The sequence below is a fragment of the Camelus ferus genome, chromosome 10, assembly GCF_009834535.1.
Source record: "Camelus ferus isolate YT-003-E chromosome 10, BCGSAC_Cfer_1.0, whole genome shotgun sequence".
In the NCBI taxonomy this organism is placed as follows: Eukaryota; Metazoa; Chordata; class Mammalia; order Artiodactyla; family Camelidae; genus Camelus; species Camelus ferus.
The window spans coordinates 70,915,479-71,037,374 of NC_045705.1; the positions used below are offsets into that span (position 1 = coordinate 70,915,479).

The 121,896-nt window shown below is 62.8% G+C and overlaps 6 protein-coding genes across 63 annotated transcripts; 1 reads left to right on the forward strand and 5 right to left on the reverse strand.

Annotated features, from left to right (window-relative positions):
• Positions 1-11,956: 11,956 nt before the first annotated feature.
• MRPL23 (mitochondrial ribosomal protein L23) lies at positions 11,957-18,932 on the reverse strand. Of its 3 annotated transcripts, none has more exons than XM_032490161.1 (5): positions 18,806-18,932; positions 16,718-16,840; positions 15,719-15,801; positions 15,089-15,162; positions 11,957-12,175 (listed from the first exon to the last, which is right to left on the reverse strand). In XM_032490161.1, the coding sequence occupies exons 1-5, from the start codon at positions 18,820-18,822 to the stop codon at positions 12,008-12,010; spliced, it is 465 nt and encodes a 154-aa protein (XP_032346052.1). In that variant the 5' UTR covers positions 18,823-18,932; the 3' UTR covers positions 11,957-12,007. The 3 variants fall into 3 exon arrangements, with proteins under 3 accessions (XP_032346052.1, XP_014417204.1, XP_032346053.1); XM_014561718.2 differs by lacking the exon at positions 18,806-18,932 and adding an exon at positions 16,993-17,433; XM_032490162.1 differs by lacking the exons at positions 11,957-12,175; positions 18,806-18,932 and adding exons at positions 12,188-12,852; positions 16,993-18,216.
• Positions 18,933-40,048: 21,116 nt separating this feature from the next.
• TNNT3 (troponin T3, fast skeletal type) lies at positions 40,049-59,209 on the reverse strand. 46 transcript variants are annotated; one of them, XM_032490184.1, is made up of 19 exons: positions 59,120-59,206; positions 56,143-56,174; positions 55,996-56,009; positions 55,484-55,501; positions 54,181-54,198; positions 53,979-54,020; positions 53,002-53,040; positions 52,774-52,788; positions 50,709-50,732; positions 49,990-50,008; positions 47,368-47,413; positions 46,499-46,615; positions 46,329-46,406; positions 45,967-46,080; positions 45,769-45,878; positions 45,584-45,674; positions 44,482-44,522; positions 43,829-43,869; positions 40,049-42,203 (listed from the first exon to the last, which is right to left on the reverse strand). In XM_032490184.1, exons 2-19 carry the CDS (start codon positions 56,157-56,159, stop codon positions 41,794-41,796), a joined length of 1,254 nt encoding a protein of 417 aa, XP_032346075.1. In that variant the 5' UTR covers positions 56,160-56,174; positions 59,120-59,206; the 3' UTR covers positions 40,049-41,793. The 46 variants fall into 46 exon arrangements, with proteins under 46 accessions (XP_032346075.1, XP_032346076.1, XP_032346081.1 ...); XM_032490185.1 differs by lacking the exon at positions 55,484-55,501 and having other exon boundaries at positions 59,120-59,209; XM_032490190.1 differs by lacking the exon at positions 53,979-54,020.
• Positions 59,210-59,842: 633 nt separating this feature from the next.
• Positions 59,843-67,608, forward strand: LOC116666556 (proline-rich protein 33-like). 2 transcript variants are annotated; one of them, XM_032490165.1, is made up of 3 exons: positions 59,843-60,422; positions 61,203-61,283; positions 65,099-67,608. In XM_032490165.1, exons 1-3 carry the CDS (start codon positions 60,319-60,321, stop codon positions 66,459-66,461), a joined length of 1,548 nt encoding a protein of 515 aa, XP_032346056.1. In that variant the 5' UTR covers positions 59,843-60,318; the 3' UTR covers positions 66,462-67,608. The 2 variants fall into 2 exon arrangements, with proteins under 2 accessions (XP_032346056.1, XP_032346055.1); XM_032490164.1 differs by lacking the exon at positions 59,843-60,422 and adding an exon at positions 60,872-61,023.
• On the reverse strand, positions 63,567-100,272 carry LSP1 (lymphocyte specific protein 1). 8 transcript variants are annotated; one of them, XM_032490167.1, is made up of 13 exons: positions 100,152-100,272; positions 98,280-98,505; positions 73,748-73,885; positions 72,499-72,663; positions 71,255-71,326; positions 70,533-70,728; positions 70,076-70,165; positions 69,821-69,864; positions 69,632-69,713; positions 68,743-68,877; positions 68,340-68,417; positions 68,122-68,224; positions 63,567-63,984 (listed from the first exon to the last, which is right to left on the reverse strand). In XM_032490167.1, the coding sequence occupies exons 1-12, from the start codon at positions 100,255-100,257 to the stop codon at positions 68,135-68,137; spliced, it is 1,422 nt and encodes a 473-aa protein (XP_032346058.1). In that variant the 5' UTR covers positions 100,258-100,272; the 3' UTR covers positions 63,567-63,984; positions 68,122-68,134. The 8 variants fall into 8 exon arrangements, with proteins under 8 accessions (XP_032346058.1, XP_032346060.1, XP_032346064.1 ...); XM_032490169.1 differs by lacking the exon at positions 71,255-71,326; XM_032490173.1 differs by lacking the exons at positions 98,280-98,505; positions 100,152-100,272 and adding an exon at positions 86,809-87,343.
• Positions 100,273-107,291: 7,019 nt separating this feature from the next.
• TNNI2 (troponin I2, fast skeletal type) lies at positions 107,292-109,899 on the reverse strand. Its single transcript, XM_032490229.1, has 8 exons — positions 109,723-109,899; positions 109,087-109,116; positions 108,874-108,880; positions 108,366-108,407; positions 108,152-108,280; positions 107,939-108,028; positions 107,663-107,839; positions 107,292-107,506 (listed from the first exon to the last, which is right to left on the reverse strand). Exons 2-8 carry the CDS (start codon positions 109,092-109,094, stop codon positions 107,411-107,413), a joined length of 549 nt encoding a protein of 182 aa, XP_032346120.1. The 5' UTR covers positions 109,095-109,116; positions 109,723-109,899; the 3' UTR covers positions 107,292-107,410.
• Positions 109,900-110,748: 849 nt separating this feature from the next.
• SYT8 (synaptotagmin 8) lies at positions 110,749-116,371 on the reverse strand. Of its 3 annotated transcripts, XM_032490224.1 has the most exons (9): positions 113,701-114,977; positions 113,294-113,403; positions 113,025-113,194; positions 112,497-112,595; positions 112,194-112,361; positions 111,957-112,124; positions 111,770-111,875; positions 111,539-111,672; positions 110,749-111,453 (listed from the first exon to the last, which is right to left on the reverse strand). In XM_032490224.1, the coding sequence occupies exons 1-9, from the start codon at positions 113,853-113,855 to the stop codon at positions 111,205-111,207; spliced, it is 1,359 nt and encodes a 452-aa protein (XP_032346115.1). In that variant the 5' UTR covers positions 113,856-114,977; the 3' UTR covers positions 110,749-111,204. The 3 variants fall into 3 exon arrangements, with proteins under 3 accessions (XP_032346115.1, XP_032346116.1, XP_032346114.1); XM_032490225.1 differs by lacking the exon at positions 113,701-114,977 and adding an exon at positions 116,282-116,371 and having other exon boundaries at positions 111,957-112,361; XM_032490223.1 differs by having other exon boundaries at positions 111,957-112,361; positions 112,497-112,627; positions 113,294-113,816.
• Positions 116,372-121,896: the final 5,525 nt, after the last annotated feature.

A 121,896-nucleotide genomic window follows, 5' to 3' on the forward strand; every position in this document is an offset into this window, starting at 1 on the left:
GTTTGGGGATCCAGAAACGACCCAACAGCCAGACCAAGATGGCCCACACCTTACTTGCTCTCTCGCTTCCTGTCCCGAGAGACACGCTGGCCACTCATCCGGCTCCAGCCCCCTGGGGCCGTGGCTGCCCACCGGGCTCCAGGCGGGTCCGGGGTGCCCTCGTCTGGGGCTCACCCGCCTCTCTCTGCAGCAGGAAGAGGACGCACGGCCCCCTGGGCCGGGAGAAGAGGGTTCCCAGGCCACGATGCTGCCCCTGGAAGTTGAGGAGGGTCTCGGGGCAGGCAGGAAGTGCTGGGGAGACGAGAGACCCCAGAGGAGTCGGCTCAAGGAGGCAGCAGTGTGGCGGGGTGCGCGCCGGGGAAAATGGCCGTGCCCTGGCTCACAGCGGGGCCTGGCCGCCGGTCTCTCCGCGGGCGTGCCTCGGGCCGCCTGGCCAGGCTCTGCTTGCTGTGTGCAGGGTTTGCAAAAAGTGCTGACCGGCTGAGCCCACAGGCCAGGCTCAGAGGGGACAGGAGGGAGCTTGCTGCCCGGCCTTGGGCACTGCCGACCCAGCTCCCGTTTCCAGGGCACCGGAGCCACCAAATCTGTCGGCTCTGTGCCCATGGACGGGCTTGCCTGGCCACTCAAGGCCGGGCTGTTGGCCGTCACCAGGGAGAGGGTTAAACATCCACCCGTCAACCAAGGCTCCTGCCTACCCTCCACCCAGTGCCTTCTCTAAGACCCTGGACCGCCCACCTTTCCCTTGGGAGCAGAGGGAGGAGGAGGAGAAGGCGGATGGAGGCAGTGACCCTGCCGGCCCCTGCGGGCACCTTCCCACGTGCCCCCACCCCGCCTGCATGCCTTCTGCCCCCAGTTCTCACGGGGCCCAACTCCTGATGGAGGAAGGCTTGACCTCCAGGCTAACTAGCTCTTGCCTGCTCCTGGGGGGCCCCAGGCCGCAGGGAGGAGTCTCGGAGAGCAGTGCTGAGGCAAACCCAGGAGCCTTCTAGAAGGAATAGGCCTGGAGGGCCCGGGGAGGACCCAGGCGTGCCACCTCTGTGGTCTCTGACCCTGTGGTCACTCTGTGGGTCCCAGGGGATACGAGCGGGCAATGCTGAGATGGAGAAGGAAGAGCCAGGGCCCATCTGCCCGGTGCGCGCTGGCGCCGGACAGGGACCCCGAGGGAGGAATAGCCGAAGGGCCGGGAGAAGCAGGGGCCACAGGCAGGCCGGGGAACTTGGGGTGGGGCCGAGAGCGGTACCCCAGGGGAGCTCCAAATGAGCGCTGGCCCCGTTCCGGGCCCCAGGGAGACCACAAAGGGGCTGGGCTCTCAGACCTGAGCCTAATAACTCCATTCCCCAAGGAAGATGCAACGTGAGGCAGAGGGAAGGGCCCAAGGGGGTCCCCGGCCATGAAGGAGGAGGGAGGACACAGGGCCCTGGCAGCGTCAGGAACCCACTCGGTCTTGCCAGGATGGTGGGGGGGCACGTGGGGCACGGTGGGGCTGGGCAAGAGGGGGTGACATGAGGCTGGCAACAGGGAGCGGCCACATTGTCGCAGGGGGTGGGGAGCAGGGGGCAGTGTCTGGCGTGGAATCAGGCCTCTGAGGGTGGACACGTGGGCCCGGCTGGCGTTAGCAGTCAGCAGGACTTGGAGCAGGCTGGAGTCAGTGCGGAGGCCCAGGCTGCGTGCTGGGGCAGCGGGGGATGAGAGAAACCGGTTTTGCCCAGAGTGCGGTGGGACTGGGGTGAGTGAGCCGGCAGCACGCGGCCCCCCGCCCTGCCGCCCCGCCCCCACCTCCGGCCCGCCGCCCGCTTGGGAGCCTTCTGGACTCCATCAGGTGTCACAGCAATCTGGCTGTGACATAATGAGGCAGGCCGGGCTTGGCGGGGTGACCTCTTGTGGCCCCAAGGTTTGGAAATCCCCAAGTCAAAATGACCCAACAGACAAGCTTGAGACTAGATTTTCCAAGAGGGCCCCTTCAATCACCAAAAGACACAAGTGGACAGGCCGTTTCCATTACCGCGGCCTGCGGACAGTAATGCAGCTGGGGCCCCAGGACCACCGGGGCACGCACAGAGCAGTCCTCAGCCCTCTGCTCCCTTGGCTCACCTCTCCTGAACAGGAGGCTAGGACCGCTGGCCACCCGTGTCCCCACAGATGTGAGCAGGTCTGCCTGGAGCCGGCGTGCGAGACAAAGAACAATGTATGATGGAGTGCTAAACGCAGTGTGACCCCATGCCACCCTCGGCACCCGCCACGGGGTCCAGGGGCTAGGGCAGCTGGCAGGATTTGGCAGCTGGAGGGGTCTGGCCAGAGCCGAGCCCCAGTGAGGAGGCTCATGTGGCCGGGATCCGTAACTCACGTCTGGGAGGGGGAGGCATCCCCAGCGTTGCTGGTTTTGGTGGGGGGGGGGTGTTGCTTGAGGGATGGAGAGTCCCTCCCACCCCCACGTTCAAAGTCTTGTGCAAGCAGACTTAACATCCCTTTTGTCCTCCCCTCCAGGTGTTATTTGGAAAAGAAAAATACTTTTCAAACTGCATGCTGAAAACTTCAGCATGAAAATTTAATGTCAGAAACCGCATAATCTCTTTCCCAGAGATAAGACACAGCCCCGTGGGGAGGGTCTCTAACCCAGAGAGCAGACTCGGCTGGAAGGCAGGGCCTGGGGGCCGCCTTGGCTGAGGAGGGGCAGCTGAGACCCGGGCCCCTCCCCTGCCCCGGGCGTCCTCCCTGGGGGCACCTGGAGCTCTCTGAAAACCTGTCACCAGCTGCCCTTCTGGGTGGCACTGGCCTCTCCGGCATCAGGGTCGGATATTTCTGCTGCCCTGGAGGCTCAGATGTCCCGGTGATGCCATAGCCTTTTCCTCAGACCCTAATTTTGGCCCCAAGGCTCCCAGCCAGCACAGAGGTTTCAGGTTGCCGACAGCTGAGCCGGGAAGGACAGTGTGGCCATCACCGCACACAACCTTTCCAAGCCACACCCGGACCCCATCCTGGCCAGCAGCGCCGCCCCTGGGGGACATGAGGGGCGCACGTGGGTGCTTCTAAGCCCGAGGCAGTGGGGGACACTGTCCCGTCCAAGGCCCCGGCACTGGGTCCACACCAGCTGTCAGCCCCCAGGGGCCGGGCCTGGGTGCGGGTGTTGGCAGTTTGGGACTGCCCTGGTTGGCCCCCATGTTAGCCTGGTTTGGGGGGAGGTGCACAAAAGACCCCAGACTGAAGCTTGCCTGGGTTTCCCCCTGGTGATACAGACAAAACTCCTCTAGGTGGTCCCCAGGGGTCTCCACCTGGAATGGAGCCTCCCCCGGGGCCTTTGGGAACACCCGGACCCCCACGCCCAGGCCTTGCCTGCCCAGCATGGCTCAAACTGGACAGGCACCCCGAAACGAAGATGGGTGCCCCGGAGCCTGCAGGGCCCCAGGCCCGAGTCTGGGCCTGCATTCCTGGGGAGGGGGTGGCAGGAAGGTGCCTTTCCTGGGGGCAGGGGCCCTTGCAGATCATCAGCAGACGGCCCTCTCACCATGTGACGCTACTGCCCCCGTCAGGCGGCCACCCTCAGGGCTCCATCCCGGTGGCCTCCCCCAGCCCTCCTCTGAGGGGTCCGGGTACCCTGCCAGCCTGAGGGGCAGGGGAGTTGTGGCGGGGTCCCTGGGTCCCCATTTTAGCAGAAGGAGATGAAGGCCTGCTGGGAGGGGGCGTCCGTCTATGAGCAGACAGCCCCAGAGCCCCCAGAACATGGTTTCAAGATGTCCAAGCCCCTCTCGTGACAAACCCCAACATTCTGGGGTCCCCCAAGCCCGGGGGACCTGGCTGCCTCGCCCCAGCCTCCTAGCCCCCGTGCACAGGTCCCTGCATGGCGTCCTGGCTCGGGCCCTGGCGGGGCAGGGATGGGACGGGGTGCACACGTCCCGGGGCAGGGCTGGAGCCAGGCCAGCCTGCAAGCTCCTTCTCCCAAACTTGGCAGTGTCTCTCCAAGCCTGTCCCACCCCCTCGAGGGGACAACCAGGAGTCAGGGGGCCACTCTGTTTTGGGCTGTTTGTGGGCCCCTCCCGGCGTTGTCATGGCAATATGGGGCGAGGCCGGGGAGCCATACCTCAGAGGTGACTAAGTGTGCGTGTGCCGCGTTATGGCGCCCGGTGCCCCCCCGGGACTCACACACCTCGGGCCCCGGACCTGGCCCCCCGCAAGAATGTTCCATGAGCCCCGTGGGCAAGCATGTGGCCCAGCATGCCAGGCCAAGCACGCCCGGCCGGCGCCTGCTCCCCTCCGGCCCCAGGGTCACCACCCGGCCCGGAGATTTCCGGCTGCGGCCACCCTGCCTGTCTGGAGCCTCCTTGCTGCTGTCTTCCTGGTACAAGGACCTTCCGCGTCCCCTGCCTTCCTTTGTGTCCCTGCAGAGAGACCCTTGGTCACTCTTCCTATGCTGTGTCCCGCCTGCGCTGCAATGCGCCCCACACTCCATGGGTCCCTCATGGTCCTGGTCCCCCAGCCGCCCCCACAGTCTGTCCTGCTTCTCAGGGAACAGGCGGCTGACCGGCGACTTCCAGCTAGGACACCCGCCCAGCACCCCAGCCTGCAGAGGGGCCCTGGGTGGGGAGGAGAGTCCAGGCCAATGTGAGGAACGGAGGCCAGGGCCGCAGCAGTGGCTTTTGAGTGGCTACTCTTCACCCCTCTCCTGGGGGCCTCTTGGGGGGCCTCACATCCTCCCTGGCCCTGGGGTCTGGAGACCCCTGGTCAGCAGCCCTGGAAGAGCCTGAGGTCAGGGGAACTCGGACTCGCCGCTCTGGCTGGGGTCATTGTGACCGATGTGCACAGCTGCGTCCCACCTCCCGAAGCTATTTTGGTTTTAGCGGGAGTCAGGAGGGCTGGCACGCGGGCCCCCCGGCATCCAGGCGGGCAACACGATAGTTTCAGATAAAGGACATCGCTCATCACCCTCCCCGGGCAGCTGCCGGCTCCCCTCACTCTCTAAGCCCCAAAGGAGGCTCGGAACACACAGTTTTCCTGTCTTATACCAGCCGAGGGGCCCAGGCGGATTTAGCCAGGGTGAGCCCAGGGGCCAGGACAAGCAGGGGATGTTCTGGGAGGTGAGGACAGGCCAGGACAGGAGTGGCAGCTGGTCCTAATACCACTGGCCTCCTTCAGGACGGGCCCCCAGGCCTCGGGCCTCGTTCTTATTTTTGGGAGGTGCCTTCTGGAACTGTGCTGCCTCTCCCAGGGGGCCCAGGACCAGCCCGGTGTGGTCACTCTCCATGGTGCCCCAGGACCCTGGTGTGGGGCCCTCCTGTTCCTGGGCTCTGGGGACAAGAGGCCAGAGCCTCAGGGCTCGGGACTCACACACTCAGCTACGCCTGCCCAGGGTCTGGATGAGCAGAGACTCCCTGGAATTGCTGGCCACCTGCTGGCCTTGCCACTGTCCCCTCCAGGGTCGGGGGCCGGATGAGGGAAGGTTTCTAACATAGACCAGCAGGACTGGAGGCACTTGCAAGGATGTGGGCCGACATGCCACACCTGGCAGTGACGAGGCACCCACTTCCAGCAGTGCCCCCCGGCCTGGACAGTCCCATGGACTGGACGCCCCACGAGACTTTCCACACTGGTATGTGAGGGAGCTCACCCTGGACCAGGGCGCCACGCCCAGTGGGGACACAGGCTGTGGCAGGCCGCACAGGTGGCAGGGCGTGGTCACAGACAGCCATGGGGACAGAGACCTGGGCTGGGCAGGGGGGCTCCAGGCCTTTCACGACACCCCAGAGCAGTGAGAAGAACCCTGCCCAGGTGCTGGCCATTGTCTGCTGGCCACTAGGAGTGGGGTAGGAGGGTGCCTGTGTCCCCCTAAATCCCCAGATGGGCCTCTCATGTCTGAGGTCCCCATGGCCTGCCATCACTCAGTGCTCTGGCTTCAGACACTGCAGGACAGCCTCGGAAGGCCGCCTGCCACCCTGCCCGCCGTGGCCTGGGCCCCGGCGCCCACCTGCACCCCTTGCCCGCTCCGGCCGGCCTCTCTAAAGAGCGTGTTTTGCAGGCCCTTGAATCTGGCCTTCAATGACCGGCTTGTCAGTGGCCACGCCCCACCCAGTGCCCCTGGACACCCTGAGCTGGGTGCTGTGGGCTCACGGTCACGCTCAGGGGGCTGGAGGGTGTTCTTGGGGGTGTCAGGGCTTGATGTGGCCAGACCAGGCGTCCCAGGGTCTCCTGGGCACCTCCCAGGACTGATGTTCAAAGGGGGACCCCCCTACTGCTCATCAGTGGGGCCAGCTTGGAGCCCCAAGAGAAGGACAAGCTGTGGCCCCACCCTGAGGGCCAGGGGCACTGACCCTGCCACTCAGCTGGAGGGCCAGACACTGAGCACGGCTGGGCTGCGTGTGCTCAGGTGGCCCAAGGTGTCCCGCTCTGGGCACCCTGGCCTTCCGCTCGGCAGGCACGCTGGTCAGTAGAACCTGGTCTCCCAGCCTCCAGGTCCCTCCCCATGGTTGTCCGGCAGGAAGGGGCTACACCCCGCCGCCAGCCGCTCTGTCCGGCGAGGATGACCTGCCGCTGAGGCCTGTGACACCTCTGGCTGCAGGGAGCAGGGTGGAGGGTGCCTATGGCGGGGGCCGGTGGAGCCACAAACCGAAGTGGGGGTCCCTAGAGCTGCGGGACCCCACCTGCCCCCGGGCACCGCTCGCACACTCACACACGTGCACCAACCGGACGTGAGGCTCTGCAGTGCCCAGCTCACACCCCCCACCCTTCTGACCAGCAGGCATGGGGTTTTATTGGGGCTACAAATCAGGTACCACACAGTTTGGGGCTGACACGGTTTTTATAAGAATTATTTAGGGCCCTGGCTGCCGGTGAAGCCCCAGGGAGGACCTGGCAGCGAACATCAGCTCTTGGGGCTGTCGGAATCCCAAACACCCCCCAGAGGGAAGGTGTGACAAGGTGTGAGAAGGCCAGCTCCTTGTGCTGCTTATGGGGACGTGGCTCCCCTGCCCTGCCCCCGCGCGCAGACTACTGGGAGGCGCCGCCCCGCTGCGAGGGGACTCAGAAGCCCAGCCCCTCTCGGTGGTCTCCTGAGGTCCCTCAGGAGTACTCTCAGGCTCCCCCTCAGCCATCAGCGGGCACACTTCTGCCGGCGGGGGTCTTCCCTGCACCCACTGTCCCGATGTTTGTCACCCAGTGGCCAGACAGAATGTCACAGGAACAGCGCGGTGGACAACCCAGGGCACCCGCCTCCATGTCCTAGAAAGCTGCTCACATGTGCCCATCTGGAGGGGGCGGCGGGAGGCACCCCCCACGCACTGGCACAAACTCCCAGACATGCTGGGTGCTGATCGTGGGCGCACTGGAGCCCTTCCAAACCTGTCCAAATAGCAGAGCCCCGGGCACCGGGGCAGTGCCACCCTCTCTGCTCCAGCTTTAGTGCCCAAGGACCCGGCCCAGGACCCCAGCTTTAGGCCAGAGGGTCGGGGGCAGGGAAGCAGCCTCCCAGGACTCAGAGGGACAGGACACCCAGCGGAGTGGGCCGGAGGGAGGAGGGGTTGACCTCGGCCTGCAGGCGGCCCGCTGGGGACCCCAACCAGGACTGTGCTCCGGGACACTCTTGGGAGAGCCCTGAGGGCTGTGGGAAGGCACTGGGTTCTGGCCCCTGATGGAGATGTGAGTGCCCACGTGGGAGGGGGAGGAACACCAGCCAGGTGAATCTCACGCCCTGTGTCTGCTGGGCCCCTGTGGAGGCTAGGGGAGCCTGGCGGGGGAAGTATCTAGCCATGGGGGGAGCCCCTAGGCCCCAACCCTGCAAAGGCAGAACCAGGGATGCAGCCTACAGAGCCGGGCCCAGACAGGAGTGCACTGTGCCCAGAGAGGACAGGGGTCTCCTCGCCATAGCGCCATAGCGTCAGGGCGGCACAACACCACCCCCCCACCAGGAGGCTGCGGCTGATCAAAGCCAGATGTGGGACCAGCCAAAAAAAAAAACGCTGCTTATTTTGACTAGGCAAAGCCCTATTTACAAAGAAAGAATGAAGTGATTTGGGGGGACGGGTGCTGGGGACGGTCTCAGTCGGGAAGGAGCAGGGCAGGTGCTGGCCCGCAGGGGAGCGGTCCTGGTTGCTGCTTCCTGGGCCAGTAGCCCTGGTGTCCCTGAGTCTGCCTCGGGGTGGCCGGCCAAGCCCTGGAGGGGCACAGCTTCCTCCAGGCTGGATGGGTCAGAACCTGGGAGGGAGACCATGGCTCTAGGCTGGGCCGGGGAGGCCAGAGCAGGGCACTGGCTGAAATGCAAGGGCTTCCCTGAGGTGGGGGCACCCCCCCAGCTCTGGGAGGGATGGAGACCTTTGTCCTGACAGGACTCAGAGTCAGTGACAAAGATGGGACAGGCACCCACACACACGGCGCCTTGGGGAGCCGTGTACATGCGTGCTGGCCCCCACGTCTGGGAAGAGGATGTCCCAGGGCCAGAGCTGAGTCTCCTTGGGACCTGGGGTGCAGCATCTAGGGAAGGTGAGGGGGGTCCTGGGGCTGAAGGCCTCCTTCCTGTGCCAGCCTCACAGAAGAGAAGCCCCCAACCCCAGCCTGACACTGACTCCAGCAGAGCTCCCGGGGCCCTGCAGGAGCCGACCACGGGTGGTGTCCCCATTGGGGCCCCAGAAGTGGGGACGGTCTGTGGACATGGCTCCATCTCTCCAGAGCCTTCAGGGACTTTCAGGGACTGATAAACACCCTTGTGGTGATGAGGCAGCACCGGCCGCACATGAGACATTCCAGACTAAGCACCGGGCCTCCCCAGGCGATGATAACACACATGCCAAGCATTGTCCACAGACAGACAGATACACAGCACGCGGCCCGTGCACGCAATGGAGTATTACTCAACCTTAAAAAGGAAGGACATCCTGATATGGGCTACAGCCCGGGTGGACCTGGAGGGCATGACGCTGAGTGACAGAAGCCAGGCACCGACTACCACACGCTGCAGACCCCAGCTCCGTGGCGTGCCCAGAGCAGGCAGATCCAGAGCCAGAAATCAGCCTGGGGGTGGCGGGGGCAGGGCGGGGAGCAGGGGTGGCAAGTGCTGGCAGTCAGGTGCGGGGGGCCGGATGGGGGACAAGGACACGCTTTAAGATTGACTGTAGAGATAGACAACCTCAGGAATACTGACACACCGAAAGGCACGCTTGCAATGGGGATGGTCGGCCATGTGAACTGTATCCCAATAAAGCTGTTTGAAAACAGGAAAGAATGCCCCTCGACCAGCTCTCCTGCCCTGTGTGAAGTCAGGACCGGCAGCCGCCAGCTCCAGCGAGAGCAGCGGCTGGTGCCAGAGGTGCCTGGGCCTCACCCAGACCCCCTCCTCCCCACCTCAAACTCCCGGGACAGGATGGCGAGGGGGCTCCTGTGTGGCCCAGCTGACGAGCTGGGCTTCGGGGTCACCGGTTATCCTCACGCACGCTCGCTTGCTCGTTCACTCCCAGAGTTAGGGTCCCATGAGAGTCTGGAGTGGGGAGGGGAGCGCTGGCTTCTTCAGGTTCCTCTGTGTCTTAAGACCTGGGGGGGATGGGTGGGAGGAAGTGCTGTGTCCCTGGGCCCAGGCCCCTTGCTAGGGCTGCCGGGGAGGGTGCGCAGAGGCCAGAAGACAGGGGCCCCCAGTAGGCAGTGACCTCCAACTCGGCCGGGGGTCGGTCCCGGCCACAGAAAAGAGTGGGTCTCCCCCCTAGCAGAGGGGCCCGGCCAGGCGGTGGGGCACCTGCAGTCAGTTACTTAAGCAATGGCTTGGAGTAGAGATGACAGCGTGATGCAGCCCCGGGGAGACTTTCTGGCCCTTGAAGAGGAAAACCAGACGCGGATGGAGAGGCTTTGGCCAGATGGGTTTCCGCTCCATCCCGGCGGCCCTGGCGGCGAGGCCTCACCTGGGGCTGCTGGGGGGTCTGGGATGTGTCCCCGGGGGCCACAGGCCGGGCCTGCTGCAGCTATAACTCACCGGCACAGGCCAGCCGGCTCCAAGCAGGGCTGGGCGCAACCCCAAGGGGCCGGGAAGGCGGCGGGCCCCGGCCCCCAGCCCTTCCCCTCACAGGCTCCGCCGGCTGCCCCCTGGGCCTCACGTCCCCCCGCGCCTTGACTCGTGACCGTACGGATGACAGGGGCTCCGGGGGGCAGTGCTGTGGCCTCTGACTTGCCCCCTTGGGCCATTTACTTTCCCTTGAGCACTGGCCCGGGGGCCTCCCCACAGGACTGTCCCTGCAGGAAAGGGAGCCGCAAGCCCACTGGGTCAGGGCCCTCCCCTGTGCCCAGCCCCACGTGAGGCTGCCCAGCAAGGCCAGGCCCGTGGGAAATCCCTGTCCCTGCAGGAGAGGACAGGCTGTGGGGTGGAGAGGAGGTGCTGGCCAGGCTTCAGTGGGGAGGATGGAGCGCCCTTCTCCAGTCCCCATGCCCGGGGGTGCAGTGGGGACGAGGCTGCTGGGACTGGAAGCCAGGACCGCCACCTCCCAGACGTCCATGGAGGGGGAGTCGGAGTCCCAGGGAAGACAGCTGTGGGGGCAGAGGCCTTCTGGCCACTAGGGATGCCAAGCAGCTCCGTGCCTTGGGGGGTGGGGGGGTGGGCAGTCCCCCAGCCGCAGGCCCAATTCCTGTTCCTGGGCGTCCTGCAAGGCAGCCCCTTCCCCTGCCCTGTGCTCCCAGCTCTGCCTCCCCTCCCGCCAGCCCTGTCTTGGAGCTCCTCTGAGACCACAGCCCTGGGGGGCTGAGGGGTCAGGATGCTGCCACTGGCCCCCCTCCTCCCCAGCAGTGACCAGCAGACACCCTTGCTGTGGGGGCGCTGGGGGCCCAGGCAGGGCAGTGGAGGGCCAGTGGGCGGGGAGGGTCCGAAGGCCGAGGCCGGCAGAGGCACGGGGGCCGTCTGGGGGAGTCTGGGGGACGTGTGGCAGATGAACAGTGAGATCTCTCTCCTGGCCTTGAGTCGGGGTCCTCGGGGCCGCAGGCCCCATGAATTATTTCTCTAAGGAAAATACCACTGGCCCCACTCCCACCTCCTTCCCGAACCTCCCCGTCACTTAAATCAAGGCTGAGGGGCGGAGTTTGCCCGAACCGTCACCCTCCAGGGCAAGGGAGCTTCAAAGGCCCACAGGCCTGGTGTTGGGTCCCTCAGGTGGAGGGGGTGGCCCAGCCAGCTCCACACTCTGGGCCCCTCGTGAGGCCCCGGAGGCGGCCCTCAGTGCCAAGGCTCCAGAATGGCGTTCAGGGTCTGGGAGTCCCCAAGCTCCCTGCGGTGCTGCATCCCAACCCAGGGGCACCATGGCCTAGGCCCCCGAGCACACCGACCAGGCCCTCTTGGTGCTCCCGATCTCGGGCCCGAGCTCTCAGTATCAGGACCCCTCGCAGACACAGAGATGGGCTGGGCTGGGTCTACGCTGCGCCGGCTTCTGGGGGGCTGGGGGACCTTTAGTGCAGAGCCTGACTCAGAGACGACCCCTGGGGCCGCGGCCACTTCCACCCCCGCCACCAGACACCCTCCCTTCCGATGGCCCTCCCCCAGCGCTGATGCCCCCTGACCACCCTCTGTTTCCTATCTTCAAGACTTCAGACCAGCAGTCTTTCCAGATCTGGTCTGTTTCCTGCCTCCTGCTCCACAGCCTCCCCCTGGATTAGTCTCCTGAATGCCATTTCCTTTGGATCCCTCCCCCTCCAGACCACCAACTGTGCCAAAGTGGACCCTCAGCCTGGATGGGCTCCCAGGGCCCCTGTTCTCAGTGTCACCCTAACCCCCTCAACTTGCCGCCCCAACTCAAGCCTTTAAGCGGAACTGCTCAGGGTCACCTCCTGGGGGCCTTGCACAGGCCTGTCTCCCTGCCCCACTACAAGGGGGCTCCGGCCTGCCCGCCTTGCAGGCCCATCAGCCCCCACGGTCCACTCGGGCCCCTGCACGGTGCACAGTGGCTTCAGTAGAGGCAGCCGTCGTGGGCGGCGGGGCACGAGGGCAAGCACGCACAGCCGGGGCCAGTTCTGCATAAGCGGCATTTTTATTCGAACTGTCACATGTCACGGTTGCCCGTCACAGGCCGAACCAGTTGGGGACGCCCCCGCGCCGGGGGTCGGGGATCTGCCTCTGCCGCTGGTCCTCCAGGAGCTGGTCCCTGATGTCATCATGGTCCCCAGAACTGCCCTCAGGACTCTTCTTCTCAGGAAACAGATCTGGGAACGTGAAGGTCTGTCCATGAGCCTGGGGAGGAAGGATGAAGGCTCAGCCCAGAGGGTGGCCTGGGGCTCCCGTGGGTACAACCACGGGCCGCCACGTGGAGCCACACTTCCCAAGAGGAGCAAGGACAGACAGGATCCTCCTGCCCCTCGCTTGCAGGGAGGGCGCCCGGCCAGCAGCCCCAGTGCAGTGGGAACCCTAGCGGCGGTGACGGTGCCCCCCCTCACCGGGGTCAGCACTTCACACGGGGCGGCGGGGAGCAGCCCGGCCGGACTGGGGCAGGCGCGAGGAAACATGGCACAAATGACGTCTGGTGCCTCGCTGGAACCCTCTCCACCCAAAATAACGGCCTCTGCCTACATTAAAGACCACCCCTCCTCCTGGCTCAGAGCTCGGCAAATGAAACTCACGTAACACACAGAGAAATGTACATGCGTAGCAGTCTATGAATCAAGACCAGCTTTGCTTACATCTTTCGCTCAAAGCTCAGAATGCGAGCGTCGGCCAAGCGCCAGCGCCGGCCTCGTGCGTGGCCGGGGTCCCCGCCAGGCCCACGCTCCTCCCCGGGGCCCCGAACGCGAGGTGAAGTCCCACCTCCACGTGTGACACATCATATCCCGATCAGTCCCAGAGATGGGGGGCTGGGGTGGGGGACACGGCCCCTGTGCTCAGACGGGCGGGGCAGAGGACAGCACCCCGACCTGGAAAGTTTTAATAAGCAAAGTCAGTGAAGGGCGCTTGGTTCTCAGAGACCCTTGTTTTGTAAAGAAGTTTGGATTTGGGCAGGCAGCCAAGTATGACCTGAAGCAGCCCACATACTCCGCCCTGAGTGGAAGGCTTATAAATCCGGGTCACGTGGCGCGGCGCGCAGGCCCCGCGTGATGAAAGGCAGCGGCTGTGTGCTCGGTAGCCGGCCTGCGGGAGGACTTGCTCGCATGCTTCAGAACTTTTTTTCCTCCTTTTTCAAAATACCAAAGGGCAATAGTTTACATGCAGGGCTGACTGCCCAGAATGGGGGGTTTATGTTTTATGTACTGAGGTGATTCTGCTAGTCTTCTGAGGTGGGGGAGACCCAAAGCGACACTCTCAGATACAAATACAAAGATGGCAATCCACAAAAACGGAGGACGCTGGCGAAACCCCTCGCTTCTTACGGAGGCGAGGGCCACGTGCAGGTGCGGGCGGGGGCCTCCGGGGCTCCCTCTCTGGAGACCGGCACCTCTTGCTTTTGAAAACAAAACCCTCATCCTCCCGAAGCTGATCAGAAGAGGAAAAGGACAGGAAGGGAGGACAGTGTCACGATGGAAAGTGGAGAGTCCAGCCAAAGGGGCAGTGGGCCTGGGTCACCAGCAGGCTCCGTGCAGCCCGCAACCCGAGGATCTCGGCAGTGTGGGTGACTGAGGCTGGCGAGACTGGGCGGCGGGAACCGGGGACCCCCACCGCGTGCGCTGCCTACCACAGACAACTTGGGGAATTTAACTGTCTTTCCCATCGACCCTCCGAGGGCTTTGCAATCACCTCTGTGATCAGAAGTCCGGAACGGAACGGGGCCCCGAGGGGCACACAGAGAGGTGTGTTGAGATGGGGCACAGAGAAGGACCCCTTCGGGGGGCGAGGGCCTAACCTCCCGGCTGGTTTCCAGGCAAAAGTCTGCTGCAGCCAGGCGGGAAGTGGTGTGTGTGGGGGGGTCCGTTACAAATTTAATTTCGGGAGGGAAGCATGCCCGGCAGGGACGCTGTGTGCCCCAGTTGTGCCGCCTCGATTTCACAGGGGGGGGCAGCCGAGTGGCAGCTGCAGACACTAGATCCCAGGCCCAAAGCTCGGCTTCCAGGGCGGGGTGGGGCCCGGGAAACGCCAGGGCTCGGATGACTCAAAAGCCACCGGTAACTATAGCTCCTGCCGAAGGGCCGGTGGCGAATGCCACGACAAAGACAGATGGCCTGCCGGCACGAGGGACACAGGCGTCTTTATAAGGCTAACGGCCGTGCTCTCGGCCTGGATTGGCCGACTCTACGTGCAGCAAATATTAGGCCAAATAATTGGGGAGGGGGGGCCCAGTTGAGAACAACTGTGACTGTTTTCCAGAAAAACTGTCATGTGAACTTGGGCTCCCAGCAAACTGCCTCCCCAGCCCCAGCGCCAACCGGCCGTGCCGGCCGGTTCGCAATAGCGCTACTGCCATCTAGCGGCCGGCCGGCTCAGGCTCGGGCTGTTTACCCGGAACTAGAGCAAATCCTCCCCACCCCCAACCCGGCTAGACTCCTGGCAACGCCTGAGGCCCAAGGTCACCTGCCCCATCAGCGGAAGCCCGCCTGGAGCCCACAGGGCCTCGGTGCTGGGACCAGGCTGTCGACTCTGGGTCAAGAGCACACCAGAGAGAGCGTGTTAGGGGTCGCCTGGGACTGGAGAGGAGGAGCCCGGAAAAGGGGCTTTGAAACCGGGTCTTACTCTAGACAGCTCTGAGTTTGGTCAGCAAAGGCTCAGGCCAGGTGCCGACCGCCAGGCAGGGCACACGGTTAAGAGGACCTGCTGGCTGTGCTGTGCCCCGTACTCCTGTCCGGGGGGGGAGGTCTGCCAGGGCCCAGGACACCCTCGCCGGTCCGGGCTGAGACCAAGGCCCCTGCGGCAACTTCCGCCCCCACGGCATCGAGGCGCTGACCGCCTCTGCTTTCTGTCCCAACTCCACACCCAGGGCCCAGCGGGCCTGCCTTCGCCCACGGCATGTTCAGGGCGGCTCACAGCACAGCATGGCTGGTCCCGGAGGAGCTCCCCAGGGCCTGCCCCCACAAGGGGTTCTGTGCTCCGAGCCCCAGCTCCCCAGGGGCTCCACATGGACTGGAACGAAGTGGCAGCCCAGGGCCCCGGGGCCCTGTCCCCGCCCCCAGGCTGCAGTCGGGGTGAGCCTCGCCCAGGACTTGGGCCTCCGCAGCCACTCACCAGCTGCACGTAGGCCACCTTGTAGTCTGGTTTCTTCACCCTGATGTTTCTGTGATCCCTCTTCCTGTTGGAACCTGTTGGAAAGTGGGGAGAAAAAATGTCCCCCTCAGCACAGTTTTCAGTCCCACTAATCCAGGGACCCACTTTCTACAAAGAGGCAAACAGGAACCTATGGTCCACAGCAGGCAGCCTGGCATGCCTGGACCAACAGGCTGGCTCACACGGACAGGCCTCAGCCTCCACTCTAGAAACCCAAATGTGTCTAAAATAACTCAAGAAACTAATTTCTCCTTTGTCAGCACAGAGGCTCTTGCAGGCTGACCTCAGCTCAGAATGAAGGTCGTCATATTTACAACTGAGCAACTGTGGGGCGGGGGACGGGGTCAACAGGAAGGAACAAGAAAGGGCTGGGGCGGTGGGGGGGGGCGGTGATAAAAAGAGGGCTTTGCTGAACTGACCTCGGGGGCAGAGGGGGAGGTGGGCGGGGGGGGTCAAGTAGGGGGCCAGCCCACCCAGGTTCCAGGCCCGTGCCTCAGTTTCTTCAGATGCCAGGGAGGCTGTAAGGGGGCTGCAGGCCAGTGGCATGGACAGCCTGGCCCACGGGGGAGAGCCCCCACCACGCGGGCTCACCGTGCTGTATCCTGGTCCGCACGGCTGCCACCGGCACGTTGTAAATGCGCTCGAGATAGTTCCTGAGGTCCACTCTGGTCATCCTGGGATAAAAGAGAAAGAAGGGAAGTCTGAACTGGGCCAAGGGAAAAAGCAGCCTGGCCGACAGGGTGAGTTGCTGACTGCAGGCCACAGGTGGGGGCCAGCTGGGGACCCAGCCTCATCCCTTGCACCTGGGAGAAGCCGGGGCTCACCCCAGAGGTGCAGCCACTGGTCCCCACCTGGCACCCTCCCACCCCCAACGTGGCAGTCTGCGGTGACAGTGGGGTGGGGGACCAGCCCCCGGGGGCACAGTCACTCCCACTCACCCTCCCGCTGGCCACGCTCACTGGGGGCCAAGCTGCCAGGAGTAGGTCCCTGAGAGAAGGGACAGTCTCGAGTGCCCCCTGGCTGCCAGGAGCCAGGCCACAGTGCCAGGCAGGCCCCATCTGCAGCTGCCACCAGCCACCCCGTCCTAACAGGCACATCCCAGAAATGAGGGCACAGTGGGCTAGGTCCCCTCCCCTCTTCAGCCTCTCCTGCCCTTGCCTCTGAAGGCTGAGAACATGGCCCCTCAGCTCACACAGGAGCTCGCGCCAACCCCGGGGCACTAGGCCTAGATGGTCACATACTAAGGCTTCAGCATGGAGGACAAGGAGGCTGTGTCCCTTCAGTAACTGGGGCCTTGGTGAAGGAAATGCTGAGGACGAAGGCTTTGGAAGCCTGGCGAGCAGGTGCAGGGGCCACAGGCCAGTCCCCTGGAAAGGGCAACAGGCTCGATGCGAGAAAAGAAGTGGAGTCCCAAGCTCTGGGCCCAGCTTCCGGGTGTGGGAAGCCTGGCCCGAGGCTCTGCAAACACCAGGCCTCAGACCGACCTCGCAAGGCTGCCTTTTCACAGGGAGCTTGTGACCGGGGTCGGGGGCACCTCCAGGACCCCTGGTGCTCCCCAACCTGCACCCCTCGGAGGGGAAGGGGGCTTACTCCATGGGGATCCGGAACTGCACAGTATCCTCGGGCTGGGCTGTGCCAGGCCGCACCAGCCGAATGAAGAAGTTGGTGCGAAAGACGCGGAGCTGGGGGTTGCCCAGCTGGTACAGGGGGTACCTGGGAGGGGAAAGGGGTCGTGTCAAAAACTCGGAACACAAGGCTCCCAAGGACGCCCCGGCAGGGTCCATAGATCACCTTGCCAGCAAGTTCGGAAGTAAACGGAGCAGCTCCCCGCGCCCCTACCCCACCTCTGTGACCCCTTGGATCACCTGATGTGGGCAGCCGGTTCCCCAGTCCCCGGGGCGGTGTGGGCTGTTGACCCCCAAGGCCGGCCTTTGGAAAGGGCCAGTGAATGATTCATAAAGAGGCCAGCGAAGAGCATGCCCACCCCGCCCCCGTAAACAGTCTCTGAGACACGTGTTTGTTCAAAGTGCCCTTCTGACACGCACGCAGCCCCGGCATGGCTGTGGCCCCCAGGACCGGGCCCCACAAGGGGCTGGCCTTGCCCACCAGCTCCCTGCTGCTCAGGTGAGGTGCAATCGGTCAGAACCAGCTTGCTCTGAACTGGCTCAGCCCCCGAGGCGGGGACAGGGACAGGGTCACCTCCACATCTCTGGTGCTGGGAGCAACAGCTCCTTGACAAGAGTGAAGATCAAAAGATAGAAGGGGGTTGGCGGAGGCAGTGTGTGCAGTTCCCCAGCTACATGCAAGCTGACCGCCCACCTCCCCAGGCCCCCAAGCCCCCTAAAGTGAGCAGAGACATCTAGAAGGTGTGGGGGCCACCACCTACGGCTCCAACCAACTTGCCACTGCTAACTGGACCCGAGCCCAGGGCTGAACGTGGTGAGCCAGGAGGCCATACTGCCAATTGAACCCAACTGGGCCCCAGGGCTGGGGCGAGAAGGTGGTCTGCAGTCTACAAGGGGCAAGGGGTCCACTGGGGTCCCAGGGGACGAGGCTTGGTGCAGGATGGGCACACGGGCAGAGGATGGCATGGAGGGTCCCACTCCTACCCTCTCCCCTGATGACTCATCCTTCAAGAGCTGAGCCTATTCCTTTCTAGCACATGGTCCACAGACCCGGCTCATGGTAAATTTCTTTCCATCCCCTTCAGAAAAGTCAGCATCTTCCATTATGATGCACCTTTTCAGTTAAAACTGTCAATACAGCTCTCAAAGTGCAAGTTTCACACAAACACATCCCGGTTTAGCTGCAGGTCAATTAACGAGCCTAAGCGCTGCACGTGGCCCTGAATTTGGGGAGCCCCAGCACCACGGAAGGGGCTTAGTGAAGCCAAACCCCATGCTGCTCACGACCTCACAAGTCTGGGGAAGTGGGGGTCGCGGCATTGGTCCTGGGTGGGGCACCCCGAAGGAGGACAGGGCTCGGGCAGGGCACCTGCGGCAGAACCAGTGCTAAGCTGAGTGCCTGGGGAACGTCTGCGAGGTCTATGGGCGGCCGAGTCAGCGCGTGCCCACTGGCCCCGCAGAACTTCGCTGCAGGCCGGGGACCGGTGAGAGGATGTAAGGGAGGTTCTGGAAGCGCAGGGCTGCCCTCCAGGACCCTGCTTTGTTCTACCCTCATGGGAGTTCAGATCCGCACGTCCCCTCTGGTGACCAGCGGCGGGCACTGCAAGGGGGTCCCCTGGGTAACGGTGGGAACAGGGGTGCGCTCAGCTGGAGTCGGGCAGAGGCCCGAGACCCAGGGGGGACCCTGCTCCCCGACGCTGAGCACAAGGCGCGGCGCGGGCCTTCCAGCTCGGGAACCGCCCTCGCGGCCGCCCGCCCCGCCCCCCAGGGCGCCGGGACTCCCCGCGTTCCGCGCGGGGCCCAAGCGCCGCAGCCCCGCCCACCCCCTGGACGGGCCCGCGCTCGTGCTCGCCGCGGGCGCGCGCTTCCCGCTCAGACGGGCGCGACGGGCCGGCCCTCACGGGAGAGCGGAGCGGGGCGCGGGCCCCCCGGCGACGCCCGGCCCCGGCCGCCCGGGCCTCCGGGGGGCGTGCAGGGACCCCGGCCCGGCCCTCGCCGCCAAGTCCCGGGCGCGGCCACGCCCCCGACCCCGCGCCCCGGGACCCCCACTCACAGCACGTTCCGCGCCATCGCCGGCTTCCGGGGCCGCGGCCGGAAGGAGGGGCGCGCACGGCCCGGGCCCGCCCTCGCCGCAGCGCCCCCTGGCGCCCGGGAAGACGCGCGCCGCCCGCGCACCTGGGCCGCACCTGGGCCGCACCTGGGCCGCGCCGGAGCCCTCCGCCCGCGCGCCCAGCGCCCACCGCCTGCCCCGCTCGTGCCGCAGCGCAGCCGCAGTTCCCACCCGCAGTCCCACACGCCCTCTCCGCCCCGGGGCCCAGCACACCGGCGGTCCGCACCGCGTCAACCCCACGGCCGTTCCCCTGCCCACGAGCCTGCCACCCTGGCCCCTGCTGCCCAAGGTGGGGGGCTGGGGGAGTGGGGAAGGGGTGCGTGCATCTGAGGCCTCCCCCCTTTCCTGGGCCGCGGTGGTGTCCTCCCTTCCTAGTCTGGAACCCCACTGTCCCCTCCCCAGCCTTTCTGGCCAGCCCAGTTGGGGCCCCTGCTCTGGGCCACTCTTGCATCCCTGCGACCCCTCCCAGGCGCCCCCAGCCACCCTCCGCGGTGAGCCCACTGGCCTCTCCTGGCCTGATGCTGGCCCACTCCACTTCCAGCCTCCCACACAGCCCTCAGCGGGGACCCTCCTCCATAGGGCTGAATCCGGGCCCACCTTCCCCCAGACTCAGGCACAGAGCAGGCAGCAGGCAGAGCTGCGGGGAGGAGGGGCTGCTCCGTCTCCTGGCCCCCTGGCCCAACTCCCCACGAAACCCTCCATCCCTTTCTCTGCCTCTTCCACCAGACTGTCTGTTCTGCTGTGCACCCACAGCACCTCAACTGCCTTTCTGAGCCGGGAGGTCACGAGGGGGAGCGTTGCAGGATGCAGGGAGAGTGGGGCCCCCGGGAAGCAGGGGGAGGCCGGGGAGCAGGCCTCCAGGGTGCGGATGGGACCCCAGGGAGGGCAGCAAGAAGGCCGAGAACAGAAGGAGCTTTGCCAGTCAGGCTGGGGAGTTGAGGCTTCTTTCAGAGAGCAGTGGGTGCCCCCGAAGGGCTCCAAGGGAGGGACAGGAGAGCTTGGCGGTGCCTTCAGGCCACAGCTGAGGACAGGAGACACTCATTCACACCCTAACTCATTCTGCTGGTGTGTCCTTTTAGGGGCTGAGGACACAGCCGCGCGCCAAGAACCACACCAGCAGATTCCTGCGTGGAACACACACTCCCTGAGTGAGACAGACAGACAGACAGTACTCAAATCACAGAGTGAGACACACTGGATTCCCTTGGAAACGTATGTGGGGAAGAGTAACAGACGTGGGACGGGGCTGTGATTTTAAATGAGGCTGTCAGAGGAGCCTTACTGAGAAGACAGCATTTTGAGTGTACTGGGATAGTATGTGCAAAGGCCCTATGGTAGAACACATAAGCCCTTGGCCCTCAGGGACCCCATCGCCACCCCCTCTTCACGGAAGGGCTACCCCGAGGACAGGAGTGGTGGATGGGCCCTGGGATTGGGCCCGCAGGAGCAGGGTGCTGGGCAGGGTAGTACCCACCGACCAGCCAGAGGTGACCCTGGGAAGCAAGGGATGCAGTTTGGAAAGGAAAGAGGGAGGGGATTGGGGTGACTTTTTTGATAACTGCAGCTAATTCTGAGCTGCTCTGTAAAAGCACAGTGACTCCCTCCCTGCTGTCACTGGGTGGCCCGGGCTGTAGAGGCTCACGTCACCACAAAGACCCTTCTAGAAAGGGTCAGGGCATTTCCTGGCCCGTATGAGGGTTCTGATCATCAGATTCCAGAGTGTGGGAGTGGTTTCCACACCGAGCCGTTCTCCCACCCAGCTGGGTGTCCTACAGTTCAGCTCAGTCCTGACCCCACAGGGGATCGACTCAGGCCCATGAGACTGTTCCCACACCCTCCCCTCCCATGACTTCAGACCCCAGTCACAAGGCTAGGTCGTCACCTGTGCTTCTGACCGCGTAGCTATAAATCAGGGGTCCCCACGGTTGCCTCCTCAGGCTTGATTCATTTGCTAGAGTGGCTCAGAGAACTCAGAGAAATGTTTCACTTATTTGTTATAAAAAGTTTATCAGGAAGAGACTAAGGAACAGTCAGATGGAAGAAACGTGTAGGGTAGGGTCTGGGGAAGGGGCGTGGGACCCCCAGCCAGGCTGGCACCCCCCCCCCCACACACACCTCTGCCTAGAACCTACCTGGCCTGCGGAGGGGAGGGTGTCCTACCCTTGCGCCCCCCTCCACCTCTCTTCCTGACTCCACTGGCCTGGCTGCCCCCACCAGCTCCTCAGTCGAAGCTGCCCCTTCATACGGTGGGCGCCCTGGGTTTCTGGGAGTCCTGCCCAGGAGTCCCCTGTGCCCCTAAATTTTGCTGGTGGCAATCATGCTTAAGTGCCTCCTGTGTGGGTGGGATGGTTCCTTCTGATTCGGAGGTGACCCTGCATATGGTTGGTGGTCAGACTGATCACTGGCACAGGCAAGACGGCCCAGGCTCGCCCCTCCCCAGCTCGCCGACCAGGTCCCCGTCCAGCTTTGAGTCTCGAAGCAGGCCAAACCCCCTGGCCCCCGAGCCAAAGGCACCTGCCGGTACACTGGGGGCAAAGGGGCCAGACACACTGAAGGGCTGTGTCCACAAAGAAATTAATCAGTAGTCCACCCAGGAAAGAAATGGGCAGCTTGATCCGGGCCGACCTGGGGTTTGTAACCGGGAGGCAGTCTTCCTGAGATCTCTGAGGGCTGTTCCAAAGAGTTAATCTGTGAATTATGCATCAGTGAGTACGTGATTCTGCTGAAGGGATACGTGTGGCCTTGCACGCGTCTTGGTAGGAGATGTTTTCAATGGTTTTCGTGTTTTCCTAAGAATAGGAAGGTGCAGGAAACTGGGTCCATAAAATTTTCTCCTAAAAACCCATCTGAGGGCTTGTTCCGCCAGTTTTCCTGGAGCGGCTTGTCCTGATCTCGGTCCCGAGCCCCGTTCCCCGTGCTCTGCGGGTCAGCGACAGCGCTGAGGATGACTTCGTCCTTGCAAAACTGGGTGGTGGGCAACATTCTTTATTTTACATCCCCTTCCCTTTCCGTCTTAATTTCGACCAAAGCCTGGGAGGCATCTCGCGACCGGTTTGTCCCAAGGCGCAAGAATGCACACTCCCAAGTCAGGCGAGGATCCCCAGGATAGGCCACTCAGTGTGCCGCTCCCCCAGACTGTGGCCCGTTAACCAGAACCACGGGCCCCCGGGCTCCCGTCTCACTAGCCATCGTGGTCCAGCCACCGGCACCCTCCTGTTGCGTCTTCTCACATCCAGGGTCACACCATTCCAACCACTCATCTTATAGAACTGTATGTTTGATCAACGGTTTTAAGGCACCTAATCAGCGTTAATTTTCTTTGAGACTCCGTCACACAGTTGGCACTGCAAGAAACAATAATATTGTAAAATCCACAGAATATAAGCAGTCCGGCCAGTAACGTTCAGAAGGTCAGGGGTGAGTGCTGAAGCCAAGAGCTGCCATTAGGCGAGGCCCGTATCTCCGCAGGTCATCTGGCCGGGCTGTCGTGTTCCGGGCTCTATCTTTAAGGGAAATGGTGTATCGCCGTTACTCGTAAAGTTCTCGAAAGATGTCTGCACGTCCAAGGGCAGCGGTGGGTCATCGCGACCTCTCACAGGACCGAGAAAGGAATGTTATCTTCCAAAGAGTTACATGGCTGACGTCAAGGGAAGAAAAATAGATTTTTATGGTTGAGCAGGTATTCCTTTCGTGGGGGAGGTCTGGTTAATGCATAATGCAGATATACAGTGCATGCCGCAGGGGAGGAGCGAGGCCAAAGGGCAGGGAAAAAATGTCATGTTTTTTAAAATTTGAAGTTTTTTTCCATCAGGTGTTTCCATCCATGTCCAGGCCAAGCACCGTGAGATCTGGCCACCCTCGTGGCCCGGCTGGAGGAGGCCCCCAGAGCCCCAGCGGGTCCCTCCCCAGGGGCTCTGGGCACCTTCGTGGGATCTATATGTCCGGCTTCCTGGAGCGTAGCGGTCACCTCTAGCCAGGGTCTGGTACACAGTAACAAAGGGTCCTCAGTGCCGGGGGAAGCCTTGCAAACGGAGGGAGGTGGGGGTTTGGAGACATGGTGTCTCATGGATTTGCATTTATACTTACTTGGTGACACGACTTCTTGGTTCATTTATTGCTCATTTGTACTTCTGATTCTGTGACTTGTCTGTTTATATCTTTTGCTCAACTTCTTTTCCTATGAGGGTGTGTTATGGGCTGAGCTGTGTCCCCCCAAATTCAGATACTGAAGTCCTGAACCCCATCCCCTCCGAATGTGGCTGTATCTGCAGCTGGGCCTTTAAAAAGGAGATTAAGGTAAAATGAGGTCTCTAGGCTGGGTCTTAATGCAATCTGATTGGTGTCCTTGTAAGAAGAGGTGATCAGGACACAGACACGCAGAGGGACGACCACGTGAGGATGCAGGAGAAGACGGCCGTCTCCAGGCTGAGGACAGAGGCCCCAGGAGGGGCCAGCCCTGCCCACGCCTGGACCTCAGACTCCCGCCTCCAGGACGGGGGACAGTCAATGTCTGTGGTTTCAGCCGTGGGCCTTGGTTTTGGTCACCAGCAGACTAATTAGGGTGTCCCTGTTTTTCCTGTGGATTTCCACGTGCACTTGATGTGTTAATTATGTTGCCCCCTCGTCTGCCATTTCTGACTCAAAGTGTTTTCCTGGTTTTGCTATTTGCCTTTTAATTTTTAAAAACAGCCCTCCACTGACGTGGAGCTGGCATGCAGCGCACAAGGCGGGAAGTCCCGGCCTCTGTGAGACCCACGGAGCCGTCCCCAGCCAGCAGGATAGTGAGCACGCCCGTCCCCCCGAAAAGTGTCCTGTGGCCACTGAGGTCCCTTCCCTGGCCCCCCCCCCGTGCCTTCCGCCCCTCCCCCCCACCCTGAATTCTCAGGCAGCCAGTGACCTGGTCAGTTTGCATCTTCCAGAGTTGTCTGTGAGTGGAAGACTGCACAGAGTGTGCACTCTTTTTTTTAATCTGGCCTCTTTCTCTCAGAGCAGCTACTCTGAGACGCGCCCGTGCCTCGGTGGAGCGCTCCTCCTCACGGCCGCGGCGTGGATACGCGAGAGCTGGCCTGTCCATCCATCTGCTGGTGGACATTTGGGATGTTTCCAGGTTTTGCCAGTTAAAAAGAAAGCTGCTCTGTGCATTCATGTGAAAGTCTTTGTAAGGCCAAACGTGTCCTTCGCTCGTGGACTTGCCGGGTCGTGTGGGAGGGGCACACACTCAGGTTCTCAAGAAAAAAGATGCCGCCAGGCGGTCTCGCTTTACGTCTGCCCCAGAGATGCTAGGGCTCCTCCGCATTCAAGCCGTCTGGGACGGTCAGGCTTTTTCACTCTGGCTGCCCTTTGAGAGTGGGGCCCGCAGTGCCATTTCCCTGGGGCTGGCGGGTCCTGCACCTTCCGCCTGCTCGTCTGCCATCCGGGTTAGTCACGTGCCTGTCCCGCCCTGTTGCCCATTTTCAAAACTTGGGGTGCCGGTGTTCTTGTTATTGAGCCTGAGGGTTCTCTAGGTAGTCTGGGTCAGCCTTGGATGAAGTCTGTGCCCTGCCAAGATTTTTCCTCCCAGTGGCTTATCTTTCCACTCTCTTGATGATGCCTTTTGAAGAGCAAATTAAAAAAAAAAAATTTGATGGATTTCAACCGACTGGCTTGTTTTTTCCAGGGCCTGTGGCTCCAGCACTGAGTGCCGGGGAGCTCTGCCTCGCCCGCGCTCCCCGGGGTCCCTCTGTGTTTGTATGGCTCTCCTTTTACATTTAGGTCTGTGATCCACTTTGAGTTGATTTGTGGGTATAGTTTGAAATATAAATCCAGGTTCCCCTCCTCCCGCTCCTCCCTTCTCTGTTTTCCCCCTTTCCAGGCATGTGGATATCCAGTTTGTTCCAGCGTGATTTATGAAACGCTATCACTTGTGCCCCAGATTGCCTCTGGATGGTCCTGTGACCACGAGGAAGGCAGTTTCCTTCGCTCTCCAGTCCCTGTGGCTTTTCCTCGCCTCACCGCGCTAGAAGCCCCCAGACAGTGCTGGGTGGGAGTGGTGAGAGCAGACACCCTTGCCTTGTTCCCGCTTTAACTGAGGAAACACTCAGTCTTGGGTGCCCTTCGTTGGTCTGAGGAAGTCCCCCTCCAGCCCTGTTGCTGAGAGCTGTGTATAAACTGTTTAGTCAGGACTGAGTGTTGAATTTTGTGAAACGGTTATTTTCCTGCATCTACTGAGGTGGTCATATGGGTTTTCTTTTTCAGTTTGTCAATACGGTGAATTACTCTGATTGATTTTCCAGTGTTGTGACCAACCCCGTGCTCCTGGGATCAAGCACACTTGGTCATGGTGTGTTACCCATGTTGTACGTTGCTGAATTCTGTTTGCAAACTTTCCTTCAGAATTTTTGCGTCTATGGTGATGAGGAATAGTGGTCTGTGGTTTTCTTTGGTTTTTGCATCAAGGTAGTGCTGACCTCCTAGAAAGAGGTTTTTGTGTGTGTGTGTGTGTGTGTGTGTGTGTGTGTGTGGAGTTTGTATACAGTTGCTAGTCTTTCTTTAACTCTTGGGTCAAATCCACCAGTGAAACCATCTTGGGCCTGAAGGTTTCTTGTTGGGAAGGCTTTAAAGAACACTTTCAACTCCTTGGTAGACACAGGGTTACTCAGGTGAGCTGTTTCCTTTTGAGAGAGCTTTGGCACTTTGTGTTCCTTGAGAAACTCATCCGTTTCAGCTAACCTGTCAAAATGGTTGTCATAAAGTCATCACACTCCGTGTTGCTCTCTTGCTTGCTCTAGAACCTGCAGTGTGTCACCTTCCTCATTCCCGATAGTGCTGGTTTTAGTTTCCTCTTTCCTGCTCAGGTTGGTTAGTGATTTATCCATTTTTACTGCTATTCTCAAAGAAACAAGTTTTGGGTTGATTTTCCTAATTTCTTTCTATTGCTGTTCTGTCTCTGTTGCACAGGCTTTTACTCCGTCTTTCTTGTTTCCTTTCTCACGCTTTCTTTAGGTTTAATTTGCATTTCTTTTCCTATTTTTCTTAAGCTGGAAGCCAGGGTCACGGATCTGAGTTCTTTCTCATCGCCCAGTACGGGCACTTGGCGGCGGAAATTTCACCCTGCGTCCTGCCGTAGCAGCTTTCGGTAAGTTCCCGTGTGTTGTGTTTTTATTTTCATTCTGTTGAGAACACTTCCTAATTTCCTTTTCGATTTTTCCTTGACTCAAGGATTATTCAGAAGGGTGTTATTTAAATTGCAAATACTTGAGAATTTTCCAAGGATCTTGCTGTTACTGAGTTAAAATTTAATTCCATTATGGTCAAAGAATATAATTTATGTAATTTGAATCCTTCTCAACCTATTAAGTCCTGTTTTATGGCCCAGAACATGGTCTGTATTGGTAAATGTTCCACGTGCACTTGGAAAGAATGTGTCTTTGAGTGGCGTGTTCTATAAACGTCAATCAAGTCAAGCCGCTTGGCAGCATTGCTCACGTCTCCCGCATTCTTGCTGACTTTCTGCCTGCTTGTCCCATTAATTATGGAGAGAGGGGTATTGAACTCTCCGACTGTAACTGTAGGTTTGTCTGTTTCTCCTTTCAGTTTTGTGAAACTCCTTTTAAATTGAAGTGTGGCTGGTTTACAGTGCTGCGTTAGTTCCCGGTGCACAGCACAGCGGTTCCGCGCTGTGTCTGTGTCTGTATCTTCCTTTCCATCCCAGGTGATTACAAGCCGTTGACTAGAGTTCCCTGCCGTGCGGCGGGGCCTGTTGTCTGTCTCTTCCGTGCATAGCACTTTGTGTCTGCTCGTCCCAAACTCCCAGGCCACCCCTTTCCACCCTGGCGACCGTAAGGTTGTTCTCTACGTGTGAGAGCCTCTTGTTGTTTTGTGAGTAAGTTCATCTGTGCCACTTTTTTTTAGGTTCCATGTATGAGTGCTATTATGTGACTTTTGTCTCTGTCTGACTGACGTCACTCAGTACGACGGTCTCCAGGTCCATCCATGCTGCCGCAAATGGCATTGTCTCCTTTGAGTTTCACCGTGTTTGGCTTCACGTGTATTTCAAAGGCCGTCATTCCGTTTAACCTATGTGTGGTTTTACATTTAAAGTGTGTTTCTTGTAGGCAGCACCTAGTCAGGTTCTGCTTTCTTAACCGTGTCTGACCACCTCTGCCTCCTAACGGGGGGGGGGGGGTCTAGACCAGTCACACGTAGGCGCTCACGCACATCCTGCTTGTCCTGACTCTTTTTCCTCTGTTTCCTCTTCTTCGGTCTCCTTTTGCCTCAGCAAGGGTCCTTTGTAACCCATTGTATCTTCTTTGCTGGCCTTTTGGCTCTGACCCTGTTTTGTCACTTGGTGGGTGTTTTACGAGGTTTTGGTTTACGGCGTCAGCTTGTCACCGTTGGTCCTGACTGACTGACTTTCCTCCTCGTTACGGCTTTTTCCTGCTTCTTTGTCTGTTTGATGATTTTTGATCAGATGCCAGGCATTGTGAGTTTTCCCTTAGTTGGTGCAGGATATCTTTATATTCCTACAGATACCCTGGGGCTTTGTTCTGGGCTGCTGTTAAGTTACCTGGGCACGGCTTTGTTCTTTCTGGTCTTGTTTTTCTGACTGGTAAGGCGGGTCTGACCCAGGGCCCCATTCCGGGATTGCTGTTCCCACTGCTGAGGCAAGACCTTTCCGAGCACCCTGGGCCCCGTGCCTTGTCCACCTTTCTAGTCTGACTGATGGGAACAGACCCCATTCCCAGCCCTGTGTGAGCAGCGGGCGCTGGTCCCTCCAGCCCTTGCAGGGAACGGTTCTCTTCTGACCTTGAACAGTTTCCCCCCAGGTACATTCTGGTCCTCACTCAGCTGAGTGCTCGAGTGCTCCCTCTGCAGGGCCGCCTGTGCACGCTCCCCTCTCCGATTCTGTGACCTATGACCTCTTGTTGCCTTGGTCCCCCTAGACCCTCAGCTCTTTCTCATTAGCTCAGGGATTCTGTTGGGCTCCCCCTCAATTCCCCCGTCCTGCACTGAGCCCTGGAAATTCTCTCGAGGAAGCAAGTCGGACCATGACAGGGCTCGTCTCCTGGGGACTGTTGCAGTTCACTGCCCAGTGTCCACTGTCTGGGAAAATACGTGGTTTTATGTATTTACATATTTGTTGTTGTGCTTTTTTGATTTTTTTTTTTTTTTTTTGGTTGTTTCAGGCGGGAGGATAAATCTGGTTTCTGTTTCTCCATCTTGGCCAGAAGCAGATTCCGCCTTTTAATTTTGGTGAACTCTCTTTGCTGTACTGAAACTTAACAGGAGTAAGGAACGAACTTCCTGAGCATCTCCCTCTGTTCCGTGAGCTCGCGCTGCCCGTGAGCTCAGAGGAGTGCTCCCTGGCGGGAAAGCGGGCAAACAGGCGCCTGCGTCTCTCTCTAGTTGTTTTTTTTTTTTAATGGAGGTGCTGGGGACTGAACCCAGGACCTTGTGCGTGCTAAGCACGCACTCCACCCCTGAGCTATACCCTCCCCATTCTCCAGTTTTATTTTTAACATTTTTTTTTTAACATATTGACCTCTGATTCTCCTAGCACGTGTTTTGGTGTTCGGCGTGGGGTGAAAATCTCATTGTCTTTTTCTCCTTTCATATGCACGTTTCTGACTTTCTCTGCCTCCTCTGTGAGGGGCCCTGCCGCCGCCCACCTTTGACTGTGCTGCTCCCAGACCCTTCCGGTTTCGTGGCATCGTGCTGACAAACGTTGTAGCTGGAACAACTTGTCCAGCAGCCGACAGCGGGCGACGGGGGCTACGATTTACGGCCGACAGCTGAGGCCACTCTTAGGAGCTGTGCGGCCTTGGGACTCGGCTTCGCCCACTCTGGGCTTCAGGTTGCACTTCTGGAAACGCAAGTGAGGAGGGCGCTTACCTCCTTGGGCTGCTGCGACAACGACAGAAGACAGAGGGACAGCAGCTCTGCCAGCCCGCAGGTCTGCGGGAGCGCTCTGTGTGCGCCCGTGTTCCTGCCTTCACTTCTGAAATCTGCTCTTAATTTTCAACAGTGTCTTAGCTGTCCCTGCCTGCTTCTCCTCCTGTGTGAGTGTTAGCTGCGTCTTGCCAAACCCCCCGCCCTTGGCTTACCCCTCACCCCCAAATAAGCCCTATCAGAATTCTGAAAATCTGACAAACCTGTGCGTTACGCTAATTTGGGAACATCTGAGGTGTGCAAACTGCCTCCCCAAGAACGTGATGTGTTTTTTTCCCCTTTGTTTCTTTCTTTTTCAAATTTCAGTTCTATATTTCTCAGCAAACGTTCTCGTTTTCTTCTGACAGACTCTGAACATTTCTGAAGAGGGTTTTTGCTCAGTATTTTTATGTTTGTTTTTTTTCCCTTTTGTCTGAGAATGAAATTTTTAAGAAAATTCGACTCTATCTCCTAACCCGTGGTTGCTAGAAAATACTAGAAAACATTGATTTAAAATATGTATTTTGCATCTGGCTACTTTTCCTGAACTCTCTCATTCATTCTGAAGGCTCTTCCGCTGGCTCTCTGGGGGCCCCCAGGAATGCGGTGTTTTGGTTCCCTCCTTTCCAGAAGCTGCACATCTGATTTCCGTGCTACAGCTTTTGCATTGTCTTCAGTTTATAGACCAGGGCCGCACAGTAATGGTAAAAGCAGGCATCCTTGCTTGGTTCCTGCCTCGGGCTGCAGCGCCTCGGTGTTCCACCATCACGGGTAGATAAAGGAAGTGCTTATTTATAATTTTCTATAGTTTATTGAGCTTTTGTTATGTTTTGTTCTCAGAAATAAGAGCTGCCTTTCAGCAAATGTCCTTCCCCTGACGTTTAACAATCATGAACCGTTTAAGACACACCAGCAACATAAATAAAAATCGGAAAAACCTGCACCTACCCACCCAGCCGTTGGCCTAAGAAACCCGACACCCGACCAGGCTGTGCTCCCCGGGTGACCCCTCACGGAAGAGTCCCTCCCCCGCCGCAGGGGACTGTCCATCTGAGACGGGGACGCCTCGCACCTGGGGCACAGAACTTGTTTCCATGTGTTGAAACGTGTTATGGAAGCAACATCACCCTGTGTTCCCCTTTCTCGCCTTTCTCGCCGCTGCCCGCGCTGTGTCTGGGAGACTCTGCCAGGGGCACGTGCAGCTGTGGTCATGGTTTTGACTGTGTCCACTCCGGCCACGGATACACCTCCACGTGGCTCCCCTGGGCGAAGGTTTGGGGCGGCTCTGATTTTCTGTGATCCCCCGCAGGGACCTGGATTAGCTGCCCAGATGCGGCCGAGCTCCTCCCAGACGCCACCCCCACGTGCCTCCTCCAGGGACGTGTGAGCAGCGCCTCCCTGCTGAGCCTCGAGAGGAAGGTGCAGAGACATCAGGGACAAGGACGCCCCCCGACCTCGCTCCGGCCCAGCACCACGGATGCGGGGCCTCCTGGCATCGGGGCAGCGCACTGCGCTTAGCGCTCCTGCGCCTTTCTCATTTCACCCGGATCAGGCCACCACTGTTTTCCCCTTGGCTTTTAGATCAGCAGCAGCTTTGAAGAGTCTCGGCTGCTTGTCTGGAAGCGGGTCCTGCAGTCGGGTTTGTGGGGCCGTGTCTTCATGATCAGACGCGGGTTGAACTTTGGGGCCAGAACGTGGCTTCCGTGGTGCCGCGCCCTCGGTGCGCGTCACGCCAGGGGCGCGTGCCTGTTTGTCTCACTGTCGGTGACACGAGGAAGGACCCCTAGGCGCGGCTGTGGTCCACCAGTTTCCTCTGTTTCCAAGGCACCCTTTGAACTTTGCAAATAATGGAAGACATTTTCGCACATCGGGGTCTGGGGAAGTCATTCTGATTGAACTTGAATTTTATGCTAAATAAAACAGCCTGGTACACCCGCTTTAATTATTAAAGAAAAGGGCACATTGATCAGAAGTAAAGAATGTCCGCGTTAAAAATATACATGAGATGCCGCCCTTCCTGGGACACCAGTGCTGGTCCTGCTTCGATGACAAGCCCCCTTCCCAGGCAGCAAGGTCGCTCTGACTCGCTGTGGACGTGCAGGTCTGTGTTTTCTGAAACCTGAAGGAGAGCAGCCCTGACTTGTTTGAGGTTCTGTGTTCTGACGGGATATTAAACTGTGCCGAAACCCGTGCTGCTCTGGGGCAGCTCCTCAGGGCCATCTGAGAGGCTGGCTTCGGGGCTAGTCTGTTTGGCCCAAATAAAACTCTTCTTTATTCCTTTATAGACTGTTTACTGACTATTTCTGTTGTCATTGCCCAGTGTAGTTGGGAGGGCTCTAGAAAAACCCACCTGAGGTCACCTGGTGTCTCCTTGGGACCAGCCTTCTGGACCAGGCGCAGGCCCCTTGGGCCCCCCCCACCGCCCGCCCCCAGCCACCCCGCTTTTCAGCAGCCTCCAGGTGTGCGGGGAGTTTTGCCTGAAATGCTGGGTCTCCTCGTGTGAGGCGGTGGCACCCAGCTTTGATTTGGACCCTTACCTTGAGTGGCGGCGTCCTGAGGGGGTGCTGGGCATTTCCTGGGCAGAGGGCCTGGGGGGGGGGGTTTCTAGGCGGGAAAGGTCTAGAAGGAACTCTGGAGTGGACTGAGTTGGCCGGCTGTTTTTTTTTGGAATGTGGCTTAAAATTAAGAGGACTTGTACTTCATACTAAAACGAAACTTAGAAAAAAAAAAAGTGGGAACTTGTGCTTCCAAAGCCTCGCGGTTCCCAGGTGGGCAGCACCCACCGCCACCCCGGCTGCCTCCACTGCGGGTGCGAAGCTGACCCGTGTCTGTCCCCGAAATGGCCCGGATGGGCTCTTGACGATGTTCCCAAATGGATTTTTTGCACGTGCAGTTAAAGAACGCTAGCTTGATAAAACATCTTTTCACAATCCTGACCCCGAGAGAACAAAAGAGCTCCTAGGAGAAAGCCTGAAGCTGTAAATCCTTTTCTGTCCTTGAAATGCAAACACAGCCCACACTGCCGGAGACTCCAGCCTTGGCTCAACGTGTGGGACCTAAAACTGAAAAAAAAATAAATAAATAAAGGGGAAACTTTCAAAGCTCAAGCAGGGAAACTGTGAGATCTCTGTGTCTCTGGATGTGTACGTGCTGGGGTGTCTGTCAGAAACGCAGGCTGGCTCTACCTGTGGGTGACGGTATCAAAATTAAGTTGTAAAAGAGCTCTATTTATTTGACTTACAGTCAAATGTTTCTAAATGTAACAAAAATCTAACCCCAAATTTTAGAAGAATCACATCATCTAGGGTTAATCCTTTGCGGTACAAATACACTCACGCTGCTGGTGCGGTTCGCACGCGCCCGCGCAGCCCGCCGCGGGGGACAGGGCTCTCATTGTGCCTCGCTCTGCTGAAAGCCAATAAGCTCGTGTTACAAAATGTTGTCTCCCTGTTACGAAATTTGTCGACAAGAAATCTACCTTGATATGATGGCATTTCCACAAGTAATGAAAGAGAGAGAAACGGGATACACGTTTTTAGGGACGCTCTTCAAGAGTAATTACGTTTTATGGTCTGTCTACCTAAAGGCACTTTCCCCAGGCTTTGGTAACTTGAAACGTTAGTGTTGCTAAATCAAATGAGACAACGAGAAGTGACTGAAAACCTAGGTTATTTCCTATTAAGAGAAAACGCTAAAAGATTCATTGCTAAGCAAGTCGGCGTTTCTCTACTTTGCTTTCTTATTAGAGAAAAAGTAAAGATGTTTGAATTTATTGGACACAGGTCTTACACCACATCGAGGGAAGCAATTACACTATGAAAAAAAACGTATGTTTCTGGAAGTTATGAAATACGTTCGTAAGTCTGCCGACCAGGAAATGCTGACACGAGAAACAGTTCACAGCTGCTTGCTTCTTGGTTCTTGCTAGAGATTCAGGTTTTTTTTTCAAGGGTTCGAGTTATATCGTATCTGTAATCAAAGCTACTAAAAAAAATAAGACAATCATTTCATTATACAAGGGAAGTAGGATGTATGTTTTCAATTAAAAACAGGTATGAGAAATGGAAATGCATTTTGTTACGGGAAAGGAGAGCATTTTGAAGAGAGAGATTCAACTCTCTCTCTTTCTGGTTTACTGGGCGTGTTAAGTTACATGGGTACCATTGTAAACTGAAAAGTGCCATTAAGCCTTCTGTACGTCATGTCTGTATAAATATGCATTGTAAGTGTTCCAGAAGTCACACGCAGTTTCTGAACGTCTTCCACGCGCCGACCTAACGCGTTGCCGCCCGCAGCCCCGCGCCTCGCTCTGAGGCGCTGAGCTCCAGTGTGAGGCAAGGGCCTGCCGGCTGGTGCACAAGCAGCACCCACGGGGTCGGTCAGGATCCTGGGCCCTGCAGATAAAGGCCATTCTGCTCCTACCAAAAATTAGCCCCTCACTGTCAGACTTGCCGCCCTGATGTCCTTGTAACATGGCAACTGTCTGCTCCTAAATCAGAGAAGTGACGTTGGGTAAACGGGGGCTGTAAATTCGATCAACAGCTGGGTCTGTGGGAAACCCAAGACGGCCGTTTGGCTCTTGCTGGCTCCCTGGAAAAATCCCACTTTGTTTGTTTGTTTGTTTGTTCTGTCTGATGGGCTAAAGACTTCCAGTGCTGCAAGGCTGCCGCCCTCACGACAACAAAGAAACTGTCAGAAAATGTGTTTTCTGCTTGGGGTTCGCCTTCCACACTCTCCAGTGATCAAGGCACCCACTTCACTGGGCAAATCAGACGAGCCTTAACAAAAACCTTACAAACTTCTTGGAATTATCAGTCACCACCGTCCTCAATCATTGGGCAAGGTCGACGGAACTAATAGAAAACCTGGACTCAGAACAAAAATTAATCACATGGCATTGAATGAACTAACAAACAGGATTATAATTTTTATGACTTTTTGTCTGAAGTATCACTGGCTTTTACTCTGTTTTCCAGATGTAAGAGACTATTTCTCCTTCAGCTAACCATGACTTAACAGCAATTTGGTAAATTGCACATTTGTAAACAGTACTGAGGCATTTATCTTTTCTCTCTACCCAAACCCTCTAGAATTTGGAAACTGGGGTTCCCAGCAGCCTTTCCAGGTGAATAAGGAGGGTCACTTTCTGGCAGATGCAAGAATCTCGAGACGATATTCTGGACCCCGAGAAGAGAGAAAGCCGCCTACCTCTGTAGAAGTCGCAGGTGGAATCGAATGGCAAGTCCTTGGTGTGGCTTTCCTGGCCTTGTGCGGTCTTTTAGAGGTTCAGTCTGAGATCCTTCATAAATAGTTCAACTTGAGTTCCTTCAGCAAAGCCAATTTAAAAGAGACTGTAGCTCCAGAGAACACACACAGATGGCCAACAGGCACGTGAAAACACGCTCAACATCACTGCTCACCAGGGAGGTGCAAATCCAAACCACAAAGAGATACCACCTCACACCTGTCAGAACGGCTGCCATCCAAAAGGATACAGATGTCAGATGCTGGTAAGGATGTGGAGGAAAGGGGGGCCCTCACCTGCCGCTCATTGGTGCAGCCGCCATGGAAAACAGTGTGGAGGTTCCTCAAAACATGCAAAGCAGAGCTCCCACACAATCCAGCAAACCCACCTCTGGGTGTATACCCCAATTATACAGAAACACTAATTTGAAACGACACCTGCATCCCAGTGTTCACAGCAGCGTTATTTACAACAGCCAGGATATGGAAGCAACCCAAGTGTTCATCAGTGGATGAATGGGCAAAGAAGATGTGGTCTATGCTGTCAATGGAATACTACTCAGCCATCAAAAAGAACGGAATTCTGCCATTTGCAGCAATGTGGAAGGACCTAGAGAGCGTTATGCTTAGTGAAAGGAGTCAGACAGAGAAAGACAAATACTCTGTGTTATTGTTCATGTATGGAATCTGAAAATAAAACAAATGATTGTGTACAACACAACAGAAACAGACCTACAGGTACTGAGAACAAACTAGTGGTTCCCAGTGGGGAGAGGGCTGCGGGGAGGGGTGAGATGGGGTATAGAATTTTAGACACAAAGTACTATGTTAAAAGTAGATAAGCAGCAAGGATACATTGCACAGCACAGGGAGGTATTTTGTGATAACTTTAAATGGAGTATAATCCGTAAAAATATTGACTCACTATGTTGTGTACCTGAAATTAACATAATACTGTAAATCAACTACGCTTCAGTGAAAGTGCCATGGAAGACCCTGTGTGTTCAGCTACACTTACGTAAATAATCAGGCCGAGTTTATTGAAACCGGATTTATTTTGCAAACAAAATGAGTCTTAATTTGACTGTATTTGATAGAAATAAGGATAATTTTAAAGAGGAAAAATTATGTTTCCGCAATATAGCTTTATGGGTCTTTGCGGTTTGGTATTTTCCGCCTAAGATTCTCTTCCCAGATGACACCTCGTTACTATGTTACATTATTATAAAGTTTAAGTGAATTGTTAGGAGGCCGTTCCACGCTTGTTTCTGAATCTGACTCCAGTGAGCCGTCTCTGGATGAAGATCAGACGCTCCGGCACCGGCACCCGGGAGGCTGCGCGCTGGAGAAGGCCTCGTTGAAGAGGCTCTCCGGCCTGGGTGGAGGACCCTTGTCAGGCGCTGTTACCAGCTCGCGCACGGGGGCGCTCCAGGGGATCAACCTTGGGGTTCATATGTCCCACTTAAACGGGGCCTCTGCGTCGGACAGACCTGCTGTGGGTACTGCCGACCTCAGACTCTCCCCAGCACGGCCGTCAGGCCCGTGTGAGGAGTAGACGCCAACATGGTGGCCAGTTGGCCCTGGCATCTGGACCAGGCCTGTCAGACCCAACCTACTAATTTCAGTTGTGCTGTTTACCAAAAGTTGGTCTCCTTATCAAAACTGAAAGTTACTGTTTTAGCTACACTTTCGCCCCAATGTCAGTGTGGAAAAAAATGTTTTTTGGTAAAGGCGTCACCAGGCATAGCTCCTGGGGCCTGTCATCAGATTCCTTGGTCAGTACAAGACTGATACAGACCCCTCATGACACCCACACCGGCCTCTCAGCCGTCCCTAACGTCGCCGCTCACCTCGACTGGCCGCCCCTGGCCTGACCTTTCAGGTTCAAATTCTTCAGCAAATGAAAGTGTCCACCCCTCATCCGATACGACCCTCGGTCCTCAGGGATGGAGGAAAGTTACCCGAGGGACAGCCCCCACGCACTCTGTCCCCTACTTAATTAACAAATGTCTTAAAGAGAAAAACACAAGTAAATTATGTCAGCAGCCCCCTTGTGTCAAATACCGGACAGATGGCTTTTGGCAAGACTACAAGAGAAATGACCCGTGGTTTAACACCATGTCAGCAAAACTTCCAATTAATGAGGCCGTCCATGGGAATGCTGTGGGAGGGACTGCCTCCCTCCCCCGGGTCCTGTCTTCACGTGTGGTGCTGGAAATGGTCCACCTCCCCAAGGGCGGGCGCGCCGGTGTCTTCACAGCGGGCAGATGGATTTATGCTTACTGGGACATTCCACTGCCCCATCGTCAGGACACCAGGAAGCAGGTGAACCTCCTTTCTCTCTTTGTCACCGAGTCAGGAGGCCCAGGTTAGCAGGACTCCAGGAGACCTGGCGGCCAGGTCTTTCGGGAATCTTAACTCCTGGGGCAGGAGTGTCTGTAAACAGGCAGGTGCTCCGACGTGTGTTGGCCACCACTGGTCCGACCGCTGGAGGGACCGCATCGTGGGTTGCGGCGTGACACATCCCCAAGCCCCTCGGCCCAGGTGCTGGGTGAGCACACGGCTGCCCTGGGCTTCCTTCCCGCCAGACGCCGAGGCGCGTTTGCACCGCTGCCCACACTGCCTGCGGCCCGTAGATCAGAACCTCTAGGGAAGCTGAGACAGCCCTAGAAAGAATTGCCCCCGAGGCAAGCTGGTTACAAGCTGTAAGAGGACCAGGGAGCTGTTCAGGTGGCTCCCTCCTGGAATAAGCATTTTTTCCACCTGCTTCACAGGTGATTGCTATTTTCATAACAGGTACTTATCATTCTTCTCCTATCAGCCTACTCACGGCATGTCCACCGCTTGCTTTCAGCCTACTGCTAAAAACACGTGTTACAAGTTTGTGTGGAACATTCAGGGTAACTGATGAAGTGTGTCGCCTGCAGAACGTCTCCCCCCGCCCCCATGCTCATTCGCTGTGTCTGAACAGACCCGCCCCCAGCTCCCCGCGACACGGGGAACCAGGCGAATGTCTGCACCCACATAAAGGAGCGACCCAAATCAGGAGGCCTGGCACCGAGGGATGTGGCAGCCTCCGTGGGGGCAGGACCAGTCCTGGCATCAGGGGGCAGATTTTTGGATCATCAATGCTTCCTATCGAAACCTTTATAATCAGAGGGGAAACTGAGAGAAGGCGTTTGCACGTATCCAGGCGTGGGGAAGGCAGTCTGGCCCGTACGTGAGGGGACGTGAAGTTTATGCTGAAACAGCCTGTTTGTGGCCCAACAGACACACACTGTCCATCTGCTTTAATCATTAAAGAGAAGAGTATGTTGACTATGTTGTCCGTGTTAAAAATAAAGACGAAGCGCCTCCCTTCCCGGGGCCCCAGTGCGGGTCCTCTGTTGATGAAACGCCCTTCCCAGGCACCAAGGCCGCGCTGACTCACTGTGTACGTGCTGGCCTGTTTCTTCTTGAAACTCTGAAGGAATGTACGCCTGACTTGTTTGATGTCCTTTGTTCTGACAAGACATACAACTGTGCTCAGAGCCCGGCTTCTCCGGTGCGGCCCCTCGGAGCCGCGAGAGGCTGGCCGGGCCCAGGCTCCGGCGGCGGCCCGGCTGGAGCAGCGCCCCTCTCCTCCTGCGCGGGCCGCGCGTTCTGCCGGCCGGCGCCCTGGGCCGGGGGACCTGAAGACGGCGTCTCCGGTGCTCCGCCGGCTTTCCACCCCGTCGTGTCGGCAGCCAGCGATGACCCTGGCCTCCGTCAAGGATCACTGTCATGGTTGCAAATGGAATTCTTCTGGTTCTGTCCCCCACCCCCTGTGTTTATTAGCTGCATTCTTCCATGGGGACGAACGTTCCTTCCCTCCCTGACATCTGTGTTCGGTCCCTCGATTCGGTTGGAACTGGCTCTGTGCTGGTTTAAACTGGATCTCCCACTGGCCGTGACCCCTCGGGCTCTCTCCTCTGGGTGCCGTTTGCTCCCAGCTTGGCCCTTTTTTCTGTTCAGTTGCTTGCCTTCCTCATGCTACCCAACAGTTCCTTACAGAGCCCGACTCAGGACCCGCGGGGCGCTGGCTCCAGGGGCCCACAGACCCCCAGATCCCGGGACGCTGACATCCCCTCCGTGAAAGTCTTTGCAGATAACCTTCACACGTGCTCCCATGTACTTCAGATCATCCGTAGATCGCTCACAATACCTGACACAATGCAAATGCTGTGAAAGGAGTTGTAAATAAATGTAAATGCTACTTAAAAAGTTGCTGGCTTGCAGCAAACACAAGTTTGGCTTTGGGGAACTTCCTGGAATTTTTTTTTCTGAGTATTTTCAACCCGAGGTTGGTCGAACCCCGAGACGCAGAGGGCTGACTGCTGACTCTTCATCAGTGATGTGTGCTGCAAATCTCTCCTCCCGAGAGACGGCTTGACTTTTCGCTCACAACTTCTTTTGATGCGGAGAGGTTTTTTTGTTTTTGTTTTACTTTATTCTTGTTGACTTTATCAATCTCTTGTTTTGTGGTTTGTGGGGTTTTCGTCTCATTTACTACGTAATGGTCCCTGACAAGATAGCTTTCTGATCAGTCTCCTGCGGTTTTTTCCTGCAAGCGCAAATGTCTCCTTTCTCAGACGGAGGTCTTCCAACGAGCAGAGCCGGCCCTCGGTGGCGGGCGGAGGGAGGACCGTGCTTACATGTTACTTACTCTCCGGGGATGTGCAGCTGTTTCTGCTGTAAAGGAACGCAGCCCACCGCCCGGTTCTGCCCACAATGCACCCCGAAAGGAATCTAGGGCGGAGATCAGGAATGAGGCGCTCCGTGCGCTGGGAGAACAGGCCGAACAGGCCCTCAGAGAGGGAGATGTTTTCAGGAGGCAGTTTATGAACCCGGGTTCTCGCATCTTTCCACACTTAGAAAAGCACCAATGTCATTAACTGAGACCTGTCCCTCGTGACCAGCAGCAGCCTCCCGGTGAGGTGCGCGCGCGACGGCACGTTCCCCTCCCCCCAAATCACGTGTACCCCGGCCCCCCGCAGCCCACCCCTCCCGGATGGTCCTCAGAGCTGGCTGAGAGGCTGTCCCCTTGGCTGAAGTTCTGAGCAAGACCCCTGAACACCGCTGAGCTCGCAGCTCTCGCGTGGTGCTTCTCATTTCAGTGCACACGGCCCACCCTCTGCCCGCGTTCTCCGGGCACCACGCCTGCCCCCCACCAGCCCTGACCAGTCAGGCTCCCTTGTGTGTGTTTGGGGAGGGGGCTCCACTCCCTTTCTGTGTCCCAGGGGCTTGGAGAGCCCAGCTTCACGTGGGGTGGGTGCCTAAGCCCAGCCCCGTTTCCTCCCATCAGGATTCTGCCTCAGTGTCAATTCCCACGTGAATCCCTGGTAGAAGGTGGTGGAGTCGCCCTGAAGCCACGGATTCCTTTAGGGGGAGGCAGCATTTTGAAGGCGCCGCGCCCTCCCCTCTGGCGGAGCGGCCGCACCTCCCGGGGCGGGGGTCGCTCTGGGGTTCTCTCCCAGAACGGCGTTTTATTCTTTAAGCACCGTGCGCACCTTTTGTTAGATTTATTCTTAGCAGTCGGGTGCTTTTCATGTTCCTGTTGTCAATGGTGTCTTGGAACCTGTCTCCTCGCTTCTGATTTTTCAGTCTTGTGTCCACGTGCACCCGTCCCGAACGCGTCCTGATGCTAACTAACGTTCAGGGTTGCAGAGTCTCTGGAGTGTCCTTGCAGACAGTTCTAGTGCTAGTCCCTGCCAGGGGCTGGCAGACAAGAAGACAGGGAAGCTGGCACTGCTGCCCGCGCTCCACCGTAACGGGTCGCTGTGAAGGCCGTGCTCCCACCAGGCTTTGGAGGGAGTGTCTCTCAGGCTGGGGAAGCGCCTTCCACTCTTAGTTGGCTGAGAGCCTTCATGATCTGTGTTCTGTGTCATCTACCTTTTTTCCCTGGCCTTTAAACTGTGTGTGTGTCATAGATTGTCCCATCTCTCAGTTTTCTAATATAAAACTATCTTTGCAGTAGAGAGGACCCCTTGGTCATGATGTATCTTTCAAAATCTTAGCTTTTTTTTTTTTTTTTTTTTTTTGGTGGGGAGATGTTCAACGGCTGGTCCAACAACTTCAAAATGAAGTCACTCTATAGTCAAGCCTCATACTTAATACAGTAAGTCTATTTCCCCTGGGGACTGGCCGTCTTCCTGCAGTTTTCAAAGACGCAGGTGTGGGGCCGCCGCGGCGGGCTCTTACCGCCAGTTCATCTTGCTCGCGTGCCCTCTCTTCGCTTCGGCGTGGCTGGTGTCCCTCCCCTCCCCACCCAATTTTCATGCCCGATGCTGGACTGCCTTCGCAGTTCTCTTGAGGAACCAAGGCCTTCCCCGTTCGTATTTTATGTTCTTCTTCTCTTTGCCTCGGTTTTACTTTTTTGCCCCTTTCCTGACTTCTTGAATCTGATATTTCGCTTATCACAAGTCTGGGTCTTCCACACCCTTCCCTACAGTGAAGCCCCCAGGCACCCCCCCCCCCACCGCGGGCCCTGCGGCCGCTGCCCCCCTTCCGCCCTGCCTTCTCCCGCCACGCTGCACCCCGGTTTCCTCTGACCCAACAACTGCCCAGAAGTGAGTCCCTGCATTTCTGAACATACGGCCAATGAACCACCTGAGCTTTTCTGGCTTGGCTGCGGAGGGGTGATCGTTTGGTGGCGACCCTCCTGTTAGAGCTTGAAATTAGCCTACATCCTTGTCTACACCCGTTCCTGAAGCATTCCACACGCTGGCTCCAGTTTGGAGAAATGGCGTTCCATCCATGTCCCTCAGTCAAGCTTAACTGTCTGAATCTCGCCCCGGCGACTTCCACCCTCCTGACCCACCCGCGACAGTGACATGTGCCTTAGATTCTTCCACAGGCACCCTGGGTCGTTCACCCCCCGGTGCTTCCACCATCCGTGACTCAGCCCATTCGCCTTGCATCTGCACAGTCCTGGCGTTCTGTCCCCATCCATGTGTGCTGACCGCGCCTCCCCAGGGCAGCCTTTGTCCTGTCACTTCTGTGCGATGTGGAGGGACGGTGCTAGTGGACATCCCCCCCACCCCGTTTATTACATGAAGGGGCTCATCTTCAAATCACTGCGGGGAAGCAAGTTGGCTGAGCCACCGACTGCAAATAGCCCTGTCATGTGGGGGTGGGGACGCACACATGTTTATGGATGTTGGGGGATGGGTCCCTGAGAGGACAGGTGGGTGCTGGGGTGCGCACTGAGCGTGTGCACATGCCTTCTGGGGTCCCAGCACCCCACGGCAGACTGGACAGGATGCTCCCTACTTCCCACCCCCCGCCGTTCTGCAGAGCCTTCCCAGGGTGGTGGGGGGCGGGGGGTCGGTTCCGGACTCTGGCAGCTTCCTCCGTGAATACTTGGCTGTGCAAGGCTCTATGTCTTGATCCAATTTCTGTGATTTATATTTTCCGTAATTCTCTCCGGTCAGGACTTTCAGACTCCTTACACAGTGAGCACTGTGTTCTCGTGCAATATAGAAAGAAGGCTGTGCTGGCCGCGGCGTCGACTGCAGCGTGCGCGCTGCCCCTCTCCTGGGGACTTGGGTGCCTCCTGCCCCGTTTCTGGGGGACATGTGGAAAGGGCCCCACAGAGCCCCAGGCCCCGCTCCCGGACCCTCTGCAAAGGCCGGGCTCTGCTGCCCCAACCTCGCTTCAGAGCTGACTCAGGGGGCTGGGGGCTTCTCAGGGGAGCCTGGACCCCAGCGGAGGCAGAGACCCCAGTTTTGTGTGGGCTTGTGGGGTGAGGACAGAAGGGGATTCTAGGCGTGAAAGCCCATCGGCAGAAGTGGAGGGGCTGGCCGAGCCGGCGGGCGTCCGGGCCCAGCACCCGTGGCCTGCTGTTCTCCCGAGCCGACCCCTGAGACGAGCACCCGGTGCCCCTCGGCCCCGCGCTGCAGAGACGCCCCTGCCCCTCCCCCATCGGTCCCCCGCCCCCCGTGACCCCATCCACGAGCCAGCGCACACCTGGTGGAGGGGGGTCTGCCAGCTTTATTCACAGACCCCAGGGGGTGAGGGCAGCGAGGACAGAGACTCGGGTGCTGGGGGGCGGGGGGCGGACACCGCCATGTGGGCTGCCCGGGCCGACGGTCTCTGCCCGGGGCGGTCTCTGCGGCTTTACTTCCAGCGCCCACCGACTTTGCCCTTGGGCGTGGTCCCGGCCTTCTTGCTGCTGCAATTGGGAAGCAAGTGGGTATTGAGCACTGTGGTGCCTGGGACCTGGCCAGCCCCTTCCCCAGCCTCCCCCGGTCCGCAGGCCCCTGACCGCGGCGCTCTGCCGGAGCAGGGGGCTGAGCGCCAGCCCAGCCGCCGTCACTCACCTGTGCCTGCCCGGCCGGGCCTGGGCGCCTTTGTGCTGAGGCAGTTAGTGAGGTTAAAGGGGTGGTGGCCCGAGCCTGGTCCACCGCCCCACCCCTTCCCCACATGCAGGGCTTGGGGCACACGTGGCCATGAGACTGCAGGGGCCCCACTTTGGGCAGGTCTGAGCCCACCCGGAAAGCTGTCCCTGCTGGTGGTGACCATCTTCCCAGTCACTCTGGCCTGAAAAGAGCCTGTGCCCTGTGGGTCACAGCCGCCTGGGGCAGAGGGGCTGAGGCCACGGGCGGCTGTGGTCCTTTGCTCCAGGCCAGCAGTCTCAGCCCGATGGACTCGGGTCCTGGGAGGCCTCTGTCTTGCCTCAGAGTCTTGGCCCTTCGGCCACCAGTTAGAATTGGACCCTGGGGTCAGGAGGTTCCCGCCCCATCTGTCTAATTCTCTCTGCACACCAGCGAGCCAAGGGGGAGCTGGGTGGTGGGTTAGGGTGGAGTGATGGGAGGGTCAGAGCTCTTTTGGGACAACTTTGGGCTGGAATGGGCCCTGCAGCTCTCAAGACTGGCTCCAGGAGAAGGCCTGACGCTGGTGGCCGTGCCCACAGCCCGGCTCCTTCAGCAGGAGCCAGCCTGAGAACCCAAACACGCATGCACACACACATGCACACACACACATGCACATGCACGCACACCCTTTGCCGAATATCAGGTTCTCAAAGGAACCTGCAAAGACTCCAGCCCCGCCCATCGGGGCCCAGGAGGAGGGCGTGTTGCTTTTGCCAGTCCCTCCCTGCTCCCCAGGCAGGAGGAGCCCATCCCTGGGAGTAGCAAGGAGGCAGGGGCCAGCGGAAAAGAGGGAAAAACCCCATTAAATTTTCCAACTGCGAGCAGCCCTGGGGCCACGGCTCTCCTTGGTGCCTGCACCAGCTCAGCCCCTGGGCTCAGAGACAGAGCCTCAGAGTGGGCGCCACCTGAGCACAGGCTGTCCCAGCCCTTCCCAGCAACTGCTGTGATGGGCCCCCCACACCTCAGGGGTGATCATATGGCGGAGGGCTCCCTGTCTCGAGGAACAAGTGATTTCACCCAGGTCGCTCTCGGAGGAGCTGGTGACAAAGCCCAGGCCTCCAGCTTCCCTGTCCCAGGCCACCTTTGAGGTGACACGTTGCTGGGATGTCCAGGAGCCCAGTCTGGCTTTGCTGGGCCACTCTGGGCCCACCCAGAACCTCCCCGAATTGGGGCCTTCTGCCGGCCCTCCCCCAAATCTCAGGTCCTCCTGGGCTCTGTGGGGTGAGGGGAGAAAGGAGGCTGCGGTCCAGGGGTGCGGGGCCCCGACATGCTGGCTCAGGGCACCGGCCAGTTAGTCTTGTTACTGCTCTGCTGAGGGCTCTGGCCGTCGCCCAGGCCGAAACCACCGGGCCCCTGGTGGGTGGTGGCAGCTTTCCCGGGGGCCGTGTGCCCTGTGCAGAGCCGGGGCGGCGGGGCTACTCACTGCTTCTGGGCCTGGTCGATGCGGCTCCTGAGGTTGATGATCTGCAAACAACACAGATGGCTTACCTGCCGCGTCCGAGCAAGGCCGGGCCGGGCACTGGCCCTCGCAGGCCTCGGTGCTCTTACTGGGTCCTGGCTCCTCTGTTTGGAGGACACTGTCCCTTGGCCCTCAGGACCTGTGCCTCTGACTTGCTCTTGGTGGCCTGAGCTGGAGATCTGGGCTATGACACACAGCAGCCCGGATCTGGCCACTTACCTTCCAGCCTGCGCGGAGTGTGGGGCCGGGGGCAGGGGACGAGGTGGGCTTGCAAACAGAACCCCTGCCTCTGGTGGCCGCCAAGCTCAGAGCCCTGCGGCCCTCCTGCGCCTCATGGCCCAGCTGCTCCCTCCTGCTGATGACCCGGGGAGAGGCTGGGGGAGGCTGGGGGAGGCGAGGCCTCTCCCCTGCCACCAACGAGGACAGCAGGTCAGCCTCAGAAGCCCCCAGGTTGCAGGCAGGGGGGAGGAGGCGGGGCAGGAGGAGCAGGAGGAAGGCCTCCATGGTCCCCGTGCCCCCTGCCACCAACACTCGCATCGACCTGGGTTTTCACCATGCGCGAGGCGGCCCGTGCATGAACACAAGAGTCTGGTCCAGGGTGGACTCCGGCTACTTACAACTTGGCCAGCATCTCCACTCTGGCCCGGACGTTCATGATCTAGAAAGACCAAGATGGTTATGGGGCTGGGTGGCTGGTGGTGGAGTCTTCGGGGCCCTGCCGGGCACTGGGCTAGCCTGGGCCAGGGCCCTTGTGGTTCCTGTAGCTCCCGGGGACCCACCGTGGGCCACGCACGGGGGTGTCGGGAGGCCTCGCGCCCCTGGCTCAGCCCTGTGGACCCGAGCCGGGCCAGTCCGGGCTCTGTGAAGGGGAGGCCACTTCTGAGGGCAGCATCCGCGGAGAGCAGTGCTGTTCCCCACGCCTGGCCCAGCGGCCTGCAGCGATGCACATGCCCCGTGGGTGGTCCTGGAGGGTATAGTCCTCCTTCAGGGGAGGAAATTGAGGCACAGAGGACCAGGAAATGTGCCCAAGGGCACAGAGCTCCTGGGAAGGGCAAAGTTTCGCTCGGCTGTCAGTACTGGTCACCAGCACCCTCTGCTTCAGTGGCTGGTAGGGGAAGCTGGGAGAGGTGCCCAGTGTGGAGGGGCCTCCCTGGGCACCTGGAAGAGTGTGAGGGGTGGGCACCACACCTTTGATGGCCAGGCTGGAGGTGCCTGTGTTTCACGCAGCGGCAGGGGAGTCACCAGGACTGGTGCCCTCTCCCCAAGCCCATGTGGACGCTGAGGGACCGTGTCTGCACAGGGCTGCTGTCCTGAGTTGTGAGCCCCGCTCAGGGACTCCTGGCGTCCACCCCCAGGGTGCACAATCTGCACCCCTACCCCCGCAGCTGCCAGTGGGGTCGGACAGTGCCCTCAATCTGCTCCGCGCTCGGGGCCCTCCAGGGCGGTTAGGGACTGGACTTGGGTTTGCAGAGGAGACTGTGAGGGGAGGACACCCCACCCCAGAGATGCTCAGTGCCACCCCGGGTGGGCGTGGGATGCAGGTGTCCTGCCAGCCCCGATGATGCTCTGCCCCGCCACCCCTCCCGCCAGCCCTGGGAGCAGGGGCTGATGGCGGCCTGTGGGATGCTCAGCCACGGTCCCCACAGGACAGGGGCCTGAGCCGGGGTCCGGGGCCCAGGGATGGCCGCCAGTGCGGTGAGGCTGGGGCGCCGCACTCACGTCGTATTTCTGGCGTTTCAGCTTCTCCCCCAACTCGAACTTCTCAGTCTCCAGCTTGTGCAGGGATTCCCAGAGCTCCCTGGCCTTGTCCCTGGGGAGCAGGAGTGGCAAAGGGCAGGCTTGCTGCTCAGCCGGGAGGCGGGGAGGCGGGGAGGCGGGGAGGGAGCCTTCGGGCGGGGCCTCACCTCAGCTTGTCGTCGCCCAGGTGATCGATGTTGAGGGGCTTCCGCCGCTCCGCCAGGACCTTCTTCTTCATCTCCCGGGCCGTCTGCTTCTTGCCTCTCTTCTGGTCGGCCTGAGGGGTACCGCGCAGGGTGTGATGCGACAGCCGGGGGCGGGGCCACAGCCTGGCGCCCCGCGCCCCGTGTCCCGCGCCGCCGCACCTTGGCCAGGTAGCTGCTGTAGTTGGCGCCCATGGAGGACAGAGCCTTCTTCTTCTTCAGGTCGTCCTCCGCCCTCCTCTTGGCCTCCTCCTCCTCCCGACGGGCCTTCTCCTCCTGCGGAGACCCCGGCCCCAGACCTCAGGGCTGCCCTCACTGGGCAGGTGTTGAGGACCCGCCTGGCCTTGGAAGCTTCCAGAAGCTCCAGGTCCTGGCCTGGGTCTGCCCTCTTGCAGGGGCTCAGCCGGGGCCTCTGGCCCCTGGCTCAGCTCAAGGGGAAGCTTGGAGAAGGGCGGGCAGACAGAGCACCTGGTGCTTCTGGGGCTCGGGGTCTGGGGCGGTTGGGGGGGGGGGCCCAGCCTCACCGCCAGCCGGTTCTGGCGCTCCCGCTCCTTCTCAGCCCGGATCCTCTGCTGCTCTGCTCTCTCCGCACGGCGCTTCTCCTGCGGCCGGAGGAGCAGGTCAGCCAGCCCTGCCGACGCCCACCGCATCGGGGGTCCGCCTGCCCCGCCTCGGCCCGGAGCTGCCCACTCACGATTCTCTCCTTGAGTGCGACCAGCTCCTCCTCCTCCTTCTTCCGAGCCTCGAAGTGGCTGTCGATAAGCGCCTGCAGCTCCATGAGGTCTTTGTTCTGACGCTTCTTCTGGATGTCCTGTGGCGGGAGAGCCGCGTCATCCCCACGCCTCCTCTGGAGGCCCTGGCCCTCCTGGTGGCACCTTTCTGTGCTCCAGCCGGGAGCCCTGACCCACCTGGCTGCCAGGACAGCTGACAGCGGCAAGGGACCTTTTGGCCTTGCCTTGTCCCTGCAGCTCCCTCCTGGGGGCTAGGGGCTGCCTGATCCCTTAGCCACAGGGTAGGAATGGTGCCCTCCCTGTGAGTGACTCTGGGCCCTGCACAGCCCTGAGGTCGGTTGTCAGCCCCTGGGATGGGCGGTCTCCGACTTGGCCTTGCTGTTGTGCTCAGAGATGCCCTGAATGGACCAGGCAGAGAGGAAGCTGGGGAGCGAGACAGTCTGTGGGATATACAGATGGAGAAGTGGGTGAATGGATGGGTGACTGGGCAGACGGATGGATGATGATGGATGGATGGGTGAGTGGTTGGCTGGGTGGGTGGTTGGATGGGTGGATGGATAAGTGGATGTATGAGTGGTTGGATGGGTGGGTGGGTGGAGGAAAGGGCCGATCAGTGGATGGAGGATGGATGGAAGGATGAAGGAGGAGGAAGGAAGAGTGGCATCTATCACTGGGGGAGTTTCCTCCGGTCCAGAGATGAACTAAAGCAGAACTGCATAGTACCAGGAAGCCCTGCTCTAGAGGAGATGGTCTGCTCAGGATTAGCCTGGAGCCTGAAGGCTGGGGGCTGGTTGGAGGGGACACCATGTTGATCTGGGCTCCATAAACTTACATCAAAGTCTACTTTCTCCCCTTCTGGGATCTTAGGAGCAGTGAGTCTGGAAAAGAGCGAGAGACTTGTGAATGGAGACAAGAGGGGACCCCACCAGGACAGTGGGCCTGGCCCGCACCGGCCTGACCCCCTACACTCTCCCCTGGCACTAGGCGTGACCTTTGCTCTTATCAGAGGGGTAACTCACTGTCCCCAGAGTGGCTCGACCCTTAGAGAAGTTTTCAACCTCTTAGCGTCCCTCTGTTTTGCCAACTTTTGGACCTCGCAAGGGCTGTGTCACCCCTGTCTGTCCAGGAAGGGCAGCCTTGGTTTCTTTCTCAAACAAATAAACAAATGCAGCTAGGGCCTGACTGGGAGGCAGGGTGGGCACCGCAGCCTCTCAGGGCCTTTGGCCTCTGCGTCAGGAGCCGCCGTCTCAAGTGATCCTGTGCATTTATTTGGCTCCTCTCTGAAGTTTCTTTCTGGGGACCCAAAGGAAGGGGCTCTGGGCAGGAAGCACCTTGGAGAAGAAATAAGACTCGCACCCCCAGATCTGGCACCCCGAGTCCAGCTGCTGCAGCCACGGCGACCGGCGACCGGCGCCCTCCCACCAGAACATTCCAGATGAGCAAGGAGCTCCAACAGCGACATAACAATTTCTTAAGACAAGCCGTAGGGGAAAGGGGAGCCGAATGTGGACCAGAACGTCCTGCACAGGGAGAGGTGGCCAGGTGACCCCAGGCAAACGAAAAGCTGATGGATGTGGAAACAGGCAAAACTTGAAGCGGGGAGAGAGAGAGAGGGAAAAAAAACCAGACTAGAAAAATATTTTCAGCAAACACAGAGAAGACTTATATCCTTATGCAAACCGATGATTAAGAAAACCCTGAGACGCCTCCGCTGTCAGATAAATGGGCCGAGGGCATAAGCTAGCAGCTCCCCCAGAAGAAAGAGTGCCAGTCAGCAGGCGCGGGAGAGGCCCGCGCAGCAGCGCAGGAATGCAAAGGAAAACAGCCGGAGAGGCCGTTTCTCATCCAGCCGTCAGGGGCCGCGCGGTGCAGGCACGAGCGGGCCGGCAGCGCGGCGCGCAGACCGCGCTGGCCGCCCTCGCCGAAGCCATTTGGATGTCAAAAGCCTTAAGAACACTCCTCCTCTTTGACCCAGTAATTCCAGTTCTGGGAATGCGGCCTAGGGAAATAACCCGAAGGACAGAAAATGCTTTCCATCCAGCGTTATTTATGATAGTAAAATATGGGGGAAAGCCTTAATATCCTGCAATAGAGGAATGGTTAGGAAAATTATGGTTTGTCCAATTGATGGAATATTATGTGGCCATTCAAAATATTTAAGAAGACTATGTAAAAACATGGAAAAATACTTAGGAACAGCGCTGCATTAGAAAAAAAAAAAAAAGCAGAATTCAAGGCTGTATAGACAGTCCCATGTTTGAAAAACAGCTCAGAGTTTCAGTCTTTTTTTCCCGAGCCCTGTGCATGGAAAAAGAGTAGGAAGAAATAAGTCTTTTTACTTCTTTCTACTCCTTTCCGCGGTCTGGCTGGCGGGGTGGAGAGTTATGGATGATTTTTTTTTCATTGGACTTTCACGTATTTTCCAAATTTTCTTTAATGAGGTGTTTTATTTTCATAATGAAAACACAAACAGTTTTTTTTTTTAAACTAGAAAATATCTTGTGACCTGGCAGCTTTCTTTAAGATTGCTGAAAAATAAGGGGCAACGGCTGGAAATGTGCTGGCCACACCTTCACATGGCCCCGGTCCCCTCGGGAGGGCTGGGCTTCCCCCAGGTGGGAGCGGACCCGGGGCGTGGGCGGGCTCGCACTCATGTTCCGTCACGTGGGGCGCGAACACAGCCCCGGATGCTCCACGGGACGGGGTAGGGGGGATCGTGTGCGACGCGCTGTGGGCTTGTGAGTGTTTATCAGAAGCAGAAAAGCCAGGATAGTCGGATCAAAACCAGAAACCTCCGAACAACACCCGAGTGGGTAAAAACGAGGGAAAGAAAGAGCCTCTGAGCAGGGATGGTGCCCCCAGAGGGTGTTGTGGCTCCTGCCCAGGTTCTGTTCGGAAGCGCCCTCCAACACCCCGCTTCCACGCTTGGTTCACGTCCGGAGGGACAGCACAGCCGGGTGCGGCAAGGGCCAGAGAGGGCAGGGGAGAGCTCCGTGGGCCTACCTCTCTCTGCCCCACCTCCCCCGGCTTCCCTCCTCCGCCCGCAGCCACCTCCTGCAGGAAGCCTTCCTTGGATGAACTGGATGAACTGGGGCAGCGCCTTGCCCGACGAGACCTCCAGAGTCCCCGGGGGAAGTACCAGGTGACTTCTGATCCCCGCCTGTAGGGGGGCACCAGCTGCCCCCAGTAATCACATTCTCATCGTGTGCCTCTCAGAACTCCAGAGCCTCAGCCACCACATCAAGGAGCCGAGGAGCAGCTCTGTCTCTCAGGGGCTGGGTCCCCAGAGCCTAGGACGCTGCTTTCCTTGAGGTGCCGGGGGCCCAGCCTTGGGGGTACTGGCTCCCCAGTGACCTCGGCCCTATCCAGCCTGCTCACTCTGGCCTCTCCTCCAAGCACCGGCTCCAGGCCCACCCAGCCCACCCGGCCCGCCCGGCATCCAGCCCACACTCACCTGGGTCTCGGCTTCTCCTCTGGTCAGCACAGCGCCGGCGCGGGGAGAGCGGGATGGGGAGAGAGACCAGGTGAGACGGGAGCCAGCTCCTGTCTGCAGTCCCCTGGGGGCACCTAGCGGGGGGCTTCCTGGGCTTGGCCAGCAGGGCGATCTGCCTCTCCAGCTGAGCCCCTCACCCCTCTCCCCACCCTCCAGGAGCCAGTGGGTCTTGTCCCCGCCCCAGGGCCCATGGAAGTCCTGGTGGAGTCTACGGAGCAGTGCTGGGTGAGGGGCCCAGGACGCTGGAGCGAGAGGGAGGGCTCTAAGGAGGAAGAGATGGAAGCTCCAAGCAGCGTCCTGGGGGCAGGAAGGCAAGAGAGGAAGACCAGAGGTGCGGAGGGAGGGGGAGTAGAGATGGGGGGAGGGAGGAGCACCCCCAGCCCAGGCTCCCTGGCCGCTGGCTGGTCTCCACTGACCATCCCACCCTGGTGTCGGGCAGAAGCTTGGAAACAGGCAGTGCCTGTGAGGCCCTGGCAGCCAAGCCCACGGCAGACGCAGCGCAAAGCAGCAAGGCCCAGCCCTCGGGGCCCCGGTGCCCAGAGACGAGGAGGACAGACAGGTGGACAGGCGGGCGAGGGAGAGGGATGGAGAGCCCGCGGGATGGCCCTGGGCAGGCAGGTCCTCTCGTCTCAGGGCCTGTCAGGACACAGCCTGAGTGCTGCCGCCAAGGGACCCCTTACCTTCCTCCTCCTCCTCCTCTGCATCTTCGGGGCGTAAGCGCACATGCAAGAGAAGAGCGCGAGGCCGCAGGGAGCGTCAGGGGCGTGAGCGGGGGCCCAGCCAGGGGACACACCCAGACCCCCTCTTGCCTGGGTGCACGTTGACCTGGCCCCGTTTGCGGCCCCAGCTGAGAGCCAGAGAATCTCTGTCTGGGGAGGGTCTGGAGGGGCCGTGGGCCCAGGAGGGCCTGGGAGAGCCCGCCCCACCCAGGAGGCCTGGTGCTGGCTGGAGGGCGCAGGGGCCTGTGAGCGCTGGCCCCTGGCTTCTTTGAATCTTTCTGCGGGGGGCACGCAGTCCTGGGGACCTGACACCTGGGTTTTGCTGAGTTGGAACCCAGCGGGTCTGGGACAGTTAGGTTCATAAAGTCTTGTTAGTCCCGGTCACAGGCCGTGGGGGTGCAGGGAGCCCTCAGGCTGAGCCCTGAGGCCCGGCTCCCAGCCACCCTAGGGAGCCTGCCCTGACACTGAAGAGGCTTCTCTCCTGGAGGCTGCACAGGCCTCCTCTGCCTCTCCCGCCGCCACCCCATGGGGCTGGCCTTGTGACCAGAGGCCTGTCTGGACTGTAGCCTTCAGACCTGAGACCCCACCTGCCTGGGGTAACCTGGCTGCCCTCACGTAGGGGCTACGTCCTTTGACCCTCCTGGCCTTCCCTGGGCCCTGGGGAAGTCCTGGCTGGCTCAGGGTCTGCGGCAGGACTGGCTGTGCCTAACCTCCTAACCCCCGCCCCCAGCCCCTGCTCCAGGACCTTCGGTGGTGATGGCAGGGCAGTCCACATGGAAGACCCTCAGCCTGTCTGGCCTTGCCCCAGGCCTGCCCCAAGTGGGCAGGGAGGGTGGCATCCCCAGCCCTCAGCCATGCTCTGGGCAGGGTCTCCCCTCGCGCCCCCTCAGCTGCACACCACTCCCACCAACATCCCCTGCACCTGGGGGGCTGAGGGACACAGGGGACTCTGGGAACTGATGCTTGGGGAGGGAGTGGTGGGGAGCCAAACGCTGTGGGATGATGGGACCCCACGGCTAAGCTCCCCTAGGCAGAGGGCAAGCAGACAGCGGCCTCGCCTCTCCACACCCCCTCTGTCTATCTGTCTGTCTGTCTGTCTGTCTGTGGGCCTCAGGGCTGGCTCCAGGGTGTCCTGGTAACTTTGCAGCCGGCACCATCCCTCCCTGGACCCTCGTTCCTCGTTCCTGTGAGGCCCCGCACCCGCCACCCAGCCCTGGGGCCCGGCACATCCCGTTCCACAGGGGACCTTGCTAAGGTCAGAGAAGGGAAAACACTTTGGGGTCGTGCTAGGGGTTCAGGCCCAGCTGGGAGGCCGCCTGCAGCCCCTTGAGGAATCGTGTGACTCCCCGGCTTGAGCCCTGACCTCCACCCCAGAGCACAGCCAGCCCCACTGCAGGAAAGCCAGGCCCACCCAGGAGCCTCCTCACGCCAAGTGTGTCTTGCTCCCGCCCAGGGGATGGGGGGAATGCTGGGGCCTGACTGCTCGTTTGCACACAAGGCTCCCTGCTGTTCCAGGTCCCCCACGTCCCCCCCTCAACCTCAGCCTGACCTTCTGTTTCACCCCACTTACCTCTCCACCCTTCCTGCAGCAACCCCTCCTTCCTTCTCTCTGGCTTGCTGTCTGGGGCAGGGCAGGGGCCACCTGCCTTGCCTCTCCCCCTCGGCTTTTCTCCATCCCACCCCGGTGGATCCAGAGGGTCCTAGTGGACCCCAGCACCATCCTCCAGAGGCCTGTACCCCTCTCAGGCCCTACACTCAGCTCCGTGCTTGGTCTCAAGTCTGGTCACCCCCCACCTTCCTGCTGGTGGTCCGGGAAGGGCCTTGTCCCCTCATCCCTGAAAGCTCACCTGCATGATGGGGACAGGAGACCCGCACCCCAGCAGCCAGTCCTGCCTGAGCCGGCACCCCAGGCCTACCCTGTCCCCAGCCTGTCCCTACCCCATAGGAATGGTGGCGAGAGTCATGCAGGGCGGGAAGAGGCGTCAGGGCTCAGGAACTGGCGGGGGGCCGGGGGCAGTGAGTGTACCTTCTTGGACTTCCTCTGCAGAAGCCGCGCCATGGAGGGGGAGGGGGGAAGAGAGAACCAGTGTGAACCTCGGGGCAGAGATGGGGGCAGGGGCGCAGCAGGCGAGCAGAACCACATGTGAGTGGGTTACACGCCCCCTTTTTCCTTCTGGGCCAGGCTGCCAGTTCACACCCACACACGGCCACGTGTGCACACGCGCCCTTACGGGACGGAAGACATGGCACATACCTGGTTCATGAACTTCATGAACTTCATGAACTTCATGGGCTAAGGAGCGCCATGGAGCAAGGCAACACGCGGGTCAGAGGTCAAAGGAGAAAGGATCCGAGGTTAAAGGAAACAGCCGGTCACCCCGGAGGGGTCGGCGGCCGAGGCCGAGGGGTGGGGAGCATGCGGGGAGTGAGCAAGACACAGTCAGTGCTGGCCGGGGCCGCTGCCCCCGTCCTGTCCCTGCCCCACGCTGGGGAAACTGAGGCTCTTGCTTCTGCTGTGAACATCACTGCTGTCCTGGGGACGTCAGCTCCGTGGCTTCCTCTGCCGCCTCCCCCTTCCCGCCTCCCACAGGCCCCTAGGAAGGACTCCACACGGAAGCCTGGAGGTCCGCAAGCAGGGCTGCAGCCTGGTGGGTTGGCACCTGGGCCCAGAAGGGCAGGGCCTGCCGCCCAGGAAGCCTGGAGGACGCCCTGCTTCTAGTAGCCCCAGAGCGGGACACACTCCCTTCTCTCTCCTAGCCTGCGAGAAGGTCCGCGTGGCCCCAGACGTCGGCTGCTCCGTCCACTGATCCAAGCACGGGGCTCCTGAACCTTACATGGTCCACCCGGACCCCGAGGAGGGAGCCCACTGGGGCAGGCTGGAGAGGTGGCCAGGGGGCTCTCAGTTACCCTCCCTGGGGCGGGAGGCTGGGTTCAGGGACGTCCCGGGACCGCTAGGTCTACATCTGGTCCAGCCGTCCCCCCCCCCGTGGACCCACCCTCCCGGTGCCGGGGATGGGTGACCTCTGTCTGCAGCCCAGCCCATGTTGGTGGTGCTGGACCTTGAGGGGCCCCCTCTCTGGTCAAGCATTGGCCTTGGTTAGTGGGTTAGGTGGAGGCCACATGTGGGGGCCCTTCGGCTGGCTGGCCCCCCGCTGTCCTCGCCCTCCCCAACCCTGGCTCCCAGCCAGCCCCGGGCCCCACATGGGGACCAGAAGTCCTGGGTCCTCATACCTTCCTCATGGACTTCATGGACTTCTGCAGGTGGAGGGGGCGCTGGGCGTGCAGGTGGCAGGAGGAGAGAGGACAGGTTATGCCAGGAGCACACGGCACGTCCTCAGAGGGGGTGGGGGGCAGGCAGGGGTCACCACGAGGGCCAGTGGGGCAGAAGGGCTGGAATGTGCTTGCAGGGGCCGGCGTCCTGGACCCCTCTTACCTTCCTCCTGGGCCTCTTCTGAGGTGGGAGCCGGAGAAACAGGAGGGAAAGAGGAAACAAGGTGTTAGAGGGCCACACCCGGGCGGCGGGGAAGGAGGCGGCCCTGGGGGGAGGTGCAGCCGGAGCTCCAGGGGCCAGGGAAGGCTGGGTCCTGCACCCCAGCCAGGCGGCAAGCCTGCGGGGCCTCGGAGACCTCAGGGCCTTGGCCCCGTCTCTGCCAAGCGTGACCTCCTCCCTGGCCCTGGGGGTCTCTGAGCCCCGTACCCCTCGTGGGGGAGCTTGCCCTGGACTGCGACGTCTGTGCATGGAAGGGTCTAGCTAAGTCTGACTCCAAAGGGGACGGAAGTGCGGAAGGGACGAAGTCATGTTAGGGGAGACCCCCAGGAGATGCAGGGGCGTCCCACGTGGACCTGAAGGCCGGCCTTGGAGGACCCTGCCCATCAGCCCCGTCACCTTCCCCAGGGAAGGGCGGCTCCCAGGATCATGGCTCCCTCTCAAAGACATCTTTCCACCTTTTCAGCGTAAAAAGAACTGTTTTGCTCACGTTGTTAGGGCAGCCAAGTGTTTTCAAATCTTTTCAAAACCTAGTGCCCAGCATACCCCGCAGGAGAGCCCTGCCTGGTGAAGTTCGTGAGAGCCTTCCTGCGCCTGAGTGGGTGCCAGGGGCCGCACTCAGGCTCCCGTCCGGCCTGAGAACTGCCCGTGTGCACCCTCCCCAGGTGCAGAGGCTCCCTCGCTCCCACGCCTGTCTGGGCACCACAGGGAGGCTGCCGCAGACGCCAGGCGCAGACACCGGGCGCAGGGAGGGGTCTCCAGCTCGGCCTGGAGGTCATTGCTCCGGAAGGGGAGGGGAGGCATGCTGAGAGAGACAGAGACAGAGATGGACAGATGGAGACAGAGACAGGAAGAGAGATGCAAAGAGGCAGAGACAAAGATGGAGAGAGAGACAGAGATGCTGGGAGGCAGGCAGGACCTCCACACCCACACTTGGTATTAAGAGGTGAGAGTCTGAACAACCAAATCCCAGCTAACTGCACGCACCAGTGACACGTGAGATTATTATGTATACAGAATACATAATAACATAAAAAGTATTAATGAACGATTAATGAGTGTTCTCGAGGCAGACAGTTAGGGGTGATGGCAGATGGGAATTAAGGATGAGGAAGGTGGATGGTTAATTGGTGAGCTGGGAGGCCAGAGGCCCTGTGGGGATGAGGCTGGGAATACAGAACAGGACAGGAAGAGGCTGGGTCAGGGAGGTCTGGGGCGGGTGGGGCACTTCTGGGACTGCCCGAGTTACCTTCCTCCTCGTACTCTTCTGCAGGGGGTAGAACAAAGGAGAGGAGCCAGTTAGAGGGCGACCCGGGGGCCAGCCTCGAAGGGGAGGAGGGAGGGGGCCGGTATGCCCCATCCCCGACCTTCAGGGATGGGGACCCTAGAGAAGGGGACAGGGAGGAGGAGGAGGCTCTGGCCATGCCAGCGGCTCGTGGGGACGGGTGTGAGCCACAGGTGCTGCGGTCCTACGGTGGGGACCATGGCAGCGACTGGCCAGGCCTGGGGTCCGCCTGGACAGCTTTGCAGTGCGGAGCACGGTGTGCGGACAGGTGGGACTGCACTTGAGGACCTGCCTTTAGAGAAGGGAGGCGCAAGGCTCGGGAACCCCATTTACAGTGAGGAGTCGATCTAGACATGGCAGATCTGGGGCTTCCAGCCGGGGTGCGGGAAGCGCCGTCAGCAGTTGGAGAGCCCGTCCCCAACCGGGTTTTCTGCCTAGAGGCTGACGCACAGACGGGAAGTAGCTTTCACACTTACCCTCGACGTGCTCACTGTGGGGGAGAGAGGGGGAGAGGGAGAGGGGTCAGGGGGCTTCTCTCAGCGGGGGTGTGACAAACACCAGAGGGGCCTCCGGCCGCCGGGCACAGCCGAGGTCCAGGGGCCCCGAGGCGGGCAGGTACTCACACTTCCTCGTCCGACATGGTGGGAGGGTGTTTCTGCAGGGGGAGGGGAGGCCAGGACAAGAGTTAGAAGTTGCCTTGGCCTAGAAGTAATGCAGTGGGGGGAATGGCCTCTTGGCGCTGGGCTGGGAGGGGCTGCCGTGGACAAGGGCCGAGGGCCAGCTCTCCGGCCTCGGGCGGGCCCACTCCTGCTCCCGGGGCCTCCTCATCAGGCCGTCTGGCTTCTTCCAAGGCCCCAGGCCCCCCGCCCCCCAGCCCTCCTCGCCCCAGATCTGATCCCACTCCGCCCCCCTTCCTGCCCTGGCTCCAGCCTGGAGCTTGGAATCCCGAGCTTGGACGGGATGCTGAAAGGTCGTGGCAGGGCAGGCCTCCTCTCCCCAGCATTCCCCGAGAAGGGCCGTTCAGAAGGCACGGTCCTCGTCCAGGCTGGGGAGGGCCCAGCCGGCTGCTCTGGGTCGTGGAGAGGTCCCCTTCACGTTGCCTTCCAACCTGCCTCTTGGGGTATCTGCCCTTGGGCCTTTGTGTGGGGCTCCCAGGGAGACCCTGGATCACAGAGCCCCACTCTCCCAGAGGGGCACCCGGGCCTTCCCTGGCCTTCCCGGCCTCCTGACTGGCTGAAGGCTTCCTGCAAGGGCCCTGTGTCCTCTCCCGGGAGGGCCCTGGGACCCCCTGGGGCCCCTCGGGGCCCTGTGCAGAGCCCTCTTCCCTGAGTCACAAGAAGCACAAGCCGTTCCGCACCCCCGGCCCCCCGAGATCACGGCGACGGGGTCTGGGCTGCTTCTCCGTGCATCCCCAGCCTGGTGCCCGTCAAGCCTGCGTGGGCGCCCTGACCCTCCCTCAGCCCGCTTTCCCAGGCCACGTGGGTGCTCTTGGATTTGTCAGCATCTGCAGGGAAGCTCTGTGCCCGGGCCTGGCTGCACACGTCCAGGTGCGGCCGGCGCCAGGCCAGCTCGCTTGGGGACTGTCTGTCCGTGAGCTGGCCACCGCGCACTCCTGAGGCGGCCGGGGCCTGGGAGCGCTCCGAGCAGCTGCAGCAGAATGTTGGCCCAGGGTTTTGAGAACCAGAGTTCACGACAGCATGCTATGGCTTACTTGAAGACAATAGCTGTGGCCCCCCACCCCTGGGGGCTCCGTGCGAGAAAAACACAAGTTCATCATCTAAACACGTGTCCACAGCACGTTGCTAAGGCGGGAGCAGCGTTCCAGAGCCCCGGGCAAGAATGTTGATTTTCCCAGAGCAATTTAAGCTCCATGCAAAATCAGCCAGTGGATCTCGGCTAACCCCTCCAGGAAGCCAGGCAGCCCTTTCCCATCCCAAAGCCTCTTCCTGAGACTCTGCTGCCCCCTCAGGTGACAGCCTCCGGCCCTGTCTACAGCTGGGGTCTCCCTGCTCCTTGGCCCAGACCCTCCTGGTGGCCCTGCCCCTGCCCAGGCTCCTCTCTCAGGAGCCCGGCCCTCCCCGTGCTGTGCCCACCTTGCACGCTGGAGCGGCCCGACACCTGTCAGCCTCCTTGAGAGGGGCGGTCATGGCCTGTGTCCAGGGCTGGGTTATTTTTAAGGAGCTAGTGACAGCTGAGGTGTCCAGAAATAGGCACCCAAAATAGCCAAGACACCTCTGCCCAGAAACCCAAGATGGCAGGAGGGGGACTGGGAAGGCGGCCGCCTGCTCAGGTCTTGGCCTGGCCTCCCTGACAGCCCCTCCGGTGACCCTGCAGGTCTCTCAGGCCCTGGCCCCCCATCTCGGCCTCCTGTCTTCTGCACCCGAAGGCGACACACAGGTGGGCTCCCGCAGCCCCAGGTGGGGTTGCTCTGTGTCCCCGCCCCCACCCCCACCCTGCTCTGTCTGTCAGGGAGAGGCCCAGGGTGGGGTGTGCCTGGGGGCAGGGTGGCATTCGACAGCTGAGAAGGAAACCAGTTGTCCAGTTAGCATTCTGCCCGCAGAGGGGCCGTTGTCAAAACAGCCTCTGAGGTCACCACTCCTTGAGGACACCCCGTCCTTCCTTCCCAAGTGACAAGATGGGGGCAGGGAGGCAGAAGGCCCTGCCACTGTGGGCCCCTGACCACTTGGCAGTGGCTCCTGGGCCATCTCCTCCCAGAATGGTCGAGGGCACTCAAAAGGAGCCACCCGGTGAGGGCGCCCCATCCCGTGACGTCAGGAGGGGCAGCGGAGCCCTGATCCCAAGGGGCCAGGAGCTCAGGCAGGGCCTCTTGGGAGCACGTGCTCCTCCGGCTCAGGAGGTGGGACCCGTCTTTTCAGGCCGGCAGCACCGACGCCCAGCTCCTCGCTCCTCCCTCTGGCCTGCCCCGAGCCCAGGCGCTGCCCACTCCAGTGCTTGAGCCCTAGGCACTGCCACCAGGCTGCAGGGTCCCAGCCACCCCTCCCCACAGGCCAATCACGGGGTGAGTCACACCAGCCCCATCTTAGGTTCTGTCTTTACAGATGGAGGCATTGGAGGCAGTGGCCACTGGATGGAGAGCCCCAGCCTCCTGGGAGGAGCTAGCCAGGTGCCCCTCAGCTTAGCAGAGCCCTGTGGAAGGGCCCAGACAGGCCGGGAAGGCCAGGCACGGCAGCTCCCGCACCGCAGGAGGCCCTGAAGCCTGGGCCCCGCCACTAGCAGGGCTCCTTGTCTCACATCCTCACCTCTCTCCAGCCGTCTGCCTGGGGACCGCCCCCCTCATCCCTGGGCCTCCCAGAAGCCCCGTTCTGCCTCCCCTCCGGCCTCCCTGCCCCTGTGCTCTGGTCTGGAATGGCTTTGTCCACATCCGATATTCAGAGAACATCGCCCCACAACGCCAGCACCCCAGACCTCGGCACCCTGTGGGGCCTTCCTGGGTTCTCTGAGAAGCAGTGGTTGGAGCTGAGGGGATGGGAATGACAGCGTCCTGGAAGAGCTGCACCCTGGGGCCCAGAAGGGGCCGAGGCCAGCCAGCACCCAGCAGGCCCCTCCCAGCCCTGGGCGGCCGCTCTCAGCTGTACTGACCTGCGGCTGGGTCTAGAGAGACGGGCAGGAGCTCCCTGTGGACAGGACCGGCTCAGGCACTGCCCGCTCGGCCTCACACCCTCATGTTATAGTGACATTTGATCTTTCCAAGCAGCCCATTGGCCAGGGGCTGGGTGGCCGGGCACGTGGGGTGGGCAGGTGGGAAGGGGCCGTGCTGTGAGGCCCCTTACCAAGTATAGGAATAGCAGGGGAGGAAACCCAAGGAGGCAAGGATGGGGGGAACGTGTCTGGAGAAGGAGGCGACGTCCACCCTCCTCCCCCAGGAAGTGTCAGCTTCTATTTTTACTCCCTCGACAGCGGGCACACTCTTGACGGACTGAGGAGGGTGAAGGAAGGTGTTGGGTGGCCCTGGGGTCACTGCCGAGGGCTCTCCTTGGGCCAGGCTGGTGTGGGGTCCCTGGAGCTGGGGTCCCAGCCGCCCCCGCTCAGCTGCCCACTCCTTCCCAAGTGCTGCCCAGGAAGGGGGTCTGCCCAGCCAGGCTGCATTACACGGGCCCCAGGCCCCCACCCCGCTGTCAGAGGGAGAGGCCCGAGGGCCCGAGAACCCCCGTGGAAGGAAGGACCCTGTCGGTCCCCAGTCAGGACCCCGCCACATCTGGGCCCCACCAAGGGGCCAAATCTGGTTCTCTGGGTGAGGCCACCGGGACGTACAGCAGAAACGGGCAAAAAACAATAATGCGAACGGCACTGCTGGGGGTCTGGTATCTCCTGCAGCGGCTGGTCCCTCCCAAGGCCAGGGCCACACCTCTGCAGTCAGCCCGAGAGCTCCCCGTCTGGGGCTCCAGACCCCACAGACCTCTCTCCCACCACGGCCAGGCTCCGCCGTGTGCCCGTGAGCCCAGTCTTTCTTTCCTCAGGACTCCAGGTGGCACCATCCAACCAGCAGATGTCTCGGCCGGGGCCTTCCATGGTCCCCGTGCGTGCCAGTGAGGCCACGCGCTCCTACAGCCCGGCCTGGGATTAGGGAAACCGAGGCACAGGGTGGGGCAAGGGCAGCCTGGCACCTCCTTCCAGGCCCGGAAGGCTCCAGGCAAGGGGCTGGCCAAGCACGGACAGTGGGTCCATGGAACGGCCTGGTCCAGACCAATGGCTGATGGCCGGGACCCAGGACAGAGGTGAACCTGTGGAGACTCAGACGAGCCCCCAGCCCTCGGGAGGCCTAAGCCAGGGATGTCAGGATGGTGGGCTCACACACCCCAGCCCAGCGCCCTCTGGCTTGGTGCCCTGCTCTGGGCCCTCAGAGGCTTCTGGAAGACCTCCACTGGCATCTCAGCCAATTTCTGTAAGTTGAAGATAAGGCCACAGGGACCCAAGATCAGCAAGGCGCGTCCGCATTCCCACAGCAAGGGGAGGCAGAGCCCAGGGCCGCCGGCTGGCAGGACGGAGCCCCTCTCCTGCCCGCCCCCCAAGGGCTCCTGGGGGTGGGAAGCTCCCCAAGGCCAGAGCTGCTGGGGTCGTTCCTGCCTCCCTGCTCAGAACGCTGACCCCTCCTCCTGTCCGGTCTTCCGCGGGTGAGGGTTTGGTGGGCCACACTCAGACCTGACCCTTGGCCAACTCTGACCAACTTTCCGTCCACGAGGGTCACCTGTAGAGCCACGTCCAGAAAAGGCCCGAGTAGCCCGGGGGCCACCCTGCTGTCTCCTCCCTGCAGTGGCCGCTGATGTCCCCCCTCAGCTGACAGACCCCCCGGAAAACACAGAGATGCAGGTTTGCATGTGGAGGAAACACTGGAGGGACACTTGGCCTCTTCTGAGGCCGGGTTGGAGCATGTCCTGGGAAGCCCCGTGCGCGTCCAGCCCCGCCCGGACTGGATGCTCTGTTCCTGGGAGCTGCTGGGAGCACTTTGTCCGGGCCAGGGGTGTTCTTGGAGGCTGCACCCACAGGTGGGCCCGCCGCGGCCCTGCAGTGGCCCTGCTTAGCCAGCAGAGGAGGGTGGCGGCCCACTCAGTGGCCTTGGCCTCTGGCGGGTGCTCTCCCGTGAGCGGGCTGAGCCAGAGAGCGGGCGCTGAGGTCGGCGGGACAGGGCAGGTTTTATTTTGGGTATCAGCGACCTCTTCCTCAGGTCGCCCGGCCCGCGGTGCAGCAGGACAGCACTGAGCGGGCACTGCTGGACGGGCCACCGGCTGCCGAGGGCCTGCGGCAGGTAATCCACACCCGGTCCCCCTGGCCTGGCTGGGCTGGGGCGGGAGGAGAGGGTGGCAGGGCGGGGGCCTCCCTGAAGGGTTGGAGGGGGACTGGACGCTGGGCGTGGAGGTACAGGACTGGGTGACCCAGCCCGGGCTGGGGTGGGGGACTGACCTCAGCCCCAGGAAGAGTCTGAGGACTGACGGCTCGGGGCCTCCACCCAGCGGCACTGGGGCTGGGAGGTGGGCTGCTGCCGGGGAGCGGGGAGGAGGCCGTGGGGGGACAGCCCTCCCGGAGCCCTGGCTCCAGGTCTCTGCAAGGGCGACCCCCAGGGTGGTGGAGGAGGGCAGAAGCCCTCAGTCTGGGTCCTGGCCCTGAGGGTGCACGGTTGGGGGTGGTGGGGCCTGAGGGACCTTGACTGGAGCCTAGTCGCCCTGAGCTGACCTGGGCACCCACGCCGGTGCCAACCTGAGCTGCGGGTCGGCCCAGCCCTCGGGCTCGGGCCCCGCCAAGCGCCAGATAGGAGCTGCTGACACAGCACCTGGGGGATGAGCCCTTCCAGCCCTGCAGGCTGCCGCCCCGCACGCCCTGTGAGCCTCTGCGGGGTCTGTGGGTCCCCGGTTTGCTCTGTGCGGGGCTGGCATGCAGCGTCCAGAGCAGGGGAGCAACAGAATGTCTGCGGGGCCCTCAGGCAGGCAGGACAGATAGCAGAGGACTGGGGCCCAGGCAGTGGTCCCTCAGCCTCTGGACATCTGCGGTGGGCACAGCCTGACCCCTCAGGTTCTTCGAGGCCCAGGGGCTGAATGTCCCCGCAGCAGAGGAGACAGACCCTGGGTCCTTGTCCCCAAGACCGGGCTGGGTGCCAAGGACCCCAGGAGGGGCTGGGGCAGGTCGGAGCTGTGTGACCGCCTGCTTTCCCAGCACTCCCTCCCGCCCTCAGTGCTGCCTGCGCTGGCCCCGGCCTGCCACCCAGTCCTACGTAGCTGCCTCTGCCGGCTGCCCTTGGCTAATGTCCCAGCCAGCTGGGTGGGAGGGGGACAGTGCCCTGTCCCCTGGGAGACGCTCCCCAGCTGGCGGAGCACGGCCCTGGACGCGGCCTCAGAGGTGGGCCTCCGGTGAGAGAAGGTGGCTGTGACTCGGCTGAGTTTTAGTGCTTTCGAGCTGCCCACATCTGCCCCCCTGTCGGGAGGCAGGCTGAGTTTGACCATGAAGACGCTAGAAAACAGGTTCTGAACAGAGCCAGGCCTGGAAAGTCCGAGGTCTGAGGGCGTGGTTTTCAAGGGGCCTCCCTGACACCAAGGGCAGCAGGGCCCCGAGTTAGAACCCAGAAGAAGGGGGCTGGGCTCGGGTGGATGGCCACACCCTGTCTCCCACTTCACACAGTTGTTCATTCACTCACCCACGCATTCATTTTCATACCTACATCCTCACATTCACTGTTTCCCTCCCTCCTCCCCTCCACTCATCCATCCACCATCCATCCATCTACGTGCCCATCCATCCATCCGTCTGTCCATCCATCATCCATACACCCATCCACCATCCACCCATCCATCATCCACCCATCCGTCATCCATCATCCGTCCATCCATCCATCATCCATCCATCCACTCACAGATCCACGCACACATCAGCCGTCCACCCACTGTCCTGCACAGCGTGCACTTACCTGACTGCCTCTCCATCTCTTCTCCCATCTGCTTTCTACACAACTGTTTTTTCCACCCATCTGCCTCCCAAATCTTCTGTAGATCCACCCATCCACCCACCCACCTATTCTTTATCAACCATCCATCACCCAATGATTCATCACCTGTCTTCCTATTTACACACCAGTCCATCCACCTACTGGTCCTGCCCTCCCTCCATTCTTCCATCATCCATCATCCATCATCCGCTCAGCTGTCCATCCACCAAATCTTCACTGAGCACTTCCTGGGTGCTAGGTTGGGGGATGACCTCAAGGTTGGTGTCATCCTCAGAGAGTGTACAGTCTAGGGGCACAGTCCAGAAGTGCACACTGTTGCAGCTGCTGGAAAGTTTCGAGCGGGCCAGTCAAGGAAGCAGGTATCACAGATGTCCTGGAGGAGGAGGACGGGACCCTGAGCACCTTGTGCACCCTGACTTTGGCCGCCACACACTTCAGACCCCAGAGTCTAACCCAGCAGAAGGCCGCAGGACAGGACAGAGTGTCCAAACCTGAAGGCTGGAGGCCTGGGTCCCACCCTTGTGCCAGAGGGTAGCCTTTCCAACCAGCCAGCCCTGCTTCCTGTCAGTCCCATTAGTGAGAACCAGAGAGCCATTGCATGGGGACACATGGGGAGGTTTACTGCACATAGTGGAGGGGCAGCAAGCGGGGGGCAGGAGTGGGAGCAGGGCTGTGCCGGTGTTGGTGGCTCCTGACCTAGAGGGCCTGGCACGTGGCCTCTCTCTGCGACAGCTGTGCCTGCTTTGGGAGCTCATGGCTTCTTGTGGGGGGTGGTCCCTGAGCCAACAACCCAACTGTGAGGGGCAGAGCCCGGGGTCAGAGGGAGAGGTTGGAGGGTCCAGGAGCAAGAGGCTGCAGAGGCAGCGGGTGCTGGAGGCCGAGGGTGGGTGGGGCCGGCGGTGAGAAGCGGCTTCTTTGGCCGAGCTGGTGGCGAGTCGGGCTGGCCTCTCTCCAGGGCACGTGGGTCGGGAACCAGGAGGTGCCACCAGCCCATGCCGCAGTCTCGGGAAAGCTGAAACACAGGCACGGGGGCCGTTAGGCCAGTCCGAAGAGGGCCGCAGCCCTGCCATCCAACCCCGCAGCCCACCCCTGCAGCCCCTCCCTCGTGGCTGCCTGGCCGGCCCACGCCACCGCTCCAGCCGCCGAAACCCCGTGCCCACCTCCAGCCTGGAAACCTGCTCCCGATGCCGTGCTCCGGTGCCCTGGGCCCTGCTCAGGACTTGGGGAGGAGGGACGCAGCCCCCCGCCTGTTTGCCTGCTGGCCTGGCCCCTCCCTGAGACTAGACCTGGGCTTCCCGCCGTTCCTGGGGCCCCAGCCCCCCAAGCAGTGGGCTGCAGCGGAGAGTGAGCCCGAGCAGGCCCCTGGGCCCTCCCCAGGCAGATCTGCTCCGGCTGGCAGAGCCGGCCCCTCGGCAGCAGCCCCCTGGCCTCCCTCCTCTCTCGGCCTGGCGGCCCTGGCTTGGCCCAGCCGCCATTTGTCAACGTCCTTGCAAGCACGTGGAGCCCAGAAGCCAGGGCGGGTGGCTTGGCCAGGACCACCCCAGCCAGGATGTCTGTGGGAACATCCCGTTTAGCGCAGCTCAGCAGAGACCGCTCCCACCTCCCGGCCAGTCTACCTCCGGTGACGCAGCCTCTGCTTTCCGGAGCCTCTGGCCGCCACCTCGCCGCTGGCTTGCAGCGGACGCGCCTGTGGTCAGGCCGGCGACGGCAAGGCGGCCCTCACGTTTGCGGGCAGGCACCCTTCCTGCCCTCGCGGGCGGCCGGCCCAGCACGTGCCTCCCACTTGGAGCTCGCCCGTGGGTCTCCGGCCCAGGCTGTGCACACGGGCCGTGGCACCTGGAACCGGGTACCAGCCCTCATTTGGCACCCAGAGGGCACCTCGGGCCCCTGTGGGCTCTATCCTAAAGCGGAGTGATGGCAGAGCTGCCTCAGAGAGTTGCCAAGGCGAGGGTTTGTACCTGGAGCATGTCGGGCAGGGGCCAGATGCTCAGGGAACAGAGCTTCCGGGGGTCAGACTGTGGCCCCTGCAAGCCTCGGTCCTCCCGCACAACCAGGGGGCTGCGTGCCCTCGGTGGGGACAGGAGCTGGGTGAGGAGGTCTGTGCTCACGGCCGCCCCCCCCGCCAGGATGCTCATCTCGGCCGCCTCCATGGCCCCTGAGACGGCTGGGCCATGCCCCCAGGGGCCCCCGGGACCCCCGCCACCCCTGCTGCCCAAGCCAGGGAAGGACAACCTGCGGCTGCAGAAGCTCCTGAGGAAGGCAGCCAGGAAGAAGATGGGCGGGGACAGGCCCCCTCCCCAACCTGGGGCTTTCCGCACCTCCCTGTCTCCCGTCAGCGAGGCCAGCCACGACCAGGAGGCCCCAGGCCCCCGCCCCGCCGAGGTCCCGCGAGCGATGGCCCCCCTGCCCCGCTCGCCCCACACCCCCGTCATCCACCACGTGGCGTCGCCCCCACAGAGGTCCACGTTCTCCTTCAGCCTCACCCAGCGCAGGAGCCTGGCTTCTCACTTCAAGGCCACGGGGCCCCAGCTCGCTGCCCCAGTCCCAGAGCCTGCCGGGTCCCCCAGCGGCTACGCCCAGGTCTCGGCCCCCACAGCGAGGGGCACGCATATCAGCCAGGTGCACATCCGGCTATCTCCGTCCCCGCAGGCCGGGACCCCGGAACCCCCCCGGACAGCCCTGGATGGGGGGCCGGGTGTCCAGGACCGACACCCAGCCCCGTGCCCTCCGGGGTCTCAGCCCTTGATCCCAGTGGCCCACATCCGCCCGCTGCCCACCGGGGCCCAGGCTGCCAGTCCCCGGCCTGAGGTGTCCCCTGTGACCAGGCCACCCCCTGGCTTCCAGGCCTTGCTGCCCAGAGAGTCCAGCCTCCGGGCGGTGGTCCCTATTGCCCCCACCTACCACTCGCCGGGACCCTCACCTTACAGGCCCGCCTCTGTGGCCCCCGAGGCCCTGCGCCTGGAGGAGGCCCCCACTGCTGGCCCTGCCGCTGAAGCCCAGCAGGTCTCCAGCCCCCGTGGGGCCTCGCCCACTGCCCCACCATCAGGCCCCCACCTATGCCCTCTCCCCAAAGTCGCGCCCAAACCCCAGCTCAGCGGCTGGACCCGCCTCAAGAAGCAGCTGCTGGAAGAGGAGGAGGATCCCCCCTCCCCGGGGCCTGAGCAGCGCCCAGGGCACACAGGGCAGGGGGTGACAGCCCCTGCTGGCCCGGCCGCCCGGCCCCCCGCCTCCCGGGCCTCCAGGATGTGGGACGCAGTGCTGCACCGCATGTCGGTGGCTGAGTCCCGTGGTGGCCAGGCTGGGCCCGGGGTTGGGGCACGCACCCTGACTGGCCTCAGCCGCCTGCCCTTCCTTTATCGGCCTCGCTTTAACGCCCGGAAGCTGCAGGAGGCAGCCGCCCGGCCCCCTCCCGTGATCCATCCCATCCTGGACCTGAGCCCCCAGCCCAGGAACTTCAACCGGACGGCAGCCGGCTGGAGGCTCCAGTGAACGGCCAGGAAGACCCCAGCCCAGGACCGTGGGGCGGACAGAAGGGGAACTGAGGGTCCAGCTGGGCCACTGAAGAGGGCGTGAGGGCCAGACAGGTGCTGAGGGGAGCACGGGGGTGGCTGAGCAGTCAGGAGGGCCAGGTCAGGTGGACGGGAGCACGGAGGACTGTGGTGGGAGGTGGGACATGGCTGGGAGCAGATGGGGTTAAGTAGGTGGTGGGTGAGGAGGGGCAGAGAGGAGTCTGCGTCGGGGTAGAGTGTGGGGCCCTACGGGGTGAAACTTTTGGGGGACAGAAAGTACATGAGTCTGCTCTGAGGGAGGGACTGTGTGACTGCCCTCGCAGGGCAGGGCCAGCCTGAGTCTGCACAGGGCTTGGGGCAGGGGTTGCACGAGGCGGTCTCCTGGTCACTCGGCTCTGGCCTGTGCACTGCACAGGAGGGCCTGCCAGGGGCCAGGGAAGTGGCAGACGGGGAGCAGGGCTGGCTGAGCCCCGGATGCGCTGGGTGAGGGGCCTTGATGCTTGACAGTACGGAGAGGACGCTGGGGCCCGGCGCTGCAGCCCCTCCCTTCTGTCGTGAAAGACTAGGGGTATGACTGTGCTGCTGGGCAGAGCGGTGTGGTTGGGGGGACTCAGTAGTGGGGCACCATCAGCTGGGTCAGCGGTGTGACTGCCGTATGTCCCGAGGACAGAGCCTTGACAGGAGAGCCAGGCCCAGGCCTGGGTGGGAGCTGGCCCCACAACCCTGCCCCTTTCGCTGCCCACTTCTGCTCCCCCACCTGGGGGCAGAGCTTGAGGGGGTCTCATTGCTGGGAGAGGGAGAGACAGGGTCTCAGCTTCAGCCAGGAACAGGCTTCGACATTGGGTGAGGAGGGGCTGGGGCCCAGAGGGGGCGGTGAAGGGGGCCCCAAGCCTCAGGCAGTCTGTGCTCAGCTGGGGTCTGCCTCAGGACAAGGGTTGAGGCTCCGACCATGGGGCAGACTGCAGTGGGAGAGGGGACAGTTACCAGAGGAAACTCTGGCCCCGTCCCCAGAAGCAGGACTTGGGAACGGAGGAAGCAGTCGGTGGGGGGCCAGCTGCCGCACCCCAGGACACAATGGGTGCTGTATGAGGGCCCTGGGAGCCAGGCCACTAATAAAAGTGTGCGTAACCATGGCAACGGGTCACCTCGCTGACTCTTCACCAGGTGACGGGGTGGGCGGTAGAAATGGGGGAGCCACTGCCTGCCGGGACAGGAGGGTGAGAACGAAGCTCTGACCCCTGTCAGACCCTCAGCCCACCGCCGAGTAGAGGCCTGAGCTCTTGGGTCCTTGCGCCAGCCCCTGCCTCCAAGGCTCACCCTGCAGGGGTCAGGACAACTCTCCTGCCTGAGGAGTCCAGGTGGGACACGGTGGCCTCCTCCCAAAAGGGAGGTCTGAGTTTCCCCGTGGGGAACAGACATGGGGCTAGAACCGGGGACGGAGCGTGAGGTGGGGGTGGGAGGAGGAGCGCAAGTCGGCAGGGTTGGGGGACCCTGGAGGAGGGCTCTGGCCAGCTCGGAAGCAGGGCGTTCAGGCCCCTCAGGCCGCCTTGCAGCCGACCTCCCCGCCCGCGCGCGCGCCCACTGCGGCAGACGGCACCTCCCCACCCCGCAGCGCCCTCTGGCCGCTGCCCTGGACTCACCCAGCGGGGCGGCCTAGGGCGCCGGGCCTTCGTCCACAAGCACTTTCTCGTACTTCCCGTGTCCAGTGGCCACAAACTTGTATCTCTTTCCAGACGGGGTGCTCTGTGTGGGGAGGAAGCCGAGAGGAGAGGTGAGAGTAGCAGGAGGGGTGGCCTCCCGGGGCCCTGGAGATAGGTGCGCCCCTCCCCCTCCCCGGCATCGCCCGGCTGGGCTCTACCTTAACTGTTGATGAGGACTTGGAGCTTCCCTTCTGCTCCCAGAGGCTCTTCTTGCTCATGTCTCCAGCAACAATATCCTGGGGGCAGAGGGAAGGGCGTGTCACAGGGCAGAGCCCCAGCTGGGGCTTGAGGTCTTGGGCCCTTCTCCTGCCTGGCCTCACAGGGCCCAGGGCCTGACCACCTGCCTCCTCGGGGGAGAGCCCCGTGGGGGAGGCAGGAGAGGGAAGGGGGGCACCGTCCACCTTCACGTAGCCTCACACCCTTCCCTGTACAGCCCTCCCCCGGGGCCAGCCGCGGCCCCGTCCCCACCTGCCCCAGCGCTCTGTCTGCCCACACTTCAGCCTGGACACTCACACTCGCCTTCCCACGGGAGCCCAGCCTTGCCCCAGGATGGAGTCCTACCTTGCAGGAGGGGGACTTGGCAGCGGACTGAGCCTGCACCTCTCCCGTCTCCCACCGACTCTTGGTGCTTGCCACGGCCATGCTGGGAAGCTCGAAGGAGGGCTGGCGGGCTAGCTTGGGGACCCGGCCGGCAGTCTGCAGAGGAGACAGGGCCCAGGACTGCTTTACTGGACAGCCACGTGGAACACATCAGAGAGACCTGGCTGAGACACTTTGGCCCAGAGACAACCCTCTGTATTGTTCTAGTTCCCCAGGAGGGCTTTTCCGACGTAGGGCTAGAGCAGGGCGCTCTGAGAACCTGCGCCTCCACCATGCGGTGCACCTGTGAGACATCCCCTTGCTCTGCAGAGCACAGGTGACGCGGTGGGATGTGAGAAAAGTGTGGCGCTGTCCTCGTGCCGCTCACGGTGCAGGGCTGGAGGAGCGGGGGCTGGGTGGAGGGAGGAGTATTGGCTGGATGAAGAGACATTGGTTAGATGGAGGAATGTGAGTCAGATGGAGGGTCATTATTCAAATGAATGGGTGTTGGTTGGATGAAGAAACATTGGTTGAATGGAAGGGTCTATTCTGATGGAAGATTACTGGCTAGACGGAGAGTCACTGGTTGCAAGAGTGGGCGTCGGCTGGGTGGAGGGACACTGGCTGGGTCGGGGTAGTGATTGGAAGGAAGAGTGTAGACTGAATGGACGAGTGTTAGTTGAATAAAAGGGTGTGAGGCCAGAAGGATGCAGGATCAATGGAGGGACGGTGGTTGGATGGATGGTGTTGGCTGGATAAATGGGTGTGGCTGGAGGGAAGAGCAGGTGGATGGACAGGAGCTGGTGGGACGGAGGACTGGGTGCATGAACGGAGGAGGGGCCCAGCAGAAGGCGAGGGGACCGGTACACACCTCGACGGCCTGGGTGTACTGCTCCAGCCGCTCGTCAATCTTGGAGATGGGCAGGGCTGGCTGGGACTTCTTCATGCTGTTACTGGAGGACAGGAGAAGGTCACGGCCCGTGCCTCCGCCCTGTGGGTCCCCTCTTCAGCCGTCCCTTGGAAAACCCCAAGCCCTAGCCTGGGAGGCAGACAGACTTACCTCTTCTCAATGGAGCGGTTCAGGGACTCGGTTCTGTCGATGAGCTGTGGAGGGCGGGCAGGGACTGAGCCTTGGGAGCCAGAGCAAGGCCCCCAGGCCAGCGCCCCCTCCTGCTCCCCACCCCTGCCAGGCCCACTGCCCAGTGAGTGCATTTCACAAGGCTCTGCTGAGAGCCGGCCACGCTGCCCGCCCTGGGCTGGGGCCGTCACTGGTCTCAAGTCTGGGAGAGAGAACAAAGTTTGGCAGTTAACCTACTTTGGTGCTGGGGCTCAGGGGAGGAGAGTCCGGTTCGGTCCCCTCCAAGACCAAGGGGCTGGGTGTCCTGGGCTGCTGACATCTCTGGTGCTAAAGATAGAACACCTGCGGTCACGAAAGCTGAACGGTCACCCCCTCGCCCCTCCCGCCCCACCTGGGGCCTGTTGGAGGAAACACGCTCCCCTCCCTGGGCCTCAGGTCCTATCCAGCCCTGACACGCTCTGGGATTCTCTGCAGCAGGGACTGGAGAGTCCCAGGAAGTGTTGCTCCGTCACACAGGGTCACCAACGCCCCCACCTGCGGAGAATGCAGGAGATACAGAGCCCCCAAGTGGGGTGCCGGCTCCCTCTGGGCCAGTCCCACGGGGCCCACGGGGCCCACAGAGCACGCATGCAGCCTACACGGACCCAGCCTGGGAGCCGGGATGTGCCCAGGCCCCGCGGGGAGCCACCAGCACCTGCTTGTCTTCCTCCTCAGTCTCCGCCAGCCCCGGGCTGCCCTGGACGGGCCCCTCAGGGCCTCTGGGCTCTGTGTCCTCTGGTCCCAGCCCCACCTGGGGCTCTGAGCTGGGGCTCAGACGCAGCTCCTCCAGACAGACCCCGCCTGGGCTCAGCTCATCCTCGCCCTGGCTCCCGTGCACGTGCTGGTGGGGTCTGTAGGGGAAGAGGGAGGCAATCCGATTGACCAAGGGGGCATTTGATTGTTTGGTTTGAGCCCCTTTCTATTTCCAAGCCTCAGCTTCCCCATCTGTAAGATGGGGCAGTGAGACCAGTGGAGCACTGAGAATCCCGAGACCCCAGCGCCCTTGGGGAAGTGAGCCCAAGGGCCTCAGCGCCGACCTGGGGCCCCCGGCCCCGGCCCTGCCGGGCAGGCCTGTCTCAGCTGAGGGCCACCCACACAGCGAGGCCGGCCCAAGCCTCCCGGCTCTCGGGACAAGCCCCACCCATGACTTGTTTGTCAGTGTGGACCCTACTGGCCTAGGCTGGCTGGTCCCCAGCGCTGGGGCCGCCTGGGCCCCCTCTTCCTGACCTGCTCCCTGCTCTGTGCGTGGGTGGGTGGGCCTGAGGGTCCAGTGGGGGCGAGGTGGGGCCTGAGAGTGGATTGGGGGTTGGTCAGCTAGAGGACAAGATGAGGGCAGGGGTTATGGCGGGGACCGCAGCCCCGAAGAGAGGGGCTGACCGTGCTGGCTCAGGGGGAGGAGAGGCCAGCCGCTGGCAGCCTGCGCGGCTCTGCATTTGAGCGAGACTGAACCTGGAGAAGAAGATGGGAAATTCTCGCATTTTCCATGATTTCAGGCCCCTTGGTGTACTTGCCAGCCAAGACCCAGACCCACCACCCAAGGTGGGCCGGGGTACGAGCCAGGAGCAGGCACACAGAGGTCCCATTCAGCTGCAGCAGGGTACTCGCGCTCGGCCAGGCAGGTGCTGGGGGCAGGGAGGAGGGCTGCTGGGGGCAGGGAGGAAGGCTGCTGAGAGCGGGAGGGTCCACAGAAGAGCTATAGTGCCCCCTGCTGTTGAGTGGCCAGCTAGGGACAAAGGAACAGGGCCCGCAGGGCTGCGGCCACCCCAACATCAGTAGGTGGGCCACCCTGCTGACCCCAGCCTCATCTCAGTAATGCAGAGTGTGCACTGGCTCCCCAAGGCAGACGGGGAAACTGAGGCCTGAAGGGTCGTGTGGGCGGAGGGCCAGGCTAGCACCAGGGCCCTGGCCAGGCAGCTGGCTCTGGGGCTTGGGGGCCTGCCTGCAGGGTAGGAGGGGTGGTCTAGCAGAGAGGGGTCTTGGCTAGAGCTCGAGGCTGCTTGTGGGACGTGGAAGGGCTGGGAGGTGGCCCAGAAGGGAGAGACCCAGGTCTGGCGACACTCAAGACCACCATGGGGCCCCAAGCCTGGAGCTCCTGAGCGGAGCTGGGACCCTGACCACAGTGGGGATCCTGGGGCACATCCTGTAGGGTGCTGAGAGCAGCTCGGACCCTCGAAGTGGGGTGGGGGTGAGGATCCGGGAGCAGCCCCCACCCCCAGGCCCCCACTCCCTGCCCGTCCTGCTTTGGAGCATCTGCACATCTGGAAAGCTGGTCCCCCCAGGCCGGCCTGAGGCCGCACATGTGGAAGTACCTGCTCCCCTCCGTGGGAATGGAGCTCGGCCGCCCCGAGGGAGGAAGGGCGGGCGGCAGGGCGCACAGCCTCCCTGACGTCAGCGGACTGCAGATGTGTGCTGACGGAGCAACACCCTGGCTGCCGCAGCTGGTCTGGATGGGGCCCGGAGGCCCTGGGGAGCCCAGGAGTGAGAGCCCGCCCCGCCCCGCCCCGCCGCCTTGCTCTCCGCCTCCCTCTCCCCCTACAGCCACGGGGACACCGGGGGCCTGCCGGGGGGGGGGGGGGCCTGGAGAGAGCGCCCCCAGCCTCCCCGCTTTGACCCCTACTTGCCTGTCCTCCTGCTCCTGTCCCCGCTCCGGACTCTCGCCCCGAGGGGGCTCTCCGCAGTCAGGGTTCTCCCTGGCCCCCCAGAGCTGCTGCCGCTGCTCTGGTTTCTGGGACCAGTCGCCGAAACCCTCATCTTCATCCAGTTCAGGGGCCTCCGAGGGCTTCAGGCTGAGGGCAGAAGAGCAGGCAGGGTCTCGGGCTGGCTGGCTCCGGGCTGGGGCCCCACTCCCACCCATGCCCGCTTGCTCAGAGCCGGGCTCCAAGTGTGGAAGGCCCTGTCTGCCGCAGAGGCAGCACCCCATGGCTGGGCTGAGGCTCCCCATTGTCAAAGCATCCCTGAGGGCAGAACAGGGTCTTCTGCACAGCCTGGAGCGACTTGAGGCCGAGACTGCCACCTTCATGAGTCCAGGGCTCCCCGAGGCCTGGGCTGTGCCTTCCCCCCAAGCACAGGGCTCCCCGAGGCCTGGGCTGTGCCTCTCCCCTCAGCCCAGGGCTCCCTGAAGGCTGGGCTGTGCCTCCCCCATCGGCCCAGAGTCCCCACATATGAGTGACAGTCTCCCTCTGCTCTCCCAGGGGAGCCCTGGAGTGCTGCCCCAGGCTTCCTCCGCGAGCAGCAGGGTGAGCCCCTGTGCCCTGACCCACACCACAGGCCGTGGTCCTGGCCCCAGTGGTCCCTGCCTGCGGCCGAGGACCTGGCCCGAGAGGCCTTGACCTCTACAGCACCCCACTCCACCCAGAGTTGCTGACTCGGAGAAAATGGAACAAAACAGGGCCGGGAGGAAGGGGGGCATTATTGGAAAAACAGCCCAGCCCAGCCAGACACAGCGGCCTCCTGGGCCCCAGGAGGAAACACGCCGGCCCTCGGCCCGCCAAGTTGGACGTGGCCTCAGTGAGTCACTGGCAGCAAGGACTGGGGCAGGGGGCTCAGGGGCCAGGGCCATGCAGCTGTGGTCCGAGTCGGTCCAAGCAAGGGGGACCATGCAGGGTGACCAAAGCCTGAGTCAGGACCCCGGGAGGCTGGCTGGGAGGGGGCGGCTGCTTGCGTCTCCAGCCAGGTGTCTGGCTGACCCCACTGGCCCACGGGGCTGTGACGACCCTCATCCTCAGGACACCCCCACCCCTGCCCCTGCTCTGGGGCTGGGCCCCGCCCTCCTCTTCTCCTCTACTCTGGGGTCTCCAGCCCAGGGCCTAAGCCCCAGCGACCCCCTCTGCCCAGGGGTGAAGGACAGGCAAGCTGGGGGGTTCGGCTCACAGCTTCTCCTGCTCCAGCTGCTCCGGGGACTGGTCCCCTTCGTCCTCGTCCTGGGCCCGAAGCTGCCTGTCCCTCTCCCTGCGGCGCCGCTCCCGGGCGGCCTCCTCCTCATCTTCCACGCTCCACTGAGTGGTGAGCCTGTGGGGGACACGGAGAGAGTTCACAGGTGGGCCATCCAGGTGGGCCGCTGCCCTTTCTAGGCCTCAGTCTCCCCATCGTTAAAGAGAGGCCATGTGAGATGGTCATGAAGGCTCCCTGGGGCCAGTAGGGAGATCCTGGGGCTGTGTGGGTGTCTAGACACTCGTGTGCCTCCCGGTGATGGGGGCTCCGGGGTCCAGACAGGGCTGGAGAAGCCCAAGGAAGGGCAGACTCTCCGCCCTCTTCCAGCAGCCCAGCGCTGGGCCTGACCAGAGCTAAGAAACTGCTGAGTGTAGCTGTCACCCTGGGCAGGGCCCCGGAGGGCACAGGAGCAATGGCTTGGGGTGCAGAGGACAGGACAGCTGCTGTCACTTGACCTATGTGAGTTAAGTGGCTGCAGCCTTGGCCAGTCGGGCACTGGGGGCCTGGGCTGGGGTCAGGCCAGAGGCGGCCCAGCTGGGCAGCTACCCCTCTACTCCAACCACCCCAGCCGGGGTGCTCCATTCTGCTCCCCAAGAGCACAGAGCCTCAGGAGAGGGTGTCCGGACGAGAGGACCCAAGGAGGGGTTGCCCTCAGCCTTGGCCTCACCCCACAGTTCACCCAGCACCATCCCCCAGACCCTCTGTGAGGTCTCTCTGGGTTGTTCCATGGATGGGGAGCCCCATGGCTTCTCGGGGTTGGGTTAGGGTTAGGGCTACATCAGGTCGGTCCAAGATCAGGGGTCCAGGGCCTCGCCACTCCGGCCCTGGCCCAGCAGATACCAGGCTGCTGGGGTCCCGTGGGCACCTAGGGCCTCGCTGGCCAGCACGGCCTACCTCCCCCGGCTCCCCTGCAGCCTGAGAGGGGCCCTGGGTCTCTGCTTCTACAGGGCTGTCTTCCCCAAGCCGGGGTCTCAGCCTCCTCCTGCCAGTGTCCGCCGCCTGACCCCGCAGCCCGCTCCTTCAGGGCCTCTGTCCCCTGGCCAGGGTGGGCCGGCTCTGCGGTCTCGCAGTCAGTCCTGCCAGCACATGATCTAACCTCTCCTAGGTCTCCTCGGAGCCTCTCAGACAAAAGCCAGGCCCCTCCACAGCCCCGGCTCCAGGCCCGCTCCCCCTGCTGCCGCCACAGGGGACTCCAGCCACGCAAAGCAAGCTGCCTGCTCAGGCCCCTTCGACTCCCGCCCCCTGGGCCCCGGGGAGCCACTTAATCCCCCACACCTGGCGCCCGTCAGGTCACGTGGCAGGTGAGGCCCAGCCTCCTGCTCTGGGCCTGGGGCTGGGGGCCGGGGGGCCACGTCCTGTCTGGCGAGGAAGGGCCCGGGGATCTTGGGACTGCCGGGAACCTGGGGTCTAGGGCTCTTCCCGCCGTGAACACCAACAGCCCCTCCAGTGGAGGGTGGGAGCGGAGCAGGGGTGCAGGGGGAGCTTGGGCTGGGTCCTGGCTGCGGGGTGGACAGGAGGTACCACTAGAGCTCTCCTGGGGCAGCCCTGGGGGGGACTCCCTGGGGGGTTGAGACCAGCACCATGTCCCCCTCACGCCTATGTCCAAGATGTGGTCACGCGTGGATGTGTCCGTGTGGGGCATTTGGGGCTTTTCGGCCAAGGTGTGGTGCTGGGTGTGTGTGGAGGGGCCCAGGTGGGGTGCCCGTGGGCCTGGGGCTCCTCCCCCGTGGGGCCGCTCAGGACCCCTTCCCTAGGCTCCTGGGAATCTGTCATGGGCACAGCTGAGCACAGAGGCCACACTGTGTCTGGTCACCCTGCCTGCAGGGCCACGTGTCCTGGCCACCAAAGCCCCACGCAAGCCTGACCTCAACTCCCGATCCAGGCCCACAAGCCGCAGCGGCCTCCCCTGCACACGCAGACGCTCACGTGGCAGGAACACACACCTTCCTCCGGAGCCCCATGCTCAGGCCCACGCGGGCACTTATACTCCACACCTGGTGCAAACACCCCACGCCACGCACACTGCTGCACACACGTGCACATGGGTGTCCGCGTGCTTGGCAGACTCAGACCAGGGAAAGCGGGTGAGGGCAAGGCAGCAGGCCTGGGACCGGGCTCCGTCCGCGGCGCCCTGCACACTGTTCACTGCTCTGCCATTGTCCAGACAACAGCGCTGGCCCCAGGCCAAGGCGTGCTTTCTGAGAACACTGTTCCTGAGGAGCTGGCCCCTTCGAGGGTCACTCCTGCTCCCCGCCGTCTGAAACCTCACAGGCGGGGGGCTGAGGGGCAGGTGGGGGGGGGTGCAGGGTAGGGGTCTCCCCGAAGTCCCATGCAGAGAGGAGCCGGGCTGGCCCCCAGCCCCTGACCCAGTGGCCCAAGGACAAGGAGCCGCTCGGCCCCTTCCCTCCAGGCCTCCTCCCTTCCCGCCTGCCCCAGGATGTGAGTAATGCGGCTCCTCCTGGCCCCCTCCCATGACCTCACCCCCTCACTGTTCCACAGCTGGGTTTCGTTCTGGGAACTGAGAGGGGGTGGCTCTCCTGGGGTGGGGTGGGGGCCTCTGGCCTGGGAAAGGCGCCCCCGGCCAGCGGCCCAGACCCCTTGGCACGCTCGGCGGAGCTGTCAGGATGCTGGCGTCGGCCGGCCCGCCCGTGGCCCTGGCTCAGCCGGCGTGCAGCTGCGAGGGATTTGCTGTTCCTGCACAAATGCAATTATCTCTTTCCTGCGTCTGCTCTGGCTCCAGGCGCGCCCAGGGTTCAGCCCGAGGGGCTGCGGAATGGGGCTCTGCCCCCAAGTGTCCCGCTCCCCCGCAGGGCCTCGCCCCACCAGGTGCGCCACACCACGCAGACCCCAACGGGCCGGCTTATGGCTCTCAGTTCTGAGGGGGAATCCCCAGGTTCCGGGGCTGCATCCACTGCCTCCCGGCCCCCAGCTCAACATGCCGGCCCCCTCCTCTCCTTCGTCCGCAGCGCCCGTCTCCCCCAAGGCTTGATGCTGCCAGTCCTGGGCCTGGTCGGGCCTCCCAGCTGTCCTAACCTCCTCCCCCACTCCGCCCCACACCGCGTGGCCGGCTCCGGGTCCCGTCTCGACTCTGCCCCCTGCAGGCAGTTCTTGGGCCGCCCCACCTGCCTCTGTACCTAACGCTTGGCTCAGAATCCAGGGAAGAGCCTGGGGGCTGAGCTGCGGGTCCCGGGCCCAGGGGAGGACAGCCAGGCCTCAGTGCCCTGGACATCACGGGTGAGAGCGGGCCAGGAGGCCTGGGGAGCTAGGCTGGTCACACAGCACACAGCAGGAGCAGGGCACACCCATCTCCCCATGACCACTAAGGAAACCAGTCCCCTCGAGGACCCCACTTCCCAGGCTCTGGCACCTCAAGGGACCGCAGAGCCCATAAGCGCAGGGACAGAGTGTGGGGGACCTGAGCTCCGGAGAGGCCGCTAAGCCCGCTTCCCACACACCCCCAAGGCCCCCAAGGGCAGCAGTCGGCCCCATGGGGAGCTCAGCAGAGGCCAGCAGTAGCTGGGCAGCACCCACGCCCCATGACTCCAGGGGGGCCCCCAATGGTGTGCAAGGCCAGGGAGGGGTCTGCAGGGTGGAGGGGGGCAGGGTGTTGGCTGTCACTCACCCTCTCAGAGGCAGCTGGCAAAGCAGCTGTGAGGGGTGAGCCAGGAGCACAAAGATAGCCCCAGGCGAGCAGGTGGGTGGTGGGTGGGGTGGCAGGCGGCTGCCCCAGGCCGGGGGTGTGGGCTCAGGAGCGGCAGCTGCTGGGAACCTGGTCCCCCGCCCCGACTGCCCTGGCGCTGCTCCAGCTCCCCTCTCAGCCCGCCCCTCTCCTGGCCCGACCCCCTCCAGCCGCACCTTCCTGGGTATGTCTGGGCCCTGCTGGGCGTCGGGGGAAACAGCCCAGTGGGCCAGGGAGATACTCCACTGGGCAAGCACCCCCCCACTGCCCAGGGGAGTCCCGAGGTGACCTTAAACTTGGGTCTGAAAGATGAGCCAGGGTCTATGGATTGGACCCCAGAGGCTGAGGGCTAGAGAAAAGTCAGGGTCAGTGGGTGGGGGAGACTCAGGGAGGCTGTGGCCAGGGAGGGGAGCTGTGTGGAGGTGCCCCAGTCGGGTCCTGTAGCAGGCAGCCCCAGGCGAGCTTACATCATTGCAGGTGCCACCACGTTAGCATTAGGGAAGGAAGACTAGCTGGGACGGGGAGGAGGGGGCAATGCTAGGAGTCAGGAGGGAGAAGGGACAGGCCAGGGAGGCTGCCATGGCCAAAGGGACAGGCCTCTAGAGCTCCCAGTGTCCAGCCCACTCCCGAGACAGGAGAGGTGGGAGCCTGGGAGGGGGTAGGCCTGGGGTACACTGAGCCTGGGCGTGCGGAGAGTAGGGTGCATGGGGATGTCAGCGGGACAATCAGGAGGGAGGGACTACAGGTGAGGGGGGCCCCGGCCCACCTGGGCATGGAGAACCCCTAAGGAAGCCCCGGGGACCAGGGGAGGGAAAGGCCCGGGGCAGTGAGTCCCTGGGGGCCCCAGGCCCGAAGCCCCTTCCCATCCGCCCCCCTCAGTGGAGGCCCTGCCCTCCCGCAGGGCACCTCCAGGGCCTGCAGACTGCGGTCAGAGCTGAGGTCTGGCCTGCACCGTCAGCCACCGCTGGGGTCCTCGGGGGGCGCGGGGGTGCCAGTTCCTCCTGACCCTTCCTGTGGCTGTCACTCCCAGAAGGGGTACCACATGGGGCAGGACCCAGGGGCCTGGGGAGATTCGGGGCAGAGGCCAAGTTGGGGGTTACAGGGGCCACTGAAGGTTCCGAGCAGGGAGGCGGGTAGAGTGCAGGGTGACTGGAGGGGGGCCTGAGGTGGGAAGCCTGTGGTCACCCTGGAGAGCCAGGAATGTGGGTGGGCAGGAGAGCGGGCAGAGCCGCGTCCTGCTGGCTGTCAGTCACCCCGGGAGGAGGGAGGGCCCAAGCTGCGGGGAGGGGCAGACGCCTGGCCTGGGAAGCAGCCCAGCCCCTCCAGGGAAGGGAGAGGCCAGGACCCAGCAAGGCTGTGGCTCTGATCTCTCTGACCCTCCTTCCCAGACTAAGACCCAGGCCCAGCCTCAAGCTCCCCAGCTGTACAGAGGGGTGCTCACCCACTTGGCAGAGTGAAAACTGAGACTCCCCCTAGGCAGGCTGGCGGTGCTGGCAGGCCTGCATCCCCAAGAAGGAGGCTGAAGTCCCACCGGGGGCAGGCCTGGCCCAACCCCACGCCACATCCCATTTGGCACCGTGGGCAGGCCACATCTGGGAGGCCTCCCTGGATGAGGGGGCCCCCCTGCAGAGCTGGCTCCCCCTACAACCACAGAGAGGATGGCAGCCCAGAGGGTGCAGGCTGGGGGTGCGGGCACGCTCCGAGGTGTGGGGACGGGACTCTGAGGGGCCGGCCCAGGGCACCCAGCCCAGAGCTCGGGGAGTGGGGCACAGCCACAGCCTCTGGGACCCCAAGGCTGGCATGAGAGAGGCCAGCGCTGCCGTCTGCTCCATGGACCAGGGCTCCAAGGCCACAGCACCCTAGGGCGGCCCCAAGGAAGGGCTGAGGTGCCCTTCCCAATGCGGGACTCCAGCTGCCTCCCAGCCCCCAGGGAGGGGAGGGGGCTCTGTGACCTAGGCAGGTGGCTTCAGGGAGGAGGCTGGAGCAGCCTGTTTCGGGGCCTCTTCATCCACAGTGACACCGGCCAGTGCTGCCGCCTGCCCACCCCCACCACAGCCCAGGCAGGGTCTGCATCCCAGTGGGGTCCCTGCAGGGCCTCCCCACCCATCTGCCCACAGTGCAGCAGCATTGGGGGGCATCTTGTCTGGGGGGATCCCAGATGTCCCACCCAGAGCCCCCAAAGGCAAGCACCCGCTTCTGCGCGACTTTCCTGGCTGGCCCCAGGGGCGGGCAAGGGAGGGCGTCCTCTGCCTCAGCCCTCCAGCCACCAGCCGTCCCTCGGGGTCGAGTCCCCGCCCTCGCCTGCCTCAGTTGGGCTCCAGCTGCTGGCCCTGCCAGCACCAGAGCCCGCTCACCCCAGAAGGCCCCTCCGCCCACCTGGAGGTGCTCTCCGGCTCGGCACCCCGCTTTGTAGCTGTAAAGGGGCCTGGCAGAGGTGCTGCCGGCCCGAGGTCTCCCCCTGGGCGATGACAGCCATCCCATCCCTGCCCAGCCTCCCTCCCCAGGCCGGCTCCCCTGGGCGACACCCCAGCATCCGCCACCTGCTCCTTGGTCTCCCAGCAGCCCAGGTGGTGTTCCAGCTCCCCTCAGCCTGCCTGGGATGGCCTCCGTCCTCCCCAGTCCTCCACCTCTACAGCCCCCACCTCGCCCCCCCCCGCCTCCTCACCCCGCCTCGTGCCCTCCCGCCTCTTCTCCTTGCCTTCACCAGCACTTCATTTTGTTGGGTGCTAGGGATCCAGAGATGGGTGAGACTTCCTCCCTGCCCTCAGGTCTGAGAGGCTGACCCCGCAGTGTGGCTCGAGGTCCTCTTCCAGGCGATAGAGGACCTTATTTCAAGCTTTGTTTTGGGGGGAAGTAGCCGGCAGGAAGTCCTCTAGGGTGAGGGACCCTCGTGCCTGCACCCAGCTGGAGGGGCAAGGGGACGTGGAAGGAGGACGTCCTCGGATCGGGGGTGGGCGCCTGGGAGACACTGTCAGGGGGATGGTGGCCAAGGGGAGGCGCAGATGGACGGGGCACGGCATACAGAACTGGCACCCTCCACAGCCCCTCCGTTCCCTCCATCCCTCTCTCATCCGGGTGTGAAGCCCGCCCCTCCTGGGGGACCCGCAGTCCCAGCACATCCCACACGGGCACACCCTCGTCTCTTGCCCCCCAGTCTCGGGGGAAAATGGTGTGGGAGGGGCCTCTGTTCCCATGGGTTCCGACTCCCACATCCTGCTCCAGACCCACCCAGTCCCAGACCTGCTCCAGCCCCCTCATCTGGAGCTGCTGCCCGCCCCCCGCCCTGGATAAGCCACCCATGCCAGAGGAGCAACACACCCTGGACTCCAGATAAGCCCCTTTCCCTCTCCTGATAGCCGCTGCCCGCTGCGCACTGGGTCCCTGGGGCACCCTTCACCCCAGACCTTTGACGCGGTGGCTGCCTTCCGCCCGTGCAGCTCCTGGGGAGACCAGGCTCCCAGTGCTGGTCAGGGAGATCGCAGCTCAGGCCTGCCCATCACACCGCTGGCCCCAGAGGCATCCAGGCTGGTGGGGCGAACCCCCATCACCCACCCAAACAGCACGATGGGAGGCTGTCCCTGCCGCCCAGGTGCCCATGCACCAGTGAACGTCCCTGGCTTAAGGGAGTCTGTGACCCTGAAACTTCCTCGTGGGGGCTTTGCCACCCTTTCAGCTTGGCCCCACGGAGCCCCGAAACTTGGTCCTTGGAGACTCTGCCAAGACTGGAAAGTGGGCACTTGGGCCCCTGAGCCCCAGCACCTCAGGCTTCCCCTTGGTCCTTGAGGCTGGGTCCCCACAGTGGGGTCCAGCCTCGAGCCTGCTGTCCCTCTGCTCACCCCATCACCTCCCTCCAGCTGGGCGCCCTACCTCTCGTGATGTGCTCCATGGTCAGCCGCCTCGCCTCGGCACCGGAGCTCTTCTACATCTCTGCCACCGTTTGCTCAGACCAGCCTGCCCGTCCAGGCTCTCGGTGGGTGAGAGGTCAAGGCCTCGGAGTTTGTCCTGCCTATTGGATCCTGGCGTGGCTGGCCGGCGCTGGCCCCGTGCTGGCCGTTCCTCCCTCTGCCCTGTGCACCACACACACGGGTCTTTCCTTTCTCCTCCGAGTCACTGACCACAGTGCTGCAGGGGCCTGGGCCAAGATCTACGGCAGCCCAGGAGACATCCCGGATGCCCCCGCACCATCCTTCGCAGCCATGAGTCGCCCTGCCTACCCCTACGCCTACGAGCTGCAGCGCCCTGGCCGGCCTCCCGGGGGACTGGACAAGGGGGCTGACCACACGGCACCCCACCAAGCGGCAGCCCCAGCCTCATCTCCTGGTCCGGCCCAGTCTCCTCCTGGCTCTGGGCGGCCCTCCAGGAGATCCAGTCGCTCCGAGCCCGGCTGGGACTGCCTGGCACAGTCCTCGGAGCGCTCACGAGGCCAGGCTTTGGCACGCTCCAGGACACGCGACTGGTGGCTGACACCAGCGGGAGCCTCTACTGCGCCCTCCCCCTCCTCCTGGCAGTGTCCCAGGTCACCTCCCACTCCCGAAGGCCCCACGCGCACACAGCTCTGCACGTGGTCAAAGGGGGTCTCATCCCCAGTCGGTTCCAGGGTCTGCACATCCTTCAAACTTGGCCGCCCACCTGAGCGCGAGGCACAGCTTGGCATCTGACCGCCTGTCCGTCTGCTCCTGGCTCTGCCCTCCGGGAGAACCCCGGGCCCAGGTGCATGGAGCAGTGGGACCCTCTGCCTGACACCTCCTCACCATCTCTGTCACTGGAGCCCCAGACACCCCACCTGGCCCCTAGCCCCTTGGGACTAATCATCCTGGAGGCACAGGGGCTTTGTCACTGGACCAGCCATCTTTCAGTCTTCACTCTGCCACCCCTGGCTGTGTGTCCTCTCATTCTGTGGACCCCACCACCTGTCCCCTGGGGCGGTGGGCAAGACCCCAACCTCCCTGAGCTCAGCTTCCGTATCTACACAAACAGGGGCAGGGGGCCAGCCTCAGCGGGCCCGTGGGACTTGCTGCTCTCCGGGGAGCCCCAGCAGGTGGGACCAGCCCTGGTCCCCTGCCCCCAAGGTCCAGAGCAGCATCATTGAAAGGGGTGAAGTGACCCCTCCACAGCCAGCACATGGCTCCTCACTGACATCCCCCTGCCCCCCTCACCCCGTTGCCAAGGCGGAAACCAGGGCTCAGAGGAGGCACAGCTGGGGTTCCAAGCCCCTGGCCCCTGAGAGCGGGGCTGGAGGACCATCCAGGTGGGCCCAGATCAGTGCAGGGATGCCCCCTCGGCCCCCAGCCCCTGCATCCCTCCCCCCTCACCTGCCCCGGGTTTTCCTCTCCATCCCTTCCCTTTTCTCCCCTCCTTTCCTTCTCTTACCTGCCTGCCCTCTCCCACCTTCCCAGGAGAATCTGGACGAGCCAGAGGCAGCGCCGCCCCCACCTCCCGTGTGCAGCCCCACCCCGCCTGGCCCCGCAGGGTCTCCTTCCTCACCTGCAGCGCAGGGGTCCCGCCGCAGAGACGCCTGTTGCCCCTCGGGCATCCCCCTCTCCTTTGTTGCCCTCAGTTGGCCTCTCCCCGTCTTGACCACTGTTCCATCCCCATCCCCTCCCATCCCGTCCTGTCCCCACACATCCTCTTTCTGTCTTCACGGAGGTCCCTCTGCCCCTCGTCCTCTCCACTCAGTCTTCCCCTCTCCTTCCTCCCCTTACCGGGTAGGATGTACCTCTGGGGAGAGCACACAGCACCCCGGCCACAGCCTCACCCCCACAAGCCTCAGGACCTCCCTGTCCACAGCGGGCAGCTGCAGCCCCTTACGCCCCCAGCACCCTCAGCTTCTGGGGTGCGGAGGCCTGAGCCCACCCAGGGCCCAGGGCCAGGGCCCGTGCCTGCCCGGGGCCGCCCAGCTTCTCATCCCTGAGCCCCCACCTACAGTGGGTCTGCCCCAGGCCCCCAACCTGTGTTGAGCCGCTCTGAGCCCGATGAGGTGTTCCTAGGGGCCACGGCCCCTCCAGCCATCCCTCGGGGCCCAGGAGCCCCGGCACCCTGTCGAGGCCCCGGCGGGGATGGAGGCACCAGCCCCGCGGTGCCCAGTGCGCCCTGGCTGCTGCTCACTTGCCGCTCTGTCCTACTCGGGTTTGCGGGCTGGGTCTGGAGCCTGGCCTGAACCTCAGCGCTCTGGGCTCCGGCCCCGACGCCCTGCCCAGGGGCTGGGCCGCTTGGTCCCTGTACCCCTGCAGCCGGCTGACCCGGGCTCCCAGGGCAGCATCCACCCCACACGGCAGACCACCCTTCTCCATGGCAGTACCACCCACCAGACGCCCGGCCCTGCCAGGGCAGGGGCCACCCCACCCCCAGATGCAGGGCCTTGGGTGGGCCTGAGGCAGCCACGCCCCTCGGACACTGTGGTTTGTGGGCCTGGCTTCCCCCAGCCCCCTTGGGCCAGCCCAACAGGCAGCCGGCCTCATCCCTTGCCCTGCTGGCCACACCAGGGTCCCTTGAGGCCTCCTGAGAGAGGCTGCCCAGGGTGGGAGAGCTGGGCACAGACCTCACCAACGTGTCCAAGGTGGACGTGTGCTGAGGCCAGCAGGCAGAGGGCTCCTCTGGCCTCCAGAGCTTCCCTGGGGGCCCCGGATACACTGTGCCAACTCGGCCCCCACCTCACAAAGCCCGGCCCCCTCAGACTGCATGACCCAGCAGGTGGCCCGGAGTCTGTGCACCTCGGAAAGTGGGCGGGCCCAGGGTCCCCTCGCTGCCCCTGACTGTCCTGAACACTGACCTGGCCCAAGGCAGGCCCAGGGAGAGCACGGACTCTCCCCGGTGGCAGGAGGGGACGGGGTAGTCATCGCAGCCGCCTGGGAACGGGCAGAGCTCAGCACGGAGGCATGCAGGGGAGGGGGCAGCCTGGGGTCTGGCCCTGCTGGCCTGCAGCCTCCTGCTGGGCACAGACACACAGGGAAGAACCAGCACCTGGGAGGCTATAGCCCCAGGGTGAGCCGAACAGAGACGAGAAATACGAGGGGTGGGGGACAGCTTCCCTGCTGACCTGCAGGATCTTTTTAATCTACTCAGACTGGACTCAGTGGACCCTCCAGCTGCTGCTGGTGCCAGTGCACTTCTCCGGCGCTTGGCACAGGGAGGGTTGTGCCCCCACTGCTGTCCCCTTCACCCCAGGGCCCAGGCATCTGAGGGGAGGGACTGGGGTGAAGCGGCTGGCAAGGGAGGTGGGCTCCCCACTCCCTGGGGGATGGGCGAGTCACAGCCTCTCTGAGGCTGGTTTTCCATTGCCAGCTGGGGACAGAGGCCAGCAGGCCAGAAAAGCCATTGATTTGCAGGAGAGAGGCCGGTGGTGTGCGGCGTTTGCGTGTGGCATGTGGGTGTGTAAGGGCTTCCCGTGTCTGGGTCGGGAGCCGGAGGGTGTGCGGGTCCGCGCACATCTGGGAGCTCTGGTCGCCGGTTACAGGCAGGCTTGTTCGCGGGGCCAGACACGGTCTGCTGCCCTTTGTGAGGGACCCAGCCCTGCCGCCCGCCCTGCCCCTCAGGGCAGGGCTTCCCGGGGAGCCCAGAGGGGCGCCCCCTCCCGTCCCCACCCTGGCCAGCCCCCTGCAGGCCCGCCTGCCCTTGTGCAGGTCCTCGCGGGCTTGCACCGGGCCTTCCCCTGCCCTCAGCCCAGCTGCACCCCTAGCCCTGGCGGCACCTGCAGCATGCCCCCTGCTCATCCGGGGTGGGCAGCGGCCTGGCACTGGGTTTGGGAGCCGCATCGAAGCCACGCCTGGATGGCGCATGTGACATGGGCTCTCCCCGCCACTCCCCAGGGGGCCGGGCACCTCCCCTCATGGCCTCAGTTTCCCCGTCTGTCAAGTGGTGCTAGTGAGCCCCAGGACTGACCTAGCAGGCACTTCCCGGCTCCTGGGCCACAGGCTCCCCAGAGGGGGACAGTGGTGACTTGGGAGGACACATCCCAGCTGGCAGGGAGGAGAAGCCCCACCTGAGACACGTGGCCCTGTGCGAGGGCCCCCTGGTGAGCAGCACCCGGGAGGCCGGGCAGAGCTCAGGAAGGAGAGCTGTGATGCCCAGGAGATGACTCACGACGGGGTCTGCCTTATGAGTGGGCAGAGTGGGGCTGCCAGGTAGCACGCCCAGCATGGCCCCCTCCAACCCTCTCGCGGGTCCTGGCCTGGGGGTTGTGGCCCTCAGCCACGCCAGGCTGGGGCAGGGAGAGGGCCACCACTGCAAGTCTGCAGGGGCCCTGTGAGCTGGAGCTGGTTGGGCCTGGGGCTGCTCTCAGCTCCACTCAGAGGCTGCTGAGCCCACCTGCATACCTTGTCCCTCCTCCCTCCCAGAGTCCAGGCTGAGGTGGACCTGGGGATGCTGAGGGAGGCCCATTCGCCTCCAGAAGCTGGCTATCTGCTCAGCGTGTGCCATGCCATCGAAGGAGGCGGGGGCAGACTTGCGAGCCTGGCAGAAGACAGTCATCCCAGCTCAGGAGAAGCCAAGGCAGGCTGCATGGAGGAGGCAGCACTTCAGCTGGGCCTTAGATCCTGGAAGGGTGGAGGTAGAGGAAGAGCACTGCAGGCAGCTCAGAGGAAGGTGGTGAGAGGCCCATAGCTCAGAGTAGTGGCTCTGAGCCCACCTGTGACCCTTTTCCTCTGCTCTCTCTCCATGACACTGTGAGGCAGGTGTTACCACACCCCCACTTTACAGAGGAGGAAACTGAGGCCCAGAGAGGATAGGGCACTGGCCCAAGGCCTTAGGGTGCAGGAGCCAGGATTCCAGCCAGGGAAGATCCAACTCCGAGGCCTGAGCACTCAGGTGGCCCCACAGTGCCTTCCACGCTAGGTGCACGATGAGTCGGAGTGGTGAGTGTGGCTACAAGGTCCAGTTTCATTGTCTGTAAGCTGAAGGGTGACTACGTGGTCCCCAGGGGCCAGCAGGACCACAGAGGAGGCCTCAGAAGCCATGCTGAGGCCATGCTCTTCACCTAGGAGCACGAGCCGGGGCAGGCACCCAGGACCAGGGACAGGGTCTTCGAGCAGAGTGTGGCCGCTGCCTGAGGCCCAGCGGTGCAGGCGGGCGAGGGCCAGGGGAGACAGGCCTGCATGCAGACACCCGCGCACGTGCACACGGTCCGCCAGCCTGGCTGCCCCTCGCCCTGCCCGCGGCGACGGCGGGGCCGCAGAGCCGTCGGGAGGGGGACCGGCTCCTGGCAGGGACTCGGGGAGCCCCACGCCCAGGGCGGCCCCGGCTCGGCGGTGCCAGGCCTCCCTGGGCAGTGCCAGCGCGGGCGCCTTGCCCTGCCCTCCGTGCCCCAGCCTGGGCGGGAGGGACCTACCTCCGGAGGCCCTCCAGGCCCTGTTTGCTAGAATTCCTTCTCGGGCGCTCCGGGCTGCTCATGATGCTGGTGGCCGCCCGCCTGGCCGGCGCCCTGGCCTGACCCCAGCCCTGGGGGCGCTGCGGCTGCTTCTTCAAAGGCTGCTGCCCGCCGCCCTCTGCGGCTGCCCTGCTCCTGCGGCTCCTCCTGCCACGGGGACCCTCTCCCCCTCCCCTCTCTCTCCTTTTCCCCCTTCCTTTCCCTCCTCACTCGGTTCCTTCCCTCGATTTCCTCCGAGCCGTCTCTCCCTCTGTCTGGCCGTCTCATCTGTGGTTCTGATACCCCCTCCCCTGTCTCCTCTCTCTGTCTGCTTGTCTGGGGCCTTCTGTCTGTCCGTCTGGGTCCCTCTGGCTCCCGGGGGGTCTCCTGGGCTGGCTCCCCTCTGGCTGTGCTCGGGCTGCCCGTGTGCCCCTCTGTCCCGCCTCTGCGGCCTCGCGGCCTCTGGGGCTCTCGGCCCTCCGTCAGGACGCCTAGCAGCTGCCTGCCTTTCGTTCCCCCCAGCCCCCTTCTCCGCCCTCCTCGGTCTCCTCCACCTCCCCCTCCCCCTCCTTCGGAGACTAGTAAAAATGTCAGAGAGAAAACCCTCAGAGCCCAGCAGCCTGGGGGCTCAGCAAGACCTCAGAGGCCTGTGATGGGCAGTGTGCTGCCTCCCTCCCTGCCTCCGCCCCTCCCGCCCCCCCCCTACAACTGCCCTGGCCACCTTGGCGGCCCCGCCCTGCCCCACTTCTCCTGCATCCCACTTCCATCCGCTCGCGGGGTGCCCGGGCCCCCACCTCTGCCTCCCCATCCCTGCCTGCCTCTCCCCTCGCCTGGTCCTGGCCTAGCTCATCTCTGGCCCCAGGTCCAGGGCCCTCTGTGCCTTCCCCTGTGGCCCCTCGGCCTCCCTGGTCCCACACTCGGCCCCTCTCTCCTCTCTTTTCCCTCTGGTGTCTCTCTGTCTCTATCTCTGTCTCCCTCCTTCCCTCCCCCTCCCTTCCTCTCCCCTCCCTTCCTCCTCTCCCTCCTCCCCTCCCCCTCCTCTCCCCTCCCTCCCTGTTCTCCATTTTCCCTTTGTTTCTTCCCAGCCCTCTGCTCCTGTTGTCACATCCAGGGGGGAGGCCCGGGCACCCCAGGAATCCTCTCTGCTCCCCAGGCTGGGAGGCTTCCGCCCTCCGCAGCCCCCTGCCAGGCTACAGTGGAGGGTCAGAGCAGCAAGGCCCCAAGCGGCAGGGAGGCACACAGCCTCCGCTGTTGGTGGGGGAGAGCCATGCCCCCAAGAAGTGGCTGGTGGCACCAGGTCAGGGGTGCCCCGGCCAGCTGCCCCCATGCCCGTGCTCTGGCCAAGGCCCGGGAAGAGCAGCCCAGCCCGCTGTTCCTCTGGTTGGGCTTAGTCACCGTGACTCACTTGACAACCCTGGGGCGAGTGGCCCAGTGGCCAGATGAGGGAGGGCCCGCACTCAGGCTCACGGGGAGTCGCCAAGGGCCAGCCCGCGCTGAGCCCTCTCACACCGAGGAGCTCACCAGGCTTGCCGGCGCTCACGACCGCCTGGAGAGGCAGCTGCCACTGTACCCGTGGCCCAGATAGGATGGGGAAACCAAGGCTCAGACTGGTACCCGAGGTCGGAGAGCTGGGAGGGGGCCTGGTAGAGCCAGAACCCAGCCAGGTCTGCCGACCGCTGGCCACCCCAGCACTGGCCCGGCCTACCCCCGCCACCCTCCATCCCCCAGCCGCAGAGGAATGGCCCTCTGGCTTCCGCAGCTAGTCTGACCTCTGGCTGTGCTGGGGGGCCAGGGAGCACCTGGGGGTTTGTGAGTAGACGAAGGGCCAGGTAATGGTCAGATCAGCGAGCGGGCGGACGCGCGGGTGGATCCTGTGTGAGTGCAGTGTGTGTCCGAGGTGGCGGCAACAGTCGGAAAATTTCCATATGGCCCATGGGCCTGCGGTGACTTAGGTGGCGGCTGGCTGGTGGAGACGGCGTGGGGGTCAGGAAATCCGACTCAGAGTCCTCCCCCACCCACTTCAGGCTGTGACCCACAGCTCGTCTGGAGGGGAGCCAATGGCTTCTCGCTTCCCCCCATAACCCAGGGGGAGGCAGAGAATGTGGGGTCTGCTGCTGAGACAGCTGCGGCCCCTGCCCACCCCAGCCCCCAGCCAGAGCTACAGAGACCTCAGGATTCTGGTGGACGAGGAAGGAGGGAGGGTGGCAGGGCCAGGCCTCAGGCTGAACCAGATCACCTTGGGGGAAGTACGTGTGTGTTTCATTTCCATCTCAAGCTACCCATCCCCTCCTCGCCTCTTAGTTCTGGAATTCTGGTCGCAGACAGCCAGGAGTGAAGTGTGCCAAGGCGTATCTTGGTTCAAAAGAAGGAAAAATATTTTCACAGGGGAGAGGGCTGTCTTGGGATTGCGGGAGTTCCCTGTCACTGAGAACTTAGAATTGCAGGATTATTTATCAGAAACTGATGAGTGGGAGGCAGCAAGAATACATCTCTAGATAAAGTGGCCAGGATTCGTGGTTTTATAACCAGGGTGTGTTCTAACAGGAAGAGTAGGGCAGAGTATTTGATGTCAGCTCTACTGTTATTTGTCCATCTATCCACGCACCCACCCATCCATCCTGCATCCATCCTCTATCCATCCTCCATCCATTCATCCCTCCATCCATCCTCCATCCATTCATCCTTCCATCCATCCCCTTTATATAGCTATCTGTCTTTCTATGTATCATTTATCAATGCATCAATTTCTCAATATACCTACCCATTCAATTACCCATATAAACAATACAGCCTTCCATCAATTTATTCAATCAATCAAGCATCCATCAATACATGTATAACCATGTACATCCCTTTCTCTTTACTTTTCTTCATTGAGTGGGTATCCACCCACCTACCCACTCATATATCCTTCCATCTGTTGACTCATTCGACCACCATTCATCCATCTGTTTGTCTAAATGTCTTACACACGTAAAACCTGTAAAACACTTAAAAGAAGCCCTCAGTAGCCATCCATCCATTATAAACAGAATAACTACTCAATATGTTACTCACTGTTACCTACGTATCCATCAATTTGTGTATCTATTTGCCCAGCTACCCAGCCAGTGAACTATTTATTCATTCTTCAATACATTCTTCTATCTCTCCAAATATTCTACTGTCCTTACATCAACTCATCTCTTGAAATATTTTAATATTTATCCTCCCATCCATTCATATATCTGCCTCTCCAACCATCCACATGTCCGCCCATCTTCCTACCTAGCAAGTCACACATCCAGTTGTGCGTGTGTATGTATGTTTGTCCTGCAATAAACATATTTGCCCATCATTTTGCCCATAATGCCATCCAAATGGGTTAATACTTAAAGAAGTTACTGGAGCATAGTGAATTGTCGATAAATGTGAGCTACTGTTACTTTCACCCATCTATTCACACATCCGTATCTCATCCAACCGCCCACTTATTCCACCGCTCCATTTATCTTTATATGATTGCCCACTTATCCATATATTTTCCAAAAAATTTATTGAATGCTACTGTATTCGCTTCTGTCGGAGTTCAGTGTTAACAAGGTCCCTGTTCTCACAAAGATGGCATTTTAGTGGGAACAAAACAATGAACAGTACATGTGTAAGATGTCAGGTGATGCAACTCAGGGTAAGGGGACATGGAGTTCTGAAGGGGACTGATGTATTCTGTGCATGGTAGCCAAAAGGAAGTCCCATGGGAAAGAATAAGCCTTTCCTTATCTGAAGAGGGACTTGGGTATGATAGCTGTATACACTGGCAGAAGAGAATGTTCTAGGAAGAGAGAAGAGTGAGTGCAAAATTCCTGATTTAGGTGTGTCGCTTCACCAGTCCTTTCCAGTAGTTCATCCAGCATCAAGTCACATAGCTATTTACTCATTATCTATCTTTCTACTCATCCATCTCTTTCTGTAATTGCCCACCTGTCAATCTAAAACTCTATCCACTCTTTATATCTGTTTCTATGCCTACCTGTCCTGAAACCTTCTGCTTATCTGTCCTGTCATTTATCTGTCTACATTCTATTTATCCATATTTATCCATTTATCTATCCACCAATCCATAATTCCATTTCATGTGTCCATCCACCAGTCCATCCACACATCCATCCATCTACCTATCATTCCATTCACCTATCCATCATCATCCATCCATCCATCCACTTGCCCATCCTCCCACAATCCATCCATCCATCCATTTGCCCATCCACCCATCATCCATCCTTCCATCCATCCATTCATTCATTCACCCATCCATCCATCTACTCACTCATTCATCCATCTATTCATCCACCCATCATCCATCATCCATCCATCCACTCTTCCATCCACCCATCCACCCTTCCATCCAAACCCCCATCCATATACACATCATCCATCCATTCATCCACTCATCTATCTATCCATCCATCCAACCATCATTCATTCACCCACTCATTCCTCTATTCATTTATCCAACCATCCACTCCATCCATCTACCCATCCATTAATCCACTCATCGATCCACCCATCATCCATCCTCTATCTACTTATCCACTCATTCATCCACCCATCATTTCCATCCACACATCCCTCCTTTCATCCATCCATCCACCCTCCATCCACCCATCATCCGTCCAATCATCCATCCATCTATTCATCCACCTATTATCCATCTATTCACTCATCTATCTACCCACCATTCTTCTATCCATCACTTACCCATCACTTGTCCTTCCATCTATCCATCTACTCATCCACCTATCCATCCACCCACCCATCCATCTATCCACCATTTATCTACCCATTCACTCATCCTTTTACTCATTATTCATCCATCCATTCTCTCCTCCTTCCATCCTTCTGTCTCTTTATCCATCTATTAATCCACCCATCCGTCCACCCATTATCCATCTATCCATCCCTTTACTCATTCATCCGCCCATCCATCTACTCACATTTATCTATTTATCCACCTATCTATCCACCTATTATCCATCCATCCATCCATTTACCCATCCGTCAATCCACCCACCCATCATCCATCCATTCACTCACTCATGTATCCTTTCATCCACCCATCCATCCGCTCATCATTTATCTATCCATTCATCAGTAATCCATCATCTATTTACCCACCACCCATCTATCCATCATTTATCCATTCATTCAGATTGACATCATATGTTCTTCAGTCCATCCATCCATGCACCTATCCACCCACTATCAATCCATTATTTTTCCATCCATCATTTATCTATTCATCACTGATCCATCATAGAGCCACCCATCATCCATCTCTGTCATCTATCCATCCAACCATCCAGACGGACATACATATGTTCTTCTATCCATTCACTTATCCATCCAATCACCCCTCTCTCCATCCATCCATCCATCCACTCATCATCCATCAGCCGGTTATTCCTAGCTCCTACCTTTCTTTGTCTACCTTTCCTTTCGTTCATACTTTTCTCTCTCACTGAATCTTTTATTTTCCTTTTTTCTTTCTTCTGTGACTAAGACATGGTTCATAAGCTTGTGGTTAAAGAAGATAAAGGAACAGACCCTCATGACCCAGAGACTAAGTGCCACAACAGAACCTAAATAAGGGCTGAGAGATAGGGAGCTGTCCTTTATTCAGACCTTCTCAGCACACACAGACACACACATGCACACAGCCAGTGAGAGCCCACGTGGGGCGGGCTGCGGGAGAGGGGGTCAGAGCTGGTGGCCTCAGTGGCTCCTGGGTGGCTCCAAATAGAGAAATGTCTCTGATTACTCATCGGTTTTAACCGTGCCTCAGTCCAGCCCAGGGAGAGAGGCCAGGACGATGGGGTGGGGTATAGCGGTAAAGCTGGGACTTTAGGGAGGGGCTGGGACCAGGAGAAAGGCTGAAAGCTTCTTTCCAGATTCCTCTGGAATCGACTGGCCAGGTCCACCTGTCCCAAGTCCCATTTCTCTTCTGAAGAGAGTACCCGGGAAAGGCGGGAGGGGGAGTAGGCAGCCTCGGGTCACCTGGAAGGGAAGCCATCAGCAGGGCAGTTTTCGGGGGTGGGGCACAGGCGCCCTCTTCTGGGGGGGGGGGGCGGCACGGGTGCCCTCGGAGGGAGGGAGGGGCCTGTGTCCTCCCCTGGGGGCGGGAAGGAGTAGCGTCTGCCACCCCACCTGCCAGGCGCAGGGCCCGGCGGTGACCCTCTCGCTCCTCACCCACAGTCCACAGCCTGTGCGACACCTGCGAAAGCTGAGGGTCCAGAACCCACCACCACTGCGCCCTGTTACTGTCACCCCTACCCCTGCCAGCTGTCCCTGCTGACCTCTGCTGTCCCGCCGTGGCCAGTATCCCAAGTCCCCCCATTCCTGCAGGGCAAGGTGAGTGTCTCGGGGCAGAGTCAGGGGTCAGACCGATCCTAGGTTCCCAGACAGCCCCTCCTGACAGCCAGTGGGATCAGACAGTGCTCCTCCTGCCACCCCAACGGCTCTCCCCTTCCCACACGGAGGCCGCGGATGGAGTTGGGGCAGACTGGCCTGGCCCCCAGGAAGGGCCAGGGCCCCGCTCACCCTGCCCTCCTCCTGTGTCCTGTGCCCCGCACTGCAGGGCTGCCGGCTGGCGGTGCTAGGAGGCCTGCTTTTCTCCGTCCTCTTACTTCCTATGAACGCCACACCCGCACGGCCCCAGCCCCTGCTTCAGGCTCTTGGGCGTTGGGGAAGGGACGGGGCGGGGCCCCGGTCTGGCCGAGAGTCCCTGGCCCTGCACCCCAGGCGCGGGCTTTCCCCTCCGGGTCTCAGCTCATAGTCGGTGCAGAGCGTCTGCCTCCGTCTGCCTCGGGGCGCTCGGGGGCTGGTGAGGTCTGGGAGCTCCCCTCGCTGGTGGCCTGGAGCCCCCGGTCTCCAAAAAGACCCTTGGTAGTCCCTGGAGTAGGGAATCCCTGGCTGCAAAGTGTGGGGGGCTGGGTCCTGGGAGAGCAGCCGAGGGCTCCTTTCTAACGCCCCTGGAGAGAACCGTCTCGTTCTGGCCATGCCAAGTCCCATTTCTGCTTCGGGGGAGGTCCCTAGTGGTGTCTCCTGAGCTGTGCCCTGTTCTGGGTGGGCCTTGGGACGCACGGTCCTCATTCGGATGGGAACCTCAGGGCACCCTGCAGAACCCATGAGGGGCAGCGCCCCAGCCCCGGACCCCCGCCCCCCCCCCAGCCCGAGTCCTTGCCAGGTGGCAGGGGGCCTGCGCTCGCCCAGGGAAGCAGTGTTAGGAAGCACACGCTACACGCTGGTGGCCAGCGGCTGGCCCTCGGGGAGGACGTTCAGCCCTTAAGCCTTGGTTTCTGCTGGTGGAAGTAGGGGCCCTGGCACCTGCCTCACAGGCTGGGCAGTGAGACCCTCGGCATGAAGAGCTCGGTGAGGCTGGCACAGCCGAGTGAGTGCTGAGTAGCCATGACCCCAACCGTGCAGATGGAGAAACCGAGGCCTCAGGGGCAGGGCTGCCTCGCTCCGGGAAGCACTAGCCCAGACGTAGTGGCCAGTGCCCCGCACCCCGGAGGTCCGTGCCTGTCCCCGACCTCCGCCTGCACTGGAAGCGCAGAGCCCAGGAGAGCAAAGGCGGCACTCACGGCCCCAGCCCAGGGCTCCTAGGAACCTCATCTTCCCGACCGAGGGCTGGCCCACTGCTCTGGTACCCTCTGAGGGATGAGGCAGAGGCAGACAGTAGTGGGGGTCGTGAAGGGGAGGGCAGCACTGCGCAGACTCACGGTGCCTCCCTGGCTGGGCCCGCCTGTTCCGGCCTCGAGACCCTCCTGGCTCTGCCCCCACGGCTCCAGGATTGCTGGAGGAGGAGGCAGATGGAGACCAGGACGGGGGTGGGACGCAGGGAAGGGTTTCTGACTTCCCAAGTCAGCAGGGTGGGCCCTGCAGCGGCTTCCCCAAGCGTGTGAGGAGGTCCTCTCCCTCTCCCCCACCCGAGGACGGGGTGCGAAGGGTCCAGACAGAAGGCTAGAGGAGGCGCGGGGGGAAGGCGTCCATCGTCCCGGCTGAGCCCGGCCTCCCTCCTCCCTGAGACCCCTGCCCTGGGTGGGGAGGAGATGAGACCCACCTGGGGGTCCTGAGTCCGACCCAACTCTGGCTGCCACCTCCTAGTCTGGACCCTGAAGGAGCCCCAGTGTGTGGCCCCCCCATCCCTCCACCCCATCAATCTGGGGCTGGGGCCGGGGCCTGATTCTGCCTGTCCCGCCCTACCTCCTGAGTGGCCTTTGGCACCACCCGCTGCTCTGGGGCCGCGTACCTGGCTGCCTCAGGTGGTGCCGGCCCTGCCAGGAAGGCAAATGGGTGCCTGGCTGTGTGGGGGCTGCCAATCTTCCTTGGGGTTCTGCCCGTCCAGTGCCACAAGCTCTTCCCGCCCTTGGCTCCCTTACAGGGGTGGAAAGATGAAGTTTGTCAGGGCACACAAGCCTCCAGCTGCCAGCTGCCGGCAGCCCCATGGGGACCCTGCAGCCCAGAGGGCAAGGCCGAGAGGGACAGATGGCCCAGAAGGGGACCCTGCCGAGGGTGGCCCCGCAGGCGATCCTTGCTCTGCCGTCCCCCCTCAGCTCAGCACACGGAGAAGAGATGGACACAGCATCCATGAATCCCCGGGGAATGGGGGTCACGCCCTGCTGGGCAGGCGGTGAGGGCCAGAGGCCTAGGGGGCCGGGAGACACCACTCAGCCCTCCCTGCCCCAGCCAGGGTCATCCAGGGCCAGAACCACCTAGCCGAGGGGGAGGCCAGGGCCCGGGCTTTGGGGCCAACCCCACCGCGGGCAGTGGCAGACGTGGAGAGTGGCCAGCCCGAGGCGGTAGGGGACGTGGCAAGCCTTCAGAACCCTGCACAGGTAGGTTGAGGAAGGGCCTGTGCAAAGTCGTAGTGATTCCGACATCTTCTAGAACTGGGAAGGCCAGACTGTGGGGGGAGGTGTGGTCAGCGTGGCCAGGGCAGGCCTGGAGTGGCTGCCTGGGGGGGCTTTGTGGCCCCGTGGTGGATGGTTCTGTGCATGGGAGGACACGGTCCAACTGCCTCATGGAGAAAAAGCGTGGCAAAGGCAGGGGCCTGGGGACCAGGGCGGGCTGGGCTGTAGCAGGGGTGACGCCAGGGCTCCAGCGAGCCTGTCTGCAGGTGGAATCCTGCCACGGGGACGTGGGCACCGGAAGGACCCAGCGTGGGCCCATCTGGCCCCCAGGAGAGTCGGGGTGACACGGGATCTCTGAGGGGCTGGGACAGTCTGAGTAGGGAGGCCCCACCCTGGGGCGGTCTCGGGGGACGGTCCATCTGCCCAGTCGAAAGGGCAGGGCCTGTCCTGGGCGAGGGCCCGAATCCTTGACAGCCCCTCCATGGGCAGTGCGGGTGGGGTAGGGGGGTGGGTCTGGTCGGCTGTGCTCCAGCCCCAGCAGACCCTGCCCAGCCTCGCCCTCCTGGGGGCTCCCGGGAGGGGCTTCCCAGGCCACATGTCCCTGGCCTGAGCGTCGGGGACTTCTCACTCATCCTGGACAGGAAAATCCCCGGTTCCCTCAGTCACCTTGTGAAACGAGAGCCCCACCCGCCCTGGGTCTCGGTTTCATTCTGAAATGTCAGTGTCGGTCGCACACCATGGTGGGGGTGACGTCCGTGGGGGCGCCCTGGCTCTGGGGCTGGGGGTGCATCCAGCCAGCTCTCCCTCCCAGCTCCTGACAGACCCCACACAAATGAGCCTCAGGCCCCTGAACAGGCACCAGTGAGCTGGCCCTGTCCCCCCAGCCCCCGTCTGGACCTGGGCTGGTGGCCGGGCCCTCTGCTACCTTCTTCCTCTCCTCCGCATGCATGACAGCTGGGGGGGGGGTCAAGGATGGGGCCAAGGAGGGGCAGGCCCCAGCCAGGCGGCTCAAACTGTGCCCTTCTATGGACATGTGGTGGCTGGAGGAGCACGCAGAGCCCAGGGCTCAGACGGCGCTGACGTGGGGAGCTGCATCTGCGCGGGGACACAGCTGTCCCCAGTTACCTGCTGTGCATGCGTGTGCAGAACGGCCTGCCTCTCTGGAAGCACACGGACATCTCCTGGGGCACACAGCACGGACCTTGCCTCCCGCCTCACCACTCCAGCTCCCCGCAGAGCCCCGGGCCATCACGGGCACCAGGACCCTCACCATCACGGGCACCAGGACCCTCACCTGGACCCCGCAGCCCGGCTGCTGCTCAGCCTCCCCTTCCCCTGAGACTCAGCCCCCTCAAGCCCCTGAACCAGAGACCCCACAGGGAATTCAGCAAGGATACGCATGCGCACACACACGCACCCCCTTCAACTCCCCATCAGACACTTCCGCCTTCCCCGGGTTATCAGTGAAGCATCACACAGGCGCGGTACCTCCACCTCTAGCCTCCTGCATGAGAGCTGGGGGCAGAACCCACTTTGCAAGTCAACCCTGAGGCTGTGGGGAACCCTGCCCGTGGCTGCGCGGGGGGGTCATGGTGGGCCCCCCTCCTCTGCCTTCTCCCCAACTGCCCCCACAGCAGTAGCTCTGGGGCAAACGGGAGATGGCCCTGGGGGGCTCAGTCTCCACCCTCTGGCTCCGGGTGTCTCACCCCCTCGCCGAGGCCCCTTGCCTTCCCTTCACCTGGGCAGCAGCCCCCACTGTCCTCCTCCTGGGCTTGTGTTCCCTCTCTCCACACTACCCCCATCCCCTGACTGTCCCCAAGCCCTGACTGCTCCCATCTCTCTGGGACCTGCACCCTGGGGCAGATGGAGCCCCACAGCATGGCTCAGCCTGCTCGCCGGCACATCCACAGCCCATGCCCCAGCCGGGAAGCCTCCTCCTCTGCCCCTGCGCAGACCGGGCGCCCCCGGATGAGGCCTGGGCCGCACGGTTCCAATGCCGAGCTCTGGCTGTGGACACACAAGCAGTCCTTTTCCTGGGCAACCCACACACAGCCTCTGCTCGCATCCCCTCACATCCATTTCCAACCAGCCGCACCTGCCTGACACTCAGAAAGAACCTGCTGGAGAAAGACCCCCTTCTCCATCACCACCGGGAGGGGAACGGGGGCGGGCCTCGGGTACAGGCTTGGAGGTCCTGAGGCTAAGTCCCGGGCGCCACCTCCTCCAGCCCTCACAGCCTCGGCCCTGCCTGCCCAAGGCCTGGTCTCTCGCCCCGCGGTCTAGGCTGAGTCCTGGTTCCTGTATCCGGCGTTCAGCCCACCTTGTCCTAGGTCAGCACCCCGCCAGCTGGTGGGGGAACCCGGCCTCCCCCAGTTAGGCCCAGCGGCAGGGGCAGAGGGAAGAGGCAGCTCCCCACCACGGGTGAGAAGGGGGCCCAGGAATGCGCCCTGCAGCCAGCGTGCTGCCCCCAGCCCCCGCGGCGCTGCAGATCCCCGGGTGCCCCCCCCCACCACCACCGTGTAAAGGCAAAGACTCCTGCGGACCACGGCCTGGCCCCGGCCTTACCCTGCGTCTTCGTCCCCCAGCAGCTCCTGCTGCTCCTCGGAGCCCGGGTGGCTGGGCGCCTCGGCCATCGCCTGGCGTCGGGTGGCCGCGCTGAGGGCTGTGTGTGCGAGCTGCGGCTCTCGGTGCCTCCTGGGGCCCCCCCCCACCCCCCTCCGCCGGCCGGGCCTCACTTCCCCCTCCGGCAGCAGGTCGGGGCGGGGAGCCTCTGTGGGCTTGGGCTGGGGTGCTGCAAGAGGCAAGAGCAGAAGAGGGAAAACCGCCATCAGGAAGCGCGAAGCGGGCCGCAGCGGCCTGGAGGGCGGGGGTGGGGGGCGGGGACCCCCGCACACGGGCCCCCACGCTCCCCCGGGCCCCCGGCAGCCCCGCCTTGGAGCCCGCCTGTGTGCGGCTGGGTCCCCAGGCACCAGGGCGCTGTCCTGGTGCCTAAGCCTCCATGTTCAGCATGGCGACCCTCAGGGAGGAGATCTGGGTGTGCTCCCGGCACAGATGCTCTGGTACCCCGGGGCTCCGGCCGTCGCCTGGTGCACGGGGCCCTGGGCTGAGCTCTCCAGGCGACCTCCGGGCCAGCCTGAGCTGTCCCACCTGCTGGCCCCACACATTCTCTCAGCACTTGCTTTCCTTTCCCGAACCGTCGGGGTCCCTGGTCTCTCCACCCCACCTCCCTCTGTCCCTTTGACCTGCCTCCCCTCACCCTCCAAGCTTCGGGAGCTCAGAACTGACCGGGTGGATGGTCAGTGTCACTGGGCTGGCGGGGTGCTCAGGGACTTCCCAGGAGGGACCAGCAGGAAGAGCGGATGGATCAGAGCCGTTTCACCCTCACTGTGCTCGGCCACTGGGAGTGGCCAGACGAGGGGCTCAGAAATCAGTGAGCGGTGAGCCACTGTGGTGGGGGGCAGGCCCCACAACTGGGGACTCAGCCGTCACCATGAAGCCATGCTGGGACAGCCACGGAGGTGGGCAGACCCGGGTCACCCCCGGGCACGGGAGAAGGGAAGAGGGAGCCCTGGCAGCTTGCCAAGCCCTGGCCAGCGGTGGGCCCGAGAAACCCAGACGGAAGGGGCTTGGAGCGGCCCCAGGGCACCAGGCTGGGGAAGGCAGGAGGCCCAGGGCGCTCACCCACCAGGGCGGGCCCCTCCCAGGGACAACCTGGGAGGCAACAAGGCCCCTTCACCACCCACAGTCACCAAGAAGGCTCACCCTGCGAGGGGAGGCTCCGGGAAGGGTCCCGCACTTGAGAATGTCGGGTGGGCCTGAGCCAAGCGGGGCTCAGCGCCACAGACGGGCCCTTGGGGCGCAGTCCCTGCGAAGTCAGGGTTGCTGCCTCATGGATTCCTGGGGTCACTCCCCGCCCACCTTGGACGCGGGGTTGTCTGGACACCCACGTGCGTGGGGGCCAGGCCTCAGCACCCTGGCTGGCTGACTGCATCCCCAAGGAGCGGGCGCTCAGCTCGCCTGCCCCACATGCCTGGGCACCTTGTCCGCGGGGGCAACCCGGGGTCTACCTGCTGTCCAGGTCCTTCCTCTGGCCTTTGGTTAGGTCGGCTCCAACAACACAGCTGGGATGTCTAGAGGCCTTGCCAGGACGCAGGAGGGCAGGCAGAGGCCGAGGGCGCCCCCAGTGGCCTCCCGCCCTGCCATTCACTGCCTGAGGGCTGCACCGGTGCCCTCATTTGTGGGGTCCAGTGCAAGATGAAAGCTGGGGTCCTCTGCTTCAGAAGCTATTAAGAATTTCAGTAGGGAGACCCTTCCAGGCCCACAAAGCAGGCCTTCCCTGAAAGGTAAACTCCAGAGGCCCTGGACTGGCCTTGGAGGCCTGCGCTGACCAGCCCCAGCCCACCTTTTCAGTCTCCTCTGAGCCCTGCGAGCACTCACCAGACCCCCTCTCACGTGGAAGCCCTGACCCCCCGCGCCTGGGAGCGGGACCTTGTATGAAAGCAGGGCCACTGCAGATGCACTTGGCTGAGATGAGGTCATTCATACAGTATGTCTGGTGTCCTTCTAAAAAGGGGAAGTTTGGAGACAGACTTGCATGCAGGGAGAAGGGCGTGTGAAGGCGAAGGAAGAGATGGGGGTGGTGCGTCTACGAGCCGAAGATCCCCAGGAAACCACCAGAACTGGGGGAGGGGCCCAAAACAGACTCCTGCTCGGAGGAGTCTCGGGAAGAGCCCGGCCCCGTGACCCCTGGAACCCCATCTGTGGGACTTTGTTCCAGCCGCCCCCGGGACACTGACATCCCTGCCTCCCTCTTTGTGCCCTGCTGACAGTCCCAGTGCTCACTGAGGCCCGAGCGTGGGAGGGGCCGGTTCTCCGGGAGCAGCAGGTGGGGCACGAGGCAGCCACACCCAAGGATGCTCCGGGGCCCACAGGGTGCTGGGGGGGCCCGGACACAGTGCTCTCCGTGGGGTCACCCCAGGGCCTCCCCTTCTCGTTCTCACCCTCCGACTCCACAGAGGAAGCACAAGCCAGGAGGACCACACCGTCCTCACTCCCCCCGGACCCCCGTCTCCCTCTCCAAGCTCCGCTCCTGCTCAGAGACCCTGCTCTCCCCAGCACTCAGCTCCTCCTGCCGAATCCCAGGGCCATCTTACTACTGGGCGCCCCTCTCCCCATCCCTCCAGCCTCTCCCCCAACTCCACCTACCCTGCTTTTATGTGCAGACGTTCAAACATCTTAAAAACAAAGGGAAACACCCTGGAGCCGCTCAGCCCCGGCTGTTGGCCCTTCTCTGACCCCCACCCCCCACCACAGCCAGCTCTTTGCCTCCATCCCTCACCCCCGCAAGGCAAGAAACATCTCTAGGGAGCCCAGCGACTAGCAAAGGGCAGCACACATTCAGGGCCTGTGCCCTGCTGGGCGGCCGGTGAGACAGGGCGGGGCCCTCCTCCCAAGAGCCAAGTCTCCTCAAGGAGATACGCCATTATTTGCCCACCTGGCCATAGTCACCCAAACTCTAGAGGGGCCGTGGGAAGAGCAGAGACCACTGCTTGTCCACCCTTCCCAAACCCACTGCAGTGCCCAGCGACACGGTGAGTGACCAAGGGGAGCAACGAGCTAGCCAGAGGCCAGGACGGAGCCAGCCCTGTGGGCGGGCGAGCTGGGCACCAGGGGGGCTTCTGGCCCGGAGGCGCTGAGCCACAGGTGCGGGTCCCCGGGGCGCTGGGGGGGGGGGGGGGGCTCTGTGCGAGGCAGACGGGGGCAGATGCCCTGTTGCCTGTGGGGCGTTGAGGCGGACCATCTAGGGGAAGCTGGGTCCATGGATGTGGTGGCCTGCAGAGCCCAAGTGGAGTGGGTCCCCGGGGAGAGCACTGTCAGGACCGCACGCTCAAGTGACACCGAGGACTAGAGGCTCAGGAGGGGCTGGGAGAGAGCGGGAGGAAGCAGCTCAGGGGAGGGGTCAGGGATGGGGAAGTGGGCAGCAGGGCAGGTCAAGCCAGAAGAGGATGCTGCTTGTCTGCTTTGGCCGGAGCACCCAGGGCTCGAGTCAACCAGCCGAAGCCTGAGACCAGCAGCCGCGGGAGGGGGCGGGAATGCGGCTTCCGGGCCGGTGGGGCGGCGAGGCTGCCTGCAGAGCCACTGGGCTGCAGCTGGAGCCTCTGCGGGTTGGAGGGCGGGTCGGGGGAGAGGCAGACAGAGGATGAGGAGGGAGGGCGTTTGGAGGATCCAGGAGAGAAAAGTTGAGACTGGAGACAGCAGTGTGGGCTGGAGAGACAGGTGGGCTTGGGAGTGCTGCGGGCTGAACTGTGTCCCCTAAAAACCCACACGTCTGGTCCTAAGCCCCCGCACCTGTGAGCTTATGAAGAAATAAGGTCTTTGCAGACAGTCAGGTTAGATGAGGTCACTGGGTGGGTCCCGATCCCACAGGGCCAGCGTCCTCACAAGAGGAGATCAGGACACAGACACACGCAGAGGGACACCACGCAAGGACACGGAAGAAGACGGCTGTCTCCACGCCGAGGGGAGAGGCCCCGGCCGGTGCCGCTGCTGCCTGAGCCTCCCGGGCTGCGGGGCTTTTCTCCGGCTGGCGCAGGGGTCATGCTGTCAGGGAAGAAGGTGCTCCTGTAACACACGATCCAGGCGCTGAGCACCGAGGCCGCTCCATTCTCCCGCGAGTCCAGGCCATGTGGCTGGGGAGGGGGCTCTACATTCATTCTGAGACCCCAGGCTTCTCCTTCAGAGGACCTCAGAATCCCAGCTAGCAGAGGAGGGGCGGGGGACCATGAAGGACGCTGGGGCATGGTGGTCCCTGGCCTCACCTATCCTCAGGTGTGTGCCCAGGAGGAAGAGTTAGGCATTCCCATGGGCAGGTGGCCAGCCAGTTCCTGCCTCCCCAGCCTATGAGGAGCGGGGACCAGGGAGCGAGAAGCCACGCACCCAGGATGCTCTAGGGGTCCAAATGTGCCAACAGCCAGCACAGGCAGGAAGCAAGAGAAGGTCGGGGAGCACAAGGATCTAGACGTGGACACCCTGGGCCAGAGAAAACCCAAGCAGAGGTGACTGGGGTGTTGGTGGGGACGCAGGCGGAGCACGGAGACCCAGGAGGTAGAACCCGGTGGGCGGGACGGCTGGAGGGGTGCACCAGGTCTCCGGGGAGCTTGGCCATCTCTCCTGCACTGAGGATCCAGGGGTCGGGGCCGTCGAAGCTTTGCCATGGGGAGGAGATGCACAGTTTGCTTGTGTGACTCCGTCCCTCCTCCCCATCAGATGATCTGGGTCCAGGAGTCCTGGCCTGGGGGCCCGAGGAGCCTGGGGACCAATGGGGACGGGCGTCTGCAAGCGCGTTGGGGGCGGGCAGGCAGAGGATGCCAGGGAGGACGGCGATGGGCAGGCAGGCAGAGGATGCCCTGAGAGGCCGCGTGAGGTGGGAGCTGAGGGGCGGCAGGTGGATTCTTCGAGCCACTGAGGGAACAGGTGAGGGCAGAAGAGACAGGTAAGCAGGTGATGGGGGCGCTGTCTGGATGAGTGGCCATGCACACCTGGGTCCCCTGGTGGGGGCTGGGGGTCAGGCAGAGGGGGCGGCTGGGACCTGTCTGCACCTAGCGGGGTCTCCCTGGAAGGGGACAGCTGTGGTGAGCAAGCCTGGAGCTGCCAGAAATTCCCCCATGGAGCTGGGGGTGGGCCCGGGAAGCAGGAGAAGCTGCAAGGAGAGGGGTGCAGGGTGGGAGGCCCCCTGGGCTGGCCTGGAAGGATACAGAGGTGGGGGGGTCTGTGATGGCCACCTGCCGTGGGCACAGCAGGAAGCTGTCCAGAGCATCTCCGCAAGATGACGGGGGATGAAGTCTCGGGTTCAGAGAAGACTTTGGTGATGGGAGTAGGGGAGCAGCTTGCACAGCGGGCTCACAGACCCCTGCCCCACCTGAGGCCCTACCTCCCTCCACACTGTGCTGATGTGGGCTTGGCGGGCACGGCGGGCATGAGAGGCTGAGTGGGGCCTGGCCAACTCCTAGGAGGTGCCGGAGGGCCCACCTCACCTGTCCGTCCTGAGAAGCAGGTGCACTCACCTCCACACCCATCTTGTAGCTGAGTACACTGAGGCCTGTCAGGGTGCTGTGAGGAGAAGCCAGTGGGGGTCAGGAAGGAGGGTGATGGAGAGGGCCTTGGCTTGTCGGTCAGAGGCGGGGGTGGGGGGTGGAGGAGGCAGGTCTGGGCCCAGAAGGAGCCAGTGCTTGGGGACCGAAGAAGGGACGAATGTGGACAGGTTGTCACGGGTGAGGCTCAGAGAGGGTGAGGCACTGTGGGCCAGCAGGAAAACACTCACAGTGGAACCCTGTGTCCTCCGGGGTCAATCCGTGGGGGTGCAGGTGAAGGGGACAAGAGGCCTGTCTCACGGATGCAGGGAACCCAGGGACAGCACCCCATTCCAGTCCTCACAGCTCCGCCCACTTCCAGCTGGCCCCCAGCTCTGTCCCCTAGCCCGGTCCTGCCCTGACCTCTGCCCCATGGTCCCCGAGGGCGGTGCTGCCGGCCCTGCCCTGTCTCCTTGGCCCGTGGCACTCACCCAGCCCTGCTGAAGAATTGTGCATCCAGAATCTTCCCCAGACTCCAGCCTGGGTCCCCGACCCTCCCACCACCAAGCTCCCTCCCTCGGTCCTCAGCCCTGGCCCCACCCGGTCTCCTGAGCTCTCTGGACCTCTCCTGCCCACACCCCCAGCTTTGGAAGTTCAGGGGATTCATCTTTGTTGATTTTGCTTGTTCTATTTTATGGTTGCTTAAAGAAACCATTTAAAGAAAAGTCTAATTTGGGGGAAAAGATTTTAAATGTACAGGAAAGTTTAATACAAAGAGCACCTGTGCCTCCTTCACACCGTCACCGTCACCTGCTGCCGCGGGCACTCGCCTCGGTCTCTCCCCCTCCCTCCTCTGCTCAGGGTCTGTTCCCCAAACCTGGAGACCGCGTCCTCTCCCCCAGCCACAGTGCGGACGCCAGCCTCAGCTCCTCAGTGTGAAACCCACGTCCACCTCACCCTCCAGTCTGCGTGCTTGTGACCGGCTCCCCGCGGTGACTTTACGCGGTTTCTGCCTGCTCTGCCCCGTGTGCCTTCTGACTCACGGAGACCACCCAGGCTCCCTGTGCACCTGCTGCCTCCATGCTCAGCCACCCCTCCCGGAGCCCAGGTCCCTCCCTGGGGAGCGTCGGGGCCCAAAGCCCAGGTGCTCCTTGCTGCCTGACCTCGCAGGAGCAGCGCGGGGAGACCGCAGTGGGCCCAAACCCGCACAGGACCTGCCCCACGCATGTGTGCGCCCCCCGCAGGGGCGCCAGCCTCAACCCCCACAGCCCCGCCGAGTGAGGCCCCCTGGGGCTTCCTATGGCTGCACCCGCTCCCTGAGCGCCGGTATCACCCACAGGTGGGCCGCGTCCCTGGTGCCTTTGCTGACCTCCTCTTGCCTCCAGGGGTCCTTCCTGGGCAGCGTCCTGCTCAGGCCCTCCGGAGGGTGCTGTCTTCTACCTGCCCATTTTTGGGGCCATCGCCCAGCATGCACTTGGGAGGGCACCCAGACCCCATCTCCAGCTGGGCCCCTACACCCAGCTATCTGGGGTGGGAACTACACCCCCATCCCCAAAGCTTGGCCCAGAGCCAGCCCCTCCCCCGCTCCCGGCTCCCTCCCCGGAGGACAGCCCTCCGTCCTTCCCCGTCAGCCCAGGCCAGGTGCCTTGTCTCCCTCGTCCACCGAGTCCTGGGGGCTTCACCTCTCCCACATCTCCCACCCCCAGCCTTGCCCCTTCTCCACCCTGCAGAGATCTTTCTAGAATGCAGATTCCTCAAAAAGCGCCAGGTGCTGGACTGCGCGCTTCCCTGGGATTGCACCGTTCAGCACTCCCCGCAGCCGCCTGGACGTGGGGACACCGGGGCCACCCAGCAGGGGCAGTGGTGGGGTGGCAGAGGGGCGTGGAGCCAGGCTGGGCGGCCCTGGCTGGATGAGTGCCAGCTGGGTTTGGTTGGCATGGTTTACTTCACTCAGTGGGAAGTGTAGCCAGCACCTGTAAACCCACTGTCCCACCCACGAACGCCAACGCGCCCCAGCAGCTACGGCGCCCTAGGCGCTTCCACCCCACCCGCTCCCCGCTTGGCCCCCACCCCGGGGAGTCGCTGCCTGGGATTTTGTGTTTGACATCTCCTTGCCGTTTTCAAAACTTGAAGCATGGCTGATTCAGTGATTCAGCTGTAAGTATGTGTATGTTCTTCTGCATGCTCTTCCTCATTGTAGGCAGTTACAAGACACTGAGTATAGTTCCCTGTGCTGTGCAATAGTCCTTGCTTTTTAGGAAGAAGATGGCTTCCCACACCCAGTGGAGTTGCATCCTGCCTGTGGGAGCCACGTCCCCGGCGTCCCTGACTCCCCACGGCCCTCGGGATGGATTCACGCTCCCTTTCCTGGTGGGCACAGTCCCTGCATGGTGGCCCAGTTCACTTTGCTGGGCCCGAGGCAGGGTCCCGCCTCTATCACTGGGCACCCTGACCGCCAAATCCCACTCTCTGAATTCACCATCTCCCTGCTGGCTCTGGGCTCCGCCCGGGGTGAGCCTCAGCCTGGAGCGTCCCTCGGTCCCCTCCATCCAGCCCACAGGAGCGTGAGCCCACAGCCAAGTCACCAGGCCTGGGGCTGCAGGGTTGACAAGACTGGGCCCCTCTGGAGCTGCAGGGTGGCCGGGAGCCTGTGCGGAGCCTGAGGGGAGCCTGATCCTGGGGCTGGAGCTGGGATGGGAGCGGCACTCGCTCGCCAAGGCCGGAAGGGCAGGCTGACGTCTGTCCCTTGAGGCTCAAGGCTGAAGGCGGCTGCCCTCCTGTCTCTGGCCCCGGCACATCAGTCGCTGGGCCCTCCGGAGGGCAAGGGCAGGGCAGACAGCTACTCCATCACACGCCGAGGCCTGGCCTCCCGGGGGTCCCCAGCAAAGATCTAGCGCGGGACCTTGGCGGGCCCCTGCATCATCCCTCACAAGAGAGGCTTGCTGTGACAGCCCGTCTGGGCCTGTCGGGGACATTGCCCCTTGATGTCTGATGGGGGCCAGGGCCAAGGGCGGAGCAGAAAGGAGATGCAAAGTCCGCCTCTCTGCTGGGCTCGGCATGCCGCCTGGGTGGCCTGCCATCTGTCCTTGGACCCCAGCCCGGTGTGCCCCGTCCCACTGGCACAAGACCCCGGGAGGGTCGTCTGATCTGGAACTGCCCCGCATGCGCCTGTGGAAGGCTGGGGTCCAGGGAGGAGCAGCCTGGGAGAAAGGGGGCACCCTGTGCCCCAAGGACAGGGTCTCTGGGCCTGGGGGTGGACCTTCATGGTGACTGTGACAACAAACATGGCCGAGGTGAACATCTGACGCGGCCGGGCCGCCCATGTCCAGGCCTGCAGGATCTGACCACCGACACCAGCAGGCAGCCCTGGAAGGAACCCCCACAAGCCCAGGAGGGGACCCCCCCAGCCCCTACCCGCGGCCACCCCGCACGGCCTCGAGGGGCCTTCCCAGGGCTGCCTGTGGGCCCTGAGGCTGGGGCAGGGCTGGACCAGACCAGACCAGAGCAGTCACGGGGGTTGGAATCCTTTATTGCCCACAGGCCTGGGCATCCGGGCGGGGCCCTGGGAGCTGGGAGCCCTGGGCGGCGTGCAGGCGGCGTGGGGGCTGCGAGGGGGCGGCGAGTGGCCTAGGACTCCGACTCAAACATCTTCTTGCGGCCCTCCATGCCCGACTTCTCCTCGATGTTCTTCCTCCAGTCACCCACGTCGCGCAGGTCCCGCTCCTGCAGTGGGGCCGGGAGACAGGGCTCGGCTCCCTCCCCAGGAAGCCAGAGCCCCATCCACTGCCAGCCTCAGCTTCCCCTCTGAATGGGGTCCCAGAGCCCGCCCTGCAGACCCACCCCCGAGCCTGAGCCAGACCGACGCGGCGGGGCGCCCACCTTCTCGGTGTCCTCCTTCTTGACCTGCTTCAGGTTGGCCCGCAGGTCCATGCACACCTTGTGCTTGGAGCCCAGCAGCGCCTTGAGCATGGCGTCGGCAGACATGCGCACCCTTCTCAGGGGGGGCCTCTTGAACTTGCCTCTCAGGTCGAACAGCTTCTGGTTCATGTCCTCCAGCTGCGGGAGGGAGACGGCAGGGGCCAGCCCTGGTGGGTCCCCGGTCCCGGCAGCGGGGGCCCGCCCCACCTCACCTGGGCCCTCCCGCGGCCCCCTCACCTCCTTGGTGCTCTTTTGCAGCTTCACCTCCATGTCATACTTTTCCTCCTCAGCCGCGTCGATCTTGGAGTGCAGCTGTTTGCAGAGCTCCTGGGGGCCGTGGGTGGGTGGGTGGGCGGGCGTCTGTCCCCCCGCCCCCCACTGGGGCCTCCACCCGCCCCGAACCCCCTCTTGCCCTCTTGACCAGGGCGGCTGGCGGGGCGCACCCGGTACCTGCACCTCGGCCATGGGCCCAGGGATGCTCAGCGTAGGGCAGTGCTCAGACAGGTAGTTCTGCTTCTCCGCCTCCCGGCGGCTCTCCTCCTTCTCCAGCTCCGTGGCCGCGATCTGGAGCATGACACTCTGGGGGGCGGAGGGACAGGTGGTGAGGGATTGTGGCAGGCCCGCCCCGCAGACCCCCAGGCGGCCCTCCCCGCGCCGCACCTACCTTCAGGTGCTGTCTCCGGGCCGTGATGGCCCTGTGGCGCTTCTGCAGGGCAGAGGAGAAGAGGCAGAGTCAGGGCCAGCCTGGGGCTCCCCAGCCACCCACATCCTTTCTCGCTCGTCTGCCTCGCCGAGGGGGTCCTGCCCAAGGAGGAGGCCAGGCCCAGGCTGTGGTGCTGCGTGCTGACCCTTGGCAGGTGGCCCTTCGGGTGGGGAGGAGAGGCTGTGCTTCAGAGGCAGAGAGGGGCTGGGGGGATGCAGGGCCCAGGAGGTGGGGGGTGCGGTCTTCAGAAAGAAGAAGCCATTCCCCGGGGACCAGGTCGCAGCCTCGCTTCCGCTGCTTCGTGAGGCGCCAGGCCGCCACTTCCTCTGTCGACTGTCTCGGTGGGCGGGGTGGGGCACCTGCGAGGGGCGAGGGGAGGCCTGGGGCAGCCTCGAAACTCTGACCTCTGACTTATCCTGAGTGGGGGGCCCCGTTCCCTCAGTGCTCCACCCCCAGCACACGTACTCACCTCCTCACTGTCCCATGAGGGCAGGCGGTGGAGCGGGGGAGAGAAGAGAGGTTAGGGCCATGCGATGGGGCCACGTGGTGGGCAGGCGGGCGAGGGGCCGGAGGTGAGTGGGGGGGGGGGGAGGGGAGGGAGATGCAGTGACCCTTGCCCGGGGGGGCGGGGTCAGGGAGTGGTGGGCTGCAGCAGGGGCAGCAGGCTTGGGGCTACACTTACTCCCCCATCGTGAGGTCCTGGGCTTCGAGCCTGTGGGAGAGAGAGGTGAGGGCTGTTAGGGCCGCTGCCCTCCTGCCCTGGACGCCGGCCGTCGGGGGCTGCAGGGCCTCGTGCTAGCCCAGCCCTCCGGCAGGCAGCCCCGCCCGCCCCCAAGCCCGACCTCCTTGGAGGGTGATGTCTTGGAATTCCCCCAGGGAGGGGGGGACATAAGAGGAGAAAGTGTTCCCAAAATGTCCCCGGCGGGCCTGGAGCCACGGCAGCTGTCCCTGAGGGAGGGCGGGTCTGGCCAGCACAGGTGGCTGCCAGAGCCACCAGTTATTTTTAGCTCTGCTCCTTCAGTTTTGAGCCCAAGTGCATACAAGAACCTGCCCCCAAGTCGGGCCCAGGGTCCCTCAACCCATAAAGTCCCCTTCACGTGTCCCACAGCGAGAGCTGGCCATCAGGGTGCTGCCTGGAACACTGGCCCCACCCCAGCCCGCCTCCGGATGCGTCTCCCTCCAGCCCCCTGCTCAGCAGACGCCACCCCCCAGAGAGGCTGCAGGCGACGGCCCCCTCCCCAGGCTCCGCCCTGGGAAGTCCTCCTGCAAGCTGTCCTGCGGCCCTGTCCCCGGCCTCGGCCAGCCGGGCCGGCCTCACCTTGCGTCTGGGCAGCAGTGCTGGGAGCGAGGTCAGGCCGGCAGCGGCGAGCTGGGCTGGTGGGCCCAGGGGAGGGTATAAAAGGCCTCCCCCAGGCTGGGCCCCCGCTCAGAAAGGGCATGGAGCCCTCCTCAGACCAATGGGGGCGCAGGGACCTCCCCACCTGCCCAGGCCGCCTGCCGGCCCAGCCTCGTGCTGCTGTCCAGGCCAAGAAGTCTTGGGGCGGGTGGTGCCGAGGTTGGGTTGCTCGTTGCTCTATTTAGGGCTCAGTGACGACTTCGAGATGCCGCCCTGGTTCTTGCAAGGAGCTTGAGGACAGTGTGAGGTCACTCCAGTCGGCCCCACCTGTCTTGAGTCAGGGTCCACACTGTGGTTTCCCCACAGGCTCCCGGGCCCCTGGGGACGGCAGGCGCCTCTCACTGGGCTGACTGTCCCCTTTAGCCCGGTGGGCACCTCAGGCACCAGCTGGCCACATTCCCCCTCTTCTCCAAGCTGGCCTGGGACCAGGCAGGACCCCCAAACACAACCTCTGGAGCCTACAGCAGTGGCCAGGGGCCTCCGTGTTGGAGACTGCCCTCCCCGGGTGTGATCCCGGCTTCCCGCCCCGAGCAGGATGGGGGGCGTCCTAGATGGATGGACGGACGTGCAGTTTTGCCTGGAACGCCCTGCCCGTGGGCCGGTTCCCTGCATGGCTCAGAACACGTCCTTCAACCCCAGGATTTCAGCGCCACCCACCTGGGAACCTCTCCCTGACCCGAGGGGGCCTGGGGCCCGCCTGGCTGCCTGGGCAGGCCCGGCACTGCCCTTCTCACCCCGGCCCAGGGCCCGCGCCCCCCGCCCAGGGCCCCCGCCCAGCAGAGGCATCCGGAGAACCATGACTTGGCGTCCTCCAAGCTGGGGGTGCAAGGCCCCAGCCCGGCCAGCTTCTCGGGGGCCGTGGGGAGGGTCAGGGAGCGCTAAAGCCGTCCAGATGTGCGGGGATTAGAGCCGCTTTCCGGGCCAGGCTGAGCCCCCAAAGGCCCAGTGCGGCTTCCGAAGGCGTCTACTGCCCCCTGCTGCTCGCGAGGGGGAGGCCCCACAGCCACCAGCCCAAGGGTTTGGGGGGCCTGTAGGGGGCTGGGGTCCCCTCCTTCCACTATCACCACACCCAAAGTGTCCCAGTTGCCCACGGTGTCCGCATGGGGCCGCCCCCTGACTCTCCAGCTCCCCCTCTCCCGGTATCGTCCCCGTGGGGACTGGGGGGGGGGGCCTTCACCTTCACTCGGGACTCAGGCATGGTCAGGGGCCTCAGGGACTGGCCAAGTCTGGAGAGCCCCTCTCCCTGTCCTTGGCGATGGCAGGGGAGCCCTGACCCTAGCGTGCCGGCGGGCTCAGGAAGGACACACGATGGCAGCGGGAGGAGGAGTTTATTGCTGTGGGACCCCGGCCCAGCCTGCACAGAGGCCCAGGCCCATCCCAGGGGACAGAGGCCCGGGGCTGCTTTCAGGAGCCAGGCAAGGGCAGGCGCCAGCGGGGCTGCAAGGCCAAGGCCCGGTCCACCTCCCTGGCCGGCTGCAGGCGGTGCCACTGCACAACGGGCCGCCGGGCGTGGGCCAACATGTCCGCCCAGTGCTGCAGGGGCTGACCAGAGGCCCGGGCACCGAGCACAACCTTGCCCACGGGCTCAGGCCGGAACTGCGGGCCCCGGGCCCAGACGGCCAGCACCAGGTCCACGCTCTGGGGAGAGGCAGGCTGAGGTGTGACGGAGGAGAAGAGAGGCAGCAGTCAGTCTGGCCCTCAGTGAGGTCCCGCCCGCCCCCTCCTCCAGGCAGCCCACCTGGATCTGGCTGAAGGGCACGGGGAAGGTGAAGGCTTCATTGAAGTAAGGGGCGGCCGTGCCCTTCCTGGCTGATGTCTTCCTCTTCTTCCACTTCCTCTGCTTCAGCAGGAGCTGGACCTTCACGTAGGGCTCTGGGCAAGCGAAAGCGGTCAGAGGGTGTCGCCGGTCCGAGGGCTGGGCACAGGCTTCCTCCCTCCATCAGCGCGGAGGGGCCGCTCTGGCTCTCACCTGCCAGCCCTGGGCTCAGGCCTCGGGCCTCCAGCACGACCACGGTCAGCCGGCCCGAGCCGGGCACGTACCGGAGCGAGCAGCACAGCTCCCCCACCTGCTCAGGCTGCGGGCGGCAGGAGGGGCCTCAGTTTCCCCGCCGGCACCCCGGGCAGGATGGGGCTGAAGCCCGGCTCGGCATCCTCACCTCAGCAGCGCCGGGCGGGCCCAGCTGGAGCCAGAGCTCCAGGACGTGCTGCAGGTCCACGGCGCCCAGCGGCAGGCTGAGCTCGGCCAGCGGCTGGTGCTGGGAGAGGCTCCTGCCGTCCAGCACCTGCACCCGCAGGGCAGTCTGGGGCAGCTCATCCGGCGGGACCTGCGGGCAGGGGTGTGAGCCGGCCCCGCCACCCGGCCCGGGCCCCCAGCCCGCGGACCCCAGACTCACGTGGAAGCAGCAGGTCTCGTCAAACACCAGGCAGAGTGTGCTGCGGTGCACCTTCGTCTCATGGCTGCGCCCGGACAGGGGAGAGAGGCTGACGCGGGCATAGGGGTCCGCCGTGGCCCGCGGGCCTCCAGGTCTCAGGTCAGCCGCTTGCCTGAGGCCCACCTTGATCTAGGAGCCAGCAGTGCTTCATCCACGGGCCTCTCCCTCTTCAGCCCCGCACGTCCCAGCACCCAGTGCTCACCCTGCCCCGCTCACCCTCCCGAAACCTGCAGATCCCGTGGGCCCACAAAGTGGGCCCCTCACCTCCTGGCTTCCAAAGTCGTATTCCAGAGAGAGCTGCAGGCGCCCCCACTGCTGGGGTCCTCCAGGGCCGGACTCCACGTTGTCCACATCTGGCTGAACCTGAGTCACGTCACAGGGACTGGTGACATGAGCTGCTGGGAATGTGGCCCCCTCAGACCCCTGGGCCTCCGGGCAGCAGGTCTGTGACGGGTCAAACCACATCCCTCCAGGCCAGGCCACCAGAAGGGCTCACGCCTTAGCTCAGCTCTGCGAGACGGGCTGCAACTGCCCCGATCCACCTCGCACACCGCCGCCTTCCTTCAGAACCTCTGCAGCTCCCTGCGGCCCCAGCCCTGCGGCTGGCCCTCCAGGACCTCGTGGTCCTGCCTCCCTCCCCTTTGTTCATCGTCTGAGCTGCCTGCGGGAGGGCCCCCCCGCCTCTGCTCTGGGTAGACCAGACCATCCTGGGGGCTAAGATCTCCCTCCAGCCTGGACCTTGAGTTGCCCTATGGGACTGACCCAGATGGGAGCTGGGTGCACCCTCCTCACCAGGTGGGTGGTGGTGGTGCCACAGGCCCTGCCCAGACCCACAGCCTTCTTGTCTCTGGGCTTCTTCCTGTGGCGGCCGCGGCGGCGGCAGCAGCAGGAGGCACAGAGGAGGCAAGAAACCAGAAGGACGCCAGCCAGGACGGTGGCGGCAACGAGTGCCCAGCGGGACCCTGTGGGGGCGCAGAGGGTCCTGAGATGCCCCTGTGGGCAGCAGCACCCCTACCCAGCTGGGCCATCTCTGTGCCCCTCCCAGAGGCCCTGAAACTCCCAAGGGATCCTGGTGATGAGGTCTGGAATGAGTCCAGGGCCAGCCGAGGTGCCCACTGGGGCCGGGACACTGTAGGGGTCTGGGGGGTGCCCCATCTCCACACGCTGCCAGCTTGGAGCAGATGGCCAGGGCGGCCAGGTCACTTGAGAGGAAGACCCCTCGGGCCCCTGCCCACCATCCCATCTGCCCAGCAGCGGCCAGCTCTGGGTCTGTGTGAGCAAAGAGGCAGCCTGGGGTGGCCAGGGGCAAGGGTTCTGAGTGGAGCCAAGGGGAGGGAGGTGCTGGGCCTTGGGCAAAGTGCTGGCTTAGCTGTCGCAGGCCCGGCCTCCTGGCCACCTCCCCCAGCCCCCAGCCTAGCCAAGCAGGCTAGGCCTGGGCAGCCGGGGTCCTGCCCTCCCTGGTCCTCACCACAGAGCCTTCTCCTCCAGGAAGCTCCCTCCTTCATGGCCTTTCTCCCTGGACCCTGGGCACTCCTGGGGTTTGCTGCTTTGGGTCCTATCCCTGCCCCTGAACTCAGGCCCCCTATAGTTTGCCAGTGGTACGTATGGGTCACATTTACACATGTGGGTCACCGGCCCTGGGGTGGCTGGGGAGCTTGGGGATGTGGGTTCTGAGGGGTTGGGGTTCTGCTAGGGTCATGAGGGCGGGCAGGTGGCGGGAGGAGTCACGGTGGGAGCTGGTCTGGGCGAGTCCGGGCTGAAGGTGCATTCCTGGAGCAGGGCCGGCTGGGTGCCTGGGGAGGAGGGCGCGGTGGGGGCAGGCAGAGGCAGGGTGTAGCTGGGAGCCGCCAGAACATTCCTGCCCACCTACCTGCCCTGCCCCCCTCAGCGGCTGGCTCATGGGTGGGAAGGAGGGTGGGGCTGGCGCAGCCTATCTGCAGGGGCCCAAGGAGGACACAGTGGTGGGCTGTCTCTTCCCACCCATGGCAAGGACTGTGACCCCAGGCCCATGGGCGAGTCTCCCTGGCACGCTGCCTCCTGGTGCCCCCTCCTCTGGGGAGCACGGGCAGCCAAGAGTCCCTGTCTCTCCAACCTGGGGCCTCCCCATCTTTGTCCACAAGAGCTGCCACTTCCCTGGCCTCTGGGACCAAGCCCAGCCCACCCTCTCCAGGAATAATGGGGCGTCCGGGATGGTATCCCCTCACCTCTGCACCCCTGCCCACCACGGTGCCGAGTGTGGGGGGAGGCAGAAGGGAGTCCGCTGTGATTCCGCAGATGACGCCCACGGCAGCCGCGCACCCTCCCGGCACAGCCCCCCTCACGGCCCTCAGGAGGGGCTGCAGCTCACAGGGGGCGCCCGGGCCCCCCCACCGGGGCTGTGCACATGCTGTCCCTGCGAGGTCTCTGGGAATTAAACCCAGGAGGGAACGTGGAGGCAGCTATGCGCCAGGCCTCGCGCTGGCTTTAATGCCTGCCGCTGCCGACTTGAGTTTCTGGCCATTTTTGAACAGGAGGCTGCACATGTCCTGCACAGGCCCTGCAGTTTCAGGATCGGGTCCTGCCTGGGGCCCCCATGGTGGAGTGCGGGGCTTTCCCGGAGCTGCCCGCCCTCCCGCCTCCACGTCCTGCCGGGACACTCGGAGGTCCCGGCAGAGTGCCCCTGGTGGCGGCTGATGGCACGGGCTGGCCCGAGAGCTGAGGGTCCCCAGGCAGAGTCAGAGAGTCCTGGCCCCGGGGGTGGGACTTAAAGCCAACCTTTACTTGTTGGAATGTCAGAGCCTTTGTGTGTTCTGGAATTAAAACAACTTCCTTTGAGATTCGTATGGTTGAAAGCGGGGAGTCAGCTGCCAGCACAGAACTTACATCTGTGTGTGCGTGTGAGAGCCTACATGCGTGTGTACACCTGTATGATCGTGTGCGTGCAGGTGTGTGTGCATGCGTACACGTGCTTGCACGCGCCTCTCCCTGCATGCCTGCTTGGCTGGCACCCTTATCTCCAACTTGCCTGGGGCAGGGTGGGCGTTGAGTCACAGGCATTTGGTTCTTGGCAAATCCGCCAGGATTGCCTGGCCAGCCTGGAAGAGGCTGAGCCTCAGAACCACAGCAGGGCCTGGAAGCCAGCCTAAGAGAACCCAGAGTCCCTGGGCACACCAGCCACAAGCAACGGGGGACCCTAGGCCTGGGGAGGTGCCAGGTCCCTCAAGACAGCCAGGTCCCCGTGGTGGGGAAGCTGCAGGCTGGTGCGCGGCCACCAGGTGGCACCATCTGCTCCACTGGACCCAGCTTGGCCATGGACCTGCCTTCAGGCTGGGTGGGGGAGGCTTCTAGGAAAAGTTCACAGGAGCCCCAAACCGGCAGGTGCCCCGGGGGTGGCCCTCCCGGCCCTGTGGGGGCTGCCTGGTTCTCCCTCTCCCCAGGTCATGCCTCTGGAAGCCCTCCTTGCCTGGGCTGCCTCTGGGCAGGACCTTCCTTGGCCTCCCTCAGAAAGCAGGGAGTTCCTCCTGGGGTCCCTCCCCTGTGGCCCAGCTGGGGGACATCCTCTCTAGACGCTAAGGCTATTTTTCCCCAGAAAGGCAGGCAGGCACCCTTCTTGATTGGAGTCCGGGTCCCAGCCACCTCCTCAGGGCTCCCTCCGGGGCTGCCCCGCAGGACACCCTCCTCCTCACCGCCTCCCCACACGGGCGCAGGCCGGTTCATTCCTGCTGCTGCCATGTTTGCCCCTGCTGCCCCAGGCCCTCCCAGGCCCATCCCCGTCCTGCGGCATGAGCCCCACCTCCTCCAGGAAGCCCTCCCTGGTCGTTCCCGGCCCTCAGAACTGCCTGCAGCTGTGAATGCCAGCCGGGAATGCCAGCTCTCCCAGGGAAAGGGCCCTCCCTGTCGGCCTGGGGCCAGGCACCCAGGAAAGCTGTGCTAACTGACCCCTTCCACCTTTGGTCTAGCTGCAACTTTTTATGCTTCAATGGGACCAGGCTTCTGTGGGCCCCCCTCCCAAAGAGCAAGCTCCCCCAGTGTTGGGGGTGGCGGCCCCCCTAGGTGTCGCACGCTCTCACCTGATACCTGCGCTTCCTGGGGCCCGCCCCGCCTCCGCTCCGACCCTGGGCCCTGGAGGGTGGTGTTCTGAGCCTTCGGCCGGAGCCTGTCTTTCCTGGGCCTCTAGTGACTGGGAAATTCTTGTTGGTTTTGGGGGAAGGGGAGTGGGAGGCAGGGCTTCGGGGAGCCCCACCTCAGGGCCGGAACTACTGGGCCTCAGGAGATGGGGAACTCCCTTGGGAGAAGGGTCCCTCCGGAGACCCACAGGCTGGACATCTGAGCCCGGGGCCACCTGCAAGGGCCCCCAGAGGCTTTGCAAGAGGAGGTGCTGGCCCATCTGGGGTGACCTTCGGGTGGGGCAGCGGGAGGGAGGCCAGGCCGGACTTGGTTCGTAAACGTTCTACCCACCAAGGAGGGTGCCCGAGTCACAGGGACGTCTGGGTTTGCAGGGGGGTGGCTTTCCGGTGCTGCCAGAACCGAGCTCAGGGAGGCCTGTGCCCAGCAGGGTGAGCTGCCATGCGCGGGATGGGCAGGCCGGCCACACGGCGTTCTCCCTGGGCCACTACCCGGCCTGCATGGCCCTGCTGCTGCCCGGCTTCTGGAGCCCAGGCAAGCCTCTGGAGGTCATTCTGTCCATGCCTCAGCCCCGCAGCTGGTGGAGCCAATGGGTGGAAGTCCTGCTCTGGTCTACCCTCAGCACCTCTTGCTTTAGCCAGGCCAGCAGGGCCTGTAATCTGAGTTCCTCTCTGCTCTGGCCAGTTCATCTGGTCCAGCCACTCCGGGTCCGGCCGCTCCCCTGGGCCCAGCTCTGAGGGACCCTCCCAGGTCAGGGTGTCTCTCCAAACCCACTATCAGCCGGCGCCAGACGTAGAGATGGTTAATACTTAGCCAGTCCGCAGGACTTCCGGGAGACCGGACCAGGGCCTGAGGCTGCTCTGGGGACACGGCAAATGGGATGTGTGCCCATGCTGGTCACGCATGGCTCCAGGGGCACATGGGGTGTGCATGTCCCTTTGGGCCCACGTTCTCCTGTCCAAAGCCTGGGTCCTCTGCCAGGCCCACCCAGTGGTGAGGGCCAGGAGCTGCAACTGCAGCATCCTAGAGGGGCAGGGGAGGCACCCGGGCTGCAGGGGCAAGATGTGTGGGTGGACGGGATGTGGGCACACACTCGGCGGAGCCGGATCGCATTTGCCCCGCGAACACTTTCTGCAGCCCGACTGTGTAAGGCCTTTGTGCCTTTCCCAGGGTCCGGGCGCCTCCGTGGCAAGACGGGCGTCTGAGGTTCAGGGCAGGAAGGAGAAAACCAAAGAGAGCTGGCAGCCCCAGGCCAGCCCCGCAGCTCCCGAGACGGCGGCTAGGCAGCCAAGGGCCACATGGAGGCCCTGGCGGGGCTCCTGGATGGAGACGCTTCCTCTGAGGTTCCCTAGGGAATGCGGAAGGTCGGAACTCACGGCAGTCACCGGCTGCGGGGAGCCGGGCGCTGCTGGCGAGGAACCGGGAGGCATGCCTGGACAGCACACGTGCACCCTGCCAGCACTGCCACGCTGCCGGCACCCCGCTCGGCTGGGCACCCTGTTCAGCTGTGCTCAAGGCAAGGATGAGCGGGCGCCGAGCTCACCCCGTCCTTGTGGATTGGGGAGCCCCGTGCCCATTCACTGGCTCCCAGCCTGTGTGGGCCGCAGGCTGACCCCGCCCACTTCACCTGGGAGCCTGCACCCCACGCTGTGCCCCTCCCTGAGTGTCGGCACAGCGAAGCTGGTTCCTTGAACATCTCCATCTTCTAGGAGCCTGTGCGTGGTGCTATGTGTCTGGTCTCCATGGGATGGGAGCCCCAACTCTTGGAGTATCCGGGCAAGTTACACCCTGTCTGCCTGGAGGCCGAGGGGACACACGCCCCGTCACCTGACTGCACGTACAGTGTGTATCCACTCACAAGCACCCGGCCAAAGAGCCCGGCTTCTCTGCGACCCAGGCATCGGGGTCTCTCCTGGGGCCGCCTGTGCCCCCTCCCCATTGATCGCATCTCGCACGGGTCTCTGGGACCCTGTTGGCCAGAGCCTGGTTCCCCTGCAGCTTTGGGGGGCCCCTCTCACCTTCTCCTGGGGTATCTATTCATCAGGGCACCCCTGCTGTCAGAACATCTTTCCCCAACTCCTGCGAACACCCAGGGACACACCTGTGCATCTGAGTCACCAGGCAGCCTTCTCCCCTCATTCCCGAGGCCCTGGGGCTGAGCTCCCCATAGTCTGGGGGGACTCTCTGCTCTGTGGCTGCCTGGTTCCTGGAAAGCCTGGGCCCATCGGTTGGGCCCCTGGGTGCCTGGACCCCACCCCCGACACACCTCACGTGAGCCTGAGTGCCAGGCCAGGCCAGCGGCCTCGCTCCTGGGCTTCGGGCGCCCTGTGCCCGTCCGTGCTCTCCACCTGCATGTGTCCCGCTCGTTCTGGTCTCGGGCTCTGTGTGCCTCACTCGTGTGCCAGGCTGCCTGCCCTCCCCACAGTCAGGTGTCCGGGACGCGCACCCAGGCTTCCCGAGAGCGGACCCCACCCTAGACATGTCTGGGTCCTGTTCCCATTAGTGGAGAGTCTGGGTCCTGGACCCCAGTCTGTGGGAGAGCTGAGTTGTCCGGCCCACATCACCTCAAGATCGACAGCCTGGACGCGCCTCGGTCACTGAGTCCTCGCAGACTCTGATCTTGGGGCCCTGGGGCCTGCACCCCACTCTCTGGAGAACAGGGTGGCTTCGATGCCATCCCTCTCAGCCTTTCTGTCACCTTGACGTACACTGGTCAGGCTGAGGGGCCCAGGAGCCGGCGCCTCCGGGGTGGGGCGCCAGGGCCACACGGACCCAGCAGTCCAAGCGTCTGGGAGCCTGGTGAGACTGGCTGCCTCCTGCCACTCGTGTGGGGGTCTGAGCGCCCAGTCTCAGAATCTCGGCAGGTGCGGCCGGCGCCCACACCGGAGTCCTGAGCGACGTGTATCTGGACCCCTAGCCGGCCCGAGGAGCCTTCCCTGTCTCTGCTCCCTGCTCGCCTGAGGCTGATGGACCTAACCTCGTTCCCCTCGAAAGACGGGGCCAGGCACCTGTCACCCTGAGTCTCTGCTGCAGGCCCAGGCGCCTTGTTCCCCACCCTCCGGGGCTGGCTGCAGCCTCACCCTCTCCATGTGAAGCCCCAGGTGCAGAAACCACTGGCTCGCGTCGCAAGGCTCTGGTCCACGGTTTTCTGAGCCTGTCCCCCACTCCTCTGATCATCTCGGTGGCAAGGACTTCAAACGTCAACCTGACGGGTCCCCTGCCCCCCAGTTCCCAGGGCCTCTGGGCGGTCCACCGCCATCATCTGGGCGTCGGTGCACCCCACCCATTGCAGTGCTGGGCGACGTGTACCCTCATCCACATTTGTCGCCTGAATCTCCCGTTCATCAGGGGCTTGGGCAGCCTAACGCCTCACTACCTGCCTCTCACGTAGGCTCACATCCCAGGTCTCGGGCCCCCGGTGGCTGCTTCCAAGTTCCGCTGCGTGTTTGGATACCCGGTGCCCATTCATGGGCGTCTGGGCCTCTGTGAGCCCATTCATCGTGGTCCCGGTGTCTCTGTGCCCTATTCATGCGTGGCTCTGGGCAGGCGTCGCCCCGTGCGCCCGCATCTTCAAGGCAGTCTGGGCTTTGTCGCCCCTGTTCCAGGAACAGCCGCCGGGCAGCCAGCGGGCGCACTCTGGGGTCTGGCTGGAAGCCAGCACATACCCCGGTGTTGCCGGCACCAGCAGCGAGTGGGGAGCAGGGCTGGGACGACCACGGAGGGGAATGGGGACCCTTGGTTTGGGATCATGCGGTCAACGCCTTCCCCACATGGTGAGTCCCTGGACGGCCTGCCAGCGGGGGCAGCTGCGCATTCCAGGCCTCTCCTCCACACAGACGTGTCCTGCCCAGGCTGCCCCGCAGCCCACCCTTGCCCCCGGGGCCGCCTGGCCAAGAGGGTGGGGGCGACCTGGCTGCAAGATGGGCCACGTTGTCCCGGGCTGCAGGATGGGGTTCCAGGGTCCCAGGCCAGAGTCAGGAGCAGAGGTGGCTGGAGGGGAGCAATGCCTCTGGTGGCCGCAGAGCCCTGCCCCCTGCCACGACCCAGGCCAGAGGGCTGGCTGGCCACCTCCCTGCCTCGGTGCTCCAGGACCCCTTCCCCATCGGCCTCTGGTTGGGGGTGGCTCCACTGTCGCCCCACTCCTGTCAGGAGTGTGAAGGGGGTGCACACGACCCCTGCCTGCCCAGAGGGTCCTGGGTGTCGGTGAGCTGCCCCAGCTTCCCGGAAATCTCACCTTCCAGGGCCCCTGCACGCAGGGCCTGGTCCATCTTGAAGGTGGGAGGGGGCCCCGCGGGTTCTCTGGTCCAGGCTCTCAGGGCGGGGGCTGCTTTGTCTTCTCCGGGTGGGCCTGCCCAGCGGGGCCCCCCTCAGGACCTGGAGGTCCAAGTGTTCCCCAGGTTGGAGGGCCGGCTCCCCTCCCCCACTGTGGTCCTTGCCTGTCCTGCTGGCTAGGGGCCTGGGGCTGCCGGTGCCCTGCCCCTCCCCGCTCAGCCGGGGCTCAGGGCCTGGCCTCCAGCCCTCTTCCGACCCTGACCCTCCCCAGGCGCCCCAGGTCTGTGGTGGGTGCCCCTGGGTTTCTGGCAAGAGGCCCTTTCAAAGCAGGCCTGGGGGGGTGGCTGGGTGGGCCATGCCAAACCCAGCTCGGCAGGCACCGTGGGTTCCGGCCACCAACAGCCAGCCAGTCTCTGCTGGGCCCTGACAGGGCCCCCTGCTCTGTCTGAGGTGACTGAGGTGAGCTCTGGACGGCTCGGGATCTGTCCCTACAACTGCCTTCTGAGACCTTTCTCAGTCACCCAGGTGGTCCCCCATGGCAGCGGGGGCCAGGGAGAACTGACCGGCCCATCAGCACCTCTGCCGAGGAGGCCGGGGCAGTGGGTCCAGGGCCCAGGTGGCCGGGTGGCCCTGGCAGGGCCACAATCAGTCAGGTCCCAACCTCCCCTGCTGTCCGCGGTCTGCCCCTGGAAGTCGCCCAACCCCCTGCTCCCGCCTGACCCCGGGCTGCCTCCCCGCCAGCCCGGCCTGGCTCTGCCCACTGCCTGCCCGCCCTGGCCCCGTGCCCTGGCAGGCGTGTGGGCACCCACTTCCGCACCCAGGCCTCTCCCTGGGTCCCTGTCCGCACGGTCACAGGTCTGACCCGCCTTCTCCCAGTGGGGGGTCCTGGGACCCCTGACTTTCCAGAACTCTCCACCCTGGTGTCCTCCCCAAAGAACTGCCATGATGGGACCCTCGTCCTGGATAAAAGACCCCCTCCCCGGGGATCCAGTCTGTGCAGAAACCTCAGAACTCAGGCCCCTTCCGTGCAGCTCTGCACCCTGGCCCCCCCCACCAACGAACAAGCTGTGGGCAGGGCGCACGGGGCCCCAGGACAGCCGGGCCTTCCGGGTAAGGGCTGCTGTTTCCTGATCTCCGGCCTTTCCCAGTCGCCGCCCAGAGGGTCCCCGTCAAGGGATCAAAGGCCACTGACGGGGTCACCTGCGCTGCTGGCACAGAGGATAAGGGAACCAGGGAGGCACAGGGGCACCACCCAGGGCCTGGGGACGGCCAGCACCATCCAGTGGGA

Bases quoted from the DNA above. Each gene is read 5' to 3' on its own strand.
- TNNI2 (XM_032490229.1), bottom strand. The intron at 107,840-107,938 runs GTGAGGGGGCCG...TCCCTCCCGCAG, and splicing joins TGCAAAAGAGCACCAAGGAG to CTGGAGGACATGAACCAGAA. The intron at 107,507-107,662 runs GTGGGCGCCCCG...GCCCCACTGCAG, and splicing joins AGAAGGAGGACACCGAGAAG to GAGCGGGACCTGCGCGACGT.
- MRPL23 (XM_014561718.2), bottom strand. From the start codon at position 17,105: ATGCTCTTCGCTGGCCTCTTTATGAATCATTCACTGGCCCTTTCCAAA. The intron at 16,841-16,992 runs GTGATCCAAGGG...TTCCCCTCCCAG, and splicing joins GAACCGGCTGCCCACATCAG to GTACCCCCTGTACCAGCTGG. The intron at 12,176-15,088 runs GTGAGTGGCTGC...CTTCCTCCCCAG, and splicing joins AGGTGGCCTACGTGCAGCTG to GCTCATGGACAGACCTTCAC.
- LOC116666556 (XM_032490164.1), top strand. From the start codon at position 60,908: ATGTCCTGGGAAGCCCCGTGCGCGTCCAGCCCCGCCCGGACTGGATGC. The intron at 61,024-61,202 runs GTGGGCCCGCCG...CCTCTTCCTCAG, and splicing joins CTTGGAGGCTGCACCCACAG to GTCGCCCGGCCCGCGGTGCA. The intron at 61,284-65,098 runs GTAATCCACACC...CCCCCCCGCCAG, and splicing joins CTGCCGAGGGCCTGCGGCAG to GATGCTCATCTCGGCCGCCT.
- SYT8 (XM_032490223.1), bottom strand. From the start codon at position 113,475: ATGGGATGGTGGGCAGGGGCCCGAGGGGTCTTCCTCTCAAGTGACCTG. The intron at 111,876-111,956 runs GTGAGGATGCCG...TGCCGCCCGCAG, and splicing joins GCCCGCCCGGCGCTGCTGAG to CCTGAGCAGGTGGGGGAGCT. The intron at 111,673-111,769 runs GTGAGAGCCAGA...TCGCTTGCCCAG, and splicing joins CCTGAGCCCAGGGCTGGCAG to AGCCCTACGTGAAGGTCCAG.
- LSP1 (XM_032490167.1), bottom strand. From the start codon at position 100,257: ATGAATGACCTCATCTCAGCCAAGTGCATCTGCAGTGGCCCTGCTTTC. The intron at 69,714-69,820 runs GTAAGTCTGTCT...CCTGTCCTCCAG, and splicing joins AACCGCTCCATTGAGAAGAG to TAACAGCATGAAGAAGTCCC. The intron at 68,878-69,631 runs GTGTGTACCGGT...TCTCCTCTGCAG, and splicing joins AGTACACCCAGGCCGTCGAG to ACTGCCGGCCGGGTCCCCAA.
- TNNT3 (XM_032490184.1), bottom strand. The intron at 45,879-45,966 runs GTGCGGCGGCGC...GGTACCCCTCAG, and splicing joins ACAGCAGCTACCTGGCCAAG to GCCGACCAGAAGAGAGGCAA. The intron at 45,675-45,768 runs GTGAGGCCCCGC...CCTGCTCCCCAG, and splicing joins CTGGGCGACGACAAGCTGAG to GGACAAGGCCAGGGAGCTCT.